The sequence below is a fragment of the Heterocephalus glaber genome, unplaced genomic scaffold, assembly GCF_053883595.1.
Source record: "Heterocephalus glaber isolate CG9 unplaced genomic scaffold, H.glaber_assembly_v1.0 deba00001472, whole genome shotgun sequence".
NCBI lineage: Eukaryota > Metazoa > Chordata > Mammalia > Rodentia > Bathyergidae > Heterocephalus > Heterocephalus glaber.
This window is the reverse complement of record NW_028258315.1, coordinates 43,752,351-43,884,350: the sequence shown is the minus strand read 5'-3', so window position 1 is coordinate 43,884,350 and position 132,000 is coordinate 43,752,351. Positions and strand designations below refer to the sequence as shown.

At 38.4% G+C, this 132,000-nt stretch overlaps 1 protein-coding gene, 1 long non-coding RNA gene and 1 pseudogene across 2 annotated transcripts; 2 read left to right on the top strand and 1 right to left on the bottom strand.

Moving 5' to 3' along the window:
• Window positions 1–24,274: 24,274 nt before the first annotated feature.
• Window positions 24,275–26,073, top strand: LOC101696290 (E3 ubiquitin-protein ligase XIAP pseudogene; annotated as a pseudogene).
• A 2,425-nt stretch (window positions 26,074–28,498) lies between these two features.
• LOC147826336 (uncharacterized) lies at window positions 28,499–79,627 on the top strand. Its single transcript, XR_015439136.1, has 3 exons — window positions 28,499–28,997; window positions 66,307–66,388; window positions 78,483–79,627. It is a non-coding gene; the product is annotated as an uncharacterized LOC147826336 (long non-coding RNA).
• Window positions 31,260–87,927, bottom strand: Il2ra (interleukin 2 receptor subunit alpha). The gene is made up of 8 exons (XM_087181316.1): window positions 87,347–87,927; window positions 50,719–50,901; window positions 49,467–49,577; window positions 40,409–40,624; window positions 38,062–38,133; window positions 37,631–37,702; window positions 36,759–36,825; window positions 31,260–33,071 (listed from the first exon to the last, which is right to left on the bottom strand). Exons 1-8 carry the CDS (start codon window positions 87,408–87,410, stop codon window positions 33,047–33,049), a joined length of 810 nt encoding a protein of 269 aa, XP_087037442.1. The 5' UTR covers window positions 87,411–87,927; the 3' UTR covers window positions 31,260–33,046.
• Between the last annotated feature and the right edge of the window lie 44,073 nt (window positions 87,928–132,000).

Below are 132,000 nucleotides of genomic sequence, written 5' to 3'. Positions count from 1 at the left end.
ACAGGTGTTGAACCTTGTCAATGCTTTTTCTGCATCTATTGAGAAGATCATATGTTTTTTGTCCTTGGATTTAATACAGTGTATTAGATTTATTGATTTACAGACATTGAACCATCCCTGCACCCATGGGATTAATTCTACTTGGTCATGATGTATATAGGATGATTTGTTGCATTGTTTGTCAGCATCTTATTGAGGATTTTTGCATTTATATTCATTAGGGAGAATGGCCTATAGTTCTCTGTTTTAGTTGGGTCCTTCCTGGTTTTGGTATCACGTAATGCTTTTTTCCAGAAATGAATTCAGAAGTATTTCTTCCTTTTCAATATTGTTAAAGAGTTTGAGAAGTAGCAGCATTATGTCTTCTCTAAATTTCTTGTAGGATTCAGCAGTGAATCCATCAGTTCCTGGGGTTTTCTTTGTTGGTAGGTTTTTAATTACATCTTTAATTTCATTAGCTGATATTGGTTTTAGAATTTTTATATCATCTTTATTTAGTTTTAGTAATTCATAGGTATCTGTGAATCTGTCCATTTCTTCTGTGTTTTCCATCTTATAATATCAAAGTAGGGATTGATGATCATCTGGATTTCTGCAGGATCTGTTGTGATTTCACCCTTTTCATTCAAAATTGTGTGGATTTCAGTCTTTTCTTTCCTTTTTTTGATAAGCTTGGCTAAGGGATTTTCAATTTTCTGTAATCTTTCAAAGAACCAATTCTTTGACTCATTGATTCTTTATATTGTTTTTTAAAGTCTTCATTGCATTAATTTCTGCTCTGACTTTATAATTTCCTCCCTTATATAAGTTTTGGGCTTGACTTGCTCTTCTTTTTCTAGAAGCTTGAGGTTCAACATTAGGTTGTTTATTTGAGCTTGCTCTGTTTTTCTAATATAGGAATTCACTGATATAAATTTCACTTGTAAAACTGCTTCCCTTGCATTCCATAAGTTCTAGTATATTTCATTGGCATTATCATTTAATTGTAGAAACTATCTGATTTCTTCTTTAATTTCATCTGTGACATTGGTTCTTATTTAATTTCTGTGTGTTTATGAAGTTCTTGTGGTTTCTTTTGCCAATTTCCAATTTCATCGCACTATGGTCTGACAATGTGCATGGGAAAATTTCAGTTCCTTGGCATTTGCTTAAGCATATTCTATGAGCTAGTATGTGGTCTATTTGGAGAATGTCCTGTGTGCAGCTGAGAAGAATATGTATTCTGATGTCGTGGGGTGGAACACTCTGTAGACATCTACTAAGTCCATTTGTTCAAAAGTTTGGTTCATTTCTAATATTCATAGTTGATTTTTTGTCTAGTTGATCTATCTATTTGTGACAGTGGGGTATTGAGGTTCCCCGTTACAATTGTATTAGTGCTTATTTGATTTTTCATGTCCATTAATATTTGTTTTATATAGTTAGGTGTGCTGGTAATATATATATTTGGTACCAGGGATCGAACTCGGGACCTTGCACCCAGGCAAGTGGTGGAACCACTGAGCTAAATCACTGGCCTCTATATATATTTATCACTGATCTCTTCCTCTTGGGTTGTTCCCTTTACAAGAATGTAGTGACATTCTTCGCATCTTTTAATCAATCTTGGCTTGAAATCTACTTTGTCTACAAAGAGAATAGCTACTCCTGCTTTTTTCTCGGTTCCTATTACCTGGACTATTGTTACCCATCCTTTGACTGTCAGTATATGAATTTATTTTTTAATTAAATGTGTCTATTGTATGCAGTATATTGTTGGATCTTGCTTCTTGATCCATTCAGCCAATCTGTTTCTTTCAATTGGTGAATTGAGACTATTAACATTGATGGCTACAACTGATATGTATTAACTTATCCTTGTCTTTTATTTTTCCCTTTTTGGTTCCTTTTGTTCCTCTTCTGTTTAATTTCTTGCCTTGCCTGGCAGATTCATTCTGTAGGAGTTCAAGGAGTTGTAATCTTTGTTATCTCTTTCTAGAATATCCTTCAGAACACTTTAAAGTGCTGGTTTGGTGGTCATGAATTTCCTCACTTGTTCTTTTTTTTTGTATATCCTTATATTGGTACATTTTAGGTGTACAATATAATGACATTCATCATTGGAGATATCCACCTTTACAAAATACTCTCTTGGTTCTTATTTTTCCCCCTTCCCATGCCCTCCCTTCAACCCCTCCATCCCTCCCTATTTACAAAGACTTTGTTTTCTTTTTTTCATTTTCTCATATTAATTCCATTCCCTTCTTTCCTTTCCCCTACCCCTCTCATTTCCCATTCCCCTTCCCCTTTGCCCCTTTTCTTCCTAGTTCACATTATCTACTATACCTTTTAGTCCTTATTTACACTTCCAGTATCTCACACTAGAGAAACTATTCGGTATTTAAACATGTGTGTCCTGCCTATTTTACTCAAGAGTATCACCTCAATGTGCATCCATTTAAATAAACGTCTCTAATTTCTCATTTTTGATGGCTGAGTAGTACTCCATTTTATAAAAAACCACATTTTCTTGATCTAGTCTCCAGTTGATGGGCATTTGGGCTGTTCCCAAGTTTTAGTTCTTACAAACTGTGCTGCTATGAACATGGGTCCACATGTATCACTGTGGTATGATTCTTTTAATTCTTTGGGGAAGATACCCAGCAGGGGAATAGCTGGGTCAAATGGGACTTCCAGTCCTAGTTCTTTGAGGTATCTCTATACTGATTTCCACAGTGCTTGCACCAGTCTACATTCCTACCAGCAGTGGAGCAGTGTTCCTCTTTCCCCACAGCCCCGCCAGCATTTATTGTTCATTGATTTCATAATAGCAGCCATTCTTTCTGGAGTGAAGTGGAATCTCAGTGTTGTTTTCATTTGCATCTCTCTAATGACCAGTGATGTTGAACAATTTTTCATATGTTTATTTGCCATGTCTACTTCTTTGTCTGAGAAATGTCTGTTCATTTCAGATGCCCATTTTTGGATTGGGTCTTTAAATTTGGGAGGTCCGATTATTTTAAGTTCTTTGTAGATTTGAGATAGTAGACCTTTGTCTGAGGGACAGCTGGTGAAAATTTTTTCGCACATTGTGAGTTGTCTCTTCACACTGCTGGTGGTTTCTCTTGCTGTGCAGAAGCTTTTTAGTAAGAAGAGATCCCACTTGTTGATTGTTTGTGCTAGTTCACAGGCAACTGAGGTTTTGTTCATAAAGTCTTTTCCTACCCCAATGTCTTGAAGAGTTCTACTTAACCTCTGTTCCAACTGGTTCAACATTTCTGTTTTTATATTTAGATCTTTAATCCATTTTGATTTTAGCTTAGTGCATGGTGAGAGATATAGGTCTGGTTTTAATCTTTGGCAAGTTGAAGCCCAATTTTTCCAGCACCATTTATTAAAGAGGCTATCTTTCTTCCAGTGAGGGTGTTTGGCTCCTTTGCCAAAGATGAGATGGCTGAGTGTGTCTGGAGTTGTTTCTGCATCTTTTAATCTGTTCCACTGGTCTTCAGGTCTGTTTCTTTGCCAGTACCATGCTGCTTTTATCACAGTAGCTTTGTAGTATAGTTTCAAGTTGGGGGTTGTGATACCCCTGCCATGTCTCTGTTACCTAGAATTGCTTTTGCTATTCTGGGTCTCTTCTTGTTCCAAATGAATTTCTTTATTGTTTCCTCAAGGTCCCTGAAGTGTGCTGCTTGGATTTCAATTGGGATTGCATTGAATCTATATAGCAATTTTGGAAGTATAGCTATTTTCACTATGTTGATCCTTCCTACCCAGGAGCAAGGGATGTCTTTCCATTTTCTGATATTCCTTCAATATCTTTTTTCAAAGTGCTATAGTTTTCAGAGAAGAGGTCTTTGATTTCTTTTGTTAGGTTGATTCCTGGTTGTTTCAGGTTTTTGGATGCTATTGTGAAAAGAAATGTTTGCTCTATTTCTCTGTGAGTCTGTTGTTCATGTAGAGGAAAGCTATTGATTTTTGTGTATTGACATTGTATTCAACTACTCTAATGAATGTGGTTATTAAGTCTAGAAGACTTTTGGTGGAGTTCTTGGTGTCTTTTATGTAGAGTGTCACGTCATCTCCAAATAATGACAATTTGACTTCTTCATTTCCTATCTTTATTCTTTTTATTTCTTGCTCTTGTCTAATTGCTGTGGCTAATGTTTCCAGAACTATATTGAACAAGAGTGGTGATAGTGGACATCCTTGTCTTGTTCCTGATTTTCCTTTTTTTTATTTTTTATTTTTTCTATTTTAAATTAATTTTATTGGTACGTTTTAGATATACATAACATTCATCATATGGAATTTGTACCTGTACATGATATATCTTGATTTTTTTCCCTCTTTCCCACCCCTCCCTTCAATCCCTTTTCCCCTCTCATTCATCTTTTTTTATCTCATCATAATTAATACAACACTTTATAAACAGCACAATCAATAAACATTTATTTGAATTAAACTCCTTCTTTCCTCCTGGTCACCAGGGGCTGCTGTGCTGTACCCCTTTATTTATTTATATATATTTATTGGTACATTTTAGGTATAAAATACATTTACATTTATCATTGAGTGTTTGTACCAGAACATGATGTATTTTAGTTCTTATTTTTTCTCCCATTACCTGTACACCCTTCACCCCCTCCAACCTTCCCTATTTACACAGAGTTTGATTCCTTTTTTTTTCTTTCTCATAATTTTTCCTTTCCCTTCTTCCCTTTCCCATTCCCCTCCCACCATTCCCAAACCCTTGGACATTTTCCTATTTCATATTACCAATTATTTATTTTAATCATTTTCATCCTTATTTACACTTTCAATTTTCACACTAGAGAAACTATTTGGTATTTATACATGTGTGTCCTATTTATTTCACTTAAGAGTATGGCCTCAATATGCATCCATTTAGCTATAAATGTCTCTAGTTTCTCATTCTTTATGGCTGAGCGGTACTCCATTTTATTAAAAAACCACATCTTTATCCAGTTTCCAGTCGATGGGCACTTGGGCTGTTTCCAAGCTTTAGCTAATACAAACTGTGCTGCTATGAACATAGGTGCACATATATCGCTGTGGTATGATCCTTTTAATTCTTTGGGGAAGATTCCCAGTAGGGGAATAGCTGGGTCAAATGGGACCAGTAGTCCTAGTTCTTTGAGGTATCTCCATACTGATTTCCAAAGTGGTTGCACCAATCTACATTCCCACCAACAATGGAGAAGGGTGCCTTTCTCTCCACACCCCCGCCAGCATTTGTTATTGGCTGATTTCTTGATAGCAGCCATTCTTTGTGGGGTGAGCTGGAATCTCAGTGTTGCTTTCATCTGCATCTCTTGAATGACCAGTGATGTTGAACATTTTTTCATATATTTATTTGCTGTTTTTCCTTCTTTGTCTGAGAAATGTCTATTCATTTCGGATGCCCATTTTTGAATTGGGTCTTTGATTTGGGAGGTCTGATTTTTTTCAGTTCTTTATATATTCTCAATAGTAGACCTTTGTTTGAGGTACAGCTACTAAAAATTTCTTCCCACATTGTAGGTTGTCTCTTAGCTCTGTTGGTAGTTTCTCTTGCAGTGCAGAAGCTTTTTAATATGATGAGATCCCAGTTGTTGACTCTTTGTGCTACCTCCCATGCTACTGAAGATTTATTCATAAAGTCTTTTCCTATACCAATGTCATTGAGAGTTCTACCTAACTTATCTTCCAGCAAGTTTATTGTTTCTGTCTTAATATTTATATCTTTAATCCACTTCGATCTTAGTTTAGTGCACGGTCATAGGTAAGGGTCTAGTTTTAATCTTTAGCAGGTTGAAATCTAGTTTTTCCAAGACCATTTATTAAATAGGCTATCTTTCCTCCAGTGATGGTGGTTGGCTCCTTTGTCAAAGATGAGGTGGCTGAGTATGTCTGGAGTTGTTTCTTCATCTTCTAATCTATTCCACTGATCTTCAGGTCTGTTTCTTTGCCAGTACCATGCTGTTTTTATCACAGTAGCTTTGTAGTATAGTTTCACACCCCCAGCCATGTCTCTGTTGCCTAGAATTCCTTTTGCTATTCTACATTTCTTCTTGTTCCAAATGAATTTTTGGATTGTTTTCTCTAGTTTTGTGAAATATATTGTTGGAGTTTCAATTTGCATTGCAATAAATCTATATAGTAGTTTTGGAAGTATGGCCATTTTCACTATATTGTTTCTTCCTATCCAGGAACAAGAGATATCTTTCCATTTTCTTATATCCTTTTTGATCTCCTTTTTCAGAGAGCTGTAGTTTTCAGTGTAGAGGTTTTTGCTTCCTTTGTTAGGTTGATCCCTAGATAGTTCATTTTTTTAGATGCTATTATAAAAGGAATTATTTCCCGAATTTCTCAATGGGTCTACTATTTGCATATAAGAAGGCTATTGTTTTTTCAGTGTTGACCTTGTATCCAGCTACTCTACTGAATCTGTCAATTAGGTCTAGAAGACTTTTGACTCAGTTTTTTGGATCTTCTATGTAAAGTATCATATCATCAGCAAATAAGGACAGTTTCACTTCTTCCTTTCCTATCTTTATTCCTTTTATTTCTTTCTCTTTTCTAATTGCTGTGGCTAATGTTTTCAGAACAATATTGAACAGGAGTGGTGATGGTGGGCATCCTTGTCTTGTTCCTGATTTTAGTGTGAAGGATTTCAGTTTTTGACCATTTAGTATGATGTTGGCTGTTGGTTTTTCATAGATAGCCTTAATCAAGTTGAGATAAAGACCTTCTAGTCCAATTTTCTTTAGCGTTTTTATCATGAATGGGTGTTGGCTTTTGTCAAATGCTTTTTCTGCATCTATTGAGATGATCATGTGGTTTTTGTCCTTGACTCTGTTAATATAGTGTATTACATTTATTGATTTATGGATGTTGAACCATCCTTACATCTCTGGGATAAATCCAACTTGGTCAGGGTGTATGGTCTTCTTGATGACTCTCTGTATTCTGTTTGCCAGTATCTTGTTGAGGATTTTTGCATCTATGTTCATTAGGGAGATTGGTCTGTAGTTCACTTTTTGGGTTGGGTCTTTCTCTGATTTTGGAATCAAAGTCACAGTTGCTTCCAGGAATGAATGTGGAAGCCTTGCTTCCCTTTCAATATCCTTGATGAGTTTAAGGAGTAATGACGATAGTTCTTCTTTAAATGTCTTGTAAAATTCAGCAGTGAAGCCATCAGGACCTGGGCTTTTCTTTGTTGGTAAGTTCTTTATTACATTTTCAATTTCATTCATTGTTATTGGGGTGTTTAGAATTTCTATATATTCTTCATTTAATTTTGGCAATTTGTATATATCTAGGAATCTGTCCATTTCTTCTGTGTTTTCCATTTTATTAGAGTACAGGTTCTCAAAGTAGATATTGATGATTCTCTGGATTTCTGCTGGATTTGTTGTGGGTTCCCCTTTTTCATTCTTAAATGCATGGATTTGAGCCTTTTCTTTCCTTTTTTTGATAAGGTTGGCTAAGGGTTTATCAATTTTATTTATTCTTTCAAAAACCCAAATTTTGATTCATTGATTTTTTTGTATTGTTCTCTTAGTCTTCATTGCATTGATTTCTGCGTGGATCTTTATAATTCCCTTTCTTGTATGAGCTTTGTGTTTGTTATGCTCTTCTTTTTCTAGGAGCTTGAGGTTCTGCATTAGGTTATTTAACTGAGTTCTCTCTGTTTTCCTAATATGGGCATTCACTGCTATGAATTTCCCACATAGAACTGCTTTCATTGTGTCCCACAGATTCCTGTATATTGTACTGGCATTATCATTTACTTGTAGAAACTGTCTAATTTTTTCTTTAATTTCCTCTGTCACCCATTGGTTGTTCAGCAGGGTGTTATTCAATTTCCATGTGTTTGTGGGAGTTTTGTAGTTTCTTATGTTATTGATCTCAAACTGTATTGCACTATGATCTGATAATATACAGGGGATAACTTTGATTCTTTTACATTTACTTAGATATGTCCTATGAGCTAGCATGTGATCTATTTTGGAGAATGACTAGTGTGCAGCTGAAAAGAATGTGTATTCTGATTTTGTGGGGTGGAGCACTCTATAAACATCTATTATATCCATTTGTTCAATAGCTTGGTTCAGTTGTAGAATTTCATTGTTAACTTTTTTTCTAGTTGATCTGTCTATTTGTGATAGAGGGGTGTTGAGGTCCCCCACTACAATTGTATTAGTGCTTATTTGGTTTTTCATGTCCATTAATATTTGTTTTGTATAGTTGGGGACATTCATATTTGGTGCATATATATTAGGATTGTCATCTCTTCCTCTTGGATTGTTCCCTTCACAAGTATGTAGTGACCATCTTTGTCTCTCTTAGTTTTGGTGTGCAATCTACTTTGTCTGCAAATAAGATTGCTAAGCCTGCTCTTTTCTGGGTTCCTGTGGCATGGAGAACTGTTTTCCATCCTTTTACTTTCAGTCTATGGATTTCCTTTTGAGTTAGGTGTGTTTCTTTTATACAGCATATTGCTGAGTTTTGCTTCTTAATCCATTCTGTCAGTCTATTTTTTTGATTGGTGAATTGAGGCCATTACCATTGATAGTTATAATTGACAGATATTGACTCATCCTTGTCATGATGTTTTACTCTTGTTGGCTCTTTTATTTCTTATTTTCCCCCCTTTCACTTTAATGTCTTACCTTGTGTGGTGCCTTCTCTCTGTTGGGCCTCATGGAGTTGTGACCTTCATTGTCTTTTTCTAGGATATTGCTTTAAATTGTTTGGAGTGCTGGTTTGGTGTTCACGAAATTTCTCAGGTATTCTTTGTTGTGAAAGTATCTAATTTCCCCCATCAATTTTGCAAGATAATTTTGCCGGATACAACAGTCTAGGTTGGAAGTTATTTTCTCTTAGGGCTTGAAATACTTCACTCCAGGCTCTCCTTGATTTGAGAGTTTGTGTTGAGAAATCTGCCATGATTCTGATGGGCTTTCCTTTGTAGGTGATTTGTTTCTTTTCTCTAACTGCCTGTAGAATTTTGTTCTTCTGTTGGGTTTCTGGGATCTTGACTATTATATGTCTAGCTGTAGATGTTTTTTGGTCATGGCTGGCTGGAGTTGTATATGCCTCACTTATCTGTATGTCCAATTCTCTACCTCTGTCTGGGAAGTTTTCTACTATTACTTCTGTGTTTTTTTTATGTCAATTGTACTTTCTCCTGTTTTTTCATGGACTCCTATGAGTCTTATATTATTCTTCTTTGCATCCTCTAGCAATTGTTAGATTGATTTCTCATGGTCCCTTACTGTCTTTAAGAAATCTCTGTTTTCATGGTCCTTAACCGCAATCCTGTCTTCTATATCTGATGTTCTGTCTTCAAATTCCCTTAGTCTGCTCTCCATGCTTTCAATGGAGTATTTAATCTCCTGAATATCTGTTTGAATCTGTTTCATGGATTCCATTTCTTTCTTATGCTGGACATTCATGGCTTCCAGCATGTTTCTGATCTCATCTATTTTCTTATCTGTTTCTGCTCTAGAGCTTCTAATCATGTCTTTTACTCTGCTCATCATGTCTGTATTTATCTGGGAGATTATTTCTGTTTTGAATTTTTCTAGAGCCTCATGCATCTGCTTTGTTACTTCCTGTACTATCAGTTCAGGGTGTCCAAGTGGTTGCTTATCAGACTTTTCCACCTCATTTCCCCCAGAATTTCCTTTTTGTGGCATGGAATCCCACATTTGTGCCTTGCTTAAGTGTCTTCTCATTTTTGTTTTTGGTACTATCCTTGGTTTAATTCCTGGGTTGATGTTTCAAAATTGCTTAACGTAGGTATCTTTGTTGCTTGTGTTTAAAACCCTTGTGGAATGATTGCTTTTCCGAGGTGTCTTCCAGATATTGCTTGTGTTTGGGTTTTGAGACTCTAATGACTCTGAGGCTATTTGATTTTCCTTTTACCAGGAAGGAAAACTAATTAGGTCAATCACAACATGTTAGCCCAAATGACATAGTCAGCAATACCATAGCATCAAGCACAGCTTAGAAAATGACAATTTGTTATTAATCTATCACATTTAACTATGAGAGTTAAATTAAAACCGAGGACCAACCCAACATAAGTTTATAATGAATAAACTCTTCAATATAGCATCTTTCCCCTTCGAGGTGGGGAGTTAAATGGAGTTGGGGAGGGAGGGACAGGTAGAAAGAACAGGTAAGATTAGCGGTGAGGCCAGAAGACACAGAAAGATCACACAAACTCTAAGAAGTTATTAAAGGCAAGAGCAAAAGGCAGAATGAAAGAACAAAGGTGTGAATAGAACCACCTAACAGCAACAGGGAGGCTAGATACCGAATTTACTTTCCTTTAAACCTAATGATAAGAGAAGGAAAAAGAGAAGAAAAGAACAATAAGGGAGAAATCCAAATTCAGTGGAGAAAGGAACAAATGGGGAGATGAGGAGCAATGTGGGACAGCAAGAGAATGAGTGAGAGAGAGAAAAAGAAAAGATAAAAGAAAGAAAAGTAAAAATTTGAAGAGTAAAAAAACCTCAAAATTAAAAATTAAGAATAAGAAAAAAATTTTTTTTCTTTTTTGCAAATAGCAATAAAAATTATGGGCCTCCTTCAGGGTATGCCTGTGCTGTCACAGTAGGCAATGTAGGAATCCGTGTGCATACACGAGTCAGTAAGTCTCAGCAAGCCGGCAGCAAACCAAGTACAGTGGTCTGATGTGCCTTTATTGTAGAGATTCTCATTACTTTTCCGCTGAGCTTCAGTTTTCATCGAGGAGCCTGAGAAGCCCTCTTTTTGTTACTAACTTCTGCTCTATCTTGTGGTGCTCAGGACAAGGGTCTTTATAATCTCCTGTGCCTCTGTAGTGTGGGACCAGGTAGCAGAAAAGCCAGACGGTCAGAGGCGTGGGGGGGCGTGGGGGGCTGGAGGCGGGGGGGGGGGGGCTGGGCCTTCGAGGCGCCTGCGAGGCTAAGCGGACCTCACCTTGGCATGGGTGGGGTCCGGGACGGCCGCGGAGCTTCAAGCTGCTTGTCTCACCTGGGCTGGTCATGGCTTGGAGAGCCTTGTTCCTGATTTTAGTGTGAAGGATTTCAGTTTTTGACCATTTAGTATGCTATTGGCTGTTGGTTTTTCATAGATGGCTTTTATCAGATTAGGGTAGAGACCATCTATTCCAATTTTTTTTTTTTTTTTTTTTTTTTGGTACCAGGGATCGAACTGGGGTCCTTGTGCTTGCAAAGCAAGCGACGGAACCACTGAGCTAAATCCCTGGCCCTATTCCATTTTTTTGTAGGGTTTTTATCATAAATGCGTGTTGGATTTTGTCAAATTCTTTTTCTGCATCTATTGAGATGGTCATATGGTTTTTGTCCCTGGCTCTATTGATATAGTGTATTACATTGACTGATTTGCATATGTTGAACCATCCCTGAATCCCTGGGATGAATCCCACTTGGTCAGGGTGTATGATTTTCTTGAGGATCTTCTGCATTCTGTTTGCCAGTATCTTATTAAGGATTTTTGCATCTATGTTCATTAGTGAGATTGGCCTATAGTTCTCCTTGGTTGGATCTTTCTCTGCTTTGGAGATCAAGGTGATGTTTGCTTCCAGGAATGATTTTGGTAGTATTGCTTCCCTTTCAATTTCATTGAAGAGTTTAAACAGTAGTGTCAGCTTGTGGAGGATATGAGAAGTTCTCGGGCCCTCAGACTGTCTTGGGAAGACAGATTGTTCTGATGTCTGTGGCAGGCCCAGATAGAGAAGTTAAAGATAACTTCAGAAGGCTGTTTGTCGATCCCACAGTGTTTGTTCCACTGTGGTCCCTTGAGACTCTCAAATATATGCTTGGCATAAGAATAGATAAGAGTAGCTAACTTTTTAGAAGCTTTAAGTAGCCAGGATGATTTAGATAAGATGCACTAAGATTAAAGGAGCATAGTTGGTTCTTTAGATGCTTTATGTACTCAGGGATATAACTGGTGGTTAGTTGACTAGCATTATAAATTGTTAATGATTGATGTATCCTACAGAAAAATGTATAAAAGAATATTACCAATAAACCTGGCCTTAACTCCATGCAGAGTTCTGGTCCCCCGTGCCCTTCTTTTCATAGGTTTCATCGGATACTGTCTTCAGGTTCCAGTCTCTCTCCGAGGAGACCCCAACAGCAGCTCACTTGTTCTTTGTCATAGAAGTATCTTATTTCTCCATCAATTTTGAGGGATAAGTTTGTGGGGTACATCACTCTAGGTTGGAGGTTGTTTTCCTTTAGGGCTTTAAATACTTCACTTCAAGCTCTCTTTCACTTAAGGGTTTGTATTGAGAAGTCTGCTGTGATTCTGATGGGCTTTCTTTTATAGGTGATTTCTTTAACAGCTTTTAATATTCGGTTCTTGTGTTGAATTTCTAGAATCTTGACTATTTCAGGCCTTGGGGAAGATGTTTTTGATCATGGCTAATTGGAGTTGTATATGCCTCACTTATCTATATGTCAAATTCTTTTTCCCTGTTTGGGAAGTTTTCTGCCGTTACTTTTGTGAATAAGTTTTTATATCATTTGTGCTATTTCATGCTTTTTCATTGACTCTGATGAATCTTTTTTTTTTTTTTTTTTTTTTTTTTTGGTACCGGGGATCGAACTCGGGACCTTGTGCTTGCGAGGCAGGCACCAGAACCACTGAGCTAAATCTCCGGCCCATCTCTGATCAATCTTATGTTATTCTTCTTTGCATCATCTAGCAAGTGCTGGATTGATTTCTCATGGTCTCTTCTTTTTTTTTTTGGTACTGGGGATCAAACTCAGGACCTTGTGCTTGCAAGGCAGGCATGGTACCACTGAGCTAAATCCCCGGCCTGGTCCCTTGCTATTTAAAAAAAAAAATCTTTTCATGATTGCTAACCACAATCTTGTCTTCTATATCTGATAGTCTGTCCTTACATTGGCTCATTCTGCTGCATCTACTTTCAACAGAATTTTTAATCTCCTGGATATCTGTTTGAATCTGTTTCATGGATTGTACTTCTTTGGTTTGTTGAGTGTTTGTGATTTCCATCATTTTCCTCAGCTCCTCTGGTTTTTTTTTTAATCTGTGTCTGCTCTAGAGTCACTAAGCATGTTTTTAATCCTGGTCACCATTTCTTTAGTTATCTGAGGAATTATTTCTTATTTGATTTTTTTTCTAGAGCCTCATTTATTGGGTTTGTTACTTGTGCTGTTACCATTTCAGAGAGTCCATGTGGGTGACTTTCAGATTGTTCCATCTCATTGCCCTCTGGGTTTGTCTTTGGTCAGCTGAAAGTCTGAGGGTGTTGCATCTTGTTCGTGTGTCTTTTCATTTTCTATTTTTTTAAGTTTAATTCCTGGGTCAATGCTTATAAATTGGTGAAGGTGAGTAGCTTTATTAACAGTATTCAGAACCTTAGGAAATGATTACTTCTCAGAGGTATCTTCCAGGTGTAGCTGGCTTTTATGTATTGAGTCTGTTGGAAGATCCTTCCTCTTCAATTTGTTGGATATGAGTAGTTTTTGCCTACTTGGCCTCACTGCCAATTCTTTGGCACTGGTCTATAGTTTTGTTTTTTGGTTTTTTTTTAAAGACCCTTAGGCAATCTCAGTCTTGGTATACCAGGAAGAACAACTGCTTAGCACAATTATGTCACCTTGGCTAAAATAGTACAATCAGCAATAACAATAGCATCAAACACAGCCTAGAAAATGACAAACTGTAGTAACTATTAATTTGCCACCTTTAACTGTATGAACTAGATATGTGGTTATATAACAAAATCTAAAACAAACCAGAAAATTGTATGCAATAAAAAAGTCCTTCATAAGGTGATTTTACCCTTAGAGGAGAAGACTTAAAAGGAATTGGGGGGAAAAATAAAGAAATAGAAGAAGAGTAAGAAATTAGAAGCAAGACTAGAGGACAAAGTAAGATCTTACAAACTTTGGGAGGCTGGTGAAGAAGACAGAAAGGAAAGAGAATGAAGAAATAAAAACAAGAATAGAACAGAACCACCACCACCACCACAACAAAAAACTAGAAACCATGTTCAAACAATCAAGAAAGGTAGACAACATAGGCAGACAGAGTCTAGATCCCAACTGATTAATCCCAGCAAGCTAGCCATGGCTTTATGGTGGGGCATTGGGTAATCCTAGCCAACCTGCACCTTTAATTCCACGAAGTTCAGGCTGGTTTCTGGCTATGAGGATGAAACCAGATTTGTTGAGCCTGCAACAGTCTGTATGCTCCCTTCCGACTTGAACTCAGCTCCCTGACCTCCTGATGACTTGAACTCAACACCCTCATTGAGACACTAGGAGCCACTAGATGGAGTCAGCCCATAGCTATTCTGAGTTCTGAGCTCAGTTGACCTCTCTCCAAGATAGCTACCAGCCAATCATCCTCTCCTGTGTGACATGGAGCCTGAATAACTCACAGGACACTGCTGTCTGCTGTATCCACTGCTCCATTCCACTGGTGTGTTTCTCCATGGAGGCCTCTGGGGTCATCAGTAGTTACCATGTGTCAGGTTCAACCCGCTGTTTCCACCCCATGAGTCCAGGCTCTGGGAAAAAGTGCTGCTTGTTATCTCCCTCCTGTTCATTGAAGTCTCTCTCTTCACTCTCCCCCATGGACTTCAATTCTTGCTTCAGATTCTTCCTGGGTTCCAGGAACTCACTTCCCTCTTCCTTCTCCTCATCACACTGCTATATTCCAGTGTCAGGACATCAAATCTTGGAAAGGCTCTTTCTCTGCTGCTCACCACTCAGCCATCTTCCTCACTTTTCTATTTGATTGTACTTGAACACAGTATTCAAAAAAACACAAAGGCATACAAGAAAGCAAATGGGCTTCTCTGTGGGGTGGGAAATGAACAGATGGGGAAAGGGTGGGAAAGGGATGCTTTTCTGTATACTTTTTCATTTTTTACATTTTTTTCTTATGTTTAGAACATATTATTGTATTACCATTTCTAAAAATTACATTTAAAAATTCTCATAAAAATTGAGCATCTTATTTTTAAGATTGATTTTTTTGTTTATAAATAATTTTTTTATTAAAACAAGGCAAGCCAACAACTGCAGCCTAGTTTTGCATATATTTCCCCCAGTGAAAGTTTACTTTGGCCATTTCACTAGGGCTATTTCTGGTACAAAGTAGCTATTTTAAATAAGTAAGATATTTAAAGTAAACAGGCTTATAAAATGAAACCATTTCAAAAATTGAACACACATGTTTAAATACTGCATTTTTTCTCTGGTGTGAGAAACTGAAAGTAGAAATAAGGACTAAAATGTATAATAGATATTGGGAAATGGGAAATGGGAAGAAAATGTTCAAATGGGAAGGGGAACAGGGAGGAAGGAGGGAGAAAGAAAGGAAGGGACAAGAAAAAAAGTGAAAATAGAAGGAAAAATTGGAAACAAAGCTTTTGTACATAGGAATGGGAGTGGGGCATAAGGGAAGGGGAAGAATGGGATAAAATAAAATTTATTAAAATTAAAAAATAAAATGAAACCATTTCAAAAATAAAGAACTACTAACAAATTTTAAATCTGGCACTTAGTAGACTCTCGTGGGGGATCATCCCATGGATGATACCCAAAGCAAGCTGTAAACAGTGCAGGCTGTAAAGAGTTAACCCCACAATTGGTTTGTTTATAGAAGTGAGTCTGGCCAAAGCCTACATGCCAAAGTCAGAGTAACTCTTACTCAAATTCCGGTCCCAGAATTAAAACCTTCGTTACTAAAAAGACAAGGTTATTTGCTAACCACAACCTACATTTTGTCTGTTCTGTTCCTAATTCAAGAGTGCTTTGTCTCTTCCTTTACAAGCCTTGGCCGCATCAACAATGTATCCTTAGCAACTACACAGTAGCCCCTTTACTCTGACATAACTGTGATGTCACAATCAATATCAATGGCTTTGGCTGGCCAGGGCTTTTGCTCTCTAGGCCTTTGCTTGCTGAAGCCTCTGACTGTTCAAGTACTGGTCATCCTGGCTCCCTGTATCTGTCTCTTTAACTCTGTCTTTAAGTCTTTCGTCTTGCCATGTGTTGTAGCATTGAGCAGGGGATTGGGATCTGCTGCAGGGGTCTCCAGTAGAGCTTGGTATTCTGAGGGAGCTCAATTAAAGAGATTGTTACACACCTAAAATATAGTTCATATATTTTAGACATCATTCTTTTTATATGCTCTCCCAAACCGATAGACAAATTTTCCTGGTGCAAAACAAATTGGAAAACAACAGAGATGTGCTTTGTCTCTTGTGACTTAGTTTAAATAACCTTAAAAGGAGAGAATATTTCTGTCTTTACTCTTCTTCCTTCTTGCTGACTGAAATACAGACATGACTGTTGAGTCATAACTATAAGGACTCTGGATGCCACATGTCAGCTATAAAGTAGAAACAAGACAGAAAGAGCATGGACACCAGGTGGACCAAACCAGCCTGGACTGTCTCCCTTTGAATTTCTCAAACATGAAGGAAAATAAACATCTATTTGGTTTTTGTTTGATTTGGTTTTGTTTGGTTTGGTGTTTTGAGACAGGGTCTTGCTATATAGCTCAGGCTAGCCTTGAACTTATTATACTATGTAGCCCAGGCTGGCCATAAACTCTTAACAATTCTCCCACCTCAGCCTTCTAAGCGCTGGGATTACAAATGTGTACCACCACACTCAGCCTATTTTGTTTGCCATTGTTACTTTTAGTATTTCTATTACTAGTAACTAAACTTTATCCTAACAATACACTAAAATGAGAAATTACATTTCTGATTGGCTTGGACTTTTTTTCCCTTATAGATTTTTTTTTTATTACCCATAGTATTTTCATTTTTCTGATGGATGGAAAAATAGATTCTTTTATGTTCATCCATTTTAATGTATTCATAAACCTTATCTCTACAACTTCTCACATTTTAGTGATTAAAATAAATTTCATTATAATTATTTTATATAGAGCATACCCTCATCCTGTATGTTTAAAGAGAAAGAAACTTGTTTTTATACATGAATTTACTAAGCAAATCTATAATACAGTAGGAATAAATTTTGTAAGTTAAAAGGTATAAAAGATCATTCTGATTATTCTGTCTTTAAAAACATATTTATATTGGCCATTTCTTCCCTTCACCTGGTAAATTGGTATGGGAAAATTCTGGCTAATGATGACATCTCTTTAACATAACTGATAATTTTTTATTTAGGTTTTTGAGACAACCTCTGGTTCTATATATGGCCTATAACATTTAATTTCTAGATCAGATCTTAGTGTTTTCCAAAAGTCATCATCTTATTGGTTGGATCTATTTGCTTACCCAATCATCTATACTCAATAATTTAAGTAAATTTGTATATAAAATGCAAGCATTTCCATAATTTATCATGGTATTCTTATCTACAGATATTCTAATACGGGCATGAACTCACAATTGTGAGCAGGAAAAACTATATACTTTTCAAGGCCAGTACATGATAAAAATATGAAGCCCCTTGTTCAAATTACTAAGAATTTATACATAGTAACAACAGGGCATTAAACTAAGTATAAGGCTCTTCTAAGTAGTGGGGGCTGGCATGATAGCTCTGGTCACATGACCATGAAGCACTGAATCAGGCCCTACTCTGACCAACTGACAAGAGCACATGGATAGCCATTTCTGGATGCCAGTGTTATTTTAGTTTACTATTCTTTTACACAAAAGTTCAGCATTCAGTCCAACAAGATACCTCAAAAATCAGATAAAAAGAGAAAAAACAGTCAATAGAGTCAGAAGCAGATGATGCAGATGCTGAAACTATCAGATATTTTGACTATAAATAATATATTAAAGAATCTAGGGCTGAGGATATAGTTTAGTAGTAGAGCACTTTCTAGCCTATGTAAGGCCCTAGGTTTGAACTCTAGTACATTAAAAAAATACGTTGAAAGATCTAGTAAAAAATTGGACAACCTGTATGATAAAAAATTTTCTCAGAGAGATGTAATTCTAAAAGAAAAAGAATTGAATGAAATACTAGAAATGAAAGCTAGCATTTTTATGAATGGAATTGTATTCCCCTAAATTTATGTGTTGAAGCCCCAGCCCCCAGTGTTACTGTATTTGGGAGTAGGGTCTATGCTGGCAACTTAATACAATCATGATCTCAGATATGAAGAATTCTTTCAGCCTGCTTGTTAGCATAATGGGTATAGTAGAGGGAAGAATTTGTGAATTTAAAGATAGTCACTAGAAATTATCCATCCTGAAACATAAGGAGTAAAAAGAGAACAAAACCTAACAGAGAGGTGGGATAATATGAAATGATCTAACATACATGTAATTGAATTCAAGAAATAAAAAAAGAAGTGAGGACAGAAGAAGAAATAATAGCAGAGATTCCCCAAACTAAATGAAAGACAACCAACCACTGATCCAAAAAGAGAACCCTGTGTAAGACAAATACAAATAAGAACATATCTGAGCACTTTATCATCAATCTGCTGAAAATCAGCAATAAAAGGAAAATCTTGAAGGTAGCCAAAAAATAATTAAACCTTCTATAAGGAAGACATATTCAGCAGGCCTTTCACAAGTGAAAATAAAGTTTTATTTGTTTGTTTTGCAAATGGAAGCAAAGAGAATTTATCATCTGCAGACAGGCACTACGGAAAATGTTAAATTCTTCAGGCAGGAAGACTATGAATGTGTTAGTGAGTTTTCCATTGCTGTGAAAAGATTTCTGAGAAAAGCAACTTAAAAGTGGGAAAGTTTATTTTGGCTTATGGTTTCAGAGGCTTCAGTCCATGATCACTCAACCCAATCTGTTGTGAGGCAGAGGATCATGGTGGAGAGAGCAGTTGGAACACAACTCCTCACTTCATGGCAGCCAGGAAGCAGAGAGAGGGATAAAAATGGAGAGCCAGAGGCCTGGGACAAAATATACCTTTCAAAGTCACAGCCCCATTGTTATTAGAGAGCTGGAACAATACCTACAAGGACTGTTTAAATTGGATAGGACATATTTTGTTTTTCGCCCAATTAATGTGTGAGGCCTGATGTGTTAGAGATAAATTAAAAAGCTACAATTCTATGTGCATTGGAAAGGTTGTATATCAGTCATAGTCAGCCAAGTTGGGCTTCAGTAACCAATAACATACTCCTTGTTCAAATTTGTGGCTTATAATCACATCAGTTTGTTTTGTATTTAAGCTATGTCTTAGTAACTTTTCTTGCTGCTGTGACAAAATACCCAACACCCAAAGTTAAAAGTGAAAAAGTTTATTTAGCTCACAGTTTGTAGAGGTTTCAGTACATAACTGGCTGGTTCCAAGGCAGGGTGACACATAGAAGAGGGGCACAATGTTAATGGTCTCAATTCACCAATCAAAAGAAATAGACTGGCAGAATGGGGCAAGAAGCAAAATCCAACAATATGCTGCATACAAGAAACACACTTAATTCAAAAGGAAACTCATAGACTGAAAGTTAAAGGGTGGAAAACAATACTCCATGTGACAGGAACCCAAAAAAAAGCAGGAGTAGCTATCCTCTTTTCAGATCAAGTAGATTTCAAACCAACACTGATTAAGAGAGACAAAGAAGGACACTAAATCCTTGTGAAGGGAAGAATCCAAGAGGAAGAGATGACAATCATAAATATCTATGCACCAAACACTAGTGCCCCCAACTATATAAAACAAATACTAATGGACATGAAAAGTCATATATGCACTAATACAATTGTAGTGGGGGACCTCGACACCCCACTGTCACAAAGAGATCAACTAGACAAAAAATAAGTAATGAAATACTAGAACTCAATCGAATTCTTGAACAAATAAACTTAACAGATGTTTAGAGAGTGTTCCACCCCACAAAACCAGAATACACATTCTTCTCAGCTGCACATGTGTCATTCTCAAAAATAGACCACATACTCACACATAGAACATGTTTAAGTAAGTGCAAAGGAATTGAAGTTATCCCCTGTATATTATCAGACCACAGTGCGATGAAATCGGAGATTCATAGCAAAAGAAACTCAAAAAATTTCATAAACATGTGGAAATTGAACAACACACTTCTGAGTAACCAATGAGTTACAGAGAAAATTAAAGAAGAAATCAGACAGTTCCATCAATTAAATGACAATGACAATACAACATATCAGAATCTATGGGACACAATAAAAGCAGTCTTATGAGGGAAATTCATAGCAGTGAATACACATATTAGGAAAACAGAATGAGCCCAACTAAGCAACCTGATGCTGCACCTCAAACTTCTAGAAAAAAGAAGAGCAGGACAACCCCAAAGCTCATACAAGGGAGGAAATTATAAAGATCAGAGCAGAAATCAATGCACTGGAGACTAAGAGAATAATACAAAAAATCAATGAAGCCAAGAGTTGGTTCTTCGAAAGAATAAATAAAATTGACAAACCCTTAGCCAACCTTGTCAGAAAAAGGAAAGAAAAGGCCCAAATCCATGTAATTAGGAATGAAAAGGGTGAAATTACAACGGACCCAGCAGAAATCCAGAGGATCATCAATACCTACTTCCAGAACCTATATGCCAATAAAGATGGACAACACAGAAGAAATGGACAAATTCCTAGATACATATGAATTAGCAAAGTTGAACGAAGAAGACCTAAAAATTCTGAACCACCCAATATCAACCAATGAAATTGAAAATGTAATTAAAAACTTATCAACTAAGAAAAGCCCAGGCCCTGATGGCTTCACTGCTGAATTCTACAAGACATTTAGAGAGGAACTACTGCCACCACTGTTTAAACTCTTCAATGAAATTGAAAGGGAAGCAATACTCCCAAATTCATTCCTGGAAGGAAGCATCACCTTGATCCGCAAAGCAGAGAAAGACCCAACTGAAAAAGAGAACTATAGGCCAATCTCACTAATGAACATAGATGCAAAAATCCTTGATAAGATACTGGCAAACAGAATGCAGAAGATCATCAAGAAGATCATACACCCTGATCAAGTGGGATTCATCCCAGGGATGCAGGGATGGTTCAATATACGCAAATCAATCAATGTAATACACTATATCAATAGAGCCAAGGACAAAAACCATATGATTATCTCCATAGATGCAGAAAAAGCATTTGACAAAGTCCAGCATGCATTTATGATAAAAAACTCTACAAAAAATTGGAATAGATGGTCTCTACCTCAAACTGATAAAAGCCATCTATGATAAACCAAGAGCCAATATCACACTAAATGGCCAAAAACTGAAATCCTTCACACTAAAATCAGGAACAAGACAAGGATGTCCACTATCACCACTCATGTTCAGTATAGTTCTGGAAACATTAGCCACAGCAATTAGGCAAGAGAAAGAAATAAAAAGAATAAAGATAGGAAATGAAGAAGTCAAATTGTCATTATTTGCAGATGACACGATACTGTATATAGAAGATCCCAAGAACTCCACCAAAAGTCTTCTAGACTTAACCAAATTCAGTCAAGTAGCTGGTTACAAGGCCAACACACAAAAATCAATAGCTTTCCTCTACACCAATGACAGACTCACTGAGAGAGAATTAGGGCAAATAATTCCTTTCACAATAGCATCCAAAAAACTGAAATACCTAGGAATCAACCTAATGAAAGAAATCAAAGACCTCTTCTCTGAAAACTATGGCACTCTGAAAAGAGAGATTGAAGATGATATCAGAAAATGGACAGACATCCCCTGCTCCTGGGTAGGAAGGATTAATAGAGTGAAAATGGCCATACTTCCAAAACTGCTATATAGATTCAATGCAATTCCAATTGAGATCCCAGCAGCATACTTCATGGACCTCAAGAAAACAATCCAAAAATTCATTTGGAACAAGAAGAGACCCAGAATAGCAAAAGCAATTCTAGGTAACAGAGACATGGTAGGGGGTATCACAATCCCCAACCTGCAACTCTACTACAAAGCTACTGTGATAAAAACAGCATGGTACTGGCAAAGAAACAGACCTGAGGACCAGTGGAACAGATTAGAAGATGCAGAAACAACTCCAGACACACTCAGCCATCTCATCTTTGATAAAGGAGCCAAACACCCTCACTGGAGGAAAGATAGCCTCTTTAATAAATGGTGCTGGAAACATTGGGCTTCAACTTGCCAAAGATTAAAACTAGAGCTATATCTCTCACCATGCACTAAACTAAAATCAAAATGGATTAAAGATCTCAATATTAAAATAGAAACTCTGAACCAATTGGAACAGAGGTTAGGTAGAACCCTTGAAGACATTGGTGTAGGAAAAGACTTTATGAACAAAGTTGCCTGTGAACTAGCACAAACAATCAACAAGTGGGATCTCTTCTTATTAAAAAGCTTCTGCACAGCAAGAGAAACCACCAGCAGTTTGAAGAGACAACCCACAATGTGGGAAAAAATCTTCACCTTCTCTTCCTCAGACAAAGGTCTACTATCTCGAATCTATAAAGAACTTAAAAAGATCAGACCTCCCAAATTTAAAGACCCAATCTGAAAATGGGCATCTGAAATGAACAGATATTTCTCAAAGAAGTAGAAATAGCAAATAAATACATGAAAAAATGTTCAACATCACTGGTCATTCGAGAGATGCAAATGAAAACAACACTGAGATTCCACTTCACTCCAGAAAGAATGGCTGCTATCATGAAATCAACCAATAACAAATGCTGGCGGGGCTGTGGGGAAAGAGGAACCCTGCTCCACTGCTGGTGGGAGTGTAGACTGGTGCAAGCACTGTGGAAATCAGTATAGAGATACCTCAAAGAACTAGGACTGGAGGTCCCATTTGACCCAGCTATTCCCCTACTGGGAATCTTCCCCAAAGAATTAAAAGAATCATACCACAGTGATATATGTGTGCTCATGTTCATAGCAGCACAATTTGTGATAGCTAAAATTTGGAAACAGCCCAAATGCCCATCAACTGGAGACTGGATAAAGAAAATGTGTTTTTTTTAATAAAATGGAGTACTACTCAGCCATAAAAAATGAGAAATTAGAGACATTTATAGCTAAGTGGATGCACATTGAGGCAATACTCTTAAGTGAAATAAATAGGACACACGTGTAAATACCAAATAGTTTCTCTGGTATGAGAAACTGAAAGTGTACATAAGGACTAAAATGTATAATAGGTAATGTGAAATAGGATGAAAAGGGGCAAAGGGGAAGGAAGTGGGAGGGCTAGGGGAAAGGATAGAAGGGAATGGGATTAATATGAGAAAATGGAAAAATAGGAACAAAATCTTTGTAAATAGGGTGGAATGGAGGGGTTGAAGGGAGGGCTAGGCAACAGTGAAAAAGAAGAACCAAGAGAGACTATGTAAAGGTGCAAATTTCCAATGATGAATGTCATTATATTGTATACCTAAAATGTACCAATGATTAGAATGAATAATCGATAATGCAAAATAGGAAGAAAAGGTCCAAAGGGATAGGAGTAGTGGGAAGGGCAGGGGAAAGGAAAGAAGGGAAAGGAAAAATGATGAGAAATGTAAAAAATGGAAATAAAGTCTTTGTAGATGGGGAAGGGTGGAGGGCGTGAAGGGAGGGCTAGGAATCGGGAAAAAATAAGAACCAAGATGCATTATGTAAAGGTACAATTCCCCATGAGAAATGTAATTGTGTTGTATACCTACAATGTACCAATAAAGAATTTAATTTTTAAAAAAAACAAAGAATGAGAAACTAGAGACATTTACAGCTAAATGGATGCACATTGAAGTGATACTCTTAAGTGAAATAAACAGGACACACATGTGTAAATACCGAATAGTTTCTCTAGGGTGAGAAACTGAAAGTGTAAACAAGGACTAAAAGGTATAATAGATAATGTGTAATAGGAAGAACAGTTACAAAGGGGAAGGGGAAGTAGGAGTGGTAGGGGAAAAGACAGAAGGGAATGGAATTAATGAGAAAAAGAAAAAACAGAGAGAAAGTCTTTGTAGATATGAAGGGGTGGAGGAATTGAAGGGAGGGCAGGGGAAGGGGGAAAAATAAGAACCAATATGAATTATGTAAAGGTGCAAATTTCCAATAATGAATGTCATTATATTGTATTCCTAAAATGTACCAGTATAATTAATTTAAAAATAATAATTTAATTGTGAAATGATTTTTCCCTAAAATTACTTAGAATGGCTCCTGACAAGTTCACCTAAGATACAACTATTATAAAGTACATAATTCAGTGACTTCTTTAGTGCATTCCAAGGTTGTATAATGACCATCTTTCTCTAGCATCAAAACTTTTTTGGGCACCCCCTTCCATGTCTGGGAAGTGGTGGGACTTTGGCAGTGCCCCCAACAGGCCTGATGCTGAGTGGGGCAAGCCCAGGCCTTAACGAAAGAGGTGGATGAGTCCTGTTTTCAAGAGAAGATGACTTTTAACATTTTTGAAGGAACTAAGACTCATGTACCTACAGGCATCAATAAGGATGAAGAATTTTCAGAAGAGTTTAATGGAATAAAAACTTCTGCCAATTTTCCAAGTACTAGTCCTGTTTCGGCATCAACACTGGCAACAGCAGGTTTTCTTTATCCCGGTGAAGGAGGTACTGTGCCGTGCTTTAGTTGTCTTGTGGCAGTAGACAGATGGCAATATGGAGACTCAGCAGTTGGGAGACACAAAAAAGTGTCTCCAAGTTGCAGATTTATCAATGAATTTAAATTGAAAATAGTGCCGCGCAGCCCATAAATCCTGGTGTCCAAAATGGTCAGTACAATGCTGAAAACTACCTGGGAAGCAGAAATCATTTTGCTTTAGACAGACCACCCAAGACTCATGCAGACTATCTTTTGAGAACTGGACAGGTTGTAGATATATCAGACACTATATACTCAAGGAATCCTGCCATGTGTAGTGAAGAAGCTAGATTGAAGTCATTCACAACTGGCCAGACTATGCCCACCTAATTCCCAGAGAGTTAGCTAATGCTGGACTCTACTACACAGGTATTAATGATCAAGTGCAGTGCTTTTGTTGTGGTGGAAAACTGAAAAATTGGGAATCTTGTGATCATGCCTGGTCAGAACACAGGTGACACTTTTCAAAGTGCTTCTTTGCTTTGGGCCTCAAAATTAATGTTTGAGGTGAATCTGATGTTGTGAGTTCTGATAGGAACTTCCCAAATTCAACAATTCCTCCAAGAAATCCAGCCATAGAGTACGAAGCCCAGATCATTACTTTTGGGACATGGACATACTCACTTAACAAGGAGCAGCTCGCAAGAGCTGGATTTTATGCTTTAGGTGAAGGGAATGAAATAGAGTGCTTTCACTGTGGAGGAGGACTAACCGATTGGAAGCCCAGTGAAGACCCTTGGGAACAACATGCTAAGTGGTATCCAGGGTGTAAATATCTGTTGGAAGAGAAGGGACAAGAATATATAAAATATTCATTTTAATCTATTCACTTGAGGAGTCTCTGGTAAGAACTGCTGGAAAAACACCATCACTGGCTAAAAGAATTGATGATGCAGTCTTCCAGAATCCCATGGTACAAGAAGCTATACAAATGGGATTCAGTTTCAGGGATACTAAGAAAATAATGGAGGAAAAAATTCGGATATCTGGGAGCAAGTATGTATCACTTGAGGTTCTAGTTGCAGATCTAGTGAGTGCTCAGAAAGATAATACACAAGATGAGTCAAGTCAGACTTCCTTTCAGAAAGAGATTAGTACTGAGGAGCAGCTAAGGTGCCTACAAGATGAGAAGCTTTGCAAAATCTGTATGAATAGAAATATTGCTGTAGTTTTTATTCCTTGTGGACATCTGTTCACTTGTAAACCGTGCGCTGAAGCAGTTGACAAATGTCCCATGTGCTACACAGTCATTACTTTCAAGCAAAAAATTTTATGTCTTAATCTCACTCCATAGTAAGCATGTTATGTTCTCCTTATTATCCTGATTGAATGTATGATATAAAAGAACTTTAATCAGCATTGAATTCCATTAGCATTTGCTACCAAGTAGAAAAAAATGTAAACAGCAGTGTTTTAGTTGGCAATCTAAGCCTGGAATTTCTGAGTTTTTCAAGTTATTAACTGCTATCATTTGTCCAATTTTTTCATTGTTATTCAATTGAAACTGACTAAAAAGGATCATAATATAACTGCTCATACTGTGTATTTGTAGTACGCTGACTTAGTTTCTAAAGTGTAAGTGAATTAATCATCTGAACGTTTTATTCTTTTTCGAAAGGCTTAACAAATGGACCATTCTGTATAAACGTGGAGATTATAGTTAAACCTTTACAGTCACATAATTTGTTTTGTGTGGAAAAGGAATGAACTGTTCCACACTAGTGGAACGATAGGGATATTTTTAGATATTTGTCTTTGTGTCTTAGAATTCCGTCCATTTTCTTTTAAAATTGCAAACATACACATGTGAATGATTTTAAAAAGTGATTTTGCCATTTTAAAAATGGTATTTAATGATAGAATACCATCTAGCCAACATGTACTGACATTGATGTCAAAGATAAATGTAAAATGCAAGTGGCAAAATACTGTGTTATAATATGAGACAAAATCAAGGTGTGTGTATTTTGTATCTATAATAGAGTGAAAGATTTGCAAAGATATATACACACCAAGTTGTTACATGTGGTTTTTCTTGAGGGCTTGGGGTTTGGTCCCAGAGGGATTTTCTGGGGCCCTTCACTGTCTTACTTTTTTCATTTTGTTCTGTTTGAAATTTTTATAAGTATGCATTACTTCTGTGATCAGAATTTTTTTAGAAAGTATTTTACTGATTTAAAGGCTTAGGCATATCCAAATGCCTAAAAACTACTTATTGCTCAGTTTTAGTTTTTCTAATCCAAGAAGGCAGGGCAATTAACCTTTTTGGTGCCAATATAAAATTCAAATGTTTGTATCTTTTTCCTGCTCTGTGGATGAAAAATATTTCTGAATGGTAGTTTTCTGATGGGTAGACCATGTCTTAACTTGTTCCAAAATAAATATTTCTGATTTTGTAAAATGAAATATAAAATATTTCTCAGATCTTCCAGTTAATTAGTAAGGATTCATCCTTAATTCTTGCTAGTTTAAGCCTGCCTAAGTCACTTTACTAAAAGATCTTTATTAACCCAGTATTTTAAACGTCTTTCAGCTTATGTAGGTAAAAGTAGAAGCATGTTTGTACCCTGCTTGTAGTTATAGTGATGGCTTTCTATGTTGAGACTCTCATGGCATCTTGTATTTTCAAATTCGTGTGAGTGTTTACTGTTAGGGTGATTAACATGTATATTGGACAAAATGTTAAGCCTTTCCTCTATCTACATTCTTTGTTGTTGTTTTCTTGACTAGTAATAGTAGTAGATCCCTTTAAAAATATTCTCTCAAGATCCTTAAAAACCTCTTGGAAATGATATAATAGTAACAGAAGAATAGTTGTTTTAAATATTTTTAAGAACTTGAATATGTGTCAATATGAAAGTTTAACAGTGCTTCATAGAATATCCAGAATTTACATTCTCATGATAGACTTATATAACAGCAAATAGGACATTTTATTGCAGAGAACTGTTTGAGAGTGAAACTGTTAAAAATTATATTTTTATTATATTTTCTAAGAGAAAGAGTATTGCTATGTTCTCCTAACCTCTGTTAATTGCTGTTAAGTGATATTTGTATAAAACATTGAAAATTTAAATGAGATTTGCAAAAATTAAATAATGATTGCCCTATTTTAGTTTTATTATGTAAATCCTGAGTTCTTCTTTGCTCTATCTTCCACTTAGGTTTGCTTATATATTCATTAAGTGGAATTTGATCTGTATGGGCAAAGCTTTAAATTTAGATTTAAAGCATTCTACAAAGGGAGAAGTGTTAAAAATATTTTCTCCAGGACACTTCACGTCCAAGTCAAGTAGGTAGTAGAATCTAGTTATTAGCCAAGGATGGAACTGAATTGTTTCAGCGTAAGGCTTTCACTGGTCTGGAAACCTCAGTTCATTAAAGCTCTTCTTTAAAACTTGTGTTTAGAGTTAAGCAAGACTTTTTTTCTCTCTCCATGAGTTGTGAAATTTAATGCATGAAGCTGATGTGGCTAACAAGTTTATTTTAAGAATTGTTTCAAAGTGCTGTTGCTTCAGCACTCCAACTTCTAGTCAAATTGTTTGGAAACTTACCAGATTTTGACTGCATTCACACTACAAAAAAGCACTGGATCCTTTCTAACTGTACAGAAATTGATTACTTGCAAGGTCAAAAATATAACCAGATCCAAATCACCACACTCTCCCCGCAATAGTTCTCAGTAGCTTACATGTACACATTTCTTTTCTGTATAAAGTTCACTTTAGGGCTTTGAATTCAGCACCTATTTTACTATATTTTAGTCATGTGAAGATTGAAGTTATTTTGTAATAAACAGTATTTTAAATGCAATAATTTAGTGTTGTGATCAAAAACTTTGTCTTCACTTTTGAGAAATGATTTTAGCATTTATAAAATAAATTCCAGTTTATTCATTAATAGCTTTGTGTTGCCTTTACTGCTATATTTGGTTTTTCCCCCTCCTTTGGTTAATGGCTGAGGTGGGGTGGGGTGAGGTTAGCAGGTGTATATAAGATATTTTGGCCATGTGTATTATGATATTTTGTTGTTTTTTATTATATTATTTAAATTTAGGTAGTTTTTCTGTTTACATCTTAATGGATAAAAATTTGTATTTTGAGCTCTGAATGAAGGCTACCATCCTAGTGATAGTTGTATGTGTTGTTTCCTTTAGACCCAAATCATTATTTTGTTACTGATTGCCCAAATGTTGATTGACAAAAGAGGTGAAAGGAGTGGAAGAATGAGAAAGTTGTGTGCGGTTGCCATTAAAGAACTCAGAAAATGAGAAGAAATATTTGACAAGCATAGTTCTTTTTAGTCAAATCTGCTGTTTAAAAGGAGGTAACCTCCAGGCTTGGTGGCTCACGCCTATAATCCCAGCACTTGCCTGTAATCCCAGCGCTTGGGAGGCCGATGCAGGAGAATTGCCGTGAGTTTACCCTTCTGTGGGTTTGCCTTGAACTAGAAAATTTAGCTGAAACATATTATAGTAAATAAACAAATAGGTAGAACTCTTAAAAATATTGAAATTCTTTAAAATGTTTTTCAAAACAATTATTCTTGGCTGGGGATTTAGCTCAGTGGTTTCACTGCCTGCTGTGCAGGCTCAAGGACCCAAATTCAATCCCCCCGTACAAAAAAAAAAAAACCAAAACAATTATTCTTAGCAAATTCAGTCTAGCTTTCCTAAAAGAAATTGACTTAGCCACACCTTAATAATCAGTTTTCATTTGAGTCATATACTTAGTACAATGTAGATGTCTCTCTCAGCATAATAGAATCATAGAGGGTCAGAGCTGTAAGTGACTTTAGAGAGTATCTAATTCCTCCCCTTCATTTTACAGGTCAAGCAACTGAGGCTCAAGGGAGAGTTAATTTGTTCAAAGATATATATAACTAATTAGTGGCAGACCTGTGACTGGGACATAATTTGAAAAATTTTACCAACCTACCTGTCCTGGGAGGTCTCAAATTTTTTTTCAAGTATTCTTTCCACTGTACTCTAACTTTCACTACATACTAAATGACACTTTATAACTGATATAATAGGACAATCTTAAATACATATATCTTCAAATTAGATAATACTACATTAATATTTGGGTGGTAAGATTCTATTTTGAAGTCTAAAATTTGCAGAAAGGCATACAAATTTTTGGCATTTACTACATGATTGTCATATATCATTTAATGTAACATTAAAATTACTATGTAAAAGGTAGGCATGGTGGCATATGTCTGTAATCCCAGCACTCAGGAGGCTGAGGCAGGAGGATCTGAAGTTCGAGGTCAACCTGAACTACATAGTGGGTTCAAGGGCACCCTGCACTACAAAGCGAGACCCTGTCTCAAGAGAACAAATAAAAAAATTACTATGTAACTATATTTTACCACTTTGTCTATACTTAGTAACAAATTTGCATTTTTTAATTTGCTATGGCAGACTTCAATGTAATTTCTGTTAAGATTTTGTGTTTTTCATTACTGTGACACAGTTTAACCCAACAATGTCTGATTCTTACATCATTGTATTAGTATTGTGAATAATCATATGAAATGTTTTGAGACAGAATACTATATTTGTGAACATAATTTTATGGTTTTTAGTTCATTTAGTAGGACCCATTCCATCAATATAGAAAACAAGAAAATTGATTTCTGCTGTATAATATGGCATTTGTTGTAGATTAAAGCTTATTTTTCTGTGAATGAAACATATTCAATAAAGTACTATTCTTTAAAATTAAAAAAAACCTTTTTTATCATCCTAGAAAATCACTCTATATGCATTAAGTAATCACTCTCCTAATCCCTGACAATCACTAATCTTGTCTGTCTTTATAGAGCTACCTATAGTGGATGTTTTACATAAGAGGAACCATACAATATATGACTTTTTGGTCTGACTTCTTTCACTTAGCATGTTTTTGTGGCTCATCCACACTGTAGCATGTATCAATATTTCATTCCTTTCTGTAGCTGAGTAATAGTCCATTGTATGGATATACCACAATTTACTTATTCATTTGTTGACGGATAGTTGTTTTTCTACCTTTTAGTAATTATGAATAATGCTGTTGTAAACAGTAGTGTACATGTTTGTCTTTAGACATATTTCTTTTGAGTATATCCCTAACAGTAGAATTGCCAGGTCCTTTGGTAATTCTGTGTCTAAGTTTTTAAGTAACTATCAATCTGTTTTTTATAGTCACCATACCATTGTACATTCCCAATCACAATGTATGAAGGTTCTTTTCTTTCTTTTTGTTTAAAGACCTTAATGGCATGAAGTCACCTTAATCTCATTGCAGTTTTGTTTGTTTATTTTTGTGTGTGTGTGATGCTGGGGATGGAACCCAGGCCTCATGCCTGCTACATAAGTGCTTTATCACAGAGCTATATCTTCAGCCCTCTGATTGTAGTTTTAATTTGCATTTCTGAAATGTCCAATGATGTTATGTGCTTTCTAGCATTTGCCCAGCCCTTTTTTTTTTTTGTTACTGGGGATCGAACTTGGGTCCTTGCGCTTGCACAGCAGGCGGCAAAACCACCGAGCTAAATCCCCAGCCCTGCCCAGCCCTTTTTATGTTAGTAAAAATTATTAGAGCTATTGAAGTTCTCAATGAGCTTTGTTTATATAGATTCATATCCAGAAATACTTACCATATTTTGTAATGAAGAGCAAGAAATGTTTAAAATATAATTTTTAATTATTTTATAAACAACAGGAATAAACTTGTTACATGTTAACATCAGAGTGATGACATCATCACTTATCATGTAGCTTCTGGAAAATTCCACCATACATTTGTGAGAGGAAGGAGAGCAAAAATAAGTAAATAACATCTTAGTTTCATAAAATTTTTTTGAGGTAACAGGCTCCTCTCCCCCAAAATGAGTAATGATAATACTCAGTAGTTCAGTTTTGCTCAAGTAAGAGTAAAACATTTTTTTCCTCTGGTCTGAGTCCTCTCAACTTTATCCAGAAAATGTATTTGGGGAAGTGTGGCATATATTTAGAGAAACTCTGTTTTGTACCTGGTTGGTCACAGAAAGGACAGAAAATAATCTATATCTAGACTGCTGAAATCTACCACTATTTTTCACAAAATTATTCTGCCTTTTCAGAAATGAAAACTGGTTGACAGTTTAAATATCAGATGTTAAATTTGAATATCTGAGTCAACTAGTTTGACAGGAAATACCTTACCCAGAAGATTTCATTGAAGCCTTAACACTGAAGGTGATTTTGAGGGGTAGGATTGAGGGTGGGTGTACACGGGGAAATCCAGAGGTTCTCAAAGTGTGGTCTGCAGACAAGGATCATCAGTTTCACTTGAGAACTTGCCAGAAATGTAAATCCCAGATCTAATGTTTCAGAAGATGAGATGGGCCCAAAAATCTGTGTTTTATGAAGGCCTCCAGGTGACTCTGGTTTGCCTAGCTTTTTGGTAACACTGGAGGACCACTGGGCTATCTTTACTAAAGTTTCCAAAATTAAATTTTATCAATATAATCTCTCCATCATCTTCATTCTTCTTTCATTCCTCCCATAGACATTGAAAGTATTGATCTTTTTCAGTGTTTTAATGACAAATATTGGGAAAGTACATATTCGCACATTGTGTGTCTACCAGTAAACATTACATTAGCGCAGGCCAGATTTAGAGTATGATTTACGGTAGTTTCAAAGATACAAACTCTTATAAAAAGGTCCAATATACAGGTAAAATGTTTCAATAAGTATAATTCATGACCTGGGACCTGGTTTATCCTTCTGTTTCTGACATTGACTCCAGTGAAATCCTTTCAAATATTGATTCTGTACAATTCCTAGGCCTTGGCTGCCCTATTTTTCCCCAAATTACTCTGTCATAGCATCTGTTCTTTAGGAATTAAAAAGTAAACCCACAATAGAAGGGGATTTCCTTATAGGACTGAGCTTTAAAAAAAAAGCATCCAGCCCAGAGTTCTTACAAGATGTTTAGTACATGATATAATCAGGAGAATAGGATAGTCAGCCAGAGCCTGGGAAAGGAACCACATGGACAAGATCCAGGACCATGGGGCAGGTGGGTATATTTACATTAGTGCTTGGCTTTACTTAGGATTTCCAAGCTGGGAAGTTGGAGTGAAATCCACATAAAGGCACTTTTCTTTGTATTGTATAATGTATGGAGTTGTATACCATTCTAGCTTTCATCAACTCATATACACAAAAATAAGACAGTATTCTGGTTGTTCCTCCATTTTTCCTTTAAAGACCTTGGACTTGCTGTTTGGAAGAGGCTGGAACTCACTCACTCTTTGATGGTTCAGACTAGCTTAGTGATGAGTTACCTTGAGGTGACTTCAGAGCTTTCCAAAACCTAAGGGATCACAAGAGATGTCTTTTGGCTAAGTGTTTTACTTCTTTGGTTTTGCTTATGCTTCATGACTCCTCTTGGCTGTTCTTGGCTTCTTATCACTCTTAGTTTTCTAGATGGCTCTTCTACTCTTCTTCCTATTGTGATAGTGTAACAGGAATTAGTAAGATGGGAATTAGGATGCTATTAGACAGTAAGGACAGTGGAGTGAGGACAACTCCAACAAAATGGAGTTAGGAGGCCCAAAATGGAGATTGCTGAGTCATGACCCTTCAGAAATCTCACAAAAAACATCTGCCAGGTGTTCTTTGGCTGTCTGGGACCTCCCCAGAACATGATCAGGCAGTCCATTGGCACAAGGGCACATGGGCTCTGCATGAACATTGTGTGAACACTGCATACATTGGACCCTAAAAAGTTCATAGTCTCTTATATGGTAGAGATTATATTCCATACTCAACAGCCTAAACTCCCTTTTAAATCCCTTAAAAACTCCTAGATGGGGCTGGGGATTTAGCTCAGTGGTTCTGCTGCCTGCCTCGCAAGCGGAAGGTCCCGAGTTTGATCCCCAGTACCAAAAACAAACAAACAAACAAACAAAAAACCAAAAAACCAACTCCTAGACAAATACTTGGGCAATCCTATTCAGAATTCCCTCATGGCCAGCAAGAACTTTGCTTCCTTGCCTTTATATCTTTTACTTACTTGCCTTTATATCTTTTAAATAAATTTGCTTGCACCCTACCTCTCATCCATGGTTTCATTCTTTGTCACTGTGGGAGACAAGCTGAGCATTCTGGTAACAACAGACCTCCATCATAGCCATATGTGTAATATTGTACCAAGGAAAATGTGGTCCTACTCTAAAACAATGTGGGAAAAATATTCTACTTTAGTCCCAACTGACCTGCTTACTTCAAATTCTGCCTCAGGATGATGTTACCTCCCCACGTGATAAAACCTGATCTCAAAGCCTCTCCATCCCTCCAGAAGCCCAAACCTGGCTGCCCTATTTTATCTTCTACTGCATGGTTTCTATAGCATGATAATTCAATTCAGTATTCCATGAATGCATCTGAGAAAGAACCCAAGGAAGCCCTCTCATTTCCCTGTTAACTCCAGGCTGGAAAGTACTGAAAGATGCTGAATGGGTCTCAGGAAATGAGTAACATGAGGGGCTCTGCTTTGTGGCTAATTCCCAAGGGGTATATGACTTGAGATCCTCATTTTATGCCCCATTCAAGGACATGGTGGATACAGGGTCCAGCTGCCTCACATACCACAAATTGGGAGTCCTCTCTGACTCATCCCTCTTGCTTAATACTCACTTCACTCAGTCAACAAATCTTGATCATTTGACTTCCTTTATGTATTTTTTATTCTTTTTCTCCTTTCTAACATATATTCACTGACCTATTCAAGCTTTCATTGTCTCCCAAGTGGATTTATTCTATCATAATGTATTCAAATTGCCCCCCTAGTGCTCCCCATAAATCTGGCCTCCACATGGTAGTCAGATCACTTGGAAGGTCAGTATTACCATTTGCCTCCAATTAAGCCATTCTGAGTTTCTCTGTTGCCCTGACAATCAAGACCAAGCTCCTTGGTCTGACCCCATCTTCCATGGCTTGGTCTGTCCATCTCTATGGTATGGCACATTGTTATCATTGCCCCATTTACTTTACACCCCAGTTGCCCAGCACCACTCAGCTTCTCCCAACATATTATCATGCTATTTAATTTCTCCATATCTGTCCTGCTGCTCCCTCTAGCCAGAAGCTACTTTCTGCCTTTCTTGACCTGGCTGTAGGCATTTCAGGCACAATCAGCCCTAAAAGCTTTTTTTGAATCCTCATGTAGGATTGTGTCCTTTGTCATGGCTCCTACTATACCTCTATCTTAGGTTTTAACAAATTATATTTCAAGTCTATTTTTTTTTGTTGTTTTCTGTTTTGTTTTGGTTTCTTTTAATCTTCCCACTAGGTTGTAATCTTCTATGAATAGGACCATGTTGTATTCATCTCTGGATCCCAGGAACTGTGCCTGACACCTAGAAAATGTTCCATAATTTTACCTATATGGAGGATAATAGCTGCCAAACTGGAATAATAAGAGCAACAAAGTGTGCCAAATGATTTGCATGAATTGAAACTCCCGGTTTCTAGCCAGTGCTGTCTTACAGAATTTTCTGTAAAAATGAAAATCTTGTGTTTGTTTGTTTTTATCCAGTAAGGTAACCATGTGTGAAAAGTGAATACTTGAAATGTGGCCAATACAGCCAAGGAACTGAATTTTTCACAGTATTTGATAGATCTAAATTAAAACTTAAATATCCACAGGTAGCTAGTGGCTACCATATTGGACAGTATGATTTTAAACATTTTCCAGTCCTTACTTAACTCACAGGAACATTTGGTTACTTCCTACCTTTATCAGAGCTTCACAAGGCAAAACTCCAAGCAGTGTTGTACTGGGAATCATTCATATTCAGTTCTCTAGAAACAGTTGCCTATTTCCATTGTATAAATACCCCTAGCATGCCTCTCAGCTACCAATGTGACATTCCCTGGACACAGAGTTGGAAAAAGTAGCATACCATTTTATACTATTTCCATGATAGAAGTACCATAGTTATAGATAAGTCTGAGAATAGAGATAATAGTAAGATGTAGTAAAATAATTAGGTATTGATTAGTTTTGAGTATTTATTACCTTTGTTTTAATATAATTTATTTAATTATTAGTTTGTACACTTTAATTTTTAAGAACGATTGAGCTTTTAAAAAATTCACAAGGCTGGTTCAGAGGTAGAGCATTTGCCTATCGTCAATGCCAGGGTCAAGGCCCTGGACTCTATCCCCAGAACTGCAAAACAAAGTTCACTACAAGTTCCTGAAAATTTAACCAATACAAGCCTGCTGTAGTACATCCCTAGTTCCTAGTAATTGTTCCAAAACAAACTAGTCTCTGGCTAAGCTTCCATGTCTTTCAGTAATTCAAATGTAGGATTTCTGTTTGGCCACAAGACGGGTATCATCAGATGAAATTAGATCCTGAGACGCAGGATTTTCCTGCTCTCTGACCAAAGAGGTCATTTTGAGATTTTAGTCTCCCAAAGATGGCAGTACTTCAAGGCCTTGTAGATACTTACATAGTTTCAGGCTGTCCTTACCCTTACAACATAAGTCTGAGAGGCAAATCAGATCCTTGCCAGGTACCCAGCTGGAGGAAGGAGAAGGTCTGACAAGTATTATCTACAATTTGTCAGGCACATACTCTGTTTCCTGCAATCCTGAAATAACTCTGAGAGAAACGGGTAGACTATCAGATCTATGAATAATTCCTAGTACAATAACCCTGGAGGGCTTCTCATTTGCATTGTGATAATTTGTAGTTTTTAATTCACATAAGGAATGATAAAAGCGTATTCCAGACTTCTAGCATTTGGTTACTTATACTGGTATAAGAATGGGAGAAATATGTCTCTCTCTTTCTCTCTTTGGATGGGCTAAAATACATAAGGACTTGAGGTTTGGAGGTCTTGCTGGGGAGTTTATATCAGGGTTGGCCAAAGCCTACCCTAGCACAAGTGGTAAAGTGTGCTGGATAGAGAGAGCAACACTGTGTGCTCAAGAGAGCAACACAGTGACTCTTCCAGTCTTCTCTCTAAAGGGAGGGGAAAGCTGGCTTTTCTTAATTCTTAATTTCTTTAGCCTAGTGCAAACTCACAGATGGTGCTTATGCTGTTTCTGGGGATGAATCTCAGGGTGCTTTGCCTATTTCTGTCTTTTGACAAAGTTTTGCCTGAACAGTAGTGAACTCACCATCTCCACTGCCAGGTGAGGCCACTCAGAAGGAGGATGCTGATCAGCAGGAAAACACAGCCAGCCACTGTCAACAGAGAGGTAGTTCAGCAAGGGGACACTGGGACTGGACTTTGGGAACACCAGGAGATGAGCCCATAAAGCAGGCAAGAAAGTCCCCCATGTGAGCAGGGCCTCTTGAAGGGGTGGATGTCGCTCTGCCTCCCCTTCTTGGAGTGCAAGTCCCTCCCCTAAGGGTTTCTTGGGAGACTCAAGGAGTCAGAGCAAGGTAGGTGGGCATGGAGGGTGTGCCTTAAAGAAAAGGTGCTGTGCCTTTCCTCAGGGGCAAACTGGTGGACAAGCAATTCAGAAAGGCTCATAGGCTAGGCCTTATTTAAGGAGGCTGTGAATGAGATATTCATGAAGTGAAAGAAACAGTGAAACAAGAAGATAAATAAACACATTAACATCTCCTGAAAGTGTTCACATTTTCCAAATGCTGATCTGCAGAGGTTCTGAAGTCAGTCATTTATTATTATCCAGGCAGAGGGAGCTTTAAGCATGTGTTTCCCCCCCTAGAGGAAACTGCTGCTGTGTTTGTGGAACTATTCTCTCTCTCCCTGGCTGTACTGCCCCTTCCATCTTCTTCTTGGCTTGTCCATTATCACTAATGGACATGAGGTATCACCCTTTCAGTCCACTCAGGAACTGGCTGAGGCTCGTTTGTTACAATATATTGTAACAGGTTCTTGAATGATGTTAGTATCTAGATTCATCTTTTTATCCTTAAAACTTTATATGTTGTAAGAAAGGATCATTTCAACCAGCCAACCAATCTGTCCATGTCTGAGTTGGATGTACATTTCGTCCACAAAGAAAATGATCCCACTAACCTGCTACATGATACTCGCTTGGAAATATGGGAGTCTCCATGGTTGTAGCTGTTTCTCTCTCTTTTGAAAACTCTGTGGAAATAGAAAGGAGGAGCACTCAGTTTATGCCAAGAATAGGACTACACGAGGCTGGAGAGAGTGAGGGCTTCTCAATGATCCCTCCCTGGTGAGAGGGATGTGGGACCGGCACAGCCAGAGGTAGATGTATCACCCCACTGCCTAGGAACTGCCAACTTGGTGGTTCCTTTCTGACACTTTCAGTGAGGTATGCAGGTTGATGAGGCCAGTCCCTGCCCTGGAGGGGACAGCTGGTGTTGGCTTCTCTTTCCCACCTTGCCCATCTGCTGCAATGGTGTATGTCAGGAAAGGTCTGCCCTTTCCTGATTTGGCTTTAATGAGTGAGCTTCTGTCCTCATGAGACCTTTCCATACCTGTTGATGTGGTGGGACAGGAAGCCTTGCTTTCAGGAAGGGCGTCTGTGCTTGCAGGAGAGTCTTCCTGACCTGGGAGAGAAAATAAGCAATGCTTGTGGAGCTCAAGATGGGTTGATGGGAATCTCACTTCTCCCCACACCAGCCTTCTACAGCTGGCCCTAGATATGCCTGCTGAGACAAGACTCCTGCTTTGGGCACATCTCTGGTGACACAGTTCCATGTCAGAGTCACTGTGAAGGAGTTAAGTTGTTGCCCATACACCTAGGGTTCTTTTGCTTGATTCAGATAGAAATCATGAATTGGCAAATTGCTGCTCTGCTAGCAGTCCTGATGTCACCAGATGATACCAAGTAATGCTGGGTGTCAATAGTTGACACAGCCAGCTGCTGGTCCCTGCTGTTGCCAGCTGTTGCTGTCTGATGCTGGCTTGTGCCAGATACTATAGGTCAATGCTACCAGGTGCTGGACTCTGCCACTGCCAGCCACCACCTTGGTGGATTGTGCTGGACATTGTTGGTCGACTGCACTGGGTGCTGATCTCTGCCACTGGTTTTCATTGGCTGCTGGTCTCTAGAACATTTTGGTGTTACTGACTCTGAGTGTTTATTGCTCTTTCTTTTGAAATGACTGCTTTGTCCATACTACTCAGGATAAAAAATTCCCAAAAGAGCTATAGGACTTTTGGAAGCCCATACTGCCTGAGAAATAAACATGAGCAGGTTTACAAGACCACCAAAGGAAGTCTTTATTTTGACTGGGCCTGTGCTGCACCACAGGGAGGTCAGTACACAGGAGGGAGCCCTCTTAGACTAAATGCAAGAAGTGGCTGGGAAATGCTGCTTATACAGCAGTTGCAGGCCTGTTTCAGTGAGGGGCAGGGTTGAAGGCTTGTTGTGAATGGTAGGAATGCAAATAAGAGGCCCAGACCCCTCCCTTTCTGATCTTAACCCCTTATCCTCCACCTTCTTCAAGACAGCAATGATATTACCTAAAATGTGCAGAGTGGGGCAAGGGCAATACACTGCCTGGCTGCACTCATGTTGGAATGAAGAATGGTAGTTTGAGAGCCAACAAGGACACCACTAGATAGCCAGAGAAGACACTGAAGCAAACTGTCCCAGTTCATTGCAGAAAAAAGGGAATCAAGAGACAGGGGTGCACTAGCTGCCTGCCAAGTCGTGTCCCCTTTCTAGCTGGTATAGGAAAAGAGAGAGCCAAGTGCTTCTCATCTATCTCAAAGTAGCCTCAGGAGAGCAGGTAAGGGGGAATTCTGGCCCTGAATCTGGCTGTCTGTGAGACTCTGAACAAGCCTTCCTCCCCAGCGTCCCTATTTCCACCCCATCTTGGAAATACGTCAGAATACAAACACTGGAGAACCATCAGATGAAGGGGAAATGCATGAAGGGTAGCCCTTTCTCTTCCTCTCGGCATGACCAGTGACCTACTTCCTTTGCCTCTTACAAAAAAAGTGAGTGTCATGCCATCAGGGTGGCTCATTGGAGCAGGCTGTGAGAAAGCAATAACCTCCCCACAGAACTCTGGAGGAAGTCAGGGGCTATAAGAAATGATGGTTAGCAATGCCCATGATTGAATGTAACTTTTGATTGTAGAAATAATAGTAAGATTTCAAAATGAAGATAGAAGAATACTTCAACACAGGCAGGTTATATATTTGTAGGGGTGTGTGTGTGTGTGTATGTGTGTGTGTAGTAGGCATGTACACACTTGAAAAAGCGCCTTTCTTGCACATCTGTACTTTTATCAAAGTTCAGGTGGGGACTCACACAGGGAAGGAGCACAGTAACAGTGGAGACCACAAAAAACAAACAAACAAACAAACAAAAAAACACATTACAGGCTGGGGATTTAGCTCAGTGGTTCCGCCACCTGCCTCACAAGCACAAGGACCTGAATTTGATCCCTGGTACCAAAACAAACAAACAAACAAACAATGGAGACCAGTGCTAGTGATGGATTTATATTATACACCAGTAAAAGCAAGACCACATGGATTTTCCCTTTTCAACCAAGGGAAGTTTTGGTAGCTTGAAGGAAGTAGAATTTCAGGATCAATAGACAAGGGACAGCATTATCATCATGAGGCAGCATCATAGGTGCTTGGGAACACCTGAGAGAACTTTCTTCCTTCTCTGACTCTATCACCATCCAGGATACAGGGCCATTTTAGGTGAAGAAGTCCATAGAGTTCATCTGGTCTATCTTTTCAGAATCAGAAAAAAACTGAGGCCCAGAGGATCAAGTGGTTTTCTGTAGGTCACATGCAAGTGAAATCAGGATCTCATCCCATTGACCACATGGAGAGAACAAGGAAGGACCCTATTACCTGCAAACAAATGGAGCTTGCTTTCATTTATGCATGTGATCTGGGGCCAGGTCCACTTTGTCTTCCCACAGGTCATTTTGCAGACACTTATGACGGGACTTGTCTGTATGGCCTTGTACCCCTGTATGCATTCGTAGCGAACTATCTGCCCCACCTTGAAATGGTAAGTTCTATTTGCAGCTTCATGTTTCCATGCAGGGGGCTCCCAGCATTCACCTGGAAGACGAAAAGAGAATCCTGGAGGCAAGTTAGGGAAAGAATTTTGAGTGAATCCAGGTTACCTCTTGCTAGTGGTAGGACCTTGGTTCTTATTCTTTTGTTTGTTTGTTTCATTCTCCATTCAACTCACATGTACTGAGAATGTCCATGTGTCAGAACCTTGCTAGATCCTGTAGTAAGGCAGAGACCCAGTTATTCCTGCAAGGGCTGGACAGTCAATTGGGTCAAAAGACATAAGAAGGCAGAATGTGGTGGGAATCGCAGTTGGGGAGCAGAGTCTTGCTAGGAATACAGGGAAACGAGTCATTCACTCTGACTGATGCTACCCTAGATAAGAAAGCACCTGGGTTGGCCCCTGAAAGACAATGTAGGGTTTGAAGAAGTAGACAGGAGTGGGGAGAGTGGTTTTGGCTGAAGGATAAGGGCAGGCTCAAGGCAATGTGGAAATCACTTTCTTAGTTACTTTTCTCATTGCTGAGACAAAATACCTGACACCCAAATTTTAAAAAGAAAAGGTTTATTTCAGCTCACAGTCTGTAAAGGTTTCAATCCATAATCAGCTGCCTCCAAGGTAGGCTGACATGGCAGAGGGGCCTCACAGGGGAAAAACAGTTCTTGGCAGGTAGAAGACAGCAAAAGCAACCAATTAACCAACAATAAATAACTAACACCAAGCTTCTTTCTGTCCCTTATATTTTATCCAGGCTACTCACCCTTAAGGTGATTAGCACTCACACTCTTAGTCCTAGAATTGCACCATGAATCAGTCACACATTCTAGATCTAGTCACTTCTGAAAAAGCCCCACCTATAACCACATGAGGCTTTGGGAGGACATCTAGGTATAAGCCATTCCCTGGATATATAAGAAAGTACATCTTTGTCATCCTGGGACCAGAAGGTAAGCACAAGTGACACAGCCAAAATCTGAAGGAAGGAAGAGCTGAGAGAATTTCAGAGATATGGAGCATGATCTGTGATTAAGCCATGCCTGAAGCTTGACCTGCATGGGTCTTATTAAGACTCCTGGGGCCAGAGATTTAGCCTAGTGGTTCTGCCGCCTGCCTTGCAAGCACAAGGACCCAAGTTCGATCCCTGGTACTCAAAACAAAACAAAACAAAACAAAAAAACTCCTAAAGATCCCCTATACCAGTGGTGGTGAACCTTTTAGAGCTTTCAATGATACAAACAGCCTACAGTGGCACACATGTCACAGGTTTCCACCATTGTCCTATACCCATTAGCTTTATACTCACCTGACTACAGCCTAGACCTGCCTGACCTTTGTCTCAGAGCTCATGCCATGTTATGATTTAATCTCAGGATTCCCCACCCACTGTCCTCAGTTGAATCATATGGAACAGTATATATATCATGAAACTCCTTATAAGCTCTGACCTTCTAGACTCTCTACAACCCCATTATCTTATATAATGGCTACAAGTACCTTGTAAAAGCCCTCTGCCCCAGCAGGAAGCCAACTGGCCCTGTTCTGAGCTATCTTCTGTTATATGACCCTTTGAAAAGCATGATAGAACTTGTGTTTTCATCTCAGAATAAAATGTTCTTTCAAGGGTAGTAAAATTTATAACCATCTGAACCAATTGGAATTGGGTTTGCTTTATTCAAATGCAAACATCCAAACTATGGAAATTTACAAAACATCCCTCAACCAGGGCCAGCTGATTATTCTTGAGTAAGGATAATAACCATTGACCTCTTGGAAACCTTTCAATAATTGTGGAGGGTGATAAGGAGAGAAAGAGCAAAACAAACATTAAGTATGTTTGGGAACAACATTCCAGGACAAAGTTGGAGGAGGGAAGGAATAAAAAATGTCCCTGCACTGATCTATTCCCCTTAATAATAAAAAGCTGCAAGTCGATTCAGTCATTTGACCTGAATACTCTGTAGAAATGTCCCTCATCTAGTCTAGAGGCCTAAGGTCTTATTCCAGTCTGTTAAAGGAATTTAAGCAAATCTTTTAACTTCTCTTTGTCTCAGTTCCTTTAGAAAATTGACAAAGTAATTTTTTTCTCTTTATTTTTAATATTTTTTCTAATTTTTATCTATTCTTTTCTTTTCAAATTTTTTCCTTTTTTCTCTTCTTTTCTTTTTTCTTTTCTTTCTTTCTCTCTCACTCTCCCCCTCCCACCTTGTTTTTCATTTCTCTCCCTTTTTATTCCTGTTCCTGTCCTAATTGAAATTTCTTTTTTTCTTACTTTTCTTCTCTTTTTCCTTCTCTTGATTGTCATTAGCTTTAAAGGAAAGTGAGTACAGTTTCTAGCCTCCCTATTACTGTTAGGTTGTTCTGTTCTTGTGTTTGTTCTTTCATTCTATTTTCTCCTCTTCTTTTCAACAGCTTCCTAGAGTTTACATGATCTTCCTGTGCCCTCTGGCCTTACTTCTAACCTTTCCCTATCACACCTATCTATCCCTCCCTCTCCAACTTCTTCTAAGAACCCATCTCAAAGGGTAAAGTTGCTATATTGAAGTTTATTCACTACAGACATATTTTGGGCTGGTCCTCAATTTTGATCTAATACACTTATTTAAAAATGATAGATTAATAGCTACCACAAATTGTCATTTTCTAAACTGCTTGATGCTATTGTTGTTGCTGATTGTATCTCTTGGGCTTAGATGTTGTGATTGATCTAATCAGTTGTCCTTCCTGGTATATGGAAAAAAAGATAGCCTAAGAGTCATTAGAGACTCAAAAACCTAAAGGCGAGATATATCTGGAAGACACTTCTGAGAAACAATCATTCCATAAAGGTTCTAAATACAAGCAACAAAGACACTTACAATAAGCAATATTGAAGTATCAACCCAGGAATTGAACCAAAACAGTACCAACAACAAAAATAGAAATGAAAAGACACCTAAGCAAGGCACAAAATCAGGCTACCAGTTCACCAAAGGCAAATTCTGGGGGAAATGAGGTGGGAAACTCTGATAATCAATCATCTGGACACCCTGCACTAATGGCAAAGGAAGTAATAAAACAGATGAATGAAGTGCTAGAAAAATTCAAAACAGAAATAATTTCCCAGATAACCACAGAGATAGCAGAATGAAAGACATGATTAGAGACTCTAGAACAGAAACAGATAAAAAAATAGATGAGCTCAAGACCATGATGGAAACGATGAATGCCCAGCATAGGAAACAAATGGAATCTATGAAACAGATTCAAACAGATATCCAGGAGATTAAAAACTCTATTGAAAGAACTCCCAGCAGAATGAGCTAATGTGAAGACAGAATATCAGATATAGAAGACAGGATTGCATTCAGTGATCATGAAAAAAGGGAACTCTTAAAAATAGTAAGGGACCATGAGAAATCAATCCAGCAACTCCTAGACAATGCAAAGAAGAATAATATAAGACTGATAGGAATCCATGAAAAATCAGGAGAAAGTACAAATGACATAAAAAAACTATTCACAGAATTAATGACAGAAAACTTCCCAAACAGAGTGAAAGGATTTGACATACTGATGAGTGAGGCATATAGGACTCCAACTAGCCATGATAAAAAAATCTGCACCTGGATGTATAATAATCAAGATCCCTGAAACCCAACAGAAGAACAAAATACTACAAGCAGTTAGAGAAAAGAAACAAATCACTTACAAAGGGAAGCCCATAAGAATCACAGCCGACTCTGCAACACAAACCCTCAAGTTCAGAAGAGCCTGGAGTGAGGTATTTCAAGCCCTAAAAGAAAACAACCTCCAACCTAGACTGATGTATCCTACAAAACTGTCTTTCAAAATTGATGGAGAAATAAGATACTTCCATGACAAAGAACACCTGAGAAATTTCATGAATACCAAACCAGCACTCCAAACAATTCTAAACAATATCCTGGAAAAAAAAAATGAAGGTCACAACTGCATAAGCCCCAAGAGAGCAAATCCAGCAGGAAAGGCAAGAAATTAAAGGGGGGGGGGGATAAAAAATAAAAGAGCCAACAACAGAAAATAACATGACAAGGATAAGCCAATATATATCAGTTATAATCATCAATGTTAATGGCCTCAACTCACCAATCAAAAGAAATAGACTAGCAGAATGGATTAAGAGAAAAAATCCAACATTATGCTGTATATAAGAAACCCACTCAGTTCACAAATAAATTCATAGACTGAAAGTAAAAGGATGGAAAACAGTTCTCCATGAGACACAAGCCTGACAAAATGGGGGTAGCTGTCTTATTTGCAGACAAAGTAGATTTCAAAACAAAACAAATTAAGAGAGACAAAGAAGGCCACTACATCCTTGTAAAGGGAACAATCCAAGAGGAAGAGATGACAATCATAAATATATATGCATCAAATACTAATGGCCCTAACTATACGAAACAAGTATTAATGGATGTGAAAAACCAAATAAGCACTAATACAATTATAGTGGGGGGACCTCAATACCCCACTATCACAAATAGATAGATCATCTAGACAAAAAATCAACAACAAAATAATAGAACTGAATCAAGCTTTTGAAGCAATGGACTTAACAGATGTCTACAGAGTGTTCCACCCCACAAAATCAGAATATACATTCTTTTTGGCTGCACACGGGTCATTTTCCAAAATAGACCACATACTAGTTCATAGAACTTGTTTAAGTAAATGCAAAGGAATTGAAGTTATCCCCTGTATATCATTAGACCATAGTGGAATTAAACTGGAGATTAATAGCATAAGAACTGCACAAACATACGGAAATTGAATAACATGCTCCTGAACAACCTATGGGTCACAGAAGAAATTAAAGAAGAAATTAGGCAGTTTGTACAAGCAAATGATAATGCCAGTACAACATACAGGAATCTATGGGACACAATGAAAGCAGTTCTATGAGGAAAATTCTTAGCAGTAAATGAGCATATTAGGAAAGCAGACTGAGCTCAAATAAACAACCTAGTGTTAAACCTTAAGCTCCTAGAAAAAGAAGAGCAAGACAAATCCAAAGCTCATACAAGGGAGGAAATTATAAAGATCAGAGCAGAAATCAATACAATGAAGACTAAGAGAACAATACAAAAAATCAATGAATCAAAGAGTTGGTTTTTTGAAAGAATAAATAAAGTTGATAAACCCTTAGCCAACCTTATCAAAAAAAGGAAAGACAAGGTTCAAATTCATGCAATTAGGAATGCAAAAGGTAAATTCACAACAGATCCAGCAGAAATCCAGAGGATCATCAATACCTACTTTGAGAATCTGTACTCTAATAAAATGGAAAACATAGGAGAAGTGGACAGATTCCTAGATTCATACAAAAAACTAAAGTTGAAAGAAGAAGATATAAAAAGTATAAACACCCCAGTTACAATCAGTGAACTTGAAAATGTAATCAAAACTTTTACCAACAAAGAAAAGCCCAGGTCCTGATGGCTTCACTGCTGAATTCTACAAGATATTTGGAGAAGATCTATTGCCACTACTCTTTAAACTCTTCAATGAAATTGAAAGGGAAGCAATACTTCCAAATTCATTCTTGGAATCAAGTGTTACTTTGATTCCAAAACCAGGGAAAGACCCAACCAAAAAAGAAAATTACAGGCCAATCTCCTTAATGAGCATAGATGCAAAAATCCTCAATAAGATAGTGGCAAACAGAATACAGAGGGTCATCAAGAAGATCATATACCCTGACCAAGTCGAATTTATCCCAGGGATGCAAGGATAGTTCAACATGCATAAATCAATAAAAGTAATACCCTATATTAACAGAGTCAAGGACAAAAACCATAAGATATCTCAATAGATCCAGAAAAAGCATTTGACAAAATCCAACACCCATTCATGATAATAACCCTACAGAAAATTGATGGTCTTTATCTCAACCGGATTAAGGCTATCTTTGAAAAACCAACAGCCAATATCATACTAAATGGTCAAAAACTGAAAACCTTCATGCTAAAATCAGGAACAAGACAAGCATGTCCACTATCACCACTCCTGTTCAATATAGTTCTGGAAACATTAGCCACTGCTATTAGACAAGAGAAAGAAATGAAAGGAATAAAGATAGGAAAGGAAGAAGTTAAACTGTCCTTATTTGCTGATGATATGATACTCTACATAGAAGACCCAAAAAACTCTGCCAAAAGACTTCTAGACTTAATTGACAGATTCAGTAGAATAGCTGTATACAAAGTAAACACTCAAAAATCAATAGCCTTCTTGTACACAAATAAGAGACTCACTGAGAGAGAAGTTAAGGAAACAATTCCTTTCACAATAGCATCCAAAAAAATGAAATATCTAGGAATCAATCTAACAAAGGAGACAAAAGACATGTACACTGAAAACTACAGCACTTTGAAAATAGAGATTGAAAAGGATATAAGAAAGTGGAAAGACATCCCTTGCTCCTGCATAGGAAGAACCAACACAGTGAAAATGGCCATACTTCCAAAACTGCTATACAGATTCAATGCAATCCTAATTGAAATCCCAACAGTATATTTCACAGAACTAGAGTAAACAATCCAAAAATTCATTTGGAACCATAAGAGATCTAGAATAGCAAAAGCAATTCTAGGCAACAGAGATATGACAGGGGGTATCACAATCCCTGACTTAAAACTATACTACAAAGCCATTGTGATAAAAACAGCATGGTACTAGCAAAGAAACAGACTACAGGCCCAGTGGAATAGATTAGAAGATACAGAAACAACTCTAGACATACTCAGCTGCCTCATCTTTGACAAAGGAGCCAGGCATCCTCACTGGAGGAAAGATAGCCTCTTTAATAAATGGTGTTGGAAAAACTGGATTTCAACCTGCCAAAGATAAAAACTAGACCCCTATCTTTCACCAAGCACTAAACTAAAATCAAAACAGATTCAAGATCTAAATATTAAGACAGAAACAATAAACTTGCTGGAAGATAAGTTAGGTAGAATTCTCAAAAATGTTGGCATAGGAAAAGATTTTATGAACCAATCCTCCGTAGCATGGGAACTAGCAGAAAGAATCAACAACTGGGATCTCATCTTATTAAAAAGCTTCTGCACTGCAAGAGAAACCACCAAAAGAACTAAGAGACAACCTACAATGTGGGAAAATTTTTTTACCAGCTGTTCCTCAGACAAAGGTCTTCTATCTAGAATATATAAAGAACTTGAAAAAATCAGACCCCCAAATATAAAGACCCGATTCAAAAATGGGCATCTGAAATAAACAGACATTTCTCAGACAAACAAGTAAAAGCAGCAAATAAATATATGAAAAAATGTTCAACATCACTGGTTATTCAAGATATGCAAATGAAAACAACACTGAGATTCCACCTCACTCCAGAAAGAATGGCTGCTATCAGGAAATCAACCAATAACAAATGTTGGCAGGGCTGTGGGGAGAAAGGAACTCTTCTCCATGTGGGTGGGAGTGTAGACTGGTGCAACCACTGTGGAAATCAGTATGGAGATACCTCAAAAAAGTAGGATTAGAGGTTCCATTTGACCCAGCTATCCCTCTCCTGGGTATATTCCCCCAAAAATTAAAATAATCACACCACAGCAATATATGTGCACCCATGTTTATAGCAGCACAGTTTGTAATAGCTAAAAGTTGAAAACAGCCCAAATGCCCATCAACTGGAGACTGGATAAAGAAGATGTGATTTTTCTATAAAGTGGAGTACTACTTAGCCATAAAGAATGAGAAATTAGAGACATTTATAGCAAAATGGATGCACATTGAGGCCATACTCTTAAGTGAAATAAGTAAGACACACATGTGTAAATACTGAATAATTTTTCTGGTGTGAAAATCTAAAAGTGTAAATAAGGCTCAAATGGTATAATTGGTAATGTGAAATAGGAAGAAAAAGTCTAAAAGAGTAGGGGAAGTGGGAAGGGTAGGGGCAAGGAAAGAAGGGAAAAGATAAAATACGAGAAAAGGAAAAAATGGAAACAAAGTCTTTGTAAATAGGAAAGGGTGGAGGGGGTGAAGGGAGGGCAGAGAAATGGGGAAAAAATAAGAACTAAGACATCATGTAAAGGTACAAGATCCCAACGAGGAATGTAACTGCATTTTATACCTAAAATGTACCAATAAACTTAATGAAAAAAAAAGAAAATTGAAATAATACTTCCTGTTCCCTCACTCACTGAGTTGTCAGGCTCCAATGAGATTCTATAGGATATGATACAGTTCTTTGCAAGGTTATGCAATTAGCATAACACTAAGGCGATCTTCATACAGCCAACTGATCCCCCAGATGCTCAGATTTTTTCTAGCAGGCTCTATTTTTTCCTGACATGATGACCTCATTTAAGCATTAGTCATTTGAGAAAATTGTGGGCAGCTGCAGTGTTCCCTCATCCACTGCTCATTATCTAGGTGATTGACAGGAGCTTTTCAGAATCGCCAGGGTTGCATGGCATATTTGGTGACCCTGTCCTGTAAGAAACTTCTTGACATAAATTGTTTTGCTTGCAATTCATTGTCTTCTACTTAAGAGAAAAACAGAATTTCCTAGAGGGCAGAAGTTGATGTTCTTGTGTTTGTATCTTCTGTTGGCAGTGCCTGATGCAGTCAGTCCTAATGTGCTTTTGAGTTGAATCAAATTTATTCTTCCAGCTCCTAACCCACAGCCCAGTTTGGCTCCCATTAGAGAAGTCTGAGATGCTGAGCAAACAATATTAAGCAATAGTTCTTTCCTACAGGAGATCATGAAAAGAATGAAAAGCACATGCTTATGGACAGTGGACAGTTGCCTCCTTTGGGGAACACATCATCCTACACTTGCAAGAGGAGGCCAGCTCCCAGGAGTCAGCTAGAGGACCATAGTTCAGATGTATCTCTTACCTGGAAGATTTACTTTTTCCACAGGCTGCACCTGACTTTGCATTTCTGTGGAGCTTTTTTCTTTGTGTTCTTCAGGTTGAGGTGTAACTTGTTCTGATGTATTCCTAGAGGCTAGAGATTATGGGAGTAACAAAACAACTTCACAAATGCTTTATGTTTTCATTCACTCAGAAGCATCCTCTAGTGCCCATTTGTGCCCAGTAATATCTCCGTGCTGGGGTCACAAAGATAGGCCAGGTATAAGCCCTCCCTTTGGTGTGGCCTACACTGCCCTCTCCATATTCATCTGCTTAACGACAATGTCTACAACATATTTCTGGAAGAAATTAATGATTTTTTCTGGTGGAAAATTCTTTCTTTTTTAAAGACAACATCTTGCTATGTAGTTTTGCCTGGTCTTGAACTCACTATGTAGTCTAGGTTGGCCTCAAACTCACGGCAATCATCCTGCCTCAGCCTCTCCAGTGCTGGATTACAGGCATGCACCACCACACAGAGCTTGGAAAATTCTTTTTGTGCATGTGTGTCTTACTAAAAGGGACTCCTTTCTTGTCATTAGTTCAGTGTCATTGATGGGTATATGGGATAGCAATTAGGAGTGGTCTGATTCTACAACCTAATGATTTCTTCACTCTCCTAAAGCAATTTAAAACCTTAAAGTTAGAGAGGTGTGATCTTAGAGCAATGACAAGAAAGCTTCTCCAAAACAACTACCTGCTGTGAAGAGCTTGGCAGAGAAGTTGCATGTGAGCACCTCAGTGAAGTGAGGGACAGACCTCCAGTTTAGGCTAAGGGAGGCATCTGCTGAATGAGTCAATGTGATGCTTCAACAGGGCAGCTATCTTTGAACTTTATGGTCCATACACAGTATGACTCATTGACCCACACTGTCTCCGGGGTAAAGGAATAAAGATGAAAGAACCCACAACATTTGCCACATTCTAATGCCACAAGGTGGATAAGAGACCTTGCAGGGAAATACAGCTGTGTGAGAGAGCTTTCAGGATTAAAGGAAGAAAAATCAACAGCAAAATCATGATAACAGATCCACTTAGGCTTAGAAATCCTAGAAGAGCTCTTGGAACTGGTAAACACTCATCAGATTTTTGTTTGTTGAATAATTATCTCAGAAACCATTATAATTAATTATCCTGCAGATTGTTTGGACTACCTTTTGTCTATAGGATTCATTGAGCAAAAGCTAGACTCTGACTTGCTAAACTCCTTAGTAGTTACAAAAGGAACTACTTACAAGCGCTTACACATTGACATTTGTTGGCCCAGGAAGAGTTTCCTATACAAAGCAGATAGATTGACCCATTTCGAATCCTGCGGAAACCTTTCTTGCATTCACAGTCTATCAAGGTGCCTTTCTTGTAGGTGTGGGCTTTGAATGTGGCGTAGCTGATGATTGGTGGGTGCTGGTCACAGTCCTCTGCAAAGAGAAAGAAGCACATCAGGAGCTCATTACACTCACACGTTTGATCATGTAATGACTAAATCACATACATATTCCTTCACTCTATTGAAAACATTTACCTATGCCCCACTTTTTCCTAGAAAGAAGCTCAGTCTGCCACTGTTCTTTAGAAACCTTTATATCAGAGATTGTTTAGAAGTTTTCACCCACTTTCTTCTCCAAAGTAAAATATATTTCAAATTGAATGGGTAAAAATTAATGATGTTTTATTCTGAAGATGTCTCATGTTGAGAAAATATAGAAAGAGAGGAAGGTCAAAGAATGTGAGGAAAGGAAGGGATGAAAGCCATGTAAATTTAATTGAGAGACAAAATTATTTGTGCAATATACTTCTTAGGAAATAAGAAACATGAGACTTTCTATAGTTAATGATTTTGAGGGGTTTTTTTGAGAAATAGACATAAAGTGCTTCACTCAATGTCTGGAAAGTAGGAAATGTAAGTTGCTTATTCATTTGCACACCACTGTTTACCAGCTATATTCTCACACCTCAGCCTGAAAAATGGACACTGGTGTCCCAGGGGGAACATCAGAAGCAGTGGTCCAACACCCAACTATTGAGTGGGAAAATGGCTCCAGACTAATAATCAGAAAAATTATTCCATACTTTGCAACAAGTTCTTTTGCTTAAAAAGTTTAGATTATTAGGAAAATGCCACTTGCTGGATAAAGGAAAAGGATGGAGGGATGGCAGCTACTGTACTTATGGCTGTTGGTTAGCCTTTTGCTTATTGTGTTTGTTAATTCTGGGTGTCGACTTGAGTGGACTGATGGGTGCCTAGAGAATTGATGAAGTATACTTCTGGTTGTGTTTGAGAGGGAGTTTCCAGAGAGGTTGGCATATGGTCAGCAAAGAGGGTAGGGAAGACTCACCTTCAATGTGTGTGGCACCATGCAATATGCTGGCAGCTTAGATGGAAAATCTCTCTCCCCCCTCCTAGAGCCTTTGGACATCAGAGTCCAGGTTCTTTTGCCTTTGCACTCTAGGACTTGCTCCAGCTGTCTTGCCAAGGTTCACAGACTTCCAGCCTCAGGCTGGGGCTGTACTATTGGTTTCCCTTGTTCAGGGCCTCCTCCTTTTTGGATTGAGCCATTACTAATGACTCTGTAGTATGCAGATGACCATCAGGGAGTTTTTCAACCTCTGTGATCATGTTAGCCAATTTCCTAATACATTCATAGTTAGATATACATATTCTATTGCTTCTGTGTCTCTGGAGAACGCTGAGTAATCTTCAGATTAATCGCTCAGGTTGGTGAGGCTTCTCTGCCTTTGGACTCTGTTCAGCATGTTGGCATTCTGTACACCACAACACAGTGGCTCAGGATTTTCCTGAGTCCCCTGAGAACTGAAAGTGGGAAGAATTTGAACAGCTTGATCTATCTCTAACCAAGAAATAAAAGCAATTTAAATGGGATCAGGGGGCCAGCAATTATAGAGGAATAGGTAAGATGGACAAGAAATTCAAATAATCATTACAGTAAAACAAGAAAGGAGATATAGTGGGAAGTGGAGAAAGATGCATTTCTAAATTATAGCTTCTAAATTGTAGCTCTATCAGCTTCTAAATTATAGTTTCTAAATTCTAGCTCTATTACTAGCTATATAGCTTTTTGTTTTAATTTTGCTAAGGCTCAGCTCCTTTTACTTTAAAATAAGTTTAATGATAATTATTTTATTGATTGAAAAATTACATGGAACAACATACTAAGGTAACTTTCAGGGGGTCTAGCAAGTAGGAATGGATGTTACTTCTTGCTTCTTTTTTTTTTTTTCCGAGACAGAGTCTCACTACTTATTCCCGGCTGCCCTTGAACTCATTATGTAGTCCTGGCTGGCCTCAAATTTGCATCAGTCCTCCTGCCTCAGGCTCCTGGATGCTAGGATTACAGGCATACACCATCATGCCCATTCTTTCCTTTTTTCACTGTCAAGGAAAAAAAGAATGCTAATTCAGATAGAGACTGGGCTGAAGTTTGCTTTAATCTCAAACTCCTGCAAAAGATCGTATCTCTGTTCTCCCCATATCACTGATGCTGTTTGCTGGCACTTATTACATGTCAATCCCACCAACATTTTAAGTACTAGACAGTAAATCTGCTGCTAAAATAAGATATGGATAAAAATCAGAAAAACTGATGAGGGCTTCTACCTACAGTCATGCTAGAGAAACTGGGACCAAAACTTATCTTTCTGCTGAAAACAACTACAAACCCAGAGCCAGACATGTGCAGCAAGAGTTTTGAGTATTGCATAATAGGCAGTTGAGGGCTGAATTATTTAAGAGAAGGGATATGTGTGAAATCAGTCTGCAATTGCATGGCTTTCTTCCTGGGGCACTTATTCCTATGTAGTACAAGGTGGAGCCCAGGCACTTTGGTGAGACCAAATGAGACTTTGGTGAGACTTGATGTGACTAGGTTCTGTGAGGTGGGGCCCTGGAGAGGAGGACACTGCACAAGGCGCTCCAGAAGTAGGCATGGAGCCCCTCCTCAAGTTCTTTGGAAAGAACTGTCTTAGTTACATTTCTCATTGCTGAGACAAAATACCCAACACCCAAAGTTAAAAGGGGAAAGGTTTATTTAGCTCAGTTTGTAGAGGCTTCAGTCCATAATCAGCTGACTCCAAGGCAGGATGGTACATGGCAGAGGGGCAACAGTTCCTGGCGGACTGAAGATAGCAAAGAAACGAAGGACCTTAGCAGCATCTTTCTGCCCCTTTTATCTTATGCAGACTACCAAGATTAGGGTGGTGCCAAACCAGTCGGTGGACTGATTTAGTAATCATACACTCTTAATCCCAACGTCTCACACTCTAGATTCAGCCACCTCTGAAAAGGCCCTCTGACTGCATGAGGCTCTGTGGGGACATCAAGACACAAACCATAACAAGCTTGTTGCACACGAGCAAGGCAAGACTCAGGGAGACCCAACACTGGTTGCCTGTTGTGGGGGCTGAGAGAAGACCATTTGCCAAATTTTATCTATAAAAATAGGCATTTGACCTGTGGTCATAGTTTTCCAATTCTGTTCTAGAACAAGTGCCTTTCTTGGGATGAATTTCAAAATCAAAAGAGAGACTGGGCATGGTGGCACATTCCTGTAATCCCAGTACTCAGGGAGGGAGGCTGAGCCAGGAGGATTGCAAGTTTAAGTCCAATCATGGCAACTCAGTGACTTAGCGAGAGTCCTTCTGTTAAAATAAAAAATAAATAAGTAAATAAAAAGGGATTGGGATGTACCTCAGTGAGAAGGTCCTGAATATAATTCTCAGTACTACAAAAACAAAACAAAACAACAACAACAAAAACAAAGTAAATACACCCTTACCAAGACAAATCCAGGTCTACCAGATAAGAGGGTACACCATCCTTTACCTGCCTGGCAGAACAGAAAATTCAACACCTGTCGGAGGACAACATTATCCAGACTGTCTAGAGCAGTGATGGCAAACCTTTTAGAGACCAAGTTCCCAGACTGCAACCTAAAATCCACTTATTACCACAAAGTGCCAACACTGTGATTAAACTTGAATACTGTGGTTTTAGTTTAGAAAAAACAACTCATCGCTTCTCGGCCTTTTGGCTAAGATCAAGTGTAGAAAAAACAACTCATACACCTGACTTCCTGTACCAACAAAGAGGGCTCTGTGGGCCATAGGTTCACCACCACTGGTCTAGAGTATCTAAGTCATAACTCTTAACAAGTTTAAACAAAATTCTAGACATGTGAAGAAACAGGAAAATACGACCAACTAGGGAAAAAGAACGACAATAGAAACAAGCCCTAAAATGGTTCAGATTTTGGAATTAGATGAGGAACTTAAAATAGTTATAATAAATATGCTCATCTGTACAGAGCAGGGATCAGGATACCTCGACTTGCAAATTGGTGGGAATTTATTTTTTATAAAGTTTCACTGGACAAAGTCATTTACATTGTTTCTATGGCAGCTTTGCTGCATAATTCACAGTTGAGTATTTGTAACAGGGATACATGGTCAGCTACCCTAAAATATTCACTATCATGTCCTTTAGGAAAAAAAAATCATTAACTGCTAATTTTTAGAAAGGGTTGTGATTAGTGAAACAATAATCTCTCAGCAGATAAATGAAAACTATAGAAAAAAATCAAATGAAAGTTCTAGAATTAAAAGGTACAGCATCTACGGCTGGGGATTTAGCTCAGTGGTTTTGCCGCCTGCTGTGCAAGCACAAGGACCTGAATTCGATCTCCCCATATCAAAAAAAAAAAAAAAAACAAAAAGGTACAGCATCTAAACTGAATTTAACCACAGCCTGAACCCAAATTAATAGAAATTATCTGAAGTAATGAATACAATGAAAATTGGTAAAAAATAATAGAACTTCAGTAGCCCGTGAAACAATATCAAGTAGTTTTACATACATTTAGTTGAAGTTCCAAATGCAGAGGAGAGAGTGAATAACTATAAAAGATATTTGAAGAAGTAATGGCCCCAAATTTCTGAAATTTGATGACAAGCACTGACTCACAGATCCAAGATGTTCACTTACATGCAAAAAGCATATGGATATCCATCACAAACTACTGAAACCAAAGATAATGAGAAAATCTTCAGAGAGAAGATGAAACAATGAGGAATAAGAACTGACCATTCAAAAAGAAACAGTGGAAGCCAGAAAATAATACTACAGCTTATTCAGTGTTAAAAAAAAAATCAACCCTATGCACCTAGAATTCTATCTAGAGGTAATACCTTTAAAAAAAAATAAGAGTGAAACTAGTATATTTTCAGGTAAAAGGAAGCTTAGAGAATTTTTACCTAGCATACCTACATTATTAAAAAGGCAATTTTTCAAGCTACAGGGAAATTGCACTAGCTAGAAATGTAAAGAGCACTAGTAATATATTTAGGTACATGAAAAGACCTTTTATTTGAAACACAACTGTTTCAAACAAAAAATAATGATACTGTATGGTGAGTTTTATTTGAATTTGTAAATACAAATATATAGTTATAGTGTAAAAGTTGCAGAGAATGGAATTTCACTCTTTTAGGTTTTTACATCATGCATACGTGCCACTATGTTAACTAAATAGAATATAAAAAAAACATACCGAATATCCTAGAGAAATCACCAAGTAATAAAATAATACAGGAGCTGGATGTGGTGGTCTTTGCCTGTAAACTCAACACTCAGAAGGCTGAGGCAAGAGGATTGCTGTCAGTTTGCAGTCAGCCTGGGCTACAGCACTGTAGTCTGAACTATATAGAAGATCTTGTCTCAAAATAAAGCAAATAAATAAATAAAATAATAGAAAGAATGTATCTCAAAAGGTAATAGAAGGAATGAAATAAAATGTTTCATATTTACTTACTCTTTTATTTATTTATTTTTGGTTAACCAAAATGAAAAGAGAAAAGAAAAAAAAGTGGTAATAAGAATATATGAGACAGGGCTGGGGGTTTAGCTCAGTGGTTCCGCCACCTACCTCACAAGCACAATCGATCCCCGGTACCAAAAAAAAAAGAATATATGGGACAGCTAGGAAACAGCAAGAAGGTAGACTTGAAGCCAACCATATGAATAATTACATTAAATATAAATGAAAAAAATTAAAAGAAATTTTCAGACTGGATAAAACAACAAGGCTCAACTATATGCAGTCTTCAAGAAGGCATCCTTTAAACACAAAGTGATAGATTGAAAGTAAAAAGATAGAAAAGATATATTAAGCAAAAATAATCATAAAAGAGATGATGCAGCTATATTATTATTAAGTAGATTTCAAGACAAAACATTATTCACAGATGAAATGACTACATAAATCTAAGAAATCTACAAGATGACATTTAGAACTTAGCAAGTTTAGCAAGCTCAATATGCAATAATCATATTGAATTCCGCATACTTCAAGAAATTAATTAGAAAATACCAAAAATTTAAAACAATCGAATTTATAATTACATCAAAAATCATGAAATATTCATGAATAAATTGAGCAAAACCTTGTATGACTTCTAAACTGAAAACTCTGAAACATTGGTGAGATAAATTTTAAAAGAACTAATTAAATGGCGAACTATATAATATATAATGTCTACAGACAGTAAGACTGGTTTTTAAAAAAATTTTCAGTTCACCTTAAATTCATCTGTTAACCCAATGTATTGCAACAAAAAATTCAACACACTTTTTAGTATAAATTGGTGAGCTATATTTTAAAAACATCCTTAAAAACGCAAAGAATCCAGAATATCTAAAACAAAATGATGTAGAAATTTGAAGATTCAAGTAGTCAGACATTCTATGAAACTATAGTAATCAAGACAGCATTGTATTGTCATAAAAACAGAGTAATGGAACAAAATACAGAGTCTAGAAATAGACTCGCAAATGTACATTTAATTAATTTTTTTTCAAATTTGCCAAAGCAATTCCATAGGGAAGGAAAAGTTTTTCAACAAATATTTCTTGAACTAATGGCTAAATGTATGGGGGAGGGGAAAGAACTTCAGCCCATGTACAGAATTTAATTTTAATGTGTAAATATAAAGATCCATATACTAGAGTTTGCTAACTTTGGGGTAGGAGATAGGGAGTGCTTGTTAAAACATTCAGAGCTGGCAATATGGGATTCCCAGGAGAGGAGTCCTACTGCAGGCTTCAAGGTACATTGATGTGGCTTTGTCCTTTAGCTTTTATATCTATTCTTTGTCCAGAGGGGAAAAGAGACAGCCAGAAGTTATTATTAACCCTTGATATTCCAAGAGCTTTGGCCAGAGAATGTACCAAGAGAGTTAAACTGAGTTCTTCTGATGCTAAACATTTTTTAAAAATAGCTTATGTCAGATATTTGCTATGGATGATGATTTGAAAGCTGCAGGCAGAGTCCCACTCATTCTCATCCTTCCCACACTCCATCTCCATCACTATCCTGGAATATTATCACTAATGCATCTTTCCCTAGGATATTTGTAGATTTGCTGCCTTCAGGAATTCTCTGCACAACTGAAGAGCTTTTGGCTTCTTCTGTTAACATGTTCAGATACTAGTGACAACAATTGACAGCCACCTTTCTCTGGATTATAGCACAGAATGGGAAAGGGAGAATTGTGGGTAAAGTGGGGGGGACCTCAGAGACACTTCTCTTCCCACTATGTCCCACTATCACCACCAATGGATTTCTAGAGACTCCACTTCTCCATTTCTTCCAGGCCCGTCCTAAATGGAGAAAGACCAGTCATTGTTATCCTCATGGCCTAGATTACTAGAACAGTTTATCCAAGAGCAAATAGTAACAGATTTTAAAAAGTCAAACCAGCTTTTCTGACTCTCGAGCATCTGCTCCCTCTTTTTGAGTATTAGACTGCACTTTCCACCAGCTCTCACTATTCCCAGGAGGATAAATATGCAGCTTTTATTACTTTTTTGGATTACAAATAAAAGATGAAAACATTGGTGAAGTGAGGTCATCTTTGCCTTCTGTATCACTCCTTTCTCTTCCTGAGAAGAGGCCCCATCACCCAGTAAGATTAAGAGGACTAGACAAGGGTCAGTGGTTCTTAACCTGATGTGGAATTGTCATACGCTTAATTTGATTTATGTCATCAGCACCACTTCTTTCAAATAAAAACTGACTCTTGTTTCTTTATCCCTTTATTTTTAGAAAGGGGACAGAAGCAAAATTAATTGTATTCTGAAATTTTCTTTTTCTTTTTTTCTTTTAATTCCTTCCTTCCTTCCTCTCCTTTTGTTGTTGTTGTTGTTGCTGCTGCTGCTGCTGCTGCTGCTGCTAACGAGAGATGCCAACACTTGAAGAATACTTGGGGGACAGTAAGTCTCTTGATCAGCAAGACAATGCCACTGCTGCACAGCCACATGCCAAGTTGGTTATTCTACAACCAGCAGAACTGAGGCTGAGGTCCTTCACAGCAGTGTGTATTTAAATCACCCAAGTACCCTATTGATTGGGATTTGATAGGGTGGGTATGGGGGTTAAGAATGTTTCTTAAGCAGTTCTCCAATGATGCTGGTGCTGCTAACCCACAGCTACACTTTGAGTAGCAAGTGCTAGAGCACTGGGGTGGTACATCCCACCCTCTACCCAATCCCTTCATAAGGACCAACATGCTCTCCAGTGCATCCAGCAGGGGGCCTTGGCATGGCTGCATCTGCTCACGGAGAGATTTAAACCCAAGCACTTTATTTGCTATCTGATACAGTGGCTGGGGAAAGGTAGATGGGTGGGTTAAAAACATCTGTGGGCTGGGTGATGTTTTCAGTTGGTGTTTTTTTTTTTTCTCTCTCTCTCTCTCTCTCTCTAATGTTCAAAATGAGAAGAATTTATCTGATCCTTCTGACCAACTGGCATGAAAGAAAAAGAAAAGGGACTTCCAGAAGCTCGAGATTGAGCTTTGATAAGAATCTTTGTTTAAGATACGTTATAGATTAACACTTTGTCCACTTCATCCTTCCTTCTTCCTGACACATTTATGCTTGCTAGTCAAAAGAATTTCTTAAAAGTAAAAGTGAGATTTTGAAAAGGCTCTGTGGGTGAAGGTCAAGTTATTTCACCCTTAGCTCAGCCAGCACTGAGAAAATGCTTGATCTTTGTATCTCTCCTGTTTTCTATCTATACAATAGAGCTCAAGGATAAAGATTAGATCACAGAAACTGCTAGATGACCATTTATTAATTTTTACAAGGAGTACATCAAGAACTTGGATCACTCTGTAAAAAGGTGATCTGGTCCTAAAGTTGTTTTCTTCTGTGTTGAAATCAAAAGAACTCCAAAAATAACATCAAAGTTTTCTCCAAATTTCTTAGGAAACATAAATCAGTGACTGAGGCTTTATAGAAAATGTTTTTGGTGCAAAATAAAGTACCACAGAATATGTTGAAAGTGTTTATTAATATATTGAATATGTCTTTTAAAAGAATCAAAAGGAACTGAGAACTGGGAGAGACATAGATTAAAAAATAAAAAGTGAGGCTATGGTCATTCCATGAGTTTGGAGCAAATGTGAACTTGTAGCCAAGTCCTTTGACTCCTGTTTCAGAGATTTTTCCATCCCAGAGAACCACAAGCTCTGGCAAACAGTATGCTTTTCACCCTCCTGTTTAAGATTATCTCTCATTGAGCGGTATCTCCACTATCTAAACTATCCGGGTACTGAGAGGTGTTTGTGTGATGTTGTGGTTTAGTTTAGATCGTTATCATTGAAGAAGTCAGAGAGCTCTGTATCAAGTTATTTATGTAATAATAACTATGATATCTTAACTCTGCTTCGGTGCAGCTGCATTGTGTATATTACCTCCAATGCTTGCAGCAGCCCTGAAAGGTATACTGCTATCCTCATTTTACATAGCAGGGAACAGAGGTCCAGAGAGATTCAGTCGCCCAAATTTCACCACTCAAAGTGGTGAGCAGCAGTCACATGGAAATCTATTATATTGCTGCTTTCATTTTTTGCCTTTAAAAAACTCTCACTTTTACTTTTAGGAAATTCTTTTGAATAGCAAACATGTATGTGTCAGGAAGGTAGAAGAATAAAGAGGACAGAAGTGTGAATCTATAATTATCTCACAATAAAAAGTTAAAAATAAACAAATACACAACACCTCTGTTTCTCTTCCTGTCTCTATTTCTCTTAAGGACGTTTATCATCAGAGTCACCAGTTTGAAACTTCAGCATCCCCTTCAATTCCCTGTTTTCTTTGCCATCATTTTCAATCATCCCAGGGAGTAATTATTTCTACTTCAACAATACTCTCACACTCATCTCTTCTCATCTCCACTGATTTTCAAGACTCACTTATAGCCCTTCTGACTGACTGCTCAGTGGCTGTGGCAATAGCAGCTACCATTTCTCTCTGCCTCTCACCTCTCCAATGTGTCTTTAAGACTGTCAATTGCCAAGCATGGTGGCCTACACCTGTAATTCCAGCAGTCTGGGAGGCTGAGGCAGGAAGATACCATGTTCAAGACTAGCCTGGGAAACTTAGCAAGACCCTGTCTCAAAATAAAAGAATAAGGGGCCAGGGATTTAGCTCAGTGGTTTTGCCACCTGCTGTGTAAGCGTAAGGACCCGAGTTCGATCTCCGGTACCAAAAAAAGAAAAGAAAAGAAAAGAATAAGAATGGCTGGGGATGTAGTTCAGTGTGAAAGTCCTGGACTCAATCTCCCGTTCCTAGGGGGTAGGGTGGGTGTGGGGGACACTATCAAATCCAGCACCCTAATGCATACAACTAACCACATCAGAGGTATAATCTATGGCCTAGAGACAAAATCTAATGTACCCTCCATCTTTGAAATTTATCTCTGGTTACACCAACAACAACCTCCTCCCTCTGCTGGTTTTAATCCAGGAAGTGTTTTTATCTAACACATAATAAGTTCTTGTCAAGAGGTGTTGACTGCATGCTATTGCTTTGCTTTGAGCATCCAGTTGTCCGTTGTATAGCAGATGGCAGATTCCTCTAACCCATCAACCAGCCATGTGACCATAGGAGATTGTCAGACACCCTAGTCACTGCCTTTGCCTTGCTGATTTGTCCTGGGGAGTCCCCTGCTGGGGATCCAGGTTATGGAATGAGGGCTGGGAGTTCACCTGGTGAGTTAAGGCAGAACAGACAACGTGGCAGAAAGGACGGGTATACAATGTAGTGTTTGGGAATTACAAGTACAATCTTTTGTTAGAGTAAGGATTGTAAGGGTATGAATGACAGAAATGTGATCATCAGTTAAACAATGTTAAATGAAGTTAAGAATCTGTAAAATGTTCCACAAATCTTAATTGTTGCTGCAATTATTTTTTTGAACATCGTTTTTCAGAACTAAGTGATAAAATATGTAAATTGCTTTATGAGCTGGGAAAAACACTAAAAATGTTAATGGGTTAAAGCTTGATGTGACACAATCAAGAAATAGTTTCTTTGGAATTCATATTCTAAGAATTATTTATGAGAAGTCTGAATTCATTTCTTTCTTCTCACCTATATTTACAGGAGTAGATTACAAAGGATTTCAAGTCTATTAAAATATGACAAATTCCTTGATCACTGGCAAGCAGATGACTGTGGTTTAGTTGGAATTCTTCTAGCCATTTTTGGTTGTTGGCTTCCTACATCACCTATTATTTATTTAAATTATTTTGAATATATTACATCATATATAACTTGTTTCTATATTGTCCACTATTATTACACCAAACCTAAATTACTGGTATAATATTTTAGCTGTACACTTTGTTTCTCTTTCCATGGATCCTCCCTCTCTCTCTCTCTTTCTCTCTCTCTTCTTTTTTTTTTTTTTGCAAAGATACCCAAAGACTTATTGGTATCTTTGAATTTTCCTCTTAAAGGATCTACATTATTAGTGATCTGATAAAGCTGGTAACAGAGATGAAATGCATAGCTGTTGGAGAAAGGAAGACAAAATAATCATCTTGCCTAAGTAATTTATCATGTACTTAGAAAACAAGACAGTTGAGGGGGAAAGAAAAACCCTTCTATACCCCATCCCCTCAAAAAACCCCAAAGCTCATTTTTGTTATCTCCAGAAATCTTTACAACATAATGACATGTTAAGATCAAACTAAAGGGTTGATAAATACAATTTATGCAAATATTTATCAAAAGAAAGCTCCTAACTGCATTAACAGAAGAGAAACCAGACAAGGGTTGGAGGTGTATCTTAGCTCAGGGGTAGAGCATGTGCTTAGCATATGTGAGGCCCTGGGTTCATTCCCCACCATGAAGACAGAGAGGGAGAGAAAAGGAGAGACACATAGACAGACAGACTATACAAAATAAAAGCATTTTTACAGATAAAAACCATTGTGGAAATCATAATAATCTTGAACCTCTATGTCTTTGTCCATTTTTTGTTGCTATCATAAAATACCTGAGACCAAGCAATTTTTGAAGAATGGAAGTTTATTTGGCTCACAGTTCTGGAGGCTAGAAAGGTCAAGAGCATGGCACTAGCATCTGCTATACATCTGGTGAGGCCTTTCTTTCTGCATCATAAAAAGGCAGAGGGCATCATGTGATGAGCAGAGAAAGTATGCTGGCTTGGATATCTCTTTTTCTTCTTATAAAGCCACTGATGCCATTAGTGGGGTCCTACTCCCATCACCTTATCTAACCCTAATCACCTCCCAAAAGCTCTACTTCCAAATAGCAATTAATATATGAATTGGGGGACTAAGTTTCCAACATATGAACTTTTGGGGGACACATTTAAACAATAGCACTGTATACATTCAACAGCATATATTTCTTAAAATTGGAAGAATTTCAAAAAGAAATTAACAATCTCAAACAAACTGGAAAATGTTAACATATCACATTTCTGTAAAAGGATAGAGTAAGTAGACCTTGTAACTGATAGCTAACAAGCTTGATCTAATGGATATGTGTATAGCCATGTGCCCAACAAATAGAAAATCGGCATTCTTCTCAAATATACATGGAATATTTTTAAAAACTGACCTCTTACTAGGTAACAAAGGAAATATCAAAAAATATGAAAGAATAAGTATCATATAGGTTCATTTTCTAACCACAGTGCAATGAAATCAGAAATCAAGAACAAAAAGCAAAAGCACAAATAACAACAAAAGCCCACACATTTTAAAAAATACATTCTAACATTTTCAAGTTAATCTATGAATAGTGGAAGCACTCAAAATACAACTGTAAAATATTCTGAACTGAATTACAATGAAAGTAATAATACCAAAACATAGTGAACTCAGCTAAAAATGATACTTACCAGGAACTTTATAGTCCCAATGGAATTTTTTTTTGAGGAGGGTACTGGGAATTGGACTCACAACCTTGACCTTACCAGGCAGGTGTGGTGCCACTGAGCTACATCACTGGCCCCTAGAAAACATTTTTTAAATGAAGGAATGAATAGTATCTAATTATACATTTAATTCAAGAATTAAGAGTAATAGAATAAACTCAAAAAAGATATAATAAAGTTGTGATAAAGATTATGGGAAGAATTGATAAAATAGAAAAAAACAGTGAATTAACTAAAATAGAAGCTATTTAAGTAGATCCTGACACAATGATCACAAATAGAGCAGGTACAAAGAAACAATATATAAAGAAAAGGGAGGTATAACTATTGGTCTAGTAGAACTATAAAATAAAGGAACCATTGTGAAAAAATTTTGCCAATAAATTTGAAAACAGATGAAATAAGCAGCTACAAAACTATGGATAGATAGATAGATAGATTCAAGAGGAAGAAGTTGATTCAAAAGAAAGTAGAATAGAATTATAACCAATAAAGAGATTAAGTCAGGAATTTTAAAAAATCAGCTCATGAATGAACATGCAAAATAAGCTTTACCAAAAATATCATTTATTTTATACAAACTATTTCAGAGGATTAAAACAAAAAGGGGTAACTTGCCCCACTTCCTTTTATACAGCTAGTTTAATCTTTCTACCTAACTTAGCAAGAATGTAGAAAAAAAGGAATATTGTGGAACAGTTTCATGAAAATAGATGTTAGAATCTTTTTTTTTTGTACCGGGGATCAAACTCCAGACCTTGCTCTTGGAGGCAGGCGCAGCACCACTGAGCTAAATCCCCAGCCCTGATGTTAGAATCTTGAATTAAATATATGCACCCAGTTCTAGCAATGTAGTAAGAAAAAAAATAACATTATGATTAGTTAGAATTTAGCCCAGCGATGATGAACGGTTTAAGAGTAGTAGATCTCTTGATGTAAGGCACTGCTTTTACTGCTTAAAGGGAGCAAATCATATGATCATTTTATATAATAAAAAGGCCATTCAAAGATAATTAAAATAATATTCCTTAATGATTAAAAGAAAAAATACTTTTAGGGTAATAGAAATAATTATACACTAGAATAATTATACACTAAAATAATAAGCAGGAATTAAGAAGCATAAGCAGGTATCATTTACAAATTTCAACAGCACTAGTTTGTGTGAAAAAAGTTGCAAAAAGAAATGTATAATGTGTGTATATTTATAATATAAAACAAGCCAGTATTGTATTTTGTGCTAGAAGGTACAACCCAGGTTCAAGAGAACAATTCCTTGAGGGGAAGGATGGGATTGGGTTGGGGAAAAGGGACAATTCACTACAGCTGTAACAGGTATTAGAAATAAGCAGAAAAGGCTGAAGCAACCAACATAAACTATAAGCATCTACTAAATTCTGATGATAGCCATGTGATACCTCTATTAATCTTTGTGCTTTTTTTCTATTGTTTGGAATTTTAATAATTTAAAAATATTTATAGAACAAATAGTTTTTTCATGCCAACCTCCCAAAGCCTTAGGACACTAATTCTTTTCTGAAGCTTCTTTCCAAGAAGGTGACAAACTTGGGGTCTTTTCATTCCATTTATGGAGATGGACATTTATTAGAAGAAGGAAATGTTCCTCTTCCAACTGAGTGACCCTCCCACAGCAGGAAAATCTGACTTCCAATTTTCTTTCTTAAATGTACCATTTCTATCACTAATCTAAATCCTCAGCAGTTGAATTCAGCAAAAATGGTTAAGCCTAAAGCAGCTTTCTAAAAGGGGTGGTAAGGAGACTTTGAAAATGGCATAATTATAGTGACATGAAAATTTATACATATACATATGAACCAGAACAAAAAATGATATAGCCTAAAAGACATTGATGGTTTGGAGGATTTATGTCCCACCCACCCTCCACCCACTGTTTTCTTTTTCTTTTCCCTAGTTAGCTCCCAAGTGTAGTGCCTAAACTTTGCTGGGCTTCTTAGCATTTTTTTCAATGCGCAGCATTAGCTCTGGTTATCTGTGACCATTTGTGTCATCTGACCTCGGTTTCTCTGGCCTTGCTGCCTCTGGAATTGTTAGTTTCCATAAACCAAGAATATGTGACTCAAAAACCGGTGCTTAAATCAACACTCATTATAAAAACAAACAAGCAAAAACCCCCAACAGTTCAGGGGCTTTTGTTATTTTCTCTTTACTTTGTAACCAAAAAGGAGGCAAGAAGCCAAAGAATTCCTCTGCACAGCTGTCTCTAAACTGTCAGATTTGGGACTCTCAACTGCTTCAGCAAATGAACCGTTAGAGGTTGGTAATTTCTCCCTCCCCGAATCTCCTCACTTGCTACCAAGCTTCAGTGCATGAAAGAATTAACCACAAGTTTACCACAGAATGTCAACTTGATTAAAGTTAAAGTATCATCAGATAAGAAAAACAAGGGTGTGGGGAGGAGAAATATACTCTTTCTTTGAAACCTGAAAGCAATTTTCCCTCAAATCTTGGAAATGAATTTCTTGAGACAGAGTCATATTTTTAGTAAAAATACACTAAATTTGTGAATGTCACCCACAGTTTTTGGCAAACAGAATCTTGATGAGGACATTTCAACTGGATATGAAGGGGACTTCCCCTGAGATTTTTAAAGAAGGACCAGGTATGTAAATATGGTGCAGGGCAGAGACTTAAGACCACAAGGAAAAAGGGAAAATGCCAAGCCTTGCTCCTCAGATCTGTGGCTTGGCCTGCTGGTATCAGGCAAGGGTGGGTCACGTCGACACAAACTGCCCTCAGCTCAGGCACACCACATGCATGTGTCCACACCCAGATGCTCTACTCCAACGTTCACAGTGGTCACACTTGCACTCTGCCTCCCTCCTCACTCATCTCATAGAGGCTCCTCTAGTGTTCCTTTGCTATCCCGCTCTCCAGAATTCAAAATCAATTTAAGCAAGACACAAACTGTATGCATTTTGACAGGGATCAAACCCTTTCATGCAGAATGATAATCCAGATGTGGAAATGTACCCCTAAACCATGGATAGGGGGAAGCATTATTTGGGTTTCAAGTTCTGGAGGTTCCATATGCTGCCCTAATTTGCTTCTACATGACTTTGCTTAAGAGTTTAGTACAGAGCCGGTCCCAGAACCCGGAAGGAAGCTCCCCGCCTCCATCCCAGGCTCCTAGGGCAGAGAAGCTCAGCCAGTCCCAGAACCCGGGAGGAAGCTCCCCGCCTCCATCCCAGGCTCCTAGGGCAGAGAAGCTCAGCCGGTCCCAGCACCCAGAAGGAAGCTCCCCCACTGCCATCCCAGGCTCCTAGGGCAGAGAAAGTGAGCTGGTCCCAGCACCCAGAAGGAAGCTCCCCCGCTGCCATCCCAAGCTCCTAGGGCAGAGAAGGTGAGCCAAGTGGGCATCAGAAGCACCCCCTCCCATGGAAATGAGAAGACATGTAAACAAGTCTCAAAAACAGACTTCTGGATCACCTACAGCAACCCCAAAGGGAAATGAGATGGAACAATCTGATACTCAACCACCTGGACTCTCTGAACTGGCAACAAAAGAGGATCTGGGAAAAATGAAATCAGAAATAATTACTCAGATAACAGCAAAGATTGTGCTCATGGTGCAAGACGTGATTAATAAATCTAGAGAGGACACAGATTAAAAAAAATAGAGGATCTGAGGAACATGATGGAATCCCAGCAGAGGAAACAAATGGAATCCATAAAACAAATGCAAACAGATTTCCAGGAGATTAAAAACTCCATCGAAAGTCTGTGCAGCAAAATGAACCAATGTGAGGATAGAATTTCAGATATAGATGATAAGATTGCAATTAGTGAGGAGGAAAAGAAAAGTTGCTTGAAAATTGTAAGGGAACATGAGAAATCAATCCAGCAGCTGCTAGATGATGCAAAGAAGAATAATATAAGACTGATTGGAGTCAATGAAGCAAGAGGAGAGAGTGCAGATGACATGAAAACACTTTTCACAGAAGTGATGGCAGAAAACTTCCCAAGGAGGGGAAAGGAACTTGACATACAGATAAGTGAGGCATATAGGACTCCACCTAGCCTTAATAAAAAAAATCTACACATAGGCATATAATAGTTAGGATTCCAGAAATCCAACAGGAGAACAGAATTCTACAAGCAGTGAGAGAAAAGAAGCAAATCACATACAAAGGAAAGCCCATCAGAATCACAGCAGACTTCTCAATGCAAACCCTCAAGGCAAGAAGAGCTTGGAGTGATGTATTTCAAGCCCTAAAGGAAAACAGCCTCCAACCCAGATTGATGTACCCTGCAAAACCATCTTTCAGAATTGATGGAGAAATAAGATACTTTCATGACAAAGAGCACCTCAGGAACTTCATGAACACCAAACCAGCACTCCAAAATATTTTAGACAATACCCTAGGAAAAGACAATGAGGATCACAACCCCAGGAAATCCAGCACAATGAATCCATTGGGCATGACAAATTAAACACAAAGCGGGAGAATCCAACAAAAAGAAAAAGTCATGACAAGGCTTTTAAAACTTTTAACTTCATCTCCCTAATGAGTGTATAATTCAATCTTATTATTGTACTGATTAGTATTTTTCTGATTCTAGAGTTGCACACCATTCCTTGTGCTATACTGGCTATTTATCATTTTCTTACGTCTACATTTTAATTGGGTTGTCTATTAATGAGCTCTAAGAATTCTTTATATATTCTGGTCATAGGTTATATGCATTGTAAATATGGTCTGTTTAAGGATGACTTTTCATTTTAATGATGTCATTTGAAGTTCTAAATTTTGATGGAATCCCATTTATCAGGTTTTTTCTTTTATACATCATGTTTTTTGTATCCTAGGTAGCTCTTGCCTACCCTGAATTCATAAATATTTTCCCTTATAATTTCTTCTTAAAGTTTTATACTTTTAGGCTTTCTTGTTTAGGTTCATAGATCCCTTCAAGTTATTTTCATGTATGGAAAAAACGGGTTGAGGTTAATTTTTTATATACAGATACCAGGTATTCTAGTGCCGTTTGCTGCAAACACTATCTCTTCCTTGGCTCTTGAATTGAGTTTATATTCTATAAAATGCTAATGTTAAATAATCTTTCAAAACTCAGTGGACCATATATGTATGGTTCTATTTCTAGATTCTCTGTTTTATTCCAATGATCTATATGTCTGTCCTTACACCAACACTGCCTTGACTACTGTAGCTTTAGAAGAAGTCTTAAAATTAGGTACTGAACGTCTTACAACACTGTTTTTGTTTTTGTTTTTGGCTTTTCTAGGTCCTTGGTACTCCTACATAACTTTTAAATTTCAATATCCAATTCTTCATTTATAGCAAGTATACACAGACCTGAATTTTTATATATACCTTGTGTTTTCTAATCCTGCTAAATTCAAGTACGGGTTCTAGGGGCTCCTAGAGATTTCTTAGTATTTTCTTTGTAGATGATCATTTCATCTACATATAAAGATTTTGCTTCTGCCGTGCCAATCTTATCCTAGTTGTGTCATTTTATTGCAGACTACTTTGGTGGGGACTGGATTTCAAAGTTTAATGGACAGATAAAGAGTGGGCATATCTGCCCTTGTTCCCCACAGTAAGGAGAGGGCATTGTATCTTCTCCATTTATATAAGGCATTCTCACTGGAGGTGTGGAGTACATGTCTTTAATCTGTTGAGAAGTTTCTGTTCTACTTCTAGGCTCCTGATAGCTTTTGCCATGAACAGCTGTGGAATTTAGTCCAGTGCTTTTTCTCTGACTAGTGACAGGATCATACGGCTTTTTCCTTTCCTCTGTTAAAATGATGACTTTTGGGGGTGGATCTTCCAGTGCTGGACCAACACTGCCAACCCTATAACAAAACCACTTTCTACATCCTGCCAGATCTGACTTCCAATAGTTTGTTTTGTTAAACAAATTTCTATCTATGTTCATACTTTTTTCTTCTATCATCTTTATCCAGTTTTAGGATTAGCACAATGCTGAGTTCCTAAAATGAGGGGAGAAGTGTTCCTTCTTTTTTCTGCTTTAATTGTTTGATATAATTTCTCAGTTAAAATGTTTATGAGCCTGCTATTTTCATATAGGTAGGCTTTCAAGCTAGGAATATACTTTCTTTAATAGGTGCTATTCAAATTTTATATTTCCTCCAGAGTTAGTTTCATTAATTTGTCTTCCAAAGTACTTCTTAGAAGTTGTCAAATTTATTTCAAAAAAGATTTTTGTAATATGCTTTCTATATCCTTTTAAATTCTGTAATATCTGTGGTAATGTCTCCTAGATCTTAATATTGTAATTTAAAAAATGTATAAGTGATATTGTGTAACAGGAAGAAAAGGTCTAAAAGAGCAGGGGAATTGGGAGGGGTAGGGGAAGGGAAAAAAGGGAAAGGGAAAAATATGAAAAGAGGAAAAAAAATGGAAACAAGGTCTTTGCAAATAGGGAAGGGTGGAAGGGGTGAAGGGAGGGCAGGGGAAGGGGAAAAAATAAGAACCACGATACTCATGTAAAGGTACAAGATCCCGATGATGAGTGTAACTGTATTTTATACCAAAAATGTACCAATAAACTTAATGGGAAAAAAAAGAGTTTAGTACAGACAAATAGTACCATGCACGTATTTCCCTATGCTGACAGATGCTGGTCCACATATAAGTGAAGGAAGATGACATTTCAGGTGTGGGCAGGGTCAATGGGGTATGGAACATGGAGCTAGAAGATGGTTATGCTAAGACTATAGGTTAAATGGAGCCAAAAGCCCTTTATTGTGTTTAAGGACTGGCCTCTGGAAGGTTTTGTGGTTTTTTTGGTACAAGGGATCAAACTCAGGACTGCTTGTGAGGCAGGTGTGGCACCACTGAGCAAATCCCCAGCCCCTCTTAAAGGTTTTTGCAGAGGGCAGTCTGTGTTGTAAGAATGGACTGGTCTGGACCATCTGCTGACCTGGCCCTGGCCCTTCAGCCACTGCTGGCAGGAAAGTCAGCCTTGCATTTCCCCAGAACTTCTCTTAAAGAGATGGGGACAGTGGGCTGTGCCTCTGCAAGTAACCGGGACAAATGTAAAAGACAAGAGTGGCTAACAAGAGCCGGTATGTCGCCTAGTGGGAAAGCCCAGCAGCCAGCCCTGTTCCAGCCATTGAAAAAAGCAACCATATTAGTTGAGACTGATGCAAACCAGACACTATGGTAGGCACAAGTCATTTCCACAGTCACCCCTGAAGGAGGTTCTTATGAATATTCATGAGAATTAATGTAACTATTATTTTAGGTTATATTATATATCACAATTAAAATCTATAAGAAATAAAAATATTACAATTAAACTAGGCAGTATTAAATTAGTAATTAGTAATTAAATTAGGCAGTAATATATTCTGCAACAAAAATATATAGATATGCCATGAGTAAGATATAAAATACTACAAGAGGCCATTCCACCTCTCCCAGCCCAGAAGAAGGGGCTTCCAGGCTGCCGTTCCACTGCTCCCAGCCCATAGGAGGTGAGCTGTGTGGGCGCCAATAGCAAACCCCCTGCCCCCATCAAAATGAGAAGACATGTAAACAAATCTCAAAACCAATTTCCAGACCACCTACAGCAACCCCAAAGGGAAATGAGATGGAAGACTCTGATACTCAACCACCTGACTCCCTGAACTGGCAACAAAAGAGGATCTGGAAAAAATGAAATCAGAAATAGTGGCTCAGATAACAGCAAAGATTGTTCTCATAGTGCAAGACATGATTAATAAACCTAGAGAGGAGCTGAGGAACATGATGGAATCCCAACATAGGAAACAAATGGAATCCATAAAACAGATGCAAAGAGATTTCGAGGAGATCAAAAACTTCACTGAAAGTCTACAGAGCAGAATGACTCAATGTGAGGACAGAATTTCAGATACAGAAGATGAGATTGCAATTAGGGCCGGGGATTTAGCTCAGTGGTTTCACTGCCTGCTGTGCAAGCACAAGAACCCAAGTTCAATCCCTGAAACCAAAAAAAAAAAATGTAAGGGACCATGAGAAATCAATCCAGCAGCTTCTAGATGATGCAAAGAAGAATAACATAAGACTGGTTGGAGTCAATAAAAAAACAGGAGAGAATACAGATGACATAAAAATACTGTTGACAGAAGTAATGGCAGAAAACTTCCCAAGCACGGGAAAAGAACTTGACATACAGATAAGTGAGGCATATAGGACTCCAAATGGGCTTGACCAAAAAAAAATCTACACATAGGCATACAAGGGCTGGGGATTTAGCTCAGGGGTTTGGCTGCCTGCTGGGCAGGCGCAAGGCCCTGTGTTCAATCAGGGGTACCCCCAAAAAACCCCAAAACACACATAGGCATATAATTGTTAAGATTCCAGAAACTCAACAAAAGAACAAAGTTCTACAAACAGTTAGAGAAAAGAAACAAATCACATACAAAGGAAAACCCATCAGAATCACAGCAGACTTCTCAACACAAACCCTCAAGGCAAGAAGATCTTGGAGTGACATATTCCAAGCCCTAAAGGAAAACAGCCTCCAACTCAGATTGATATACCCTGCAAAACTATCTTTGAAAATTGATGGAGAAATAAGATACTTTCATGACAAAGAGCACATTAGGAATTTCATGAATACTGAACCAGCACTCCAAAAAATTTTAAACAATATCCTAGGAACAAACAATGAGGATCACAACACCAGGAAGCAAAGCAGAATGAATCCATCAAGAATGACAAGAAAAAATTAAAAAAAAAAAAAGAATGACAAGAAATTAAATGAAAAGGGGGAGAATCCAACAAAAAGAAAAACTCATGACAATGATAATTGAATATGTATCAGTTATAGCCATCAATGTTAATGGTCTCAATTCACCAATCAAAAGAAATAGACAAGCAGAATGGGTCAAGAAGCAAAATCCAACAATATGCTACATATAAATAACACACTTAATTCAAAATGTAACTCACAGACTGAAAATTAAAGGGTGGAAAACAATACTCCATGCAACAGGAACTGGAAAAAAAGCAGGAGTAGCTATCCTCTTTGCATATCAAGTAGATTTCGAACCCACATTGATTGAGAGACAAAGAAGGACACTAAATCCTTGTAAAGGGAACAACCCAACAGGAAGAGATGACAATCATAAATATCTATGCACCAAACACTAGTGCATCCAACTATATAAAACAAATACTAATGGACACGAAAAGTCATATATGCACTAATACAATTGTAGTGGGGGACCTCAATACCCCACTATCACAAATAGATCAACTAGACAAAAAAAAGCAGTGATATACTAGAACTCAATCAGACTCTTGAACAAATGAACTTAACAGATGTTTAGACAGTGTTCCACCCCACAAAATTACAATACACGTTCTTTTCAACTGCACATGGGTCGTTCTCCAAACTAGACCATATACTTGCTCATAGAACATGTTTAAGTAAATGCAAAGGAATTGAAGTTATCCCCTGTATATTATCAGAACATAGTGTGATGAAATTGGAGATCAATAGCAAAAGAAACCACAAAAATTGCATAAACATTTGGAAATTGAACAACACACTTCTGAATAACCAACGGGTCACAGAGGAAATTAAAGAAGAAATCAGAAAGTTCCTTCAATTAAATGACAATGACAATACAACATATCAGAATCTATGGGACACAATGAAAGCAGTCTTATGAGGGAAATTCATAGCAGTGAATACACATATTAGGAAAAAGGAGTGAGCCCAATTAAACAACCTGATGCTGAACCTCAAGCGTCTAGAAAAAGAAGAGCAGGACAAACCCAAAACTCATACAAGGGAGGAAATTATAAAGATCAGAGCAGAAATCAATTCAATGGAGACTAAGAGAATAATACACAAAATTAATGAAGCCAAGAGTTGGTTCTTCGAAAGAATAAATAAAATTGACAAACTCTTAGCCAACCTTATTAGAAAAAGGAAAGAAAAGGCCCAAATCCATGCAATTAGGAATGAAAAGGGTGAAATTACAGCAGACCCAGCAGAAATCCAGAGGATCATCAATAGCTACTTCCAGAACCTATATGGCAATAAGATGGACAACACAGAAGAAATGGACAGATTCCTAGATAAATAAGAAGTACCAAAGTTGAATGAAGAAGACCTAAAAATCCTAAACAACTCAATATCTATCAATTAAATTGAAAATGTAATTAAAAACTTACCAACTAAGAAAAGCCCAGGTCCTGAGGGCTTCACTGCTGAATTCTACAACACATTTAGAGAGGAACTACTGCCACTACTGTTTAAACTCTTCAATGAAACTGAAAGGAAAGCAATACTCCCAAATTCATTCCTGGAAGTAAGCATCACCTTTATTCCCAAAGCAGAGAAAGTCTCAACCGAAAAAGAGAACTATAGGCCAATCTCACTAACTGACATAGATGCAAAAATCCTTAATAAGAAACTGGCAAATAGAATGCAGAAGATCATCAAGAAGATCATACACCCTTATCGAGTGGGATTCTTTCCAGGGATGCAGGAATAGTTCAACATACACAAATCAATCAATGTATACACTATATCACTACAGCCAAGGGCAAAAACCATATGACTATCTCCATAGATGCAGGAAAAGCATTTGACTAAATCCAACACACATTTATGATAACCCAACAAAAAATTGGAATAGACGATCTCTACCTCAATCTGATAAAAGTCATCTATGAAAAACAAACAGCCAATAGCATACTAAATGGTCAAAAACTGAAATCCTTCACACTAAAATCAGGAACAAGACAAGAATGTCCACTATCACCACTCCTGTTCAATATAGTTTTGGAAACATTAGCCATGGCAATTAGACAAGAGAAAGAAATAAAAGGAATAAAGATAGGAAAAGAAGAAGTCAAATTGTCATTATTTGCAGATGACATGATACTCTATATAGAAGACCCTAAGAACACCACAAACGTCTTCTAGACTTAATAACCAAATTCAGTAAAGTAGCTTGTTACAAGATCAACACACAAAAAACCAATAGCTTTCCTCTACACAAACAACAGACTCACTGAGACAGAAATAGGGCAAACAATTCCTTTCACAATAGCATCCAAAAAACTGAAATACCTAGGAATCAACCCAACAAAAGAAAGCAAAGACCTCTTCTCTGAAATCTATAGCACTCTGAAAAGAGAGATGAAGATGATATCAGAAAATGGACAGACACCCCCTGCTCCTGGGTAGGAAGGATCAATATAGTGAAAATGGCCATACTTCCAAAACTGCTATATAGATTCAATGCAATTCCAATTCAAATCCCAGTAGCATACTTCATGTCCCTTGAGAAAACAATCCAAAAATTCATTTGGAACAAGAAGAGACCCAGAATATCAAAAGCAATTCTAGGTAACAGAGACATGGCAGGGGGTATCACAACCCCCAACTTGAAACTATACTACAAAGCTACTGTGATAAAAAAAAAACAGCATGGTACCGACAAAGAAACAGACCTGAGGACCAGTGGAACAGATTAGAAGATGCCAAGACAACTCCAGACACACTCAGCCATCTCATCTTCGATAAATGAACCGAACACCCTCACTGGAGGAAAGATAGCCTCTTTAATCAATGGTGCTGGAAAAATTGGCTTTCAACTTGCCAAAGATTAAAACTAGACCTGTATCTCTCACCATGCAGTAAACTAAAATCAAAATGGATTAAAGATCTAAATATTAAAATAGAAATGCTGAACCAGTTGGAATAGAGGTTAGGTAGAGCTCTTGAAGACACTGGTGTAGGAAAAGATTTTATGAACAAAACCTCAGTTGCCCGTGAACTAGCACAAACAATCAACAAGTGGGATCTCTTCTTATTAAAAAGGTTCTGCATAGCAAGAGCAACCACCAGCAGTGTGAAGAGGCAACCCACAATGTGGGAAAAACTGTTCACCTGCTTTTCCTCAAACAAAGTTCTACTATCTCAAATTTGTAAAGAACTTAAAAAGATCAGACCTCCCAAATTTAAAGACCCAATCCAAAAATGGGCATCTGAAACGAACAGACATTTCTCAGACAAAGAAGTAGAAATAGCAAATAAATACATGAAAAAATGTTCAACATAACTGGTCATTCGAGAGATGCGAATGAAAACAACACTGAGATTCCACCTCACTCCAGAAAGAATGGCTGCTATCATGAAATCAACCAATAACAAATGCTGGCAGGGCTGTGGGGAAAGAGGAACCCTGCTCCACTGCTGGTGGGAGTGTAGACTGGTGCAACCACTGTGGAAATCAGTATAGAGATACCTCAAAGAACTAGGACTGGAAGTCCCATTTGACCCAGCTATTCCCCTACTGGGAATCTTCCCCAAAGAATTAAAAGAATCATACCACAGTGTTATATGTGTGCCCATGTTCATAGCAGCACAGTTTGTAATAGCTAAAACTTGGAAACTTGCCCATCAACTGGAGACTGGATAAATAAAATGTGTTTTTTTAATAAAATGGAGTACTACACAGCCATAAAAAATGAGAAATTAGAGATATTTATAGCTAAGTGGATGCACATTGAGGCGATACTCTTAAGTGAAATAAATAGGACACACGTGTAAATACCAAATAGTTTCTCTGGTATGAGAAACTGAAAGTGTAAATAAGGACTAAATGTATAACAGGTAATGTGAAATAGGATGAAAAGGGGCAAAGGGGAAGGAAGTGGGAGGGCTAGGGGAAAGGATAGAAGGGAATGGGATTAATATGAGAAAATGGAAAAATAGGAACAAAATCTTTGTAAATAGGGTGGAATGGAGGGGTTGAAGGGAGGGCTGGGCAAGTGTGAAAAAGAAGAACCAAGAGAGACTATGTAAAGGTGCAAATTTCCAATGATGAATGTCATTATATTGTACACCTAAAATGTACCAATGATTAGAATGAATAATTGATAATGTAAAATAGGAAGAAAAGGTCCAAAGGGGTAGGGGTAGTGGGAGGGACAGGGGAAAGAAAAGAAGAGAAAGGAAAAATGATGAGAAATGGAAAAATGGAAATAAAGTCTTTGTAAATAGGGAAGGGTGGAGGGTGTGAAGGGAGGGTTAGGAATGGGGAAAAAATAAGAACCAAGATGCATTATGTAAAGGTACAATTCCCAATGAGAAATGTAATTGTGTTGTAAACCTACAATGTACCAATAAAAGAATTTAATAAAAAAAAAAAAGACCCAGCAGAACCAACATCTGATGCAGAAGAAGGTGAATGTCCAGCTGAAAGACAGAATCTGTCCTTCCTCTGCCTTTCTGTTTTAATAGGGCCCTCATAGATGGGACAATGTCCATTCTCACTGGCAAAAGTGATTTTCTTTACTCAGTCTACAAATTCAAAATTTTCTTCATTCTGATTAACTCAGATGATAGTGTCTCTGGGAAATACCCTCACAGACATCCAGAAATAAGCTTTTTCCAACTTTCAGGGAATCCCTTGGTTCAGCTAAGTTGACACAAATTAACCATTATATTCATGTTGTGCTTACTAATTAGTTTTCATCTTCTTAAGTCCTGGTGGCCTGGCAGATCTCCCATTAGTTGTCACCTATCTCTAGTAGACCTCCTGGACCTTTGCTGGCATCCCTCTGCATTGCCAGACTAGCCTTCTTTTTCTTTACCCAGTGCTCACTGTACCACAGTCATCCTATTCCTGCCACATGGAAAGGCATGCCATGATTTTTGTAAAGAAAAGTAGAACTGCACAAGTTCAAGCTAGGCTTAGAATTTGATCCTATCAGACTCCCAAATTCATGAGTCCTTTCCATTCTCCCAAGGTACTTTCTGGATAGGAGGAATTTCAGTAGGCAGGTGAGATGTAGAAGATGATTCCAGTAATGAGGGTAGATGCCCCAGAGAGCCAAGCTTGAAAATCACAAGTGAGAAAATTTCAATGAAGGACAGGAGAAGACTAGCTGGCTTGGGTGTGCTATATGTGGAGAGCAGACTGTTGTTCCAGGTTGGACAGAAGATTGAGTGCTGGGCAGAGGACGTGGACATGAGTCCCAGATGTAATGGAGAATGGTCACAGCTCTTTGAACAGGGACAAAGCATCATGAGATTAATGTGAAGGTGGATCAAAGTGTGGCTTTAAACACCCTTTGGTGGGTTGCTTCTTGCATACAGGGTGAGAGCACAGATTCTGGTTACATGAACTAGCTCCTGGCTTTTTGGGGCTAGTGAATTTCTGTCTCACGGCCTCATTTTCCTCACCTGTAAAATGAGAATGTTGATAAGGGTCCCTATCTTCTGGGATTGTAGTGAGGACTCCATGAGATAACAGATGTAGAAGATGTGGCTCAGGACCTGGCTGGCCTGGGGAAATTCAGCAGTTGTGATGGATCCCAGGAGGAGGAGGAGGTAGAGCATGCGAGTCTGAGGCCTCTGTGGCCTTGGCACTCTCTGCCCTACTATTCCTCAGCACAAGCCACTTGAAAACCAGGCAAGAGAAATGGAACTTGAAAAACTGTGGGAGAGAGAAAGTGAAAGTGATGGTCCAGTGGGTGAGAGGCAGTGAAAACCAGAAGTGAAGCAACCAGCAAGGATTCAACACCAGAGCTGACAAGCTTGTCCTGCGGTCTGCACAAGCCAGCTGGCAGCAGGATGTCTGAGGAAACTGCCCCTTTATTTTAAAAAGCCCTAAAACAATTTTTGTTTGTTTTGCTTTCCACTTAAAATATGGAGTTTTCTCTTTTTCAAAGGTTCTTTTTGTTCTAAATTAGGCTCTGAACAGAGGTGTCACTACCACAAGGGCCGGAAGCAGATACCACACAGGGTGCTCAGCTGGCTCGAAGGCTCTGCTTGTTTCATCAGCTGGGGAAGCCTGCAACAGCCTGCGAAGTGTCACACACCAGCCGCCAGCAAATCAACAGCCCCAAAACTCCTGGGAAACTCTCAGGGCACCACAAGAAGAGGCTGACGTCAACCTAGACGCTGGAGGACTTTGAACAAAACTTGAAAAACCATTCCTTTGCCCTTTACTTGGTAACATGATAAAGAGATCTTTCTCTGGGGAGATGGGCCAATTTACTTCAAGGGGTGCATTTAATTGAAATATGTATATTTAACATATATATTTTAATTTATACATCATTTATAAATGCTATTGTGTTTTATGAACATTTTAATGAATATTTAAATTACATATGTTTTAAAAGGATACTGATTCTTTGCTTTAAAAAACACATTAATAAGGGCTGGGGATGTGGCTCAGTGGTAGATAGCCTAGTGTGCATGAGGCACTGAGTTCAACCACCAGCATAGAAAGAAAGAAATACTGAAAGAAAGAGAGGGAGAAAGGAAGAAAGAAAGAGAAAGTAGGAAGGGAGGAAAGAAGGAAAGGAAAAATGGAAGGAAGGGAGAGAGGGAGGGAAGAAAGAGCTGGGCCTGGTGACACACAGAGGGATGAGGTGAGTTCAAGGCCAGCCTGCATAATGTAACAAGACTCTGACTCAAAAAAAGAAAAAAAAAGAGTAGGGGGAGAAAAGATGGAAAAAAACGCCTCCTGTATTAATGTAAACCAAATAAACCAAATTAATGAGGGTCCTTCCTCCCTTGGACAGCTTTTGGATTGCAGAATGATTCACACTTGGGTGTGTGGCAGTTGATCAGCATTGTCCATACATGGTGCTTGTAAGATTCTAGGGGCTGTGGGAACAGTTGGGTTGTTATTAAAAGAGTTTAAATGCTCCCACCTGAACTATTCCTAAAGGAATTTCTTGAACAAAGAAAACTACATATCCTCCATCTATATTATTTTAAATTCAAAATATAATTGTAGCAGTTAATAGCAGTAAAACAGAGCTCTCCAGCCATTTCTCTGTTTCAAACACGAATATCAATGAGAGGCAATTACTAACAGGATGTCTTGCAGGAGTAGGGAATATCAGCCTGTGTGTTCCATCAATTCTTTATACTTCCATCTCTGCACTTAACTTGTGTCATAATAGCCTTGTGGTATATTTCTCTCCTGGCAGACGGTGACGTTGGTAGAGGCCAACAACTGAGATGTACTCAACTTCGGGTCTCTAACTCTGTGTATGATACATAGTAGTTGCTCGATAAATATTCACTGAATGAATGTACAAAGAAATGGACAAATAACCAGAAGTCCTTCCCTAACCAAGAGGTTGTCTCTCATCACTCTAAGGCTTCTTTCTTCCTCTGTCTGTCTCATTCACCTGTAGCTTCCACTGGTACAGCCACTTTTCACACCTAGACACACACCTATCCTTTACTTTGTTTTTTGACTGCTGAGAGTACAGAAAGCAACAGGCTTCTGAAGAAGGTATCTATTTTGGTCCCAAACAGAAAAGAGTGGGTGATTCTGTGGGCAGAGATGGCAATTCCTGAACACAGTATGGTGACTCATGCCCAGAGGTGCTCAGAATTTCCTCTGTTTTGTGGCTACTGGGGTGACTTGACTGTGATACTTTCTTTGAAGCATAGTTAGATGCAAGAAAGACACCTCAAGCTGCTCCTTGAGGGTGGAAGCAGAGCTAAAGGGAAACAGAAGGATCCAGAGCGCTCAGAATCCAAGGACCAGGTGGGGCCGGAGAGCTCTTAAGAGAGGCTCTGAGTAACCCAAGAAACCGCTGTGTGTGGTGGCTACAGCTCGGATCTGTAGGCTCAGGTGCTCTTAACTTATGCAGAGCCAAGAAGGAGCTGTGGGACATAGCTTGGAGCACTCTTATCTCAACTTTTGTAAGGCAAAAATAACTTCTTTGCTAACATAGAACATATGAGTCAAGGATTTGACTCATAGCAGCAGTTTAGAATAGTAGTAAAAAGGCAGGCATTAGACTGATTTAAATCCTAGCTTCTTCCTAGTTGTGTTATATGAGGCAACTTATTTAACCTCTGTAAGCCACAGTTTGTCAAGTGTAAAATGGGGATAACAATAAGATCTATTTTAAGTTTTAACCAAAGCAATACTATGTACACAATACTTAAACGATAACACGTAGGCAGTGAATATTCACTCTTGTTATTATCATTAGTGTTTCTTGGAACAAGGCTTAAAGCCAACGAGCATGAAAGGAAAAATAGGTATTACTATCAATGTTTTCACATGGGCCTGCCCTAAGCCACCATCTGCTCCTCAGCTCAAAGCTTGAGTCTTTTGTTCATCTTTCTCTTTTGTAGGAAATCAGGGCCTATTGGAGAAATGCTCTTTGAGTTAAAGGAACCACTTGCTTCTTTATAACTTTCTTTGCATTCCTCAAAAATACATTGCTCTATCCTAGTGTGGTGTCTCAGTTACTTGGGATAATCATAAGTTCAAGGTCTGTCTGGAAAAGTGAGACTCTGTCTCAAAGTAAAATAAAAAGAGCTAGGGATGTAGCTCAGCATTCCCTGGTTTTAATTCCCTGTCACTCTGTCTCTCTGTCTCTGTTTCTCTCTATCTCCGTGTGTCTCTGTCTCTCTGTCTCTCTGTCTCTCTCCCTCTCTCTCTTTCCCTCCTTCTCCCCCCCCCCCCACAATTGCCCTTTCTTTTTTGGGTGGGAGAATCTACTCAACTGCTACTTGTACAATTTCACACTGTATACTAGAAGTGTATTCTTCCAGTGCATCTAGTATGGCAGGAAAGCCCTGAGAAAGGGGAGACAGCAGGCTAAGCACACCTGGCCATACCTTTCACATGGGCCAGGCCTACCAGTGGCCTGTTCACAGGATATGAGCACTTCTGACCAGTACTCATTCCTTGTTTCTGTTCTTTTCAGTGCAGAAACTGTCTGATCAGTTTCTACTCATGCCACTCACACTTTAGTGCTTGAGAGTTTTCTGCTGCCTGAAGCCCTCCTGTCTGCAGGGAGCCTGGTACTGGGTTGACAGCTACTGGTCAAAGGCATTGTAAATTGGTGGGAGTGTAGCAGTGTGGGAGTAGACTGTCAGGATGGAAGCCCTGGGACTCTAGCCTTGCGGTGTACAGGTAGCTAATTCTGGGTCAGGGTAAAATTTGGGTGTAGGGAAATAAGACTCAGGGCTTCTTTTACTGTTAGCCAGGGGTGTTACATGGTACTAGTCATGCTGTTCAATGATCCATCACATCAGGGAAATCTACCTTAGACCAGTGACATCTACAGACACTATAGGATCAAAGCAAGATGAGGAGCACTCAAATTCTTTTTCCCTGAGCAATAATATTAATCTTTATCAGAGAATCACTAGGCACTTGAGCCTTGTGTTCAACATACCAAAAAATGCATACACACACATGACAAATTATCTTTAGTTTGCTATTCATGAAGTATGTTCTATATATACAACTTCAGCAGAAAACATTATAAAATTCTGTCCGGCCTAACTCATGTTGTTAGAAGCATTATTCAGAGCTAGTTTGGCCTAGAAGTACCTTCTCTGAGTTTTTCCTCATTACCCAGATAAAATATTGCTCTTCCTATTCTGATCACTTATAGCATTATTTGATCTTTTCCAGAATTGTTTTCCCATTTTAACTGCAAGTTCTGTGTGGGTAGAAACAACACATTTCTTCAGTTACACAATGGTTTAGCTAATCAAAATGAGGTCCACGCACTAACAACAAAGGGCTTCACATTGGAGCCTGTTTGCACTAGAATCTTAGGCACCAAACCAGCTCTCCAGAATCAGAATTTGCTTTATAACAAGATCCCCAAGTGACTTGTAAATGTGTCACAGTTTGAGAAGAACTGCTGTGTTTTCGATGAATAGAGCTGGAATAATAGAATTAGCCAACTATAGGAATTGTTCTTTTGTCTCCCTAAAGTTATAGGATTCAATCCTAACTGCATCTTAAGTCATTTGAGAAACTTGCAATAAATGTCAATGTTATTTCTGATTCTCCTCCCCAGAGAGTCTGACTTCATTAGTCTTAATGAGTCTAGATTATCACTTTTATAGTATTCCAGATGCACATTCTAATGTGCAGCTGGTGTTGGGAACCGTTGCTCCAAAACCATTTCCCAGTGGGATCTGTGTTCTCTTGTTGATGAAAATGAATTCCAGAGTACATTAAAGTCAGTCCAGTAGCCAAAACTATGTGAAGAATCTTAGAGTAGGAATACCCAAAATTCCTAAAGATGGTTATAATATCACTTTCCCCTAAATGAGTGATTTACTTGAAAACATGGTGTGGAAATTAGTGATGGGATACTCATTTGTAAATACTGTTGGCAGTCCCTGGGCAATCTTCAAGATAGGAATTGGTCAACAGATGTTTCTTTCCATTGTTACACTATAAACAGTTTAAGGAATAAGACTATAACCTTGTTCATCTCTGTAATTCTAATGCAGGAATGGATAGATGAAGGAGTATCACTGCAAATCAATGTAAAAATGTACAAGAAAAATTGGGCTAGAATTTAAGAAACCTGGATTTTAGTAGTTTTTACTTGAACATGCTCACAGATGAAGGGCTCATAACTTTTTGAAGCAATCTATTGAATTAAGGTCCTTTCTCCTTTCCTCACAGCGAATGGCTTGGTAAAAAGAGAAGACAGCTAGATTCCCACTCATGTAAAACCTCTCCTGTGAGAAACAAGGACACTGGGGGCAGAAATTCCCTCACCAAGCAAATGAATAACAATACTGTTGGTCTATCTATGCGGTATTTTTGACTTGATACCTACCACTGCAGCAGTACGGAAGCAACAGGTCATACTGCGGTGTTGGGCAGTACCTTTTAAGAGCTGGAAATAACCTACAATGAGATTTCAGGCTTTGGTCTGTTGACATTCAAGATCTCTTAACCCTGACCCTGCTGAGCATGTCTTCAGCTGGAAAATTTTTCCACTTCCAAAAGTACCCTCACTTGAAAGTACTTTTTAAGTAAAGCTTTTTTCTTTTCAGAATTCTTGACATAGAGTGATGGAACTGGAAGGGAATTTTGAGATCTCTTGGTCAACTTCCTTTCACAGAGAGTAATTTAACACGACTTTCTGCATATCTTCTCTTTGGTCCCCAACAATGTCACCAGAAAGTGTCTTGCTCCATTTTCCTCTTCCTGCAAAGTTCATTTTCATCCTAATTCTATTCCCCACTAACCTCAGATGACATGCCCCATTTCCTAGAGGAATTCTGTTTATTTGTAAAGTTCCTATTCATCATTGGACAATTAGGGGATCAGGGAATTAACTTGAATAGTCACTGTGTTGAGTAATAGCCTGCCTTAATTTTGCCTATGCCTAGGAATGACTTCCACAGAAATTGCACACCAGTATCCAGAATACCAAGGCTTGGGTGTGGTGGCACATGCCTATAGTGCCAGTGCTTGGGAGACTGAGGCAGGAGGATGACCATAAGTTTGAGGCCAGGCTAGGCTACATAGTGTGTTCAAGGCCAGCCTGGACTGCATAGTGAGACCCTGTCTCCAAAAAAAAATTTTTTTTTTAAATTTCAGAATATTATGGCTTTAGCCAAACAAATTCTAAGAATTACTGTCTTTGTGATGAGGGCACAGTGGAGTTGTAGAGTACACTAGCCATTCTTCACTAGCATCTCTAACTAGCATCAGTGAAGCCAGTTGTTTTGTACCAAACTATAAAGTCGATTCTTTTCTTTTCAATTCTCAAGTCCAAAAGAGAGCATATGTACAGACAATACATCAAACAGCTATTTAAAACACACTGTTTTAAAGAAAATAGTGGCTATATTATAAGGTATTCCCAATGCTTGCCAAAGCCCTCCCTCTTTGAGTCTGACTTGAAGATGAACAAGAGATGGTAGCAATACTTTTGAGGGGTGGAGGGTCTAGAGCAACTCAAAGATTAAATGAAGGGTAAAACATTTTATATTTTAATGGCAAATTTGAAGGTGGGAAACTCTAGTGTAGGCAGTAGTGTTTACAAGAAGGGATAATTAGACAAACATATTGCCATAATGGTTTTCTGTGCCTTTTCTTTCTATATATATGTTTTTGAGTCTAGGGGATAAAGATTTGATCACAGAATTCCTAGAATGAAAGAGAGATGATTAAGAGACATGTAAACACTCAGAATTTCCACAATTCTGAGAAAGATGCCTTTAATAACTTGCTGTGTTGGCAACATCAGGAGAATTCTCTTTTTAACCACATCCCAGGACCCAGTAATATAGAGAATAAAAACACTCAAGTTGACTAATATATCCCCTGCACCCCATCACAATTTTAAATGGTGGCTTTGGAAATTTTCAGAATGAAAAATCCGCCTTATGAATCAGCTAGAAATTGTATCTGTTGACAGTCCATTGATTTTGTTAAGAGAATTCTCATCCCAAAGGATTAAAAAAGACTTAGTATTTTAAGACTAGATTCCTCCTGAGGAAGAAGTCTGAGATGAGATTACTTCTTTCCCTGGAGTGGTTCCTGTGCCATCTGTTAGTTCCAGAAATTCAATCTATTTCATTCATTTTGGCCTCTGGGCTATTTTAAGAGCCTCACAATCTATCTCCCAGCACCTGATCTCCCTCCACTCTATATCAGAGTCACATCTGACCCTGTTGGCAGTGAGCGCAAAGGTCATAAACCAAGAAGGCTGGGTTTGAGCTCTGGTGCTGTTGGGGCCTGTGAAATTCTGAGTTTTGGGTTCTTCTTCATCTAGGGTCTCACCATATCCACACTGCAGAGTGGTTATAAAGATTAGGATAAGAATCATATGTCTGGCACATGGAAAGTACTTAGGAATCATATTTTTTTAAGTTTTCTAGTAGTCCTTTATTGCTTACCAAATTAATTTTTAAAATTTCAACTTGGTATCAAAGGCTTTGGGTCATTTCTTTGACCCCACCACACCTTTCCACTCTTGTTTTGTTTTGTTTTGGTGTTTTGAGGCAGGGTCTCACTACATAGTTCAGGCTAGCCTTGACCTCACTATGTAGTCCAGGCTGGCCTCAAACCCACTGCGATCCACCTGTCCCAGCCTCCCAAGTGCTGGAATTACATGCATGTGCCACCACACCGGGCTTGCTTTTCCAGTCTTAATTCATGTATCCCCACATGCCTATTTAGAGCAGAGAACAGCAGACCATTTTTTTGTTCCATAATCCTCTGCTGTGTGCTTTGTGTGTGTCCTTTCTATTTGGAATCTGCACTTGCAGAAATATCCCAGTCCCTCAGAGTCCTGTTCGTATGTCACCTTCCCAAAGCCTCTCGCAGCTCCATGGTCCTGTAGACCTCATCATAACCCAGCCTGCATTACTGTTAGTCTATCTGAGCCTTTCCTCTTCTGGTGAAGTAGTAAGTTTCTCAAGGATCAGCACCATGTTTTGTTCATGTTTTTATTTCCTACAGTGTTGAAAAGAAATCTAAGAAGTATTCGATAGAGTTTTGCAAAATTGAGTGAAAGAAAGTAACTACATGATATTTCACTTGCCCTACTGTCTCTTAGACCATTTTGTCCCTAGATAAATCATTCATGGCTAGTAATAACACAAATTTGCTTGAAATGTGTTCCCATAGATAGGACATCATTGATTATAAAGCTTTTGTTGTTCTGGCTTGGACCAGCCTGGCAAAGACCCTCCTGAGGAAGAAATTACATTATAAACCTTCCTAAAACCATTACCCCTTTAACTCCAAAGTGAGCAAGTTCCTGTAAGTGGGTCAGTACAGAGCCCAACTCAATCTAGCCACTTCCCCCAAACCACCAAATTTTTGCATGCATTTTTCTTTTCTTTTTTTTTTTAAAAGTGACAAAGTTTATTTGAGAAAGTAAAAGTAGAGGGTAGGAGAGAAACTGGCTCTGTAGAGCAATCTTGGACCAAGTAAAAGGGAGGAAAGCAAGTTAAAAGAATACCCTGGAGAAAGCAGGGTAGGCTATTGTGAGGAAAAGCCATGATAGTGATTTTTTTCTCTTAACACTTTTTTTCTGCAGCCTAAAGAAGTCTATTTCTAGAAATTAAGGATATGAAGCTATAGACTTTCAAAAATACATATTTATATCTTATCTATCTTTCTGGATCATCAAGGGAAGATATTAGAAAATTCACAAATAGGAAGGTTGGTTTGAGGTATTAAGTTAGTGGGGTTTTTATTTCTCAAAAAAATCTAAGAAAACCCAGGACGATAAAAAATTTGCATATATAGACACATCATACACATCATTTATAAACAGAGAAACAAAAAATTAATGTTCTAAAAGTGAATATGTTGATATTTTCTGAAATTTCAATGAAGTTGCACTTGTTAAAAACTTTCTAGGTGTTATTTTTAGAGGCAGTAAAAACAAAGAATCCATCCTTTAAGCTAAATTTTTTCTGAGATGTTAAAAATCCTAATGTTTCATGTATGAGTTACTGATGTCTCAGGGAAATTAACCTGGACTTAGATCCATAAGAGCTTTTCAGTATTACATTACAGTTGAGAAGGCCAGAGGGGGCTGTTTAGAAAATTAAACTCTATCCCTCCCTGGATTAACTGTCAAGGCTGTGTATAATAGTAGAGCCTCACTCAGTGCTTTCTTTATAGATCAGGGGCCACTGAGGCATAAAATTAAGCCCCAGTAGGTCATAGGCAAGATTCAACTCCCTCCTCAGAACTTTCTCTTTTGTGCCCTTTCTGGTTCTGAGCTGAGGGGGCTAACATTCATGAGCCCTCCCAAGATTCAGAGGACAATTCATGGCCCCTTACCTGTCATACAGCCAGGTACCATGATGAATGTGAATAATCCCCATGTCAGCAAGCGTGGCTCCATCCTCCGGGCACTTGGGGTCAGCGTAGGGCAGTAAAGAAGAGGTGTTCTCTGCTGTATGTTGGCTGCCTCTTAGCCTCTTTCTTGCATGGTGCTGAGAGGATGCCAAAGGAAAGGATCAATGCTCCTGGGCTGTCATCTTGGCCGGTCCATCCAGTCTCTATAACAGTAAGGAGTCGCTCTCTTTAAGTATTACACTGGTGTGTTCAGCCAGGAAATTGTGCTGCCACTCTGTTCTCTGATCTCAAATATAGGAAGTATTTTTTTCTTATGGCAATATAGTTTGCGGTAATTTTTGACACCAGGGTTTTTTTCAAGTTCATTTGCTGGGAGGTGTGGGCTGGGGTTGTTGAGAAGGATTCAGCTTAATTTTGAATATCTAGTAAGCTTCCCCCCAAGAAAGGAAAGGGAGATTCCCCTGCAGTTGAAGGAGAGGTGAGCAAGCACTTCTTGGCAGTGGTCTCGTCTATTGTTTTGTAAACTGAGCCGTCCTCAGCTTTTCAGCCCCCTGAGGAGTCAGCAGGAGCCACAAGGGATAGAGGAGCAAAGTCACAAAAGAGTGTGGAAGGCAGACTTGACCATAGATGGGCATTAGTGGTCTGACCCTGGATCTATTTCAAAAGTCCAGCAGGCTTTGGGTTTGGGCCTCCAATACAGTACTCAGACTATTGAGAAGGAAGCAGCAGATTGCTTCTCAGAATTCGAGTAATTTCCTAAGATTTATAATTGGTACTAGCCATAATTATTTCATTATGGTATCTCAGATTCCTTAAAGTCATTTTGTTACGGTAAAAATAATTCTCAACTGTCGGATGTCAGATGTGCTGAGTTTAGGGTGTCACAACACTGACGACTTAAGTCAAGAACCAAAGAAGAATGCTAGGAGAGTTTTATTGGAAATAAGAAGACTAGCTCCTGAATTTCCAGAGGAGTCCTCAGTGGGTGGCCACTGAGGCCCTTTGTCAGTGGTAATTTATGCAGCAAAACCACAATGTGGGTACAACATGAGTCAAACTACAATCAACCTATAGGATTATAAGTATAGTTACTTAGCTAATGTTGATCCAATAGAGAAATGAGTCACATAGCAAGGGTACATGGAAAGAAAAAGGCATTCTTGGAAAGGGAGGGGAGTGTGAGTCCAGATGTTCTGGTTACTCACCTATACGTCTGATGTTTATCTGGACCTAGTGCTAATTTACAGCATAATCTCAAATTGCTGTTTATCTCTAGGAAGGCTTGCAGGCCTGGCTATTAGTCTCTACTTGAGGTCTGACCCTCTTCAGATTCACCTCCAGATACAATTTTTATGTGTATTCATCTTCTGCACTGACATCCTTGAGGGCCCGATCCCTCTCTGACTGCATATTAATTTCTGTCTAACTTAGTTGTCTGTAATAATCTTATGAGATATTTTAATATTTGGCCTCCAATTTTTTCTTTCATTTGAATGATTCTACTAGAAGTGGGGTTTGGTTCTGAACTTCAGATTTTTTTTTTGTAAAATTCAATCTTTCTTATTTATTTATCAGAGCTCTCTTCTGGTTTTTGTGAAATGATTGACTATGTTTTGTGACCTGGAAATGCATTCCCATTATCAACCATGTAATTACAGTAAAAATACAATTTTTAAAATGTTAGAAAGCAAGCAAAGAAACCAATAAAAGAAACCATCTGGGAAGCAAAGGAATTAATGATTTAAGGATGCTCTACCTCTACCCCTAACACCGTCTCAGAGAGGAAACTGATTATCACTAAAAAGAAACAGTACTGTGAGAATCAACTGAGTGAGTTTCAGGCTAAGTACCAGAGTTGGGGGTCGGGGGGAGTGATCTGGTTCCTTTTTGGGAATGGAGTTCTTAAAAAATGTGACAGATAACCTCATTGCTGGGAATACTTGCAACTGTTTTTGACAGCAATTCCTATTATCCCTAAAGTCAACCCAGTTATTAAGTTGAAGAATTTTTTAGCTATGGTTACCCTAGTTTAAAAAATTTACAGAGAAATTGGAAGAATAACACAAACAACTTTCCCTCCTAAACAAACTGAAAGTAGTTGATATTGCATCACTCTCAAATACTTCAGCTTCCTACAAACAAGGATATTCTCTAATATCAAGAAAATATAACCATCAACATTAAAATCAGAAAATATCATTGGTGCTTTACTATCATTAAATCCACCTACTTAAGTGTTTCTAGTTCGTTTTGTGTTTTGTTTGTTTTGTCTTTTTTTTTTTTAACAGTATTGCTGTGTAGTTCAGGCTGGCCTTGAACTCACTATGTATCCTTGAATTTCTGGCAATCCTTCTGCCTCAGCCTCTTGAGTGCTGGAATTATAGACATGTGCCACCATGCCTAGCTGCCTTTTCTTCTTCTCCTTCTCCTTCTCTTTCTCCTCCTCCTCTTCCTTCTCTCCTTCTCCTTCTCTTCCTCCTACTTCTTCTCCTTTGATTCCTTCTTCTCTTTCTTCTCCCTCATCTCCTTCTCCTTCTTCTTCAAGTAGTGAGGGTGTACATTTATCGCGGGTAGAAAAGAAGTATGCTCTACAGGGTGAGAGTGGGTGGGTGAACAGACTCGTTGAGGCCCTGAGGATAAGGGAAAGGGAATTTTCTATTTGAAATTCCCAGGTTGGCTTCTCCTTAATGCAAATAAGACATGACAGTTGTCCTAGTAAAATCTCAGTTGGCCTGGCTCCAGATTTAACCTGCCCTATCAAAAAATTCATTTGGCTTCCAACCAGATGTATATGGAGAATTGAAAATAGCACTTCCTGATTGATCCTGCAGATAGGACCAAATTCAAAGGAGGTATTGAAAATATCACTTTCTGATTGGTTCTGTGTACAGTGCTCAGGAGCCAAGCCTAGAGTCTCCTACTTCATTTTCTCCTCCCCTGAGAGACATAATCCTTATAATTCTTTATGGGATGCTGAGGGAGTGGAGGTCACTTTCTTCTTATAGTTGCTTCCTGCTGAAAGGGGCTATAGGTTCTTTCTACTGGGTATTATGTGCTCTCTTTCTACCTTGGGGTATTGGAACTTACCAGCCAGGCTGATAAGAACCTGTCAGAAGACAATGAGAAAACAATTAGTGCCTGTTTCCGAGAAATTAATGAGCTGCCCCTTCAAAGGGGAAAGCTATGAATCTGTCAGGAGAGTCATGGCTTGTAGCCTGGACCATCATCTGAAACCTTGAACGGACAAACTTTCCTATTAGGTTGAAGAGACAGGGGTCAAATATGACAAGGACCTGGATGACCTTGAAGTGGTCCTGAGAGGGAGGAACCCAGAGATTTTAGGAAAGTAAGATCAGGGCCAGGGATTTAGCTCAGTGGTGCACCGCCTGCCTCGCAAGTACAAGGTTCCAAGTTTTGAGGGGGAGGGGGGTTGTATATCCTTTTATTGGTACATTTTAGGTGTACAATATAATGACATTCATCATTGGAGATATCCACCTTTACATACTCTCTTGGTTCTTATTTTTTCCCCCTTCCCCTGCCCTCCCTTCAACCCCTCCATCCCTCCCTATTTACAAAGACTTTGTTTCCATTTTTTTCATTTTCTCATATTAATTCCATTCCCTTCTTTCCTTTCCCCTACCCCTCCCACTTCCCCTTCCCCTTTGCCCCTTTTCTTGATATTTCACACTATCTATTATATCTTTTAGTCCTTATTTACACTTTCAGTTTCTCACACTAGAGAAACTATTTGGTATTTACACATGTGTGTCCTGTTTATTTCACTTAAGAGTATCGCCTCAATGTGCATCCATTTAGCAATAAATGTCTCTAATTTCTCCTTTTTGATGGCTGAGTAGTACTCCATTTTATTAAAAAACCACATTTTCTTGATCCAGTCTCCAGTTGATGGGCATTTGGGCTGTTTCCAAGTTTTAGCTATTACAAACTGTGCTGCTATGAACATGGATGCACGTATATCACTGTGGTATGATTCTTTTAATTCTTTGGAGAAGATACCCAGCAGGGGAAAAGCTGGGTCAAATAGGACTTCCAGTCCTACTTCTTTGAGGTATCTCCATACTGAGTTCCACAATGGTTGCACCAGTCTACACTCCCACCAGCAGTGGAGCAGGGTTCCTCTTTCCCCACAGCCCTGCCAGCATTTGTTGTTGGTTGATTTCATGACAGCAGCCATTCTTTCTGGAGTGAGGTGGAATCTCAGTGTTGTTTTCATTTGCATCTCACGTGTTGAACATTTTTTCATATGTTTATTTGCCATGTCTACTTCTTTGTGTGAGAAATATCTGTTCATTTCAGATGCCCATTTTTGGATTGGGTCTTTAAATTTGGGAGGTCTGATTTTTTAAAGTTCTTTATAGATTCGAGATAGTAGACCTTTGTCTGAGGGAAGGTCCCAAGTTTGATCTGTAGTATCAAGAAAAAGAAAAAAAAGGAAAGTAAGATCAAAGAGGAAGAAAGCATTTTGAGGAACAGATCAGAATATTTCTTGGTCTATCTTAAAAAATGAATGAATGATGAATCCAGCAACTAGAGATTATTTCTCTGTGATATTATTTGGGAGAAATTTACTAATGAGTTTTAGTCTCATGTTCCCTGTGGAGGGAAAAGCATGACAATGAGGGATATTAGAGAGATTACCAAAAGCCTGAGGGCTGGGGATTTAGCTCAGTGGTTTTGCCACCTGCTTCGCAAGCTCAAGGACCCGAGTTCGATCCCCAGTACCAAAAAAAAAAAAAATCTGGAGAGTTGTATCCCTAGCAGGATTACCCACATTATGGATCCTATTAAAAACAAGAGTTCTAAAGCAGGTGCCCATTTAAGCTGTGGTGGATCAGGGACATTAACAACTCTACTTCTCTGCACCCAGAGCAGTTTTGGAGTCTTGCTTTTTGAAGAGGAGCCTTAGATATTCCAGAGATTCACAGGAGTAGCTTTCTTTTGGGGGTGATCCTTTGCCTCAGACAGGTCATGTAGAGATGGCTTTATCCTAGAAAGGTGAATCCAGCTATCTATCTTCTCACCTTTGCTCCAGCAGTTGTGGCAAGGATCACTGAAAATGGACCCTTCCATTTGGGTTTAATTGGTTTGCAGGACCTCCTTCTTTCCAAGCTTTAACAAACACTTGATCTCCATGGCAGGTGGTCCCATAGTACAGAAGCTGACAAGACTTTGTTCCCATATAGTTGGATAGATTGTTATATTTGGCCTAGGTTAATAAGATATTGTAAAACCTTGTGGCCTCTGGGTCTACTACCATATCAAAAGATAAAAAAGACCTCCCATATAACATATTAAATGGAGCCATACTTCACCCAATATTTGGGGTGTTTTGAATCCTCATGAGGGCTATTGGCAATAATTGGAACCAAGACTCAGAAGTCTCTCAGCAATGCATGGCCAGAGTTTACTTTAGGATCTTGTTGGCCCTTTTGACCTTTCTGGAGAACTGAGATCTCCATGCAGAATGGAGATGGTACTTTCTTTCTAGAGCCCTTGCCAGAATTGGAGAATCACCTCCAATTTTAATAGTAAATCCCTTCCTGGTAAGGGAGTAGGACACTATGGGACAATTAACAACTCATAGTTGAATACTTGATCTTTGAATTGACATGTCGAAACAAGAGTAAAGAAGTTCTGACTAGGGCTCCACTCTACCCTAATCATGACAATAGATCTAGAGGAAGGTTTTCCAGAGAAGAAGGTTAAAACACAGAAAGCCACTTTTGTATCCATAAGGAATTAAATTTGCTTACCCATGACATCCAGGGTCACTCAAACCTTCTCACAGGAGATGGAAATACCCACGGACAGAGGCATTGCTATTTCCCTGGGCCCCTTTAGTCCTCCTCATCAGAGCAGGAAGTGAAGATTTTGGCCAGCATAGCCCCACTCTGGTGTCCTCTGGTGTCATGGATCAGTCACAGCAGCCACCCAATATAGAGCAGGGCCTGGCTGTGGTCTAGTACAGTACTTGTGCCTGTAATCCCAGCACTTGGAAACTAGAGGCAAGAGGCTCTCCATGAGTTCGAGGTCAGCCTGAACTATATAGTGAGACCCTGTCTCAAAATTAATAACTTTTATAATAATAATAAAATAAAGCAGGAACTCTTTTCTTGATTAGCCCTGGGTTTTCCCTTGGGTGACTTGGGTGTGCTTAAAGCACTGCCAAATGCAACAGCCATAATTTTGGCCTGCCTTTGTTCTTGGTTCCTCTCCTTTCTACCTTCTTCAAGATCCCAGTAATTGAACACAGAAAAGGCTATGTCCAGCAATTGGCTCAATGGGGTCTGAGGACTTAACCTGAAATTTTTGTAATGTGCATTGAAAATATCGAGCTGATTGACTAATGAAATGCTGTCCCATTAGTGCCTATTTTTCCATGGAAAATGAATCTAAGTTTGTATTCAGGAAAACTTCTAATCTGCCATGAAAGACAGCTGGATTTTCCTCATAATTAACAGGTTTCCTAATTGTTATGGTTTGTGTTTAGATGTCCCCCTAAAGCCTCATGCAGCCATAGGTGGGACTTTTTCAGAGATGGCTGGATATAGAGTGTGTGATGCTGAGATTAAGAGTGTGTGATTACTAAATCAGTCCACTGACTGTTTTGGCACTGGCCTGATCCCAGTATCCCAGACAGAATATAAAAGGGACATAAAAATGTTGCTAAAGTCCCTTTCTTGCTTTCCTACCTTTTGCATGCCATGAACTGTTTCTCCTCTGCAATGCTTGTCTACCATGCCACCCTACCTCGGAGCCAGCTGACTATGGACTGAAACCTCTACAAAGTGTGAGCCAAATAAACCTTTCCTCCCTTAACTTTGGGTGTTGGGTATTTTGTCTCAGCAATGATAAAATTAACTAAGATTCTAATGCATCTTATTATTCCCAAGATAAGAGTGATCAGCTAGGTCCGGGGATGGAGCTCAATGGTGCCATGCCTGCCTGGCAAGAGCAAGGTCCTGAGTTAAATTCCCAGTACCAGGGGAAAAAAAGAGTGATCAACTAGGCATGGTGGCACACTCCTGTAATCCCAGCACTTGGGAGGCTGAGGCAGGAAGAGTGCTGCAAGCTCAAGGCCAGCCTGAGCTACAGAGTGAGTTCAAGGACAACCTGAAATACATAGCAAGACCCTGTCTAAAAAAAAAAAAATGGTCATCATCTTGGGTCTCATGTTTAGTCCATTCCTAGTATTATAGCTCCAAATTTGAAGTTCAACTTTCCTACCAGAGATCTCTGGCACAGAGAGTGGCACTGGTGTCCCCCTTTTATCCCCTCTAGATCTCTCCATACCCTCAGCTCTCTATGATTCCTTAAAGACTAGGCTGGAGCCCTTACTGAATCCATCTATTTGAAGAAAAGTATCCCTTCCATTTATCCTCATAATACAAGATTTCAGTAATTTTTTTAAGGCAGTAGAGATAGAAGCTTATTCCTCCATGTTTAAGAAAAAGCCTTGGAAAGTTCCAAATGCAAAGGTTAGGACTGTTATCTATTGGCTAAAATACTCCCAACAGGTTGGGTTGGGTTGACCTTCATTTTCTACTCCATTTGTTTTGCTCAGGCCCTCAGATACATGTTCCAAAATTACCTGAATTTTTGTTAGAAGAAATGGGAAAGGGATTTGTCCAGATTTAGAAGGGAAGGGAGGAAGCTCATATGTTCCCTGAAAGTGTAGACCATAGCTCTTATCTATAAGAGTGAGATTTCTGGTGTCCATGAGGATAATTGAGAAACCTGTCAGAAAGGTGAATTGAGATGGCTCCCTGAGGTTGTAGTAAATGGGGCCATGAAGTAAGTGACTCCACTAGCACAGCTAGAGATAAAAGGTCATCTAGGGGAAAAGCCTAAATAAGACCGTGATCATGACAAGCACTACTTAAGCAAGAGGCCAAGTTACTGAAAGCTGTTCTCCAAAAAGAATGAGAAGGTTGAATAAAATATGGGAAGAATAAAAGCATGGAAGTAAAAGAGATACATTAAACTTTAGGTCACACACATATAAAATATAAATCTGCATGTTATGTGGAAGTTTTCTTGCACCCAGCAGAGCCCAAAATGCTCTGTTCCATAACCAGGTTATCCTATAATGGGAGTCTTCAAATGGCAGACATCCTGGCAGCACTCATCTGTCTGATTCATGCCTGCAATGAGCAACCAAGTATGTAAAAATGGGAAAGAGGAGAAGGAAAAAAATGCCCCAAAGGAGTCTTACACCATGGCTAGTTTTATAAAAAAAAAAACCTGTAATTGGAAGGTAGGTTCTGTAGGGATTTTTTCCAGGTTCTTCGCGTCCCACGCAATGAATTAGACAAGATAGACAGAAAAGAACACACAGAAAAGATAGTGAGGGTGTACATTTATTGAAGGTGGAAACAAAGTACACTCTACCAGGTGAGAGTGGGCTGGTGGACAGATTCATAGTGGCTGGTCTTTCTTTCTTCTTGGTCACATGAAAAGAGTACATTTGCTAGTGCCCCATAGCTAAGTAATGTGATGAGTTATAGCCAACAAACATTAGTAGAAGTGATATTTAGCCACTTCTTCTTGATTTAACCAGGAAACCCTCACTTTTCTCCTTTATGACTGGCTGGAGTAGATACTCCAGAGCTATTTGGAGAGCCCAGTGTTGAAAATGTCAGCACCATGTTCAGCCTGAGTGCCTTGGAACATGTACCTTCAATTATGTGAAGAAGCTACATATTTTTTGTACACTAAGGCACATCATTGTTGGGTCCTTTCTACACATCTTAGCCTTCCCTGACTAATACAGTTGGCTTCAAGGGACAAATCAAACTTCATGAGTTCCTGTATCATGGGGCAGCAACATGCTTAGGGATGGTTTGATCTTTCTCAGATCCCTTAAAAACAAGCATAATAATACAATGGTGTTAGATTAACTCTTCATGAGTGCATTTTTTGAACTTCTATCCAGAAATGTTCCACTTATCTTTTCAAAATATAGAGGCTCTGCCATTTCACTGTAAACAATTCAATTCTATTTGGAACATTGTAAACCCAGCTTGGCATCTGTACCAAGATGTTGTTGAAGTTCAAATAGTAAGCAACAACCAGGTCTACTAGTAAATGTGTAAAAAATATTAATTAATTTGTTGTAATTATAGAATATTAAATTTATATTAATGAAAAGGTGAAAATAATCCCAAAGTCCAGTTTTTCTGAAAAAAATAAGACCAACTCTTGGGGTTGAGATAGATCGATGTAAAAAAACATCCAGTTGACTTTCACAGTTTGCACTGTGACTGAACACTCAGTTGTAGTTTACCAACCTTGAGTTTTCCAATTGATGCTTCACAACATTATGCAGAGATGACAGAGAGAGAGAGCGGGGGGGTTGATAGAGAAAGATCACAAATTATATATCATCTCATACTGAAGCTATTCATGGGCTCATCTCTCAGTATCTGTGGGGATTTGGTTCCAAAATCCCATATGGATACTAAAACCTGCAGATGCTTCAGTCCCTTATATAATATGGCAGTGTTTGCATATAACACTTGCATATCTCTTATATACTGTACTTTAACCATCTAAATTACTTATATACCTATATGATGTAAATACTATGTAATAGTTGTATTATTTTTAGAGAATGAAGACAGCTAAGAGAGGCTGTATATGTTTAGTCCAGACACAATTTTTTTTTAGTACCGGGGATCGAATTTGGGACCTTGCGCTTGCAAGGCAGACGTCGGAACCACTGAGCTATATCCCCAGCCCCAGACACAATTTATTTGTTTGTTTCTCTGTTTGGGACAGGGTTTCATTCTGAAGCTCAGGCAGGCCTCAGACTCACAATCATCCTGTCTCAGCCTTCTGAGTGCTGGGATTACAGGTGAATGCCATCATACCTGGAAAGATGCAATTTTATTTTTGCATATATTTGATCCATGGTTTAATCTAATGGTTAAATTTATGAATGCAAAATTCACAGATATGTAGGACCGACTGTATATCAAAACTGCTGCCATTGATGAGTTTGCAATTAAAATGACAAGACACTTAATACAGCCTCACTTAGCTATGGAACATTAGGCCTAATTGTTTATACTATAACAAAGCACTCAGCACACTGTCTTGTAATCCACTAAGTAAATGACCTTTCTTTCTCTGGTCTAGTGGCTGTTAATCTTTTGGAAAGATTAAGAACCTTTTGAGAATCTGATGAAATCTTTAGTTTCTTCACTTGGAAAAAAAATACACATCAGTATGTACCCATTAAGTGTACAGGAAATTTTAGGAGTGTTGTGGACACTTCAAACTCTGAGAGGCCACAAATCTTAGGTTAATGGTGGTAGAATGTGAGTCTCTAGAGGATAGGTTGAAGTCCAATACATTTCTGAAATCATGTCACCTAACATAGTGAATAACATGTACGGGTAACCATCCAAATGTTCCTGAAGTATTTTAAAGCAATTTCAGACAAATCCTTTGTGAGCATCTATCAAAGTTTTGTTCCAAATCTGTTTGAAGAAGGTAGTTTCCAATCAGTTCAGTTCAAAGATTTGTTTCCTACAAAGTATGTAAACAGGGAAGGGTGGAAGGGTGAAGGGCGCACAGGTAATGGGGAAAAAATAAGAACCAAGATACATCATGTATAGGTACAAGCCCCCAATGCTAAATGTAAACGTATTGTATACCTAAAATGTACCAATAAAAGAATTTAAACAAAATAAAACAAAAAGATTTGTTTCCTGAGAGGGATTTTTTTTTTAGGAAGAAAATGTATCTAGATAATATCAGTAGATTATTTTAAGAAGGAAACTCTTAGGGCCAGGGATTTAGCTCAGTGGTTTTGCCGCCTGCTGCACAAGCCCAAGGACCCAAGTTCGATCCCCGGTACCAAAAAAATAAAAAAGAGAGAGAGAAGGAAATTCTTCAGTAACTGAATTCCTCATGGGACAGATGGCCAACTGTGCAAGTTGAGAGAGAGTTTATTAGGAAATTGCTCAACTCTATTATCAGAAATGCTTGGGACTTTCCAGAAGAAACTGCTTAGAAGATCAAACACCAAATTTCTGACCCAGACTGGCATATCTTAGGTTGGAGACAATTTTCTTTGTAATAGTCCAATGCAGCAAACACTTATCATAATAAGACAGAAACTTAGGGAGGAAAAACTTACTGAACCGATATGAACTGGAAAGACCTAAGGGCTTCCCTGGTAGCATGGAGGTAGCTGAGATAGCCAAGCATGGACATCAGCCAAACAGAAGTAGAGTTGGGTAGATGGATAATAGAAACTAAGGAAAAAAACATCAGTTGGACCTGAAGAAGAAGGGAGGATTTTGAAGGATAGAATAAGATGTTTGCACTTTAGCCACTGAAGATGTCTGAACAGAGGTGAGACACAATCCAGGTGATGCTGTTGTTAGCCTGAGTGGGAATGATGTGCAGGGTGGAGTAAAAGTAAAGGGGAAGCAGGGGCTCTAAAATGCAGGAAATAATAAAGACCTGAATAAAGTGATATAAATTAGAATGAAATGGAGGCTTGTTGCCAGAATACCTTGCAAGGAAAATGCAGTTTTTAATATCTGGGTATGGGAATAAGAGGCAGATAACATTAGTTTGGGTAAAGATAGAAAACACTGAGTTGAGATAATCAAGTGAATTAGTTAAGTCCAGGCACATGAGGTTGACATGAGATAAGTGGCAGAAAGGTAGTACCATTTATGGATAGAGTTAGTTGTTCACTTGGGTTGTTCTCCTATGCCCACTATAGTGGATGGTCCCTGAAGATAAGAGCTTTGCTTCTGGTTTTTGTTATCCAGAACTTTGGCTCCCCAACCTCTCCCACCACCACACTACTGATAGTTTGCTTGTAACGAAAACTGTTTCTGTTTACCAGAGTCTAGATTTGGCAGGAGGATGTAAAGGAGTAGAGAGGGAAAAGTGAGATGGTGAGAAATCAGTTATCTTCTTTCTATTTCCCTTAACTTACCCATGTGGCTTGTCAATGGTCATTTCAATGACTCCAGTCCCAAGGGGCCCAGATACTCCTATGAATGGAAAATAAATGGTTCACAAAGGATTGAATGCAGAAATGTAAAAGATAGGAAAGTGATGGGATAAGGAAGAAAGAGATAGGAAAGAAGTAAACACAAAGGAATGGTGGGTTCCACTTGGTGATGGGTACCATAGCTTGCTCACTCTTGATTATTGAGGATGATTTCATACTAGAGATTAAAGTTCGCTGAGATGATTTCCCTATTGATTTTTTTTGGCACAGGTACTCCAAGGCATGCTTGACATGGTGGCTATAAATTTGCGAAGTAAAAATACACTATCAAAAATGGTGGATGGGGCTGGGGATTTAACTCAGTGGTTCCGATGCCTGCCTTGCAAGCGCAAGGTCCTGAGTTTGATCCCTGGTACCAAAAAAAAAAAAAAAAAAAAATGATGGATGGACAATGAGAGGTAGAAGAGTCGCATAGAAGGGAATAAGATGGAGTGAAAAGATAGGAGGTACTTTAATGTACAGATTAAAAGAAACTTAAAAATTCACTTGAAGGTAATAGCTTTCAATTTGTTTTGCAATATTAGTCCCCTCCAGCATTGCAAAAAATATTGAGTAAAATTCCAATTTTTGGTTCATGCATTTTGGAGTTCAATTAGCTTTGAGAATGTGTTAAGATGCTATGCACAGCCTTTTCTGTGAGTTAAGGATAAGAAAAAAGTCTGCTTAGTCTTGGACTCATATGATCCCTCTCTCTCTCTCTCTCTCTCTCTCTCTCTCTCTCTTTCTTCCTGCTGCAATCCTCTTGGCTATTTCCTTCTGTACTAGTGTCTTCATGAGGGAATCTAAGGAAAGGAAAAAGTAGAATTTAGACCAGAACATTTCTTTGATCTTTGATTCTTCAGATGGAAGAATTTCAGTTCTATCAAGTAATCCATCAACAAATGCTGGCTAAGCCCCTAAAATTTAACAAAGCATTACGCTGGGATCTGTTGAGCTATCCAAGACATTAAGACATGCTTCCTACTCTGAAGATATTCATCATCTACCCAAAGAGAAAAAGAAATGGGCCCTTGAAAAAGGAAGTGACTGCTTATTTCTCCAGAAATCCTTTACATGATCATCAGACCTGCCCTGCATTACCCACTGGCACCACATGAAAGCAGCCTCACTCTGTCATCTCATTATATTTTTTCTGAGAAGAGCCATGAGCTGAGCTGTGGTCTCAGAGCCAAAGTTGGAAGGGAAGAAAACCTTTTTTTTTTTTTTTGGAGAGTGGCCCTGTAATGACCAGGGTGCTTGCAGAGAGCCTATTGTTAACACATTTGATGCTTTTCTTAGTTTTAGTTTTCTTAGTTTGTAAAAGGTTATTTTCTCAGTCTATGGCATCCCAAGTCTATTTGTCCTTTATCTCTTAGACATGGACCTAAAATGTCCATTCCAAGTCCCACCTTACCTTTCACATAGTTCATGTTTTCTTAATTGCATATTTTATTATTATCCAACTCAATAAAATACTGATTGAGAGCCCAGGAACAAGGTGCTCTGCCAAGGTTGTCTAGTCAAAGAGATGCAAAAACAAATGAAAAAGGATTCCTGTGCTCGAAGTGCTGGTAATCTATCTGGAGGTGGGAGCAGAAAAGCCCCCTACCAGCTGCAAGGGCATCTGTCAAATTAATAATCCCAAGAGGAGCTGATAAAGAAGAGCAATGCAAGAGAGGTTAGAGCACATATCCTTCAGTCTTTGTGAGATGAGTGGCTGGTGGACGGACAGTGTTTCCATGCTTGTTTGGCAGGCATCTGTGTTTGGCAGGCATGTGAGAACACTTCAGACTCTGCTTGGCTGGCACTTTGCAAATAGGCTTCTTTCTTTCAAACTGGTGTTGAGAGAATGCTGCTGCTAATTCTGCAAAATCTACAGGTGCATCCTGTTACGGTGGCACTGAGTTCAATTTGTCACCTTGTAATTTCCATCAGATTTTTCTAGCCAGGGCAGAGGGGTCCTATGAAAAACCAGAATTCATGATGAATCAAATAACCCTCTACTCAAATGTCGAGTTCCCAAGGAGCTGGCTGACCTGTGAACTGCTTTACCCATATGACAGAGTGAGAGCAGTTGGTTTGTATGAATCATAAACTGAGTCTCCTGTCCTAAAAATTGAAATTGACTTTGCTATCATTTTGCAGCTAATGGTAACCAGTAAGATTCTTGTCTTTTCTTTTTATTTGAGTGCAGCATGTGTTTGCTGTGTAGAGATCGTCAAAGTGCTCTCACCTCTTCTGTCAGGTACCAGTTCAAGGTTGGGTAATAACACAGTTTATTTCTCAAGACAGCAGTGATCAATTACTTGTAGCTACCCAAGCAAATTTTCTGGCTCTATCTGTAGGCTGCAGGTAATCACAGGGAGATGAAAGCATGTCTGTGTCACTTTGTGTCTAGACATCTCCATAGTTTTCCAATCAGCTTCAATGACTCAAATGTACCTCCTTACTCCTTGCACCCCCACCCCCACCCCAGCAATGGCAGGGATTGAACTCAGGGCCTCAGGGTCCCACTGAGTTTCCCAGCCTGGCCTCGAGCTTGTGTTCCTCCTGCCTTAGCTATCCAAGTAGCTGGGATTACAAGTGTACACTACTGCACTTGCTCCACTCTCCTTAATCCTTAACCATTACTTCTAGCTAAATCTTCCCAAAGAACACTAATTTTGGGGGCTGGGAATTTAGCTCAGTGATTCCGCTACCTGCCTCACAAGCACATGGTCCCGAGTTTGATGCCAAAAAACACTGAAAAGAACACTAATTTTTTTTCCCTTTTCTTAACCTAAAGTTGGAGTCTTAGGAATGTCCATACTGTCTTTGAACTAAGCCCAAATTCCTCCTCTTGATATTCAAGATTCTTCATAATATATCCTACCCTATTTGTTCAACATCATTTCTCTGCTTTTCTCCTTCATATCTTTTTGCTACAAAACAAAGCAAAGACAACCATTCATTATTCCCCCAATATGGCCTCCTCTTTTCTTGGTTCTCTCTGTAGATTCCATAAGTCTAAATATCACTCACTTTTAAACATCCAACTCAAATGCTACCTCTTGGAAAAAGTCTCACCTCATCGCTCTATCTGAAAGTGCTCTCTCTGCTCTGAGCTGTTACCGTACTCACATTTCAGTAATATTGAAAATAATTAGTAGAGTTGATTAAGCACTTACTACCTAATAGGCTGTGTGCCCAGCATTTTGGATGTGCTATTTCACTGACTTGTAGTGGGAATCTCATGACGCAGGTATAATATCACAATTTCCATTTTAGAAATCAAGACACTACACCTCGTTGTGGTTGTGAAATGCCCACACACTCCTAAGTGGTGCCATGTCTGGATCCCCAGTTCTGTCTAATCCTTAAACTTGCCACTATTATATCATTTTCAAAGCACTGAACAATTTATGACTGCATTATAGATCTCTGGAGATGCATCTCATCATTCCAACTATACTGTATGTGTCTTTAGAAAAAGAAATACATCTCTAAAAGTCACCTCTTTGTTCTCAATGCTGAGTGCAGGACCTAGCACACGATAGATATGCAGAAAGTATCTGTCGAGTGGATGATTGTATGGAGAAGCCTTTTAGAACTCTGGTTTGGGAAAACATAAGTAAACAGGCATAGGCCTTAACTGTTTTTTTCATTGAGTTTGTACTATATGGAATGGGATTTGAGAACAAAAAAATCACTTGATATTGTTCTATGTGAGTGTGGAGTTCACATTATGCTGTATGTTATAAAAAGTTTCATGGAAACCTTACAGTCTGTAGGTAGAATGGCAAGTATGTTTGATCATGAATCCAAGGAATGGGATGCCATCAGCTGGCTGATGCAAATTTCCTTCCTTTAGGACCACAGTGTGTTCTCTCTGACTCTGGTTGTGCCTTTCCTTAACAGCACATTTCCCCCGGGAATGGAGCCTTGTCATCTGAGCACAGAGAACCAGGAGACATCATTTATTTTAGGTTTTCAGCAACTTTGCTCTCTCCATAAAAGTTCAGTTTTTGACACTGTTTTTTCTACTTCTAATGTCAGAATTTGAGAAAAAAACCCCAGCAAACTATAAACAAAATAGGGACTTTCTAGGTAATGAGGCCAGAGGATTATTTCATAACAGACAGACTTGGTGGGGGGGGGCAGATAATGGCACCTAGAGGGCTGAAATAGAACAAAGGAGCCAGTCACCTGTCAGAAGGTCAGAAGAACCCAGAAGTGACATTAGCAATTCAGTTCATGGAATCCAAATATCTGTTTCATCAGTCGTGGCCAGATGGTGTAGTAACAATACCTTGAATTGATAAAATTCATATTTTCTGAGAAACTGGAAACTTTTGGGTCAAGTAACCTCATTTTTTCCCTCCCAAACCCACAGTGAAATATTCTGTTTCTTGTTTGATAGATAAAGAGATTGAGTCTTGGTTAATTTCATTTATGGTGAAGACAGGACAAGTTTCGGTCTCATCTTTTTCTGAAAAAAACAACCCCTCTCTCATGATGATCCACATTTCCCTATGTTGATTAAATGTCTGCTTGTTTTTATACAAAGAAGGGAATTATTTATTTTCTTTTGTATTTATGCAAAGAAGAAAGTTACTTATTTTCTGCTGGGCTCATTTTGGGGAATCCATGAGTACAACAATTTATTGAGTACCTACTCTGTGCCAAGCACATAATAAGCAATGGTATTATAGTTAGAACTGAACAGACAATATCCCTGCCATCATTATGACACTTTTGTCAGAGTAAGATAGACAGACAATAAGCAAATAAACACATGACACAGTTTAATGTTCCATGGCAATACATCTTACAAAGAAAAACAATGCAGGTAACTAAAGCATGCCAAGGATGGAGTAAAAAGGATACCCTTTTAGGTGGAGAAGTGGGAAAAAGCACCTCTGAGGGGATGATGTTTGGGTGGAGATCTGGATGAAATAAGGGCTGAGAAATCAGGCAGAGACTGGACTATGTAAGCATGTATAGGCTAGCTCAGGAACTGGAATTTCATTCTGAGTTGGTGGAAAGCTGAAGACAGAGGACTAACTCGTTCAGATGATTGCAGTCATCCAGTTGATAGACAGTGATGTGGTCTGAGGCCATGGAAGAGGAGATGGTGAACACTTTAGGGCTCTGTTTTAAAACCAGAGTTCACAGGAGTTGTTTCATGGATAGGATTGGAGGGTAAGGAAAATAAAAACATCAAGTATAACTCAAATTTTTGGCTTGGGTTTTCAGTGAAAGTTGTTGCCAGTTAGAGGGATAGAGTTGAGTAGAAGCTGGTTTAGGGTTAAGAGGAAAAGATGGAATCCAGAGTTCTGCTCTGGCTGTGGTAATTATCATCTAAGCAGAGGCAATGTATAGGTGTTAGATGAACACCTCATTGCAAAAGTTGTGCTCTACAGGGAGTGGATAATATAAGGAGGAACTGGAAGAGTATGTAGGGAACTAGTGAGGTGGTCTTTTTTTTAATAGACTTTATTCCATTTGAGTGAAAAGTACAGAGATTTCCCATTTATCTCCTGTCCCCATAGATACACAGTCTCTCCTATCAGAGTGGTATGTTTATTAGAGTTGATGAATTTACACTGACACATCATTATGCTTCTATATTTGATTTTCTTAAAGTTGAAATCACTGGTAGATAATGTTTATGATGAGAATGAACTTTGCCATATACTAGATATATGAGGGAATATATTGCCACTTGCCAGTAGTTTTTAACCCTGGTTGATTCTTAGAATTCCCTGGGGACCTAAACATCATTTTTTATGTCAACGCTCTAAGTCTGGAGTTTCAGACTCAACCTATGTGGGCTGTGGCTGGGGAATCAGCAGGTTTTAAATGATTCTCATATAGTCTTAAACTATAGTCTTGATTGAGAAGCATGGATCAGATGGTAACTGAGATCTGAGAGTAAGAGTGAGAGTGAGAGGGGCATATGGTTAGATTTTTCAGGCAGTGGGACCCACTAAATACACCTCCTCTAAGATAAAAGTGTTTTAAAACATTTAGTTGTATTTAACAAAAATCCATGAGGGAAAGAGGGAGGGAGGGAGAGAGAAAGAAGGGGGTAGGGAGAAAAGGAGGTGAGAGAATTTATGGAAGGATATGGCAGTACAGGAGTAGGTAAGAATCCAAGGAGGCTGAAAGACTAGGCCTCAAGTCATGAGACAAAGGAGCTCTGGGGAGTGTCATTTTAATGAATGAGCATTAGATGACTCTGCCCAAGACTCAATCTGCTTGTCAATTTACATCCTCAATGAACATATGTCTGGCCATAGGCAACCAGTGAATTGGATTTCCCTAAGGCAAGACTGCATTCCTGTTATAGTCAGCTGTGCCAGAGACCTTTGTCCCAGGGTGATTATGGCCTTAGGAGCCTGTATGTGTGGGGGGGCAATTCTCAAAGCAATGAGTTTGGGTTGAGTACATATGAAAAAGGAAGTCAGACTAATCCAAAAACGTAAAATAAAGAATATGAATTGAAAGAATGAAATAATTAGAATATGTGGCATTATCGACAATTCTTGACTCTATACGTTAGGAATTTTTACAGCAACTTTTTCATCTCAATTGTTTTTAAACATACTCTTTAAAATTGCCTTCCTTGTAGTCAATTATTTTAAGCAGAGAAATGCAAACTAATCACCACTATTAATACTCTTGCAGGGCTGAGGATTTAGCTCAGTGGTTCCACTGCCTGCCTTGCAAGCACAAAGTCCTGAGTTTGATCCCTAGTACTGGAAAAAAGAATACATATATAAGAAATAGAAAAGTAAGTAAATAAATACATGGGCAAATAAATAAAATGAATAATAAAAAATAAACAAGTAAATAGACTACAAACCATTAAAAATTACTCTTAAAAATAAATTTATGCATACATCCAAACAACATCAGCTGTGATGATTTAGTCAGTTCCTATTTTCTATTAATTGTTCCTCTATTCATTTACATGCACTTCTTCCTTATTCCAGTCCAACGTTGTGTAATATAAGACTTCATACTTTGGCTAAATGAGACACTCATACATGTAACTTGCCTAGAAAGTATAACAATGATATAAGAGAAACTTGTAAAAAGAGAGTGGAAATTTGGAATGAATCCATATTGGTGAAAAGCAAAGACATTCTAAGAATGACTTTCTAAAATCACAAGATCTGGAATTAACTTGGTGTCATTATTCAATAAATGCTTATTGAGATAAATTGAACTTGATTAGTGAGAATAATAAAGTGAGAAGCACAGGGCCAGGAAAGAGTCTGGGGTAGTCCATTTTGTTCTGCAGTTTTCTATGTGAGGCTCTAGGTCTTAAAAAAATATTTCCAGTATTTATTGCAATATTTATAAAAATATTTCCAATGATACAAGTGCCTTCTGGTTGATGATGGTTAAGATGTGGCAAGTGTACTTTGGATACAGAGTACCTGCCCCATCTTTAGGCCACAACTACACCCTCCTAAACAAATTTATATGAAAATTACTTAATTTTCTTGGGTTCAAACATTTTTTAAAACAGGAAAACTTTCCTCTTCTTTCTCTGTTATGGCTGGTTCTCCAGGTGAAGAACGCAGAAACAGTTGCAGGAGGGTCAGCAATTAATTGAGATTATAATAAGGAGAAGGCATGCCCAATTCAAAGAAGTAAGCTTGTTAGGGCAGGAGAGGTGATAGGGAAGCATATCAGGAAGATATAAAGCTATACAAAAAGAAGCAGAAGCAGTCAGACATTTGGATGAAGATAAAAATCACATTCTTAACATAAATTTTAGAACATAGAAGCTAGATATATTCTGGATGAATGAGTATCTTTTAGAAATTTTAATATTCAAAAACTTTTAATGAGACAACTTGTGTAATCCTCTACATCTATCCTTTACACTTATCATTTGAAGTTTGTTTCTCAAATTTTGAATGCTTTAGAATAGTTAAAACTGGGTATGGTGGCACATGCCTATAATCTCAGCATTTAGGAGGCCCATGTTAAGACAGGAGGGTCATGAGTTCAAGGATAGACTGGGCTACATAGTGAGAACTTTCTTCAAAAATAAATCTCAAAGAGGGCTACTATTATAGTTTAGATTCATTAATGGATTCTTCTGTTGATGAGTTCAGAAGCTGAATATGCTAGAAACCTCCAGGAAGATGCCAGAGTGGTGAACAGCAGAGAAACAGCCTCTCCAAGATTTGGTGTTAAGATGCTAGAATACAGCAATGCAAGGAAGAGAAGAAGGAGGAAACTGAGTCCATGGGACCCAGGAAGAATCTGAAGCTAGAATTGAGCACAGGGGAGAGTAAAGAGAGACTTCAAAGCAAAAGAAGGAGGTGGTAAGCAGCACTTTCTACCTGAGCCCTGACTCATTGCATGGGAAGGGTAGCCTGAACCTGCAGGAGCATGGTGACTACTGGCAAACCCAGAGGCCCCCATGGAGAAATGCACCAGTGGAACAGAGGAGTGGATGTAGTGGACTGCAGTGACTGCTGAGTTATTCAGGTCCAGAAGTCTCCTAGGAGAGGGCAATTGGCCAGTAGCCATCTTGGAGAGGGGCCAACTGAGCTTGGAACTCAGAGCAACTGCTGGCTCCATCTAGTAGCTCCCAGTGTCAGGGCAAGGCACAACCAAGCTCAAGTGTGAATATTGTCTCTAGTTTTTTCATTGTTAATGTTCTGTCCTCGTTTATATTGCTTCCTTTTCTCTGTCCCTCCTGTCTTCTTCATCAGTTTCCCAAAGTTTGTGTAATCTTCCTTTGTCCTCCATTCTTGCTTCCAATCTCTTCTTCCTCAATTTCTCTATTTTTAAAAAAATTCATAAATTTTATTGGTACATTTCAGGTATACAATATGCTGACATTCATTATTGGGAATTTGTACCTTTACATAATATATCTTGGTTTTTATTTTTTTCCATTCCCTTGCCCTCTGTATTCAACTCCTGCCCTCTCCCTATTTACCAAGACGTTGTTGCCCTTTTTTCCCTTTTCTCATATTTATTCCCTTTCTTTTCTTTCCCCTACCCCTTCTATTTTTCCTTCCCCTTTGGACCTTTTCTTTCTATTTCACATTATTTATTATACTTTTTGATCCTTATTTAAACTTTCAGTTTTTCACACCAGAGAAACTATTTGGTATTTACACATGTGTCCTATTTATTTCACTTAAGATTATGGCCTCAATGTGCATCCATTTAGCTATAAATGGCTGAGTAGTACTCCATTTTATAAAAAAAAAAACAACCCACACCTTCTATATCCAATCCCCAGTTGATGGGCAATTGGGCTATTTCCAACTTTTAGCTATGAAAAACTGTGCTGCTATGAACATGGGTGCATATATATTGCTGTGGTATGATTCTTTTAATTCTTTTGGGAAGATACCTGGCAGAGGGATAGCTGAGTCAAATGGGACCTCTAATCCTAGTTTTTTGAGGTATCTCCATACTGATTTCCACAGTGGTTGCACCAGTCTACGCTCCCACCAGCAGTGGAAAAGGGTTCTTTTTTCCCCACAGTCCCTCCAACATTTGTTATAGGTTGATTTCTTGATAGCAGCCATTCTTTCTAGGGTGAGGTGGAATCTCAGTGTGGTTTTCATTTGCATCTCTTGAATGACCACTGATGCTGAACTTTTTTTGGTTGTTGTTTTTTGAGGCGGGGTCTTCCTTTGTAATTCAGGCTGGCCCTGAACTCATTATGTAGCCCAGGCTGGCCTTGAACTTACAGTGATCCTCCTGCCTCAGCTTCCCAAATGCTGGGATTATAGCTGATCATTTTTTCCATATGTATATTTGCTATTTCTACTTCTTTGTCTGAGAAGTTTCTGTTCATTTCAGATGCCCATTTTTGAATTGGGTCTTTAAGTTTGGGAGTCTGATTTTTTAAGCTCTCTATATATTCTAGATAGTAGACCTCTGTCTGAAGAACAGCTAGTAAAAATTTTTTCCCACATTGTAGGTTGTCTCTTCATGCTGTTGGTGGTTTCTCTTGCTGTGCAGAAGCTTTTTTGGTACTGGGGATTGAACTCAGGACCTTGCACTTGCAAGGTAGGCAGCAGAACCACTGAGCTAAATCCCCAGCCTCAGAAGCTTTTTAATAAAAAGAGACCCCACTTGTTGATTCTTTGAGCTAGTTCACATGCAACTGCGGTTTTGTTCATGAAATCTTCTCCTATGCTAATGTCTTCAAGAGGTCTACCTAGCCTCTCTTCTAGGAAGTTTAGTGTTTTTATTATAAAGATCAGAGCAGAAGTCAATGCAATGGAGACTAAGAGAACAATACAAAAAAAATCAATGAACCAAAGTGTTGGTTCTTTTAAAGAATAAACAAAATTGACAAACCCTTAGCTAAACTTATAAAAAAATAAAAAAGGAAAGAAAAGACCCAAATCTGTGCAATTAGGAATGCAAAAGGTGAAATTACAATGGACCCAGCCGAAATCCGGAGGATAATCAATACCTACACCAATAAGATGGAAAACACAGAAGTAATGGATAGAATCCCAGATACATATAAATTACCAAAGTTGAATGAAGAATCTAAACAATCCAATATCACTCAATGAAACTGAAAATGTAATTAAAAACTTAACAACAAAGAAAAGCCTGGGTCCTGATGGCTTCACTGCTGAATTCTGAAAGACATTTAGACAAGAACTATTGCCACTATTGTTTAAACTCTTCAATGAAATTGAAAGGGAAGCAGTAATCCCAAATTCATTCCTGAAAGCAAGCATCACCTTGATCCCAAAAGCAGAGAAAGACCTAACCAAAAAAGAGAATTATAGTCCAATCTCACTATGAATATAGATGCAAAAATCCTCAATAAGATACTGGCAAACAGACTGATCATCAAGAATATCACGGTCAGGGATTTGCTCAGTGGTACTGTGCCTGCCTCACAAGCACAAGGTCCTGAGTTTGATCCCCAGTACTCAAAAAAAAAAAAAAAGAATATCATACACCCTGACCAAGTGGGATTCATCCCAGGGATGCAGGGATGGTTCAACATATGCAAATCAATAATTGTAATACACTATATTAATAGAGCCAAGGACAAAAAATATATGATCATTGCAATAGATATAACCTCTTTTAAATATTCTTCTCTGAGGGTAAAATCATCATACTGAAGGCATATTTGCTACATATAATTTTCTGGTTTGTTTTAGATTTTGTTATATAACCACAAATAGAGTCCATAAGGTCTAAGGTAGATTATCAACAGTTACCACAGTTTGTCATTTTTCTAGGCTGTATTTGATGCTACTGTTATTGCTGATTATATTACTTTAGACAAGGTGACATAATTATTCTAATCAATTTTTCTTCCTGGTATGCCAAGATTGAGATTGCCTAAGGGTACCAAAAAACTAGGGGCTAGGAGAAATAGGTAGCAATTACTCTTCCCCAATAAATTGAAGTGGTATGATCTTCAAACAGACTCAAAACCCAAAAGCCAGTGACACCTGGAAGACATCTCAGAGAAGTAGTCATTTCCTAAGAGTCCTAAATACTAGCAATCAAGCTACATTCCATGAGCAATTTAGAAGCATCAACCCAAGAATTAGACTTTTAAAAAAATAGAAATGAGAATACATTTAAGCAAGATGCAAGCCCAGACTTCCACCTCACCAAAGGCAAACTCAGGGGGCAATGAGGTGGAACAATTTGAAAACCACCCACATGAACTCTCTGAAGTGGTAACAGCAGAAGTAACAAAGCCAATGAATGAGGCTCTAGAAAAAAAAATCAAATCAGAAATAGTTTCTCAGATAACTACAGAGATGGTGATCATAACGAAAGACATGGTTAGTAACTCCAGAGCAGATACAGATAAAACAATAGAGGAACTTAGGAAGATGATAGAAATCATGAATACTCAACATGGAAAAAAAATGGAATCCATGAACCAGATTCAAACAGATATCCAGAAGATTAAAATTCCACTGAAATTCCATTGAAATTATATGCAGTAGAATGAGCCAATGTGAGGACAGAATATCAGATATAGAAATAGAAGACAGGATTGTGGTTAGCGATCATGAAAAGAAAGATTTCTTTTTTTTTTTTTTTTCTGGTACCAGGGATCGAACTCGGGTCCTTGCGCTTGCGCAACAGGTGGCGAAACCACTGAACTAAATCCCCGGCCCGAAAGATTTCTTAAAAATCCCAAGGGACCATGAGAAATCAATCCAGCAGCTGCTAGATTATGCAAAGAATAACATAAGATTGATCAGCATCAATGAAAAAGCAGGAGATAGCATAAATGACATAAAAAAACTGCTGGCAAAAGTAATGACTGAAACTTCCCACGCAGGGAAAAAGAATTTCACATACAAGTAAGTGAGGTATATAGAACTCCAATTACTCATAATAAAAAAAAATCTACACCTTGGTAGATTTTTAGACATATAATAGTCAAGATTCCAGAAATTCAATGCAAGAACAGAATATTAAAAGTCTTTGAGAAAAGAAACAAATCACTTATAAAGGAAAGACCATCAGAATCACAGCAGACTTCTCAATTCAACACCTAAAAGAAAATTTCCAACACAGATTATGTACCCCACAGAACTATCAAAATTGATGAAGAAATAAGATAATTCCATGAAAAAGACACCTGAAGAAATTCATAACAACCAAGCTAGCACTCTAAAATGTTCTGAAGGACATTCTAGAAAGAGATAAAAAGTACTACAACTCAATTAAACCCAACAGAATGAATCCACCAGGCAAGGTAAGAAATTAAACAGAAGAAGAATGAAAGGAGCTAAAAACAGGAAAATTTAAAAAAAGGATAAGTCAATACATATCAATCATAACCACCAATACAAATGGTCTCAACTCACCAATCAAAAGGAACAGACTGGCAGAATAGATCAAGAAGCAAGGGGGCTGGAGATTTAGCTCAGTGGTTCCAGCGCCTGCCTTGCAAGCGCAAGGTCCCAAGTTCGATCCCTGGTACCAAAAAAAAAAAGAAGCAAGGTCCAACAATATGCCACAAACAAGAAATACATTTAATTTAAAAAGAAATTCAAAGACTGAAAGTCAAAGGATGGAAAACAATACTCCATGCAACAAGAACCTGGAAAAAAGCAGGGGTAGTTATTTTATTTGCAGACAAAGTGGATTTCAAGCCAGACTGTTTAAGAGAGACAAAGAAGGTCACTACATCCTTGTAAAGGGAACAATCGAAGAGGAAGAGATAACAGTGATAAATATATATATACACACACCAAATACCAGCACACCTAACTATATAAAACAAATATTAATGGACATGAAAAATCAAATAAGCACTAATACAATTGTAATGGTAAACCTCAATACCCCACTGTCACAAATAGATTGATCAACTAGATGAAAAAATCAACAAACTAGCCCGCTGCAGACAGGCAGGTCTGCGGACGCTGTACCAAGGTCGCGATTCGCGTGGAACACACTGAATCAGCCCACACCACGGCAGCAATCCTCGGGAAACCCCCCACCCCCACCCCCACCCCCTGCTCCTCTGGCCTCTTTTCTATACAGCCACCTGGTTCCACACTACAAAGACGCAGCGGACACCGGACCAACAGACCACTGTACTGGGTAAGTTGGAGTCATCTTCACCTCCCATCAGGACCGGGACTATCTTCAGGGGAAGGGCAGCTGAAACCTGCAATACAACTCTGTAGAGTTCAACCCTACAGGAGGACAGGGAGCTCAACTTGGGACTTGCAGCTAGAAATCTGCCTGAATCTCATGGGTCTGCTACTAGCTTGCTGAGACTCATTGGCTTATATCTGCACACTGCTACCCACGTTGTCTATTGAGACAGCAGAGACATACCCTGAAAGAGGTCCTTCATCTTCATTGTTATTTTTTATTCCCAAAATTAGTATTATTAGTTTGTTTTTTTCTCTTTTCCTTTCTTTTCCTCCTCTTATCTTTAATTTTTTTCTCCTCTTTGCAAATATTTGTTTTTCTCTCCTTTTTTCTTTTCTTTTCTTCTTTCTTTTCCCTTTCCTTTCTCTCTCTTACACTCACTGTCTTGCTCTCCCACATTGTTCATCTGCCCTTTTTGTCCCTCTTTTGGTCCTCATTCAGAGTTCTTCTTTATTTTCCTAGTATTCTCTTTTTCCTTCTCACCTGTGTCCTCTGACCACACTGCTAACCTTACCCTATCCTTCTTCCCATCTGTCCCTCCCTCCGAACCCCTTCTAACTCCCCATCCCAAAGGGTAAAGTTGTTATATTGAAGAGTTTATTCAGTATATGTTGGGCTGGTCCTTGATCTTGATTTAATTCACACAGCTAAAAGTGATAGATTAATAACTATTGCAAAATGTCATTTTCAAAGATGTACTTGATGCAATGGTGTTGCTGATTGTATCAGTTGGGCTAAGGTGTTGGTATTGATCTAGTCAATGAACCTTCCTAGTATAAGGAAAATGAGATAGCCTTAGAGTCATTAGAGACTCAAAATGTAAAGACCAGCTATATCTGGGAGATACATCTGAGAAGCAATCATTCCATAAGGGTTCTAATTACAAGCAACAAAGATACCTACAAAAAGCAATTTCAAACTATCCACCCAGGAGTTAAACCAAGGGCAATACCAAAAACAAAAATGAGAAGACATTTAAGCAAGGCACAAACTCAGACTTCCACCCCCACCAAGGGTAAATCCTGGGGGAAATGAGATGGAAAAGTCCCATAACCAACCACCTGTATACCTTGAACTGATAGCACAGGCAGTAACAAAACAGATGAATGAGGCTCTAGAAAAATTCAAAGCAGAAATAATCTCCCAGATAAATACAGAGATGGTGAGCAGAATAAAAGACATGATTAGAGGATCTAGAACAGAAATAGATAAAAAAAGTAGATGAGCTCAGAAACATGCTGGAAGCCATGAATACTCAGCATAAGAAAGAAATGGAAACCATAATGGCCCAACATAAGAAAGAAATGGAATCCACGAAACAGATTCAAACAGATATTCAGGAGATCAAAAGCTCCATTGAAAGTATCCACAGCAGATTAAGGGACTCTGAAGATAGAATATCAGATATAGAAGACAGCATCGTGGTTAGAGACCATGAAAATAGAGATTTCTTAAAAATAGTAAGGGACCACGAGAAATCAATCCAACAACTGCTAGACGATGCAAAGAAGAATAACATGAGACTGATAGGAGTCCATGAGAAAACAGGAGAAAGCACAGTTGACATAAAAAAACTGTACACAGAAGTAATAGTGGAAAACTTCCCAGACAGAGGTAGAGAATTGGACATACAGATAAGTGAGCCACATAGAACTCCAACTAGCCATGATAAAAAAAAAATCTACATCTAGACGTATAATAGTCAAGATCCTAGAAACCCAACAGAGAAACAAATCCTACAAACAGTTAGCAAAAAGAAACAAATCACCTACAAAGGAAAGCCCATCAGAATCACAGCAGACTTCTCAACACAAACCCTCAAACCAAGGAGAGCCTGGAGTGAAGTATTTCAAGCCCTAAAAGAAAATAACTTCCAACCTAGACTGTTGTATCCTGCAAAATTATCTTTCAAAATCGATGGGGAAATTAGATACTTCCACAACAAAGAACACCTGAGAAATTTCATGAAGACCAAACCAGCACTACAAGCAATTCTAAACAATATCCTAGAAAAAAGCAATGAAGGTCACAACTCCATGGGGGCCAACAGAGGGAAGCCACCAGGCAAGGTAAGACACTAAAGGGAAAGGGGGAAAAATAAGAAATAAAAGAGCCAACAAAAGTAAAACATCATGACAAGCATAAATCAATATCTATCAATTATAACCATTAATGTTAATGGCCTTAATTCACCAATCAAAAGAAATAGACTGGCAGAATGGATTAAAAAGGAAAATGCAACAACATGCTGTATACAAGAAACACACCTAACTCAGAAACTCATAGACTGAAAGTAAAAGGATGGAAAACAGTTTTCCATGCCACAGAAACCCAGAAGAAAGCAGGGGTAGCAATCTTATTTGCAAAGTAGATTGCAAACTAAAACTAATTAAGAGAGACAAAGATGGTCACTACATCCTTGTGAAGGGAACAATCCAAGAGGAAGAGATGACAATCCTAAATATATATGCACCAAATACAAATGCCCCAACTATACAAAACAAATATTAATAGACATGAAAAACCAAATAAACACTAACACAATTGTAATGGGGGAACTCAATACCCCACTATCACAAATAGACAGATCATCTAGACAAAAAGTTAACAAGGAAATTCTAGAACTGAACCAAGCTATTGAACAAATGGACTTAATAGATGTTTACAGAGTGTTCCACCCCACAAAATTGGAATACACATTCTTTTCAGCTGCACAAGGGTCATTCTCCAGAATAGACCACATGCTAGCTCATAGAACATTTCTAAGTAAATGTAAAAGAATTGAAGTTACCCCGTGTATATTATCAGACCATAGTGCCATAAAATTGGAGATTGATAACATAAGAAACTGCAAAACCCCAACAAACACATGGAAACTGAATAACACCCTCCTAAACAACGAATGGGTCACAGAAGTAATTAAAGAAGAAATTAAACAGTTTCTACAAGTAAATGAAAATGCCAGTACAACATACAGGAATCTATGGGACACAATGAAAGCAGTTCTATGTGGGAAATTCATAGCAGTGAATGCCCATATTAGGAAAACAGAGAAAACTCAGATAAATAACCTAATGCAGAACCTCAAGCTCCTAGAAAAAGAAGAGCATAATGAATCAAAAGCTCATACAAGAGAGGAAATTATAAAGATTAGGGCAGAAATCAATGCAATGGAGACTAAGAGAACAATACACAAAATCAATGAATCAAAGAGTTGGTTTTTTGAAAGAATAAATAAAATCGATAAACCTTTAGCCAACCTTTTCAAAAAAAGGAAAGAAAAGGCATAAATACATGCAATTAAGAATGAAAAAGGTGAAATCATAACAGATCCAACAGAAATTGACAGGATCATCAATATGTCCTTCGAGAACCTCTACTGCAATAAAATGGAAAACACAGAAGAAATGGGCAGATTCCTAGATACATACGAGCTGCCAAAGTTAAATGAAGATATAGAAATTCTAAACACCCCAATTACAATGAGTGAAATTGAAAATGTAATAAAATATTTACCAACAAAGAAAAGCTCAGGTCCTGATGGCTTCACTGCTGAATTTTACAAGACATTTAAAGAAGAACTATTGCCATTACTCTTTAAACTCATCAAGGAAATTGAAAGGGAAGCAAGGCTTCCAAATTCATTCCTGGAAGCAAGTGTTACTTTGATTCCAAAACCAGGGAAAGACCCAACCCAAAAAGAGAACTACAGACCAATCTCCCTAATGAACATAGATGCAAAAATCCTCAACAAGATACTGTCAAACAGAATACAGAGGGTCATCAAGAAGATCATATACCCTGACCAAGTCGGATTTATCCCAGGAATGCAAGGATGGTTCAACATTTGTAAATCAATAAATGTAATACACCATATTAACAGAGTCAAGGACAAAAACCATATGATCATCTCAGTAGATGCAGAAAAGGCATTTGACAAAATCCAGCACCCATTCATGATAAAAACCATACAGAAAATTGGAATAGAAGGTCTTTGTCTCAACCGGATTAAGGCTATCTTTGAAAACCCAACAGCCAACATCATACTAAATGGTCAAAAACTGAAAACTTTCATGCTAAAATCACGAACAAGACAAGGATGCCCACTATCACCACTCCTGTTCAATATGGTTCTGGAAACATTAGCCATAGCAATTAGACAAGAGAAAGAAATAAAAGAAATAAAGACAGGAAAAGAAGAAGTTAAACAGTCATTATTTGCTGACAATGTGATACTTTACATAGAAGACCCAAAAACCTCCAACAGAAGACTTCTAGACTTAATTGACAGATTCAGTAGAGTAGCTGGATACAAGGTCAACACTCAAAAACCAATAGCCTTCTTATACACAAATAACAGACTCACGGAGAGAGAAATTAGGGAAACAATTCCTTTTACAATAGCATCCAAAAAAGTGAAATATCTAGGAATCAATCTAACAAAGGAAACAAAAGACCACTACACTGAAAACTACAGCACTCTGAAAAAAGAGATTGAAGAGGATACAAGAAAATGGAAAGACATCCCTTGCTCCTGGGTAGGAAGAACCAATATAGTGGAAATGGCCATACTTCCGAAACTACTATATGGATTTGATGCAATGCCAATTGAAATCCCAACAATATACTTCCCAGAACTAGAGAAAACAATCCAAAAATTCATTTGGAACCATAAGAGACCTAGAATAGCTAAAGCAATTCTAAGCAACAGAGACATGGCTGGGGTTATCACAATCCCCAACTTGAAACTATGCTACAAAGGTACTGTGATAAAATCAGCATGGTACTGGCAAAGGAACAGACCTGAGGATCAGTGGAATAGGTTGGAAGATGCAGAAACAACTCCAGACATGCTCAGCCACCTCATCTTTGACAAAGGAGCCAACCAGCATCATTGGAGGAAAGATAGCCTATTTAATAAATGGTGTTGGAAAAACTGGATTTCAACCTGCCAAAGATTAAAACTAGACCCATACTTATCACCATGCACTAAACTAAGATCGAAGTGGATAAAAGATCTAAATATTAAGACAGAAACACTAAACTTGCTGGAAGATAAGTTAGATAGAACTCCTGAAGACATTGGCATAGGAAAAGACTTCATGAACAAAACCTCAGCAGCAAGGGAACTAGCAGAAAGAATCAACAACTGGGATCTCATCTTATTAAAAAGCTTCTGCACTGCAAAAGAAACCACCAACAGAGCTAAGAGACAACCTACAATATGGGAAAAAAATTTTAGCAGCTGTTCCTCAGACAAAGGACTACTATCTAGAATATATAAAGAATTGAAAAAAATCAGACCCCCCAAATTCAAAGACCCAATTCAAAAATGGCCATCTGAAATGAACAGACATTTCTCAGACAAGGAAGTAAAAGCAGCAAACAAATATATGAAAAAATGTTCAACATCACTCATCATTCAAGAGATGCAGATGAAAATCACACTGAGATTCCACCTCACCCAGAAAGAATGGCTGCTATCAAGAAATCAACAAATAACAAATGTTGATGAGGTTGTGGGGAGAAAGGAACCCTTCTCCATTGTTGGTGGGAGTGCAGACTGGTGCACCCACTGTGGAAATCAGTATGGAGATACCGCAAAGAATGAGGACTAGAGGTCCCATTTGACCCAGCTATTCCCCTGCTGGGTATCTTCCCAAAAGAATTAAAAGAATCATGCCACAGTGATATATGTGCACCCATGTTCATAGCGGCACGGTTTGTGATAGCTAAAGCTTGGAAGCAGCCCAAGTGCCAATCAACTGGAAACTGGATAAAGAAAATGTGGCATTTTTTAATAAAATGGAGTACTACTCAGCCATAAAGAACAAAAACCTAGAGTCATTTATAGCTAAATGGATGCATATTGAGGCCATACTTTAAGTGAAATAAATAGGACACACGTGTAAATACCAAATAGTTTCACTACTGTTAGAAACTGATAGTGTAAACAAGAGGTAAAATGATTAAAATGAATAATTGATAATTTGAAATAGGAAAAAAGGTCCAAAGACGAAGGGGTGAAGGGAGGGGAAGGGGAAAGGAAAAGAGGGAAAGGAAAAACTATGAGAAAAGAAAAAAAAATGGAAATGAAATCTATGTAAATAGGGAAAGGCGGAGTGGGTGAAGGGCGCACAGGCAATGGGGAAAAAATAAGAACCAAGATATATCATGTACAGGTACAAACACCCAAAGATAAATGTAAATGAATTGTATACCTAAAGTGCACCAATAAAATGTACCAATGAAATTAATTAAAAAATAAAATAAAATAAAATTATGTGTTTTGAACTTTGGTAGTGGACTGCAAGAAATGATTATTTGGAATTATTAGACCAGAAAAAGAATTAAAACTGTATCTTGCATTCAAGTGGAATGATAAAAATTAAATAAATCAATAGTATACAATTGAATTTATAATAAAATACATGAGTGACAAGAGATAATTTTATGAATTTTTTTGACAAAAGACATTTTTGTAGAAGATTTTAAATAGTTTGCTGATAGCCAGTACACGAAAATCCTAAAGCTTGGAAACAAGTTACCATCTGAAATGAAAATTAATAGTGGAATTTAAAGAGAGGCAAAATCAGAAACCATTGCCATGATTGGGAAATCTGGGAACATATATCCAATGAAGATAATATGTGTGGAAGAGCAGAGACAGAGCTGAAATGATTGTAACTTCTAAAAACTTAGATCTGATACACTTTTGGCAGCCTGTAAGCAAGACTGAGAAGGAAGATTGTCTCTGGGGAGTTTCTAAAGGAGGCCCCAAAGAAAAAGACTTAGCTGTCTAAGGGAGAGTGTGTTTCACCCACCCAACAGGAGCCCACCTTTGTTTGTTGCTGGATGAGGATGGACACAGAAAATGGTGTAGGAGTCAAGTACAGATTATTTGACCACTGATTGGCCAAGGTTCCACCCCTATCTTCCTAAATTCCAAATGATTTTCTTCTAAACTCCCTAATCTCCAGTTCCTTATAAGGAAACCTGGGTTGAGCCTAAAAGTAAAATGGAACTTATGGCATCTGGTTCATTATTTGAAATGGTGCATCCTGACACAGTGATGGGTCTTTAATTGTTGAGGAGTGCGGCAAGTTATTGGTTACAAAGGTCCCGGTGTTTGCCAGTTTCACATAAAGTTATTCTTGTATCTTCACTCCAACTGATTAAGAGTAAAGAAAGCAAAATCACAGCTTGCAGCCATTCCTGAAAAACATACATGGGTATACTTTGCTGTGTTGTGACATAGCCACTTCAACCACCCATCTGATGCATTTAGGATTTGCTCAACACAAAGACCCTCCTGTGTGTCTTATGTCCATTTTCAAGTTCCCTCTCTGTATTCAGCCCAGAGCTGAGTTATATACACAGTGTAAATATGTGACTGCTGAGGATGATGAGATCCTAGGCAGATGGAGTGTGTGCACACTGTCTAAAAACAGTAATACTGTACCAATATAGGATTGTGTGTGTGTGTGTGTGTGTGTGTGTGTGTGTGGCACCAGGCACAATTTAAAGACCTACAGATTGTTTACCAGCATGGTGCAAAGGCAAGAATCTTCAACTCTTCCCATGAGTTTCTAAATATTTCCAACACCTCTATCTTTAAAGTTGTCTTTTTTTTTTAATCAAAAGATTTGGAGCCTGAGATTTAGCTCAGTGGTGCCATGCCTGCCTCACAAGTGCAAGGTCTTGAGTTTGATCCCCAGTACTGGGCTGCGGGGGGAAGACTTGGTTAACATTTAATCAAGGTTGTATTATTCAGGCATACTTTAACATGGCTTTGTCTCAGAATATGTCCCGCAATTATTCCATTATAAGCACTAAGTTTTTAATAAATAGTTGCTCAATGTACTAATTGGTGAATTATATTTAGAGTCTGGACACTGGAAGTAGAAACTAAGGGAGGTCAAGAGAGAGCAAGAGATAATATGGTAGAAGATTCTTGAGGCTGGAGGTAGGTACTTATTAAGAGTAGAGAGTAAGTTCCGAAACTGCTATATAGATTCAGTGCAATCCCAATTGAACTTCCAGCAGCATACTTCACAGACCTTGAGAAAACAACCCCAAAATTCATTTTGAAAAAGAAGAGACCTAGAATAGCAAAAGCAATTCTAGGCAACAAAGACAAGGTAGGGGATATCACAATCCCCAACTTGAAACTATACTACAAAGCTACTGTGATAAAAACAGCATGGTAGTGGCAAAGACACAGACCTGAGGACCAGTGGAACACACTAGACGACACAGAAACAACTCCAGACACACTCAGCCACCTCATCTTTGACAAAGGAGCCAAGCACCCTCACTGGAGGAAAGATAGCCTCTTTAATAAATGGTGCTGGAGAAACTGGGTTTCAACTTGCCAAAGACTAAAACTAGACCTATATCTCTCACTATGCACTAAACTAAAATTGAAATGGATTAAAGATCTAAATATTAAAAGAGAAACACTAAACCAGCTGGAAAAGAGGTTAGGTAGAACTCTTGGAGACATTGGCGTAGGAAAAGATTTAATGAACAAAACCTCAGTTGCCCATGAACTGGCACAATCGACAAGTGGCATCTGTTCTTATTAAAAAGCTTCTGTACAGCCAGAGAAACCATCAACAGTGTGAAGAGACAACTCACAATGTGGAAAAATATTTTACCAGCTATTCCTCAGACTGAAGTCTACTATCTAGAATATATAAAGAAGGAAGAAAAGGTGCAAAGGGGAAGGGGAAGGAGGAAGGGTAGGGGGAAGGAAAGAAGGGAATGGAATTAACATGAGAAAATGAAAAAGTGGAAACAAAGTCTTTGTAAATAGAGAGGGGTGGAGGGGTTGAAGGGTGGATGGGGAAATGGGGAAAAAATAAGAATCAAGATATATTATGTAAAGGTACAAATCTCCAACAATGAATGTCATTATATTGTATACCTAAAATGTACCAATAAAATTAATTTTTTTTTTGGTACCAGGGATCGAACTCGAGACCTTGCACTTGTGAGGCAGGTGGCGGCACCACTGAGCTAAATCCCTGGCCCAATAAAATTAATCTTTTAAAAAAGAGTAGAGAGTAGGACTGAAAAAGGACATTAGAAGACTCCAGGGAAAGTTTTTCATGGGATCCAAATGCTTGAAATCTCAACAAAAAAATTTTTCTCTGCTTCATTTTCTCTTTTTTTCTCTTCTTTTATTCTTCTCTGCTGTTTTTCCTTCTTGAATGTTTTTCTTTCTAGATAACTTATATCATAGATCAAACAAGAGGATATACTAATAATCTTTAGAAAAATTTCTTTTCTTTTTTAACTTTTATTTTTGAATTCATTTATACCTGTTCATTCTATGGATACTTGAGACATTCCAAACGGAAAATAAAGGCAAGTAAGTATGCCTCCATTTCCTATCCCTGACCCATCCATTTCTCTCTCCCAGAGTAACTAGTTTTTTATGTGTATTTGTCCTGAGGTTTTTCTAGATATGTACATGTGTGTTGTAATATGGTCTTCAGTGCAGGTTAGATGTCAGGAAGCAGATAAAAGGACAGATTTGGGATTGTAGGTTATTAACTGAGATCACCATCTGTAAAACAAGAAAGAAGAGTCAGGATTGGGCAGACAGAGAATAAAAATGGGCATATAGCCTTGACAAAACCTTACCAAACTCACAAGGGCTTCCATAACACTTATGGTACATCAAAATTTTCCTTGAGTGGGGCCAGCACGGCTGACCTTTATGTTGCCACCATGCTCAGTCATTTTGGAACACCCTAGAAGGATATGTTCTCAGATGAAGTAGTGTTCTGCAGCTGAAGCAGGCCAGAATAAACTTTCTGCTATTGGATATTTTTTTATTTCTCCCAGCAGTTAGGACCAGTCCTTCTTTGGGTGCCTCTGTCTTCACTTCTGTCCAACTCAACAGTAGTTGGATATACTTCTCCCAACTGGCCCTTCCACTTTTATAGCATCTCTGTTCTGAGAGAAACTGAGAAGAGGAAGATTACAAGGAGGAGCTATGATTCCCACTGCAGCAAAGCCACAAATGACACTCATCATCTTCCTCCTGCACTCTCCATCCTAGATTCCCCTCATGCTCAACAACCACCTTTGCTGGTGTTGGTGGCTTACCTAGTTGGGTAATCAGACCTCATCTCTGGTCTGTTCTAATCTTGGGCTATGTCTCCTTTCCACACAAAGTGGATGATCAGGTTCACTCCTGAGTGGAGCTATAATATGTCTGCAGTCTATTTGCAACTTCTTCTGTGTAACAAACTTGCTTCTCTAAAGCAAGCTCAGGCCTTTTCTTTCTCTGAGCTTGATATAAGGGAACCACACATGCCTAGAGGTGAGAGCTGAGTATGAAGTCTCAGACAGCTTGTTACAGGCTGCCTCCACAAGCAGCTTGCTGGTGTGCACTGGTCCTGCTTGTGCCTGGACTTCCTCCTAACTCTTCCTACAAAAGTGTGTTTCCTCATCCACTCTTCCTCTTCTGCTTCTCTTACGTGTTGACTGCAGCCAAAGAGCACATACAATTTCTACTGGTTCAAACAAGGAAATGCTGGCCTTGCTCAGGAGTTTAAGTCTCTTATTCTGCAGAGCTGTGTTTTTCTGGAGTCTGAAGTCAGCTACAGGAAGCCTTATCCTGTCTTGTTGTGTTTTTTTTCTTTGAATATGGCAGCCCTTTCCCATAGTCCAGAGGTCCAGAAGTATTCTGGTTAAAGCTTGAGATTGCACTTGTGTTTCTCATGGTTTCTGTGGCTTCTGGTGACATCTGAGAAAAGAAACAACAATGCCAACCCTAGTTTTCCCTCTCAAAACTGGAGGACTTGCAAAGCCCTGGCTGTGAAAATCAAAGCCAAGTCAAGGTTTTACTTCCTGGACTGTAATACTGCTCTACGATGAGTCAATAAGAAATTGGACTCCAAAATTCCAAGATGGAATTCAGTCAAATCTAAGGAATTCTCTCAAAATTTTAAGTCATAGAGAAATGTTAGAAATCAAAATGCATCCTGAACTTACAAATATGTTTGACCATATGGTGATCTTATATTGCAGTGAGTTTAGTAATTCTCCATTGCTATATTTTGGATTGTAAGTGTCCCAAGGGATCTATGTTATTAAAGGTTTGTCCTCACCATGATACTGTTGGAGGTTGTGGAAATCTTTTTTTGTTTTGTTTTGTTTTGTTTTGTTAAATTAAATTCTTTTATTGGTATATTTTAGGTATACAACACAATTATATTTCTCATTGGGAACTTGAACCTTTACATGATGCATCTTAGTTCTTATTTTTTCCCCATCCCTAGCCCTCCCTTCACCCGCTCCACCCTTCCCTATTTACAAAGACTTTATTTCCATTTTTTCCATTTCTCACCATTTTTCCTTTCCCTTCTTTCCTTTCCCCTGCCCCTCCCACTACCCCTACCCCTTTGGACCTTTTCTTCCTATTTTGCATTATCGATTATTCGTTCTAATCATTGGTACATTTTAGGTATACAATATAATGACATTCATCATTGGAAGTTTGCACCTTTACATAGTCTCTCTTGGTTCTTCTTTTTCACCCTTGCCCAGACCTCCCTTCAACCCCTCCATTCCTATTTACAAAGATTTTGTTCTTATTTTTCCATTTTCTCATATTAATCCCATTCCCTTCTATCCTTTCCCCTAGCCCTTCCACTTCCTTCCCCTTTGCCCCTTTTCTTCCTATTTCACATGACCTATTATACATTTAGTCCTTATTTACACTTTCAGTTTCTCACACCAGAGAAACTATTCGGTATTTATACGTGTGTGTCCTATTTATTTCACTTAAGAGTATCACCTCAATGTGCATCCACTTAGCTATAAATTTCTCTAATTTCTCATTTTTTATGGCTGAGTAGTACTCCATTTTATTAAAAAAAACACATTTTCTTTATCCAGTCTCCAGTTGATGGGCATTTGGGCTGTTTCCAAGTTTTAGCTATTACAAACTGTGCTGCTATGAATATGGGCACACATATATCACTGTGGTATGATTCTTTTAATTCTTTGGGGAAGATCCCCAGCAGTGGAATAGCGGGGTCAAATGGGACTTCCAGTCCTAGTTCTTTGAGGTATCTCCATACTGATTTCCACAGTGGTTGCACCAGTTGACACTCCCACCAGCAGTGGAGCAGGGTTCCTCTTTCCCCACAGCCCCGCCAGCATTTGTTATTGGTTGATTTCATGATAGCAGCCATTCTTTCTGGAGTGAAGTGGAATCTCAGTGTTGTTTTCATTTGCATCTCTCGAATGACCAGTTATGTTGAACATTTTTTCATGTATTTATTTGCTATTTCTACTTCTTTGTCTAAGAAATGTCTGTTCGTTTCAGATGCCCATTTTTGGATTGGGTCTTTAAATTTGGGAGGTCTGATCTTTTTAAGTTCTTTATAGATTCAAGATAGTAGACCTTTGTCTGAGGAAGAGCAGGTGAAGATTTTTTCCCACATTGTGGGTTGTCTCTTCACACTGCTGGTGGTTGCTCTTGCTATGCAGAACCTTTTTAATAAGAAGAGATCCCACTTGTTGATTGTTTGTGCTAGTTCACAGGCAACTGAGGTTTTGTTCATAAAATCTTTTCTTACACCAGTGTCTTCAAGAGTTCTACCTAACCTCTATTCCAACTGGTTCAGCATTTCTATTTTAATATTTAGATCTTTAATCCATTTTGATTTTAGTTTACTGCATGCTGAGAGATACAGGTGTAGTTTTAATCTTTGGCAAGTTGAAAGCCAATTTTTCCAGCACCATTGATTAAAGAGGCTATCTTTCCTCCAGTGAGGGTGTTTGGCTCCTTTATCCAAGATGAGATGGCTGAGTGTGTCTGGCATTGTTTCTGCATCTTCTAATCTGTTCCACTGGTCCTCAGGTCTGTTTCTTTGCCAGTACCATGCTGTTTTTATCACAGTAGCTTTGTAGTAGAGTTGCAGGTTGGGGATTGTGATACCCCCTGCCATGTCTCTGTTACCTAGAATTGCTTTTGCTATTCTGGGTCTCTTCTTGTTCCAAATGAATTTTTGGATTGTTTTCTCAAGGTCTATGAAGTATGCTGCTGGTATCTCAATTGGAATTGCATTAAATCTGTATAGCAGTTTTGGAAGTATGGCCATTTTCACTCTATTAATCCTTCCTAACCAGGAGCAGGGGATGTCTGTCCATTTTCTGATATCATCTTCCATCTCTCTTTACAGAGTGCCATAGTTTTCAGAGAAGAGGTCTTTGATTTCTTTCGTTAGGTTGATTCCTAGGTATTTCAGTTTTTTGGATGCTATTGTGAAAGGAATTATTTGCCCTATTTCTCTCTCAGTGAGTCTGTCATTGGTGTAGAGGAAAGCTATTGATTTTTGTGTGTTGACCTTGTAACCAGCTACTTGACTGAATTTGGTTATTAAGTCTAGAAGACTTTTGGTGGAGTTCTTGGGGTCTTCTATATAGAGTATCATGTCATCTGCAAATAATGACAATTTGACTTCTTCATTTCCTATCTTTATTCCTTTTATTTCTTTCTCTTGCCTAATTGCTGTGGCTAATGTTTCCAGAACTATATTGAACATGAGTGGTGATAGTGGACATCCTTGTCTTGTTCCTGATTTTAGTGTGAAGGATTTCAGTTTTTGACCATTTAGTATGATATTGGCTGTTGGTTTTTCATAGATGGCTTCTATCAGTTTGAGGTAGAGACCATCTATTCCAATGTTTTGTAGGGTTTTTATCATAAATGCATGTTGGATTTTGTCAAATGCTTTTTCTGCATCTATGGAGATAATCATATGGTTTTTGTCCTTGGCTCTATTGATATAGTGTATTACACTGATTGATTTTCGTATATTGAACCATCCCTGCATCCCTGGGATGAATCCCACTTGATCAGGGTGTATGATCTTCTTGATGCATTCTGTTTGCCATTATCTTATTAAGGATTTTTGCATCTATGTTCATTAGTGAGATTGGCTTATAGTTCTCCTTTTCGGTTGGGTCTTTCTCTGCTTTGGGGATCAAGGTGATGCTTGCTTCCAGGAATGAATTTGGGAGTATTGCTTCCCTTTCAATTTCACTGAAGAGTTTAAACAGTAGTGGCAGCAGTTCCTGTCTAAATGTCTTGTAGAATTCAGCAGTGAAGCCATCAGGGCCCGGGCTTTTCTTAGTTGATAAGATTTAATTACATTTTCAATTTCATTGGTTGATATTGGGTTGTTCAGAATTTTTAGGTCTTCTTTGTTCAACTTTGCTAATTCATATGTATCTAGGAATCTGTCCCTTTCTTCTGTGTTGTCCTTCTTATTGGCGTATAGGTTCTGGAAGTAGGTATTGATGATCCTCTGGATTTCTGCTGGGTCTGTTGTCATTTCACCCTTTTCATTCCTAATTGCATGGATTTGGGCCTTTTCTTTCCTTTTTCTGACAAGGTTGGCTAAGGGTTTGTCAATTTTATTGATTCTTTCGAAGAACCAACTCTTGGCTTCATTGATTTTTTGTATCATTCTCTTAGTCTCCATTTCATTGATTTCTCCTCTGATCTTTATAATTCCCCCCCCTTGCATGAGCTCTGGGGTTGTCCTGTTCTTCTTTTTCTAGAAGCTTGAGGTTCAGCATGGGGTTGTTTAATTGGGCTCGTTCTGTTTTCCTAATATGCATATTCACTGCTATGAATTTCCCTCGTAACACTGCTTTCATTGTGTCCCATAGATTCTGATATGTTGTGTTGTCATTGTCATTTAATTGAAGGAACTGTCTGATTTCTTCTTTAATTTCCTCTGTGACCCATTGGTTATTCAGAAGTGTGTTGTTCAATTTCCATGTGTTTATGAAATTTTTCGAGTTTCTTTTGTTATGGATCTCCAATTTCATCGCACTATGGTCTGATAATATACAGGGGATAACTTCAATTCCTTTGCACTTACTTAAACATGTTCTCTGTGTGAGTATGTGGTCTATTTTGGAGAATGACCCATGTGCAGCTGAGAAGAATGTGTATTCTGATTTTGTGGGGTGGAAGACTCTGTAAACATGTTAAGCTCATTTGTTCAAGAGTTCAATTGAGTTCTAGTATTTCATTACTTATTTTTAGTCTACTTGATCTATCTCTTTGTGACAGTGGGGTGTTGAGGTCCCCCACTATAATTGTATTAGTGCATATATGACATTTCATGTCTGTTAGTATTTGTTTTATAGAGTTGGGTGCACTAGTGTTTGGTGCATAGATATTTATGATTGTCATCTCTTCCTCTTGGATTCTTCCCTTTACAAGGTTGTAATGTCCTTCTTCATCTCTCTTAATCAGTATTGGTTTGAAATCTACTTGATCTGCAAAGAGGATAGCTACTCCTGCTTTTTTTCGGGTTCCTGTCACATGGAGTATTGTTTTCCACCCTTTAACTTTCAGTCTATGAGTTTCCTTTTGAATTGTGTGTTTCTTGTATGCAGCATATTGTTGGATTTTGCTTCTTGACCCATTCTGCCAGTCTATTTCTTTTGATTGGTGAACTGAGACCATTAACATTGATGGTTATAACTGAAACATATTGACTTGTCATTGCCATGACTTTTTCTTTTTGTTGGGCTCTCCCCCTTTCCATTTAATTTCTTGTCATGCCAGATGGGTTCATTTTGCTTTGCTTCCTGGGGTTGTGATCCTCAATGTCTGTTCCTAGGATATTGTGTAAAATTCTTTGGAGTGCTGGTTTGGTATTTAGAAAGTTCCTAAGGTGCTCTTTGTCATGAAAGTATCTTAATTCTCCATCAGTTTGAAAGATAGTTTTGCAGGGTACATCAATCTGGGTTGGAGGCTGTTTTCTTTTAGGGCTTGGAATATGTCACTCCAAGCTCTTCTTGCCTTGATGGTTTGTGTTGAGAAGTCTGCTGTGATTCTGATGGGCTTTCCTTTGTATGTGATTTGTTTCATTTCTCTAACTGCTTGTAGAATTTTGTTCTTCTGTTGTGTTTCTGGAATCTTAACCATTATATGCCTATGTGTATATTTTTTTTGACCAAGGCTAGTTGGAGTCCTATATGCCTCACTTATCTGTATGTCAAGCTCTTTTCCCCTGCTTGGGAAGTTTTCTGCCATTATTTCTGTGAAGAGATTTTTTATGTCATCTCCACTCTCTCCTGTTTCTTCATTGAGCCCAATCAGTCTTATGTTATTCTTCTTTGCATCATCTAGCAGCTGCTGGATTGATTTCTCATGTTCCCTTATAATTTTGAAGCAATTTTTCTTTTCGTGGTCACTAATTGCAATCTTATCTTCTATATCTGAAATTCTGTCCTCACATTGGCTCATTCTGCTGTGTAGACGTTCAATGAAGTTTTTCATGTCCTGGAAATCTATTTGCATCTGTTTTATGGATTCCATTTGTTTCCTATGTTGGGATTCCATTATGTTCCTGAGCTCCTCTCTAGATTTATTAATGATGTCTTGCACTAGGGGCACAATTTCTCCTGTTATCTGAGAAATTATTTCTGATTTCATTTTTTCCAGATCCCCTTTTGTTGCCAGTTCAGTGGGTCCAGGTGGTTGAGTATCAGAGTGTTCCATCTCATTTCCTTTTGGGGTTGCTGTAGGTGATCTGTAAGTCTGGTGTTGAGGCTTATTTACGTGTTTTCTCATTTCGACTGGGGGGGGGCGGCTGTTGGCGCCTGCATGGATTACCTACTCTGAGTTGGGAGAGGTGGGACAGGGGCCGGGAGCAGCAGTAGGGATGGTGGCCCAAAGGCCCTTTCCTCTGGGCTGGGAGCAGTGGGAGGGATGGTAGCCAGGAAGCACCTTCCTCTGGACTAGGAGCAGTGGGACATCGACTCAGAAGGCCCTACCTCTGGACCAGGAGCGGTGGGAGGGATGGTGGCCGGGAAGCCCCTTCCTCTGGGCCAGGAGCTGCAGGACAGAAGTTGGCCCAAAAGCCCTTTTCTCTAGGCTGGGAGCAGAGGGAGGGATGGTGGCCAGGAAGCCCCTTCCTCTGGACCAGGAACAGTGGGACAGCGGCTCAGAAGTCCCTACCTCTGGGCCAGGAGCAGCGGGGCTCAGTACTGTGGTCTGGTGGTCCGGTGTCCTCTGCGTCCTTGCAGTGTGGAACCAGGTGGCTGTACAGAGGAGCAGGGGGTGGGGGGTCCAGTGGATTGCTTCCAGGGCACAGGCTGATTCGGCCTCTTCTGTGTGACTCAGGATCTTGGTAGGGCGTCCACAGACCTGCCTGTTTGCAGAGGGCCGACTTGGCATCTTCTGTGGGACTCGGGACCTTGGTAGGGCATACACATACCTGCTTGTCTGCAGAGGGCCGACTCAGTGTCTTCTGTGCAACTCAGGACCTCAGTAGGGTGTGCGCAGACCTGCCTGTCTCGGTTGTGGAAATCTTAAGAAGTGAGGCCTAGTGAGAGATTTTTAGGTTGTTGGGCCATTTTTTTCAAACAAGATTGTGAAAGGTTGGTCTCTTTCTCTTTTTTCCTCACCTAGCCAGATAGAAACAGGCCTCCTCTGCCAAGTTCTACCACCATGTTACAGCCCCACAGTAACGAAGTCAGAGACTAAAGCCTCAAAACTCCAAAATAAACCTTTTCTCTTTATAAGCTTATTACCTCAGGTGTTTGTTACTTAAGGGAAAACTGACCAATATACCCATGTAATTATCCAAGGGTAAAGAGTAGGATTTAAGAGACTTGGCTTTGGAATTCAGGAGCTCTGGGTTCATGTATTTATGACCCTGGTCAAAAAAAAAAAATCTTCACTGAAATCCCATGTCTTTCTTTGTAAATGGGTATGTAACAGCTAGCACATATAGCCTGATAAATGAGAACAACGGGAAATCTCCAATGGCACTGTGGAGATTATATACCATTCAATGTCAGAAAGATGCCTGCTGTGGACATGGCTGTTGGGTGGCTTAGTTAAATTACCTTCTCATGGGGAGTTTAGTAAACTAATAAGCACACTAATCTCAACCAGGCAGATATATCGCAGTTCAGAAATTTACTAATAGGGTAACTTCAGGTAATTCTCTAACCTTTTTGAGTTTTGGTTTCCTATTCTAGCAAACAGGCATAATAACATCAGTTTCACTGAGTAATTGGGAATAAACGAAATGACTGGTATTCAGACCCATAGCACACAGTGGGCTATGGTTCTCCCTTACCATCTTCAGAATGTTTTACCTCTGTGCTGAGCTGTGTCACTGCTCTTTGTAACACTTTTGCCCCACAGGGGGAGAATGCATAACTTGAAAGGATTACTAATCCCTTGAACCCCTCAGATCACAGATAAACTCATTTCCCGATCGTGCCACATAAGCCAATGATTTGGCTTTGATGACCTGATCACACATTGGGGACCACATGAAGGTTGCCACTCAAAGCTGTACTCCTGATCAAAATGCTGGAGTATGCTTTTTCTGTCACGTACACCGGCAATGCACTAAAGGACACAATGGAAAGGACAACAGTTCTCCAAAGAAACACCACTCCCAGATCAAGTGCCTGGTGTTACAGCTGAAAGAGTGGGAATTGCAGCTGAAAGGGATAATGACACGTCATCGTTTTATTTACTATTTGAAGTGCATGCATATGTAAACTTGGTATTTTAAAAATAGCCACATGAAAGCCATAAAGCACATGAAAGCCAAAAAAGTAAATTTTTTTTGCTGAAAAGATCTGTTTCCAAACAATAGATGCAATTTTTTAAATTATGAAAATTTTGTCAAATAAGCAGAACAAACTTCAATTGGTGGAAGATGAATTACAACTTTTTCCATTAATTTTATTGGTACATTTTAGGTGCATAATATGCTGACATTCATTATTGGGAATTTGTATTAAAGCGTCAGAAATTCTACATATTTTATAAATTGATAATTTATTTCATTACTTTTATTATGAAAGTAATGCAAGCCTGTTACCAGGAAATAAAAATACATACAGGCAAAACAATTAATGAAGAATCTCTATCATT

Bases quoted from the DNA above. Each gene is read 5' to 3' on its own strand.
- Il2ra (XM_087181316.1), bottom strand. From the start codon at position 87,410: ATGGAGCCACGCTTGCTGACATGGGGATTATTCACATTCATCATGGTA. The intron at 40,625-49,466 runs GTAAGAGATACA...TTCGTCTTCCAG, and splicing joins GGAAAAAGTAAATCTTCCAG to GTGAATGCTGGGAGCCCCCT. The intron at 38,134-40,408 runs GTAATAGGGTCC...TTTCTCTCCCAG, and splicing joins CAAGCTCCATTTGTTTGCAG to GTCAGGAAGACTCTCCTGCA.